At 52.5% G+C, this 121,896-nt stretch overlaps 5 protein-coding genes across 11 annotated transcripts; 3 read left to right on the top strand and 2 right to left on the bottom strand.

Moving 5' to 3' along the window:
- The first annotated feature begins 17,788 nt into the window (after window positions 1-17,788).
- Window positions 17,789-25,931, top strand: SLC35C1 (solute carrier family 35 member C1). Of its 4 annotated transcripts, none has more exons than XM_042233413.2 (3): window positions 17,789-17,841; window positions 19,655-20,181; window positions 24,006-25,931. In XM_042233413.2, exons 2-3 carry the CDS (start codon window positions 19,686-19,688, stop codon window positions 24,563-24,565), a joined length of 1,056 nt encoding a protein of 351 aa, XP_042089347.1. In that variant the 5' UTR covers window positions 17,789-17,841; window positions 19,655-19,685; the 3' UTR covers window positions 24,566-25,931. The 4 variants fall into 4 exon arrangements, with proteins under 4 accessions (XP_042089347.1, XP_027835456.2, XP_042089346.1 ...); XM_027979655.3 differs by lacking the exon at window positions 17,789-17,841 and adding an exon at window positions 17,896-18,024; XM_042233412.2 differs by lacking the exon at window positions 17,789-17,841 and adding an exon at window positions 18,245-18,315.
- Window positions 25,932-55,521: 29,590 nt separating this feature from the next.
- CRY2 (cryptochrome circadian regulator 2) lies at window positions 55,522-90,445 on the top strand. 2 transcript variants are annotated; one of them, XM_027978974.3, is made up of 12 exons: window positions 55,522-55,767; window positions 65,671-65,779; window positions 68,127-68,269; window positions 69,777-69,961; window positions 70,935-71,023; window positions 76,014-76,154; window positions 77,414-77,725; window positions 77,928-78,079; window positions 78,196-78,398; window positions 78,684-78,776; window positions 79,877-80,018; window positions 88,353-90,445. In XM_027978974.3, the coding sequence occupies exons 1-11, from the start codon at window positions 55,544-55,546 to the stop codon at window positions 80,014-80,016; spliced, it is 1,791 nt and encodes a 596-aa protein (XP_027834775.1). In that variant the 5' UTR covers window positions 55,522-55,543; the 3' UTR covers window positions 80,017-80,018; window positions 88,353-90,445.
- Window positions 90,446-92,814: 2,369 nt separating this feature from the next.
- MAPK8IP1 (mitogen-activated protein kinase 8 interacting protein 1) lies at window positions 92,815-112,227 on the top strand. 2 transcript variants are annotated; one of them, XM_027979656.2, is made up of 12 exons: window positions 92,815-93,036; window positions 104,048-104,153; window positions 106,057-106,371; window positions 107,879-107,960; window positions 108,130-108,942; window positions 109,084-109,159; window positions 109,915-110,087; window positions 110,312-110,421; window positions 110,521-110,637; window positions 110,731-110,801; window positions 110,934-111,032; window positions 111,380-112,227. In XM_027979656.2, the coding sequence occupies exons 1-12, from the start codon at window positions 92,936-92,938 to the stop codon at window positions 111,450-111,452; spliced, it is 2,136 nt and encodes a 711-aa protein (XP_027835457.1). In that variant the 5' UTR covers window positions 92,815-92,935; the 3' UTR covers window positions 111,453-112,227. The 2 variants fall into 2 exon arrangements, with proteins under 2 accessions (XP_027835457.1, XP_014956615.2); XM_015101129.4 differs by lacking the exon at window positions 92,815-93,036 and adding an exon at window positions 102,532-102,916.
- Window positions 111,952-113,058, bottom strand: FREY1 (Frey regulator of sperm-oocyte fusion 1). Its single transcript, XM_027979657.3, has 3 exons — window positions 112,821-113,058; window positions 112,624-112,697; window positions 111,952-112,451 (listed from the first exon to the last, which is right to left on the bottom strand). The coding sequence occupies exons 1-3, from the start codon at window positions 112,922-112,924 to the stop codon at window positions 112,330-112,332; spliced, it is 300 nt and encodes a 99-aa protein (XP_027835458.1). The 5' UTR covers window positions 112,925-113,058; the 3' UTR covers window positions 111,952-112,329.
- Window positions 113,059-115,373: 2,315 nt separating this feature from the next.
- Window positions 115,374-121,152, bottom strand: PEX16 (peroxisomal biogenesis factor 16). 2 transcript variants are annotated; one of them, XR_006056424.2, is made up of 12 exons: window positions 120,975-121,152; window positions 120,724-120,759; window positions 119,830-119,906; window positions 119,388-119,521; window positions 119,148-119,248; window positions 118,134-118,214; window positions 117,856-117,984; window positions 117,694-117,766; window positions 117,448-117,567; window positions 116,926-117,135; window positions 115,980-116,044; window positions 115,518-115,532 (listed from the first exon to the last, which is right to left on the bottom strand). XR_006056424.2 is itself a non-coding variant. In XM_012096310.4 (11 exons), exons 1-11 carry the CDS (start codon window positions 121,084-121,086, stop codon window positions 115,474-115,476), a joined length of 987 nt encoding a protein of 328 aa, XP_011951700.2. In that variant the 5' UTR covers window positions 121,087-121,152; the 3' UTR covers window positions 115,374-115,473. The 2 variants fall into 2 exon arrangements, 1 of the variants encoding a protein (XP_011951700.2); XM_012096310.4 differs by lacking the exon at window positions 116,926-117,135 and having other exon boundaries at window positions 115,374-115,532.
- Between the last annotated feature and the right edge of the window lie 744 nt (window positions 121,153-121,896).

Consider the following 121,896-nt stretch of genomic DNA (forward strand, 5'->3'; position numbering starts at 1 on the left):
ATGAAATGTCCAGCAATGACTAAAAAAGAGCACACGATGTAAGCGTGTGAGTGGTTTTATTTGGGACAAAATGAGGACTGTAACCAGGAAGCCAGCACCCAGACAGTCCTGAGAAACTGCTCCAAAGACGTACTGGGGGAAGGTCAGTATATGATTCTGGTGCAGGAGGAGTTCACTGCAATCAAGCACTCATCTTGCAAAAGGGTTTCTGCTAGTCGCAAGGAGCTGATGTCATCATGAAGGGATTTAGTGCTTTTCTAGACATGAGGAGATGCAAGGACTGGGATCTTGAAATCAGTTCCTGAAATTATCTATCTAAAGACCTGTTCCACCAGTTTCCCTGGAGCACAGTGCCTCATTCTCCTCTCTGAATTCCCTTCCGGGGATGTTGAAGGTCAGCAGCTGCAGCAGTGCAGGATTCAGTCTCCACACAGGCAGATGACAGGTGCCTTTGGAAAGCGGCCGTTTGTAGTTCACAGCAGCATAGGCAAATGTATACAGAGACAGAGGGTAGATCACTATCTGCCTAAGACCAGGGGGTTGGGGAAAATAGGAAGTGACTGGTCAGGGGTATGAAGGTTCTTGCTGGTGTGATGAAAATGTTCTAAAATGATAGTGATGATGGCTGCACAATTCTGTGAATATATTGAAAGCCGTTGAATTGTATACATTAAGTGGGTAAATGGTATGATGCGTGATTTATATCTCAATAAAGCTGTTTTTAAAAGCTATTAAAGCTTATAAGTGAATCAAGCAAGGTTGCAGAATATAAGATCAATATACAAAAATCAATGATATTCTATATACAGAAATAAACAAGTGGAAATTGAGATTTTTTAAAAAAAAAAGTACCATTTACAGTACCAACAGAAAACATGAAGTAATCAGGAATAAATTTAATAAAAGATGCGCAAGCTTTGTTTGCTACAGACTACAAAACATGGATGAGACAGTGACCCAAATAAATAGATGTGTGATGTTCATGAATCAAAAGACAAAATTAAAACATCATTTTTCCCCAAATTGATCTATATATTGAATACAATCTCAAAAGAGCCTGAGCAGGTTGGTTTTTTTGTTTTGTTTTGTTCTGTAGAAATTGGCAAGCCAGTTCTAAAATTTATATGGAAAAGCGAAGAACCTAGACAGAACCAAAGTACTGTCCATGAAAAAGACAAAGCTGGTGGACTCACAGTACTTGAATTCAGAGCTTAGTATAAAGCTAAAAAATGAGCTTATATTATTATTTATTATAATTATTTATATGTATGAAAAGGATGGATATACATATATATATATAAATGGAATAGAAGAGAGTTCAAAAATAAGCTCTTTCATATAGATGTGCATGTTAAGTCACTTCAGTCATGTCCAATTCTTGGCGACCCTGTGGATTGTAGCCTGTCAGGTTCCTCTGTCCAGGGGATTCTCCAAGGCAAGAATACTGGAGTGGGCTGCCATACCCTTCTCCAAGAGGGCTTTCCAAACCAGGGATCAAACCCACATCTCTTATATCTCTTGCATTGGCAGGCAGGCTGTTTAACACAGTTAATTTTCAACAAAGGTGTTAAGGTAATTCAAAGGAGAAAGAACTATTTCCAACAAATAATTCTGGCACATTTCAACACACCTCTATAAAAAAAGAAAAAAAAGTCTTGACTCACACCTCTTGCCACATACAAAATTAACTCAAATGGATCATAGATTTCAATAGAAATCTTTAAACCATAAAACTCCTAGAAACTATAGGAGAAAATATGTGTGACCTTGAGTTAGACAAAGATTTTTTGAATCATATACAAAAGCACAGATCATAAAAGAAAAAAATTAACAAATTGACCTATCAAATTTTAAAACATCTGCGCTTCCACAGATACTGTTAAAAGAATGTAAAGTCAAATCAAAGATTGGGAAAAAATATTTTATGCATATATTTGTTAGAGGGTTTTATCTCACAACTCAAGAATGAAGAGCAAACAAACCAATTCAGAAATGGGCAAAACATGAGAAAAGATGCTTCACTAAAAAAGAAATACGAATAGCACACGGGTACATAAAAGTGAAGTGAAGTCACTCAGTCGTGTCCGACTCTTTGCAACCCGTGGACTGTAGCCCACCAAGCTCCTCTGTCCATGGGATTCTCCAGGCAAGAATACTGGAGTGGGTTGCCATTTCCTTCTCCAAGGTACATAAAAAAGACAACATCATTAGCCAATAGAGGAAAGAAAAATTACAACCACAATAAATGATCACTACACATTTATTAGAAGGGATGAACATTTTAAGCTGACAATACCAAGTACTGGTAAGAATGCAAAACAATTGGAACTCTCCTACATTTCTGATGGGTACAGCCATCCTGGAAAAAAATTGTCAGTCTCTTAAAAAGTTTCTATACTTGCCATAATAACTATGTTACACCTAGGTTATCTTCCCAAGAGAATAAAGACAGACCTCCAACAAAGACCTGTACAAAAATTAAAAAAAGTTTATAGCAGCTTTATTCATAGTGCCCCCATCCCAAAAATCTTGATTCCAGCTTGTGCTTCATCCAGCCCAGCATTTCACAGGATGTGCTCTGCATCTAAGTTCGATAAGCAGGGTGACAATATACAGCCTTGATGTACTTCTTTCCCAATTTGGAACCAGTCCATTGTTCCATGTCCAGTTTTAACTGCTGCTTCTTGACTTGTTCATAAAGAAGGACCGTAAAGAAGGCTGAGCACTGAAGAACTGACACTTTCAAACTGTGGTGCTGGAGAAGACTCTTGAGAGTCCCTTGGACAGCAAGGAGATCAAACTAGGCAATCCTAAAGGAAATCAACCCTGAATATTCATTGGAAGGACTGATGCTGAATCTGAAGCTCAAATACTTTGGCCACCTGATGTGAAGAGACCACTCACTGGAAAAGACCCTGATGTTGGGAACGATTGAAGGAGGAGGAGAAGGGGGTGACAGAGGATGAGATGGTTGGTTGTCATCATTGACTCAATGGACATGAGTTTAGCAGACTCCGGGAAACAGAGAAGGACAGGGAAGCCTGGCGTGCTGCAGTCCATGGGGTCACAAAGAGTCGGACACGACTGAGCAACTGGACAACAACAATCAACTGGTGACTATATAAACAAATTAAGGTACATGCAATATGGATGAATTTTAAAAGCATGTGCTAAGTGAAAGATGTCAGACACAGAGGCTACATACTGTCTGATTCCACTCATATGACTTTCTGGGAAAACCAAAACTATAGAAACAGAAGTCAGTTCACTCACGAGCAGAAGGAACTTCTGGGGGTGAAAGACCTATTCTCTATCCTGATTATCGTGGTGGTTACCCAAGTGTAACCACAGAACTGTACGCTTAAAATATAAATTTTTGTACATAATGTACATATGAATAAGCCTAACCAAAAAAACCTAAACATTATGTACAGGAATTCTACTTTCTCTATAATCACCTCTTCCAATTATATGCTGGATATTTGCCACTCTAAGTATCCTCTTATTTTCAAATGAGGCTAGTGGAAGGATAAGATTTTTGCATTTATAAAAGTGCAAGATACCTCTTTACTTTTCTCTTTTCCTTCACACTTTTCATATTCTTCATCATGTCTGAGTAGAAGTTAATTTATCATGGATTTTGCCGTCCTTATATCAGAATTTTTCTTCCTTGTAAAATTTTGAGGTGGCAAAACGGACATTTGGCTTTTAATTGATCCCACAAGATAAGAATAATTCTCAAATAGACATTTTGTTCAAAGATCAATAGTTTAAATGGAATTAAGTAACTACAAATTAAATACAGTTCTTAAAAGTAATTTTGTTTAATGGTAAAAATGCTGTTCTGCCAAACAATTCTCTAAAGATTGGAATTACAAAAGATAATTGAATCTCTATTATTCTTCTTGGTACTCTTATTCATTTATTTATTTTTTTTTGGTACTCTTATTTAAATTTGTATAAACATTTATTAGTTCCAAAAGAATAAAATGTTCTTCCTAAAGTTATCTAGCTAATTCCCTTTCTCTTAATATTCATACGAACCATCAGTCTATTTTCCTATTTATTTAAATTTTTGAAACTTATTATTTCAAACAATTATTGCAAACAATTATTTTTCACATAAAAGTAACAGTTTTCAATTATCACTAATTATTGTGCCATTTTACCCTGCAAAAATAAATATATGTGTATTCAGCAACTGATTGAAATAATCTCAATATATAAAGCACAAAAGAATTTTCATCTTGGATTACTTCTAAAATGCTTACTTTTGCTTGAAAATGTTCAAATGTTAGTAATAATCCAAATAACCTGCCTTCTTTGCATTCCTGGTGTAGTTACATTGGTTAAATATGATGTCCCTCTCCTGATCACAGGGTTATCAATCTTGTACAATTTCAGGGATGCCAAGAATGACACAAAAATAGACGTTTCATTATTTGACCTTTCGAGGGGTGAAGCCCCGTTTAGATAGAGTTTGGCTGAGTTTGGAAGACTGAAACCAAACTTCAGTGCATAACAATGGTTCTCAACTACATGTTCAGTTCAGTTCAGTTGCTCAGTCGTGTCCGACTCTTTATGACCCCATGGACTGCAGCACGCCAGGCCTCCCTGTCCATCACCAACTCCCAGAGTTCACTCAAACTCAAGTCCATCAAGTCAGTGATGCCATCCAACCATCTTATCCTCTGTTGTCGCCTTCTCCTCCTGCCCCCAATCCCTCCCAGCATCAGGGTCTCAACTACATGAGAGTGTCTCTTATAGAAACTCGGCAGGGCAACTGGCTCCAGGCCAGAAATCCTGGAGTGGGTTGCATGCCCTTCTCCAGGGGATTTTCCCGACCCAAGGATCAAACATACTTGTCTTAGGTCTCCTATATTGGCAGGTGGGTTCTTTACCACTAACACCACCTGGGAAGCCCAACATGTTTCATAAATAATATGAATTGAACAGTGAATCCAACAGAGAGGAGAGGGCCAGGGGTAGGGGTGTCAAGCAGAAAGATCAATCAGAAGATACTTGCTAAACCAATTTTAAATTCCCAGGTATCCACACCGGCTCACCTCACCATCACTATATGCCACCTGCCAGTTTTACAGCCAAGAACCAAAGAAAGAAGCCAGTCTTGACATTTATCTGCCTACTGGCAGCCATTCTGCAAACAAACCATTATGAACACATCCTGGTCTACACTTCCTGCTGCCCTTCTCCCTTTCTCTTCTCCCACCCTGTTCTTGGAACCGCAGCACTTGGGGGAAGCAGGGCTATGGTAGCTAGATTCAGAGAAGGAATAAATCATCAGCGGGCTCATTAGCATGACCTGGGTCATACTCACCCCTTTTAAAATTCAGCAGGACCCAGTGGTCCTTGCCTCACCCCCACCTGCGTGTCTTTAGCCTGTCTTTTGTCTGTGGAAAACATTAAAACAAGACCAAATAATTAAGCAGAGTCAAGGACCTTAGTTTCTCTTCAAGAGCGATAGACAATATTTTGAGCCCTGTCCTTTGGGCTGTCTGATAGGGCTTCCCTAACGGCTCAGCAGTAAAAAAAACTGCCTGCAATGCAGGAGACGCAGGTTCGACCCCTGAGTTGGGAAGATCCCCTGGAGGAGGGCATGGCAAGCGACTCAAGCATTCTTGCCTGGGAAATCCCACTGACAGAGGAGCCTGGCAGCCTGCTGTCTGTGGGGTCGCGAAAGAGTCAGACATGACTGAAGCGACTGGGCACTCACAAGCACAGGGAGGCTGAAATCCCCACCAGGAGGAGTAAATTAACTGTTAATACATGATGACCTGACCATAGCCGTGACCTAAGCTGCCACAGTTCCGAGAACCCACCTTAAATTAAAGGGAACAAACTAACGCTGAAACTATAGACTAACTGTATTTAAAACAATCCAGATGACACAGACCAGACCACTCCATGGCCAATTTCAAGATGACAGTCAGAGCTGACTGTGCTGTTTCTGCATGCAGCCCCCTCCCTCTACCTATAACCCACTGATGGTTAGTGGTAGGCAATCAGTCTTTGAGTAAGAGTCCGCTCTCCCCTCCAGGTTGCTGGCCTCAGAAATAAAGCCAGCTTTTTATTCCACCAACCTTGTCTCTTTATTGGCTTTAGAGCAACGGGCAGCCAGACCCCCCACTTTCAGTAACACTTTGGCTGGAAGAAAGCAAACAGTGGACTGGTGGCACCAATGACAGCAAGAGCCAAGGAGGGCGCTGTCCCAAAAGGAGATCAAGACTTCCTTGCCCAAAAAAGGAGTATTAATAGATGCCTCCTGTGTGTACTTTCCTCATAACTCATTGACAAAGTGAAGCTGCAGGAGTGCACATCGGGGAGACCTTGTCTAATTGGAGAGTTTCCCTAGGGAAGTGATGTCTGCACTGAGTCCTGAGACAAGAATCTAGACAGATTTAGGGGCGAATGTGCAAGAACACTGAACAAGGTGTAACCACAGTAGCAAAGGAAGAGGGACGAGGTCCCTACAACCCTCCAGATACGCTTTCCTTCATCCAGTACAGGCCTTCACCACACACACGGGTAGTTTGCCAGTTCAGCATCACCCCCGTTTCTTCTTCCCCCTTCTAACTTTTATTTCTGGAGCCAAAGCTTCCCCACTCTCAGATCATCTTATCTGGGTCCGATGGTGGAGCTTGCTGTGCTTACAGACGCTAGATTTATCTACCTGGCCACAATGATTGATCAAGGGTGGTCACGTGACCAGAGCTGGACCAATCAGAGCTAACCTCAAGGCTTTTGAGAACCTGATTTTTTTTTTTTCCCCACCAGACTTAAACTTGAATGATATTTTTTAGGGCAGAGACATGATTGTATATGATACTATAATGGTAGATATGTCTTTATACATATACATATTCAATGTCAAAACCCATAAAATAAAAGCATCAAGAATGAACCCTAATGTAAACTGCAGACTCTGAGTGATAATGATGTATCAATGTAGATTCATGGATTCTAACAAAGGTACCACTCTGGTGGGGGGTGTTGATAATGGGGAGCTGTACATGTGTAGGGGAGGGAGGTTATGAAAAATCTCTGTACTTTTGCTCAAATTTGGTGGGAACCTAAAACTGCTCTAAAAAATAAAGTCTATTTTTTTAAAAAAAAACCTGAATGGTGTGAGGTCTGGAATGCTTAAAGCCATTTGCCATCATATGGAGTCTGAGAACAAAGCCAACGCTTGGAGAAGAGCCCGGACCAAGATCTGCTTGATGACATTGTTTGGGCTGCTGGGGCCTTCCCAGGCGGCACTAGCGGTAAAGAACCTGCCTGCTAATGCAGGAGATGCAGGAGATATGGGTTCAATCCCTGGATCAGGAAGATTCCCTGGAGAAGGGAATGGCAACCCACTTCAGTCTTCTTGCTTGGAGAATCCCATGGACAGAGGAAGGAACCTGGTGGGTTACAGTTCATTGGGTGGCAAAGAGAAGTACACGGCTGAAGCAACTCAGCACAGCATGCGCAAGCTTCTGGGTCAAGCTCACCTAAAGCCAGCCACTCCCCCTGGACTTCTCAGGAACATCAGCCAATATATTCCATTTTGCTTCAACAAGCTCTTCCCCGTCCCTCCACATATCATCTGCGACAAGGGTCAGACTTTCTTCTTTTAGAGACCAGCAAGCCTGGCTCCTCTCCCACTTTACTGATAGGAAAACAAAGGTCCAGAGAGGTGGAGAGAATTATCCAAAGTCAAAAGATTATAGATACCAGACCCAAAACTAGAAGTCTAAGGAGCTTTCCACTATGTCTTGAGGCCTGCTGGGGGGGTTTAGCATTCAATTAGCAGCTGGTGCCCTTTCTCCTGTCACCCCCAGCCAAGACTGAGAAAAGACTTGATAGTGGTTGCTATCAAGACATTTATCAGTCAGGCAAGAGTTTTTAATTTTGTTTTTCACAAACCTGCTGTATTAATTTCCTCCCCAGTGGTACTAGCGGTAAAGAACCTGCTCGCCAGTGCAGGAGATGTTAAGAGATGCAGTTTCAGTCCCTGGGTTGGGAAGATCTCCTGGAGGAAGGCATGGCAACCCACTCCCGTATTCTTGCCTGGAGAATCCCAGGGACAGAGGAGCCCAGCAGGCTACAGTCCATGGGGTCGCAAAGAGTTGGACACCACTGAGGCAACTTAGCATGCACGCAGGTTCTATATTAATTTCCTAATGCTATATAACAAATCACCACAAACTCAGCAGCTCAAAACAATGGAAATTTACTCTGTCACAGTTCAGCCAGCTGGACGTCCAGCATCAAGGTGTCAAGGGTGGGTTCCTTGGGAAGCTCTGGAGAATCTGTTCCATGCTTCTCTCCTGGCTTCCGGCACTCTCCAGCAACTCTTGGAGCATCTTGACTGGTAGCTGCCTCCCTCCACCCTCGCCAGCCTCCACCTCCGCCTTCACATGATCTTCCTCCCTGTGTGTCACCTCTGTCTCCAAACCTCGCTCTTTATAAGAACACCAGTCACAGGGTTTAGAGTCCAACTTAATCCAGTATGAGCCCATTCTAACTGAAATACATCTGTTAAAACCCAATTTCAAGTAAGTTTTTATTCTGAGGTCCTGGGGATGAGTTGGAGGATTGAACTCTAGTCAACCCAGGAAGCTTAACTCTGTGCCAAGCATCAAGCTTACATGCCTTGAGGCATAACTGGGGTGAAATGGTGTGTGTGATAATGTGCCCACACCAGACTCATGTCCATTTATTTTTAAATTTTTTATGTTATATTCCATTTTTTGAGGTTATACTCCATTTTCAGTTATTACAAAATACTGGCTATATCTTGTTGATATACATTGTATATCACTGTACCTCACTGTAGCCTATCTTATGCCCAATCCTTTGTACCTCCCACTCTTCCGCCTCTATATTAACCCCCAGCACACACACTGGTGGACACTAGTTTGCTCTCTGTATCTGTGAAGATGCTTCTTTTATGTTATATTCACTAGTTCACTATATTTTTTAAATTCCATGTAAAAAGTGATATCATATAGTCTTTGTCTTTCTCTGTCTGGTTTGTTTCACTTCATGCCCTCCGAGTCCATCCATGTTGCTGCAAATGGCAAAATTTTTATATTTTCTGTGTATTTCGTTGTATGTGTGTGTGTGTGTGTCTTCATCTTTAACCATTTATCTGATGGACATATGTAGGTTACTTCTACGACTTGGATACTGTAAACAGAGCTGTTGTGAACACTGAGGTGCATGGATCTTTTCAAGCTAGTATTTTTGGGTTTTTTCGGATACATACTCGGGAATGGAATTGTTGAGTCATATGGTAGTTCTATTTATAGCTTTTCGAGAGCCCTTCATACTGTTTTCCACAGTGGCTGCACCAATTTACATTCCCACCAAGGCGTGCGATGGTCCCCTTTTCTCCACATCCTCACCAACACTCATTATTTGTGTTCTTTTTGAAGATAGTCCTTTGGACATGCGTGAGGTGACATCTCATGGTTGTTTTGATTTGGGTTTCCCTGATAATATTGACAGAAATGGTATGGACCTAACAGAAGCAGAAGATATTAAGAAAAGGTGGCAAGAATACATGAAAGAGCTATACAAAAAGGATCTTAATGACCCGGATAACCACAGTGGTGAGATCGCTAACCCAGAGCCAGACATCCTGGTGTCCGAAGTCAAGTGGGCCTTAGAAGGCATCACTGTGAACAAAGCTAACGGAGGTGAAGAAATTCCAGTTGAGCTACTTCAAATCCTAAAAGATGATGCTGTTAAAGTATTGAACTCAATATGCCAGCAAATTTGGAAAACTCAGCAGTGGCCACATGATTGGAAAAGGTCGGTTTTTATTCCAATCCCAAAGAAAGGCAATGCCAAAGAATGTTCAAACTACCACACAATTGCACTCATCTCACATGCTAGCAAAGTAATGCTCAAAATTCTCCAAGCTAGGCTTCAACAGTTTGTGAACCGGGAACTTCCAGATGTTCAGGCTGATTTAGGAAAGGCAGAGGAATCAAAGATCAAATTGTCAACATTGTTGTATCATAGAAAGAGTAAGAGAATTCCAGAAAAAAACATATACTTCTGTTTTATTGACTATGCCAAAGCCTTTGACTGTGTAGATCACAACAAACTGGAAAATTCTTAAAGAGATGGGAATACCAGACCACCTTACTTGCCTCCTGAGAAATCTGTATGCAAGTCAAGAAGCAACAGTTAGAACCAGACATGGAACAATGGACTGGTTCACAATTGAGAAAGGAGTATGACAAAGCTGTACACTGTGACCCTGCTTATTTAACTTATATGCAGAGTACATGATGCAAAATACTGCTCTGGAAGAAGCACAAGCTGGAATCAATATGGCCGGGAGAAATATCAATAACCTCAGATACGCAGATGACACCCTTAGGAACATGACCTTTATGGCAGAAAGCAAAGAAGAACTAAAGAGTATCTTAATGAAAGTGAAAGAGGAAAGAGAGTCAAAAAGCTGGTTTAAAACTCAACATTCAAAAAACAAAGACCATGGCATCCGGTCCCATCACTTCATGGCAAATCGATGGGGAAACAATGGAAACAGTGACAGACTTTATCTTCTTGAACTTCAGAATCACTGCAGATGGTGACTGCAGCCATGAAATTAAATGACACCTGCTCCTTAGAAGAAAAGTTGTGACCCACCTAGACAGCATATTAAAAAGCAGAGACATTACTTTACAGACAAAGGTCTGTCTAGTCAAAGCTATGGTTTTCCCAGTAGTCATGTATGGATGTGAGAGTTGGACCATAAAGAAAGCTGAGCACTGAAGACCTGATGCTTTTGAACTGTGGTGTTAGAGAAGACTCTTGAAAGTCCCTTGAACAGCAAGATGATCAAACCAGTCAATCCTAAAGGAATTCAGTCCTGAATATTCACTGAAAGGACTGATGCTGAAGTTCCAATACTTTGGCCACCTGATGCAAAGAACTGACTCATTGGGAAAGACCCAGACGCTGGGAAAGATTGAGGGCAGGAAGAGAAAGGGATGACAGAGGGTGAGAGGGTTGGATGGCATCACCGTCTCGATGGACATGAGTTTTAGCAAGCTCTGACAGTTGGTGATGGACAGGGCAGCTTGGCGTGCTGCAGTCCATGGGGTGGCAGACTCAGACACTACTGAGCGACCGAACTGATAATTGTCGACCTTGCTCATCTTAGACTCATATTCATTTAACACACACTCCCTGAGCACCTACTATGTCTGAGACTCTGTTAGGTGCTGAAGAATTAAAGGTGCCCAGTGGCACAGCCCCTGTGCTCACGGAGCTCCAGTCCAGGGAAGGAGCTTGGCATCTGCAAGGCTGTCAGCGGTCAGGAGAGTAGTGGCTGTCTCAATTTTTCATAAACTGCCCCTCTCTGGACCTGTTTCCTTCTCTGTAATGTAAGGGGTTTAGAATAGACGATCTCTAACACACTTTAGAGTTCTAATATTCTGAAAACTCTTTTTTTTTAATATGTTTGAAAATGCTTTGTAAACCGCAAAGTGCTGTACACTCAAAGACAGGCAGTATAACATTTATAGTTAAGTAAGTCAGCTGGCCTGGATTCAAATCCCAGCTCTACTGTCTACAAGCTCCTATGACCTTAGGTGACTTACTTTGTCTCCTTGGATCTCGGTTCCCTCTTCCATAAAATAGGATAATACAGCATCTCAGAAAGTTATCATGAGGCTAGAAGAATTAGTCCATGCAGTATTGAGCCAGGGCATGGCCCAGAACAGGGCCTGATAATGATATACAACTATTAGCTACATGCTTTCTGCCACTGGGACTTTACAATTCATGTGGGAGATGAAACTAACAGGTGAAAAAGTTAGAGAAAAAGATCCAATAGTGGGTCAACCAGAGGGCTCTTGAGACAGCTCGGCAAGTTCCCTGAGGGTTGGGGCAGTGAGGCCTAAGGCACATATCTGCCCCTCAACAAACTGCAGGACAGAGGGCAGTAATGCCAAGGTCACCCCATAGGACCAATGACCCAGGAGACCAACCGGGAAACCAGGCTCCGAGAACTGAGCGCATGCAATGGAATAAACTTCAGCTCAGCGATCAGACTAGTCTGGGTTTAAATCTGACTCTTCCCTCCTCACCGGGTGACCTTGGGTTAGTGACCCCTCATGTCTGGGATCTCACTTTCCTCATCTGTAAAACAGAGATTAAAACAAGAGAGTGTCCCTCGCAGCCTTGTTGCAAGGACTGCCATGTTGTACATGGAAAATCCTGGCATGGGGCCGCCTCCAATAAGGGTTAAGTGTTACTAAAACACCCTCCACCGGGCAGGACTGGTCCTGCCACTCACTCCCACAGGTTCGCACCTAACCTGGGGAATCATCACTCTGGCTTGGGGATTACTCGGGTGTGTGTTACAGGAGCTTTGGGAAGTAATGCTTTTGGCTATCCTAGATCTCAAAAAAAACCCGAAAAGGCCTGAACGATCTCAAAGTAAGTGCTTCCCAGAAGCCAGACTCTAGCATAAAGGTGCTGTCTCTGATAGATGTTATCATTACAGAGAACCAGCTCTTGCTAATCCTCAACTCTCCTCTCTCGTCTACAGAACACCCTCTCCCACACTGGAACTTCTTTGCTAACAGCCCTTCGTCCCCTGGCCATGCATCTCACGCTTTGGGATTTAGGCGGCTCTGCCACTCCTAATCCCCGTCTAGCAAACGAGCCCTGCTTTGGAATTCTCTAGCTGGCCTCCAGCTCTGCAGCTTGTATTCACTCCCTGATAATTGTATCCCCTCCCTTGCAGCTTCAGACCCAGTACCACCCAACCCCAGGCTTTACTGGAATCTTAGACATGAGTTCCAACAATAAAGAGTTACCTGATACAGCTTGTAAGGCAGGAAGAGACGACCCCGACCTTGCTGCAAGGGTGCACTGACAGGGGCTTATTCATCTCCTGCAATAAAGAGTAGGCGGTGCAGAGCTGGATGGTGGCTCCTGCAAGCTCTAAGGGACTCGGGCAGGCTCTCCCCACACTTCTGCTCTGCCATCCTTTGCTTTCCTTGTATCTCTTGTCTCATGGTTACAAGGTGGCTGCTGCCCATCCAGACCACATGTCTGCATTATAGACAGAACATGTAAGAAAAAGAAGCAATAAAGACTACTTATATAAAAAAGCAAAGGCTTCTCCAGAAATGCTCAGCTTATAACTCTTTGGTCAAAAGTATGTCACATGACCACATCTAGCTGCAAGGAGGTGTAGTGAATGAGTATTTTTAGGTAGACACATTGACATACAAATAAAATGTTAGTAATGTTAGTAAGAAAGAAGGTTAAGTTAATAGAGGGTGAACCAGGGGTCAGCAAACTACACCAGTGAGCCAATCCAGTCCATGGCCTATTTTTATAAAGTTTTATTGAAACATAGCAGCACCTGTTTGTTACAACACTACAATAGCAGTGTTGAATAGTTGTGGCAAAGACCATATAATCCACTGAGTCTAAAATGTTTACTCTCTGGTCCTTTACAGAAAATATTTGCCAACTCCTGGGGTGGGCAATGAGTACCAGCAAAGGAAAGGCTCCCCCCCGCCCCGTGCCCGGAACACTCTAAAGAACATTCCAATCATGAAAAAAAATCAGAACTTTTTTCTTCTCTGTTTACATTATTTTACAGTTTAGGACTGCAGCCATGAAATTAAAAGACGCTTACTCCTTGGAAGAAAAGTTATGACCAACCTAGTAGCATATTCAAAAGCAGAGACATTACTTTGCCGACTAAGGTCCATCTAGTCAAGGCTATGGTTTTTCCTGTGGTCTTGTATGGATGTGAGAGTTGGACTGTGAAGAAGGCTGAGCGCCGAAGAATTGATGCCTTTGAACTGTGGTGCTGGAGAAGACTCTTGAGAGTCCCTTGGACTGCAAGGAGATCCAACCAGTCCATTCTGAAGGAGATCAACCCTGGGATTTCTTTGGAAGGAATGATGCTAAAGCTGAAGCTCCAGTAGTTCGGACACCTCATGGGAAGAGTTGACTCATTGGAAAAGACTCTGATGCTGGGAGGGATTGGGGGCAGGAGGAGAAGGGGACAACCCAGGATGAGATGGCCGGATGGCATCACGGAATCGATGGATGTGAGTCTGAGTGAACTCTGGGAGATGGTGATGGACAGGGAGGCCTGGTGTGCTGCGATTCACGGGGTCGCAAAGAGTCGGACACGACTGAGCGACTGAACTGAACTGAACAGTTTAGGACAGATTTTTGTTTTGAATCACACACAGGGTGAATGGGAAGCCTTTTAAGCTTTTCAGGGCATAGAGCCACAGGTCTTAAATCAGGTATCTCTAGTGGTGGTGTGACTTCCACTCATTCCACAAAGAGGTTGAAAGTCAAAAGTGAAGTCGCTCAGTCATGTCCAACTCTTTGCGACCCCATGGACTGTAGCCCAATAGGCTTCTCCATCCATGGAATTCTCCAGGCAAGAATACTGGAGTGGGTTGTCATTCCCTTCACCAGGGGATCTTCCCGACCCAGGGATCGAACCCAGGTCTCCTGCATTGCAGGCAGATTCCTTACTGTCTAAGCCCCCAGGGAAGCCCCAATTTTGTCTAGAGAATACATATATCTGAGGAGAAAGGAGTATAGACTTCGGTCAGTATGTGGGTAAAGGCCTAATTGCTGTAACAAAGAGATCCCTTCATAACGCCATCAGGGTTTCAGGGATGTAAGTTGATGCCCCTCTCCGAGAACAGTCTCAAAGCAGTCAGGGCAGGTTGGCAGGTGGCTCCACTCCACACAATCAGAAACCCTGGCTCTTTCCATCACCCTTCTCCAACAGCCTCTAAAAATTGACTTCATCTCCATGGTAACAGCTGGGTGATAGGCACATTTAGGTCTCGGGTTATAGGAAGAGAGGGAGAGAACACGGAGGAGCGCCCACCTCACCTTTTAAGGCCTAGACTTGGAACATACAACGCATCACCTCCATTCCCGATCCACAAAGTCACGTGGTGGTTTACCTCCCCACAAGGGAGCCTGGGAAATGTGCCATCTGGCTAGGCAACCATACAATTATCTTGGACAAATGGGAAATGAATTTTGGTGGAAAATCAGTAATGTCTACCACATACAACTGGCTCAGGAGTCCTTGCTGAACTCAAGCTTGAGACAGTCAATACCTGTGTGTTCCCAGGAGCACTCAGGCCCTCCTGGTACCAGTCCACTGCCCCCTCATCCCTGGGAGGTTAGTTCTGTTCACCCTGTCTGGTAGGTGTTGTCTCCTTCTGACATCATTAGTGGCTCCCAGTCAAGGTTAAGAAAATAGGACCACACCCATTAATGTCCAACTGCCACATCAATGACCTTATGATCTGCCTCATACCAAGTTCACACCCTGGATAATTATTCTTGACAAAACCTAAAACTTCACCCTTTATAAACAGATTAAACAATTAACATTCTTTAAAAACAACTTAGAGTGCCCCGACCGGTAAGGAACAAGAGACTTTATTGACCTCTCTCCCCTTCCCTCTCTTTTTCCTCTCCTTAACCCTTCCTATCCTTCCCTGTTTTCCTAGTCCCCCAGTCCTGGACACAGGAATCTGGTCAAAGGGCCCTCAGCCTTCAAGATTGGATCAGTCTTCAGGATTGGAGACTGATCACCTCCTCTTGGCAGAGAACTCGAATTCTGGTTCTGGTCTGATTTCTGGTAGGGCCAAGTTCCAGTCCTACCTTCTCTGGAGGCCCAGGGAAAAGTCCCATAACGCCTGGGTATCTGTAGGTGGCAGGAGATGTCTATAAGGCCACCCCTTTCACCCCCCTCGCCCGCCTCCTCCCCCTTCTTCTTTCAGCCTGGCTTCCTTTCCTCCCTTGAAATCTTTGATGTTAGTACTTGGATCTGAAGTTCTGTGTCTCTATAGAAGTTTTTCTGAGAGACTGTATTCTTGTATTTAAGGGCTTCCCTGGTGGTGCAGAGGTTAATGCGTCTGCCTGCAATATGGGAGACCTGGGTTCCATCCCTGGGTCAGGAAGATCCCCTGGAGAAGGAAATGGCAACCCACTCCAGTATTCTTGCCTGGAGAATCCCATGGACGGAGGAGCTTGGTGGGCTACAGTCCACTGGTCGCAAAGAGTCGGACACGACTGAGTGAGTTCACTTTCACTTTCAAAAACAACTCAAAAGCAGTTTGCACAAAGTGCACAGCTCCTAAGGCCTTAGATCGCTATGAAACATCCCCACTGCTCCTTTCCCTGTGAAAAGCTAAGAGGATTGGGCTCTGTGAGACTTACAGTACTGGCCTATCACAACCTTAATCAAGGGAGTGCAGACAACGGTGGAATTTCAGATACAGTGTCCGGGGAGGGATTGGTCACAGGGATACGCCTTGGTCTCCTGGCCTCCGGAGAGCCCAGACTGTGCCCCAAATATCCAGTGTAGACTGTCCCTGGGTCTCTCTCTGTGAAGTGCATTGGGCCTATATAGATCATATATTTCTGCTCTAGGGGATCCAGGTGACAGCACATTCATCAGATAAATAATTAATATTCCTGTTAACCTGCCATGTACAGATGTGAGAGTTGGACTATAATGACAGCTGAGTGCCGAAGAATTGATGCTTTTGAACTGTGGTGTTGGAGAAGACTCTTGAGAGTCTCTTGGACTGAAAGAGATCCAACCAGTCAATCCTAAAGGAAATCAGTCCTGAATATTCATTGGAAGAACTGACCCTGAAGCTGAAACTCCAATACTTTGGCCACCTGATGCGAAAAACTGACTAATTGGAAAAGACCCTGATGCTGGGAAAGATGGAAGGTGGGAGAAGGGGACCACAGAGGATGAGATGGTTGGATGGCATCACCAAGTCGACGGACATGAGTTTGAGTAGGCTCCGTGAGTTGGTGATGGACAGGGAAGCCTGGCATGGTACAGTCCATGGGGTTGCAGAGTCGGACGGGACTGAGCAACTGAACGGAACCTGCCAAGCGGAAGGGCCCTTCCAGGAAACCACGGCCTCTCAGAGACAAGTTTGCCCTGTGTGTCACTAAAGTATTTGTCATAGTGAAATATCAGGCATAAGAGAGAAGAGCAGGTTTAGGGGCTGTTCTTCACAAACTGAAACCCACACCCTTTAATGTTTGGCCCTGGAGTGAGACTCTCCAAGTCAGAGGACCAGCTCAGTCCCTTTAAGCCTTTCCTTCCCCCAAAGGGTAATTTGATCTGCAAGGTGACAAGGTGATCAAATGGTATATCCTCCACCTAGAGACCTGCCCATAACTAGGAAGTAGGAAGTCTCATTTCAGGAGGAAGAGAGCAGGCCTGGGGCAGAACTCACCCTGGGGGTCTGCACTGGCTGGGGCTGTTTGTGGGTGCTTATTCCATTGCAACCCCTCCAGTTCCCATAGCCCGCCATGGGCTCTTTGAAACACTGGTGAGGGCTTATGCAGTTAGCAAGTAAGACTCTGAATGTACTCCATAGGTTTTACCTTTTTATTATTGAAATTTTCAAATGTACATAGAAGTAAGGAGACTCTTGTAACCTCCATGTACCCAAGGCTAACTTCAACAATTGCCTGTCTCGTTTCTATCAACCTTTGGGGTTTTCTTGCGGGGAAGCAGGGTGGTCTTGAGAATTCTAAGTATTTTCAAGTAAATCTCAGACTTCTCATTCACAAATCAAAAGGGACTAATCAAATGGTGTTTGAAATATTACAAACAAATAGCACTCTTTACTTTCAACCATATCAGCTAGGAGGTTGAGACCCACTGGCAAAGTCCAGCCTCCTAGTTAAGGACGGTAACTCTGGAGAAGTGAGCTACCCAACGTCAGCGGCTAGAGCGGGAACCAGGAAAAAGTCGGTCCTCCCGGCTGCCTGGTGAGTGATGGCCCAGGCTGGCGACCATTTCCCAGGCCCCATCCCTGGGAGGGGGAGGGGGACCTTCCACTAACCGCCGGACTGACGGCGGGAAGAATCTCGGCTGTTCCCCCGAACACATTTCTGGAAGCACAGGCCGGCAGCCGGTCGAATGCAGCGGGGTACTGGGACCTGCAAACCGCGGTAACTGGAGTGGTGGGGGATCCCGGGCGGGATACCCGGGTCTGGGGTGGCCTTGGAAAGAGAAGGGGACCTGCTCCCACGACTGGCGGGATAACTCGCAGCCAAGATTAGGCTGCGGCCTGGGTCGCCCTGCGGCCGACCCAATTCCACGTGGGGAGCTGGCTGGCGAAGCTGGCACGGCGCCCACGCCAGGGGCTGGGAGCAGGAAGTTATCTCCCGCGGGCCCGGCCCTGGGCGCGGCGCGGCAGGTGCAGCGCCAGGCGGCGTGGGCAGGCGGCCAGTGCAGAGGAGGTGAGCGCCGGGGTCGCCTCCCGGCTAGGGACAGCCAGCCCTGGGCCAGGAGCTTGCGGCTGGGTCCGGCCTGGGCAGGGTGAGGGGGCTTTCGGGGAGGGGGAATGGGGTAATGCCTTGAGGGTTGGATCGGGCCACCCGGAGGGCCTCGAATCTGGGGTGGGGGCTTTGCTGGGGGGTGGGTTTCAGGCTCGGGAGAGGGCTGAGGGCTGTAAAAGTAGGGAGAAGGAGGCCATTGCGACAAGGTATCGGAAGTGTGAGCGCGGCTAGGTGGAGGGATGCGGCGGGGCCACGGTTCTCTGGACCCCGGGGGACTCGGGGTGGCGCCAGGGCTCCGGGGACGCGGTCCTGCCCGGATGAGGGGCAAGATGGCCCTGTAGATGAGCTGAGTCGGAGGGAGTTAAGCCTCTCGAGGAGATGGAGCAGGGAGGGAGGGCTTGCTGGAAGGGGGCCGAGGCTCTAACACCCACAGGACCCTTCCGCGGCTACCGAGATCCAACACCCAGCACCACCAGCTGCGGGCCGGCAGCGCCCACGGGCTGCCAGCGGCCCGCCGCGAGCCAGATTCGGAAGGCCAATTCTCCGAGGCTGTGGCTTTAAGGGCGATAACTGCGCGCGGACTCTTTAAGGAGGGTGTTGGGGGCGTGTCAGGAAATGAGTCCTGGTCCCGCCTCTCCCGGGGGAGGGGCCTCTGACGTCTGGAGGCTTCGGGGCCGAGTGGAAGGCTGGAGCCTGGGAAGACCGCGCGCCGTGGGCTTCTACCGGTCCAGTCCACTGCGGGTCCAGAGGACCCGAGCCCTGAGCGCCCCTGACCTCGCCTGCACCCTCTTTGCAAACTCCACCACACCTTCCTTTCAGCTCCTTGCATGACTCCCCCTTCTCGCCCTGCAAACCTTTTCTCTCCCATAGCAGCCCATGCCTGTTTCTCTCTGCACCTCTTCTTCACGCTGTCCCCCGCCCTTTTGAAGCCCCTTCGCCCTGCGTTTCCCTTGCTCCCCCTTTCTCCTTCCATTCCTGCCCTCCCCCACTTCCCGCTGGTTTCCTGCCTGCTCGGTTCCAGCCCCTTCTGCCCTAACTTGTCATTTCCGTCCAGCCTTAGCCTATCGGGCACCTTTCCCCTATCGTGTCTGATGAGCCCCCTGAGGGTGGGAGCAGGTGGTGGAGCTCACCCCAAATCAGAACCTCTCCATCTGAGAGAAGAGTGGGAGGCCTCCAGGCCACCCGCCATGTGACAGTTGAGGACTTCAGCTTGCAGAAAGCAGATGTGAGCTCGCTACCCTGTACTCCAGGAAATCAGTCTGGCTGTGAGCTGACCCAGCTCCTCTGCTACCATGAACAGGGCCTCTCTGAAGCGGTCAAAAATCCTGCACATGGCACTGATGGGGACTTCCGACCCCCCCGGAGAGGCAGAGGCCAGCCAGGAGAAGCCCTTTGTGCTGCGGGCACTGCAGATCGCCCTGGTCGTCTCTCTCTACTGGGTCACGTCCATCTCCATGGTGTTCCTTAACAAGTACCTGCTGGATAGCCCCTCCCTGCGGCTGGACACCCCCATCTTCGTCACCTTCTACCAGTGCCTGGTGACCGTGCTGCTGTGCAGGGGCCTCAGCTCCCTGGCCACCTGCTGCCCTGGTACCGTGGACTTCCCCGCCCTGCATCTGGACCTCAAGGTGGCCCGCAGTGTCCTGCCCCTGTCGGTGGTCTTCATTGGCATGATCACCTTCAATAACCTCTGCCTCAAGTATGTGGGTGTGGCCTTCTACAACGTGGGTCGCTCACTCACCACCGTCTTCAATGTGCTGCTCTCCTACCTGCTGCTCAAGCAAACCACCTCCTTCTATGCCCTGCTCACCTGCAGCGTCATCATCGGTGAGTGGCCAGCCAGCGACACAGGGAGTGGGGATTGGGGGAGGATGGGAGCTGAAACCCTAAAGAACAACCCTGTCAAACATCTTTGGGCTTTATCTGCCCCGGCTCCCTTGTTTTGACCATCATATGAAGAAGAGCCTGGGGTCCAGAGAGGGCAAGTAACTTTCTGGAGGTCACCCAGCAAGCTAGGGACCTAATCAGGGTCCTTCAGACAAGATGGGATTACAATCTATACTTCATACAGGGAAAACCAAGGCACAGAGAGGTTAAGTGATTTGTCAAAGATCACATAGCTAGTAAGTGGTAGAGATGGGATGTGATCTGAAGTAATCTGGCTTCTTACACTTGACCACTGTACTCTCTTGCTTCTCAAGAGTTTGAGGGTCCTGACTTCTCATCCAGTGCTCTTTCTAGAGGACATTGCATCTTTTAATAAATATATGTGTACCATCATCCTCTGACCTTGCAGACTTACAATAATGCCTGAGACGGTGGCAAGAGATATGCTTTGAGATTACTTAGCTGTCTTCCCAGACTTGACCCTCAGAAAATAAAAATTATTAATGGGGACATTGTGTTGATTATTTGCATACAGCATCTCCTATGTTCCCCAGAGGTTCCCTGAATGGTATTATCATCACCATGACCGACTACATACACACAAGGAAACTGACACCAGACAGGTTAAGTCACTTCCAAGGCCCCACAGCTAGGAAGTATCTAGCCTGGGATGGATTCTCAAACTGGCTGGCCCCCCAGGCCTGTATTTCTAATCACTCCGCTCTGTTCTTGTCCCCTAGAGCAGCAGCCCCCAGCCTTCACGGCGCCAGGGACCAGTTTCGTGGAAGACAGTTTTTCCACGGACTTGGGAGTGGGGGGGTGGTTTCAGGATAATTCATGCCCATTACATTTATTGCACATTTTATTTCTAATCTAACGCTACCGTTGATCTGACAGGACATACTGGTCCACGGCCTGGAGGTTGGGGACCCTGCCCTAGAGGTTAGAACTGTGCCATCTAGTCCAGTAGCCACTGACCACATGTGTCTATTTCCATTCAAATTCAGTGAAATTTTTAAAATTCAGCTACTCAGTTGTGAGCTGATTCTGTAGCCGCATTTCAAGTGCTCAGTCACCACGTGTGGCCAGTGGCTGTTGTACTGGACGACACAGAGGGTAGATCATTACCATCATCACAAAGTGTTTCATTGCAGCCCGTTAGGTAGGAGCACCCCCAGCTTCCCACCCCCTCAGAGTCCTCCTGAGGCTCAGTCTTCCAGGAACATAATCTTTCTTTGAACCTGTTCAGGTTCTTCCTGGTTCTGCAGACTTCATCTTGGTTGACCTACATTGTCTTGGTTAGCATCTGAGTCCCCAGGCTCAGTTGCACCAGTGGTGGGGAGGGGCCCATCCCATGCCACCTGTTCTAGAAAATGTTTTCCTCGTTGAGCCACTGTGGACCTAGGCCTGCCCAGTCTCAGTTCAAGGTGGGAGAGAGAAGGGCAGAGGTTGGAGTGAGGGCAGCTGCCAAGACCCCTGGCAGCTCCGTCTCAACAGCTCCCATTTCCTCCCCCAGGGACTGGGTATGGACTCCCAGGCCTCACTTAGACAAATGCCCCAGGGATCTCCACTTCAGCCCCGCTGACTTTATGGAGTTGGGGGTGTGAGGGGAAAGAGAGGGACTTCCTGATTGGCTAATTTACATGCAGGCCGGTGAAGTCTTTAGGGAAACTAGGCTCGAGTCAGAAAAGTAATCAGCATAGTGCATGGTGAGACAGCTTCTGGGAAAGTGCATTCACATCTGCTTTGGGACAGGCGCCCAGGAGGTAGTGCTCTCTGCTGGCCCAGCGCCTGGGCCTCCTCTCCGCAGTGTTGCCCCACCCCCCCACCCCCGGTCCTCCTTGTGAGGGAACCTGGGTCTCAGGTGACTCTCCAGGCCCCCTCCTCCTCCCATCCTTGTGCCCTCCCCCTCCCTTCCTTGGACGATATCATTCATTGCTCCCTCTTGGCTGAGATTCCCTCTGGGGTCTGGAATTTTAAAAGGGGCAGTCCCTCCCTCTTCTGGACTCAAAAGGTAACCAGCAGGAGGGCTGGGGGCCCTCTGGCTATGCCCCCAGAACCAGGCTGGGGGTACCTGTTTGCAAAGGTTCTGCCGAGAAAGAACACTGCCCACGTGCTTACAGCCCAGTCTTATCTCCTCTGATCCTCAAGACCACCTCCAGAACAACCTATGTGCATTCACTCAGCAGATATTACTCACTGGCCAAGCATGCGCCCAGAGCTCTGGGGATGCAGATTCTGAAAAGGTAGACGCAGCTCCTACGCTTGCCTAGCAGTCAGGGAGTTATGCCATGACTCGAACATAAAAGGTGCTGCAGAAAGCCTGGCAGGGGTGGAGACAGGGAGAGAGAAGAGCTAGGAGGGAGGGTTCTAAGCCGGCGTTCCAGAGGAAGTACTAGATGGAGTAAGGAAGAAGTGAGGAGAGAACGTTCCAGGCAGAAGAAAAAACACCCATTTCTTCATGGCTGGGCCAGAGCAGGCTGTGCCCGAGCAGGCTGTGCCCGTGAGGCTGCCCAGGTTAAGTGATCCCAGACTGTTTCCTGAGGGCTGTGGAGATGCCCAGAGAGGCTTTAAGCCAGGACAGGCCCCGAGCAGATCTGTCCTGTAGGAAGATCATGCTGGCTGCAAGGTAGAGAGTAGATTGATTGGAGTGGGAAGGTCAAGAACGTGAACCCAGATGTCCACAGCGGAAGGACATGGGAGCTCAGAGAATTTAAGTAGACTTTCCATGGGCCACCCAGCCTTTAAATGACAGAGCCCGATCAGAGTCCAGATCTCTGACACCAAAACCATGTGGCGGGAGATACAACGCGTATAAGATTTTGGCCCCTGCCTTCTGGGAAAGTGGAGTCTAAGCTAGAGAGACTGTACTGTCCCCATGGGCAGGTGCCTAGCAGCCCAGGGCAGGCAAGGGTCTTGAAGGAAAGCATAGGCAGGAGGAAGCCAGGAAGAGGTCTGGGTGCTGGGGGGTACCAGGAGAGTCTTCAGCCCTGGAGAGGCTGGCTTTGACCTTAAAGAATGAGTGGAATGTCCCAAGAAGGAGGAGAGCGTTTCTGGTTCAGAAAATGATCAAGGGTGCTGAACCCTGGTGTGAGAAGCAGGGAGATGAGGGTGGCCACTCAGGGTGATCGTGGCACGGAGATGGGGTTCGAGGGCCTGGGGAGCCCAGCATGCCAAGCTGAGGGTGGGCAGTGGGGTGCCGAGGAGGCTCCATGGGTAGGAGGTGTCACAAAATGATAGTCTCAGAAAGAGTAAGCAGCCCCAAAGACCTCGGGCCATAAGTGCTGCTCAGCAAGGTAGACTCCCAGCTCACAGACGGGGAGGCTAGTGAGGCTCTGAGACCTCAAGTCACTCGCCCAGGGTCACCTCCACCACTGAGTGCTGTAGCCACACTCAACCTTCAGAACCCATTTCACACGTTGCTTTTGAGGGGGCCCCAGGCCAGCCCAGTCGTCCAGTTACAGAGCTGTCACGGCACCCTGTCGTGTTTTATGGACCTCGTTACAATTGCAATTAAAGAAGTAATTGGGAAAGGAATCATTTTAATGGCTCTCTCCTCTGCCGGAATGCGAGCCCCATGAGGAAGGGTTCCTATCCTAGACTAACTCCCCCAGCACTTTGCACACCTTTCTTGCAGGAAGGACGGGGGGCGGGGGGGGCGGGGGATGGAATGGTGAGATCAGCGTGACACAGTCTGTGAACTTGGGTGGCAAACTTCTCTGTCCTTCCTCCTCCCCATGCTCGTTCCCCTCTCCCCGCTACAGGTGGCTTCTGGCTCGGAGTGGACCAGGAAGGCGCGGAGGGCACCCTGTCTTGGACGGGGACCCTCTTCGGTGTGCTCGCCAGCCTCTGCGTCTCGCTCAACGCCATCTACACCAAGAAGGTGCTCCCGGCGGTGGACGGCAGCATCTGGCGTCTGACCTTTTACAACAACGTCAACGCCTGCGTCCTCTTCCTGCCCCTGCTCCTGGTGCTGGGGGAGCTCCGGGCCCTCTTCACCTTCCCCCAGCTGGGCAGTGCCCACTTCTGGGGTATGATGACGCTGGGCGGCCTGTTTGGCTTCGCCATCGGCTACGTGACGGGACTGCAGATCAAGTTCACCAGTCCCCTGACCCACAACGTGTCCGGCACAGCCAAAGCCTGTGCCCAGACGGTGCTGGCCGTCCTCTACTACGAGGAGGCCAAGAGCTTTCTCTGGTGGACGAGCAACATGATGGTTCTGGGGGGCTCCTCTGCTTATACCTGGGTCAGGGGCCGGGAGATGAAGAAGACGCAGGAGGAGCCCCACCCCAGGGAAAACGAGAAGAGCAACATGGAGGTGTGAGCTTCTCCAGAGACCCAGGCACGGCCCACCCCCGGGGAGCATGCCCCTGAATGCAATGAAGGTATCTCTCTGGACCAGGAGACTGTGGCCTTACAGACGTGACGGGAATCTGGTGGTTGAAATGATTGGAATGAAACCGCCAGTGTTTCCCAGTGTCGTCAGAAAGTTGCCAAACCCGTCTCAACCACCTTTCCTAGTTCCAGGGTTTTGTCCTCCCATAGGGAGGAGGGATGCCCCCGTGAGAAGAGCCAGTTAGGTTCTCTGGAGGAGTACCAGCTTGCAGGGAGCAGGACAGGGGCACGTGCCAGAGACTATGCCCCCTTCCAGGGCCTTCTACCTCCACACGACCTTTGAGGTTGGGAACAGGCCACAACCTTGAAGGGACAGCATTGGCAGAGCCAGCCAGTCTTCACTTACACTCAGGGGAGATGGGGCTGTGACCCCCTCACCAGAGGCTTAGGGTTTGAGAAACCTCACCTCTCTGTGTCCCGGGCAGGTAGCATAGCTTTGACCCACACCCCCACCCCAAACCGACCTTCTTTTGGAGGAGAGCATGGGCTGGGCTGAGGGAGTAAATGGGCAAATGTTCCCTCTTCTCTGTGGTGAGACCAGCAGGTCCCATGAAAGGGGATGAAAGGTAGGCGGTACCCAAGCCTGGTCCTGGCACCCGCAAGGGCTGCTGGAACATAGCCTGGGAATGGGCTGCATCATGGGAGAGCTCCCTGTCCCCCCGTCTGCACCCCATGTTTCCACTGTTTGAACATGGTACGTCCTTCACAGGCTCAGCAGGCTCAGTGACACTCTCCCCCAGTCCCCAACACTAGTTTTCCCCACCTCATTCCCCTGCCCCTAAGGGGCAGCTGCCACCTGGCACAGCTACCTGGCTCAGGGAACAGCCTCCCAGAAGTGGAGCAGGGAGCCACTTTGGCTTCTGGGAACTGTGCCTCCCCAGGAGGTGCTGAGGGAGCAAGGGTCAGCTCAGAGCTTTCTACCTCAGCTGTGCCAGGCCCCCTCAAGATACAGTTCCTGTGGGGCTGGGGTGGTAACCTGATCTAGATGAAAGCATTCAGCTAACAATTGCAAACATCCCTGAGTTTAAGGCTGAAAGAATCTCTTCCGCTCATCCCCACCTTCCAGGCCTCAGGGTGGCTTTCGTGACTCCTGTCCCTTCTGTTGGTTCATTCCACGCAGCTTTTGGGGGGTAACTCCTGATGTTTTCCGTCCCTGTAGCAAAAGGCTGGGGAGAGTGGGTCTTCTCACCACCCCTCTCTTCCTGTCCCTCCACCCTCCCAGGTGGTTTCTAATGAAGTTGGTGGGACTTTGATGCCCTGAATTGTGTGCGATTTAATTAAAAATTTAACTAAAACATCTTGTGTGTGTGCAGTGAGAAGGGACAGGCAGGGTCTGGATGGGACCTGTGAACTAAGGCCCAACCCTGCCATCTGCAAGCCTGGGTTCTAGCACAACAGTCTTTCTCAGAACCTGTTCTCCCTCCAGGCCAGGGGTTGATCCAAAGACCAAAGCTGCTTCCAGACCTCAAGTTTCCTATTTGGTAATTGTTGCCACTTTCTGGGTACTTGCTGGAGGCAAGACACTGCTGAGTGATCTGTTCCACTGTTCATTTCCGCAACCCTCCCCAACAGGCCTTGAGGTGGGCGCCATCAGTCATTCGCCCATTTTACAGGTGAGGACACTGAGGCTTAGGAAGGCGCATAGGAAGAAAGAGGCAGCAGTAGGAGTCAGACAGAAGTCTCTGCCTTCTGAGCACAGCTGCTTAACCACAGTGCCCTTAAGTATACCAAGCATTTTTTGAGCACCTACTGCATGCCAGATACTGGTGGTAGGACCCCAGTCTGCTTCAAGGGACAAGAATATAAACACACATTAAGGCTCCCGTAACAAATGCAGTATTGCTCTGAGATCTCAGAAGATGGAGAGACCACGTCTTCACAAGGGCCAGGGTGTTTGAATATTCCTGGGCAAGCAGGGGCTCCAGGAGCAGGGGTAGGCTGACCAGGAAACAAGATTAAGCTGAGGAAAGAGTACATGGGGAGTGGTGAGAGGTTTTGTTTGGCGAGAGGGGTGTATAGGAAAGGAGAGTGGGTCATGGCGTGAACAGCCTTGAATGCAGCGGTCTGTCTGGTCTTGATTCTAATCAATTTTAAAGCCATCACCAGGTCCCTTAAACATAGAAGGGACATAATCGTTTCTGCACCCTCTGTATAGTCATAAGATTGAGACAACATTCTTCATGTGATGAGCCCTTTCTTGAACAAGATTCAAGAAAAATCTAAATAGTTTGAAAAAAACTCAGGCAGCCTCAATTCACAGGACACAACCGAACAGCCTACTGTCCAAGACCTCCACACAGAAAAGCACAAAGATGTACGGTGTCTGAGGATGGATTCGCACCCACATGCAGCAGAACACCCCAGTTCTGATGCACATGAAGCCCAGGGAACAACCAGAGCCAGCCTTCCAGCATCCCAGATTCCCACAGTCAGCACCACTGCCCCCAGCTCGTCTCTATGGTATTTAAAGGAGCCAGGGCCATCCCCAGGAATGTTTTGCCTGCAAGAAGCAAAGGAAGTGTGCCTTTCCTGGCAAGTTCACAGTTCCCCTTCTCTTTGGTTCCCCTCCACACCTCTTTTTTAAACAAAGTGTCTTGTTTATAACATAAAAATAAGATCACTTTTTCCCTTTGATTCCAGTGGTAACAGGTTGCTAAGGGGATAATGTACATATCAAGGAGTTTATCTCCAAAATTTCCTCCAAGAAAAGGCCAGGAAGGCTTAAAGAGAACCATATACATGTCATATATACACATCTGACATCAACAAAGATACCCTGAAATAGTGGGAATACAACTTGGAAAAAAAAAAACTCAAAATATTTTAATATGCCTCCAAAAACCAAGCATAAAATAGTTTGGTACAAAAAGGCAGAGATGTGGAAGTCAAGCTGCCCAGAGGAAAAAAAAAAAAGAAAAATGGTGGATGAAATGGAAAATTTAGGAACAGGAAGCTGATTCAACACTGACACACACATTTCCAGAATGTATCACTCTTTACTTCTGTTTTTGCAGGGCACTTACTTGATCGGAAGTCTGGAGACTTGGGTTCCACTTCTTAGAAGCTAGGAGGCCTCGGACAAGTCTCCTAACCTTTTCCAGGCCTCACTTTTCTTGAGATATGGGGATAATCCTTGTCCACCCTGCCACACGAAATGGTTGTGGATTGATGCTCAGCATCGTTCTGAAAATACAGTGAGTTATTGTTCTTATCCGGAGAAGGCAATAGCAATCCCCTCCAGTACTCATACCTGGAAAATCCCATGGATGGGGGAGCCTGGTAGGCTGCAGTCCATGGGGTCGCTAGGAGTCGGGCACGACTGAGCAACTTCCCTTTCACTTTTCACTTTCATGCATTGGAGAAGGAAATGGCAACCCACTCCAGTGTTCTTGCCTGGAGAATCCCAGGGACGGGGAAATCTGCTGGGCTGTCATCTATGGGGTCGCACAGAGTCGGACACGACTGAAGCGACTTAGCAGCAGCAGCAGGGCAGCTTGGTGTGCTGCAGTCCATGGGGTCGCAAAGAGTCGGACAGGACTCAGTGACTGAAAGGAGATAACACGACGATTTAAGGAGTTGACATACATGAAATTGCGTTACTAGATGAGAAAACTGAGGTCCCCATAGGGTCACACGATAAGCCTGAGACACCAAGGACAAACTAGAGTGTGGTACTCAGTCCTCCTGGCCCCTCATCTGAAGATCCCATAGCTGCCTCACTGGACATAGGCCCTGCCCCCACCACAAACCTTGGCTCCTGTGAGAGGGCTAAATTTAGGATGTGGAACCAGCTAAAACGGGGACACCCAAGCCAGCTGCACTGAAGCAGCTGGCCCAGGTGTGCTGGGAGCTCAGATGAAGGAAGGCTGGGGGAGGGGGGAAGGAGGGAGGGGGCGGTGACTAGCGGGGCGGGGGGGGGGGGGGGGGGTGGGCAGTGACTGCAGGGTATCACTGAGGCCTGGTGGGGAGTGTACAGCTGTAGAGCTGGGAGCAAGTCTGAATCAGCCCCAGATCTCACAGACAAGCCTGAGGCTCAGAACGTGTGACTGACTTGCCCAAAGCTGCAGTACGACGGGGCAGCACCCAGACCCCCTTCTCTCAAGCCAGTGCCCTTTCTGCTAAGCATCATCGATCGCCATTTTTTAAAAGTAATGACAGTCACTGTGACTATCATTATTGCTAGTATTTGTTAGATGCTCACCACGTGCCGGGTGCTATTCTAAGCATATTACCCGTTAACGTCTGACACCCGTTGACCCAGATTAACATCTGCAATAGGTAGTTTTGTTTTTCCTTTTTTAAGATGTGGAACTTTTTTTTTTTTTTTTTTGGTCAGGAGGCATATAGGATCTTAGCTCCCCAACCAGGGATCAGACCCACACCTTCTGTGTTGAAAGGCGAAGTCTTAACCAGGACACCAGGGAAGCCCCTGCAGCAGGTACTATTAACAGCCCCCTTTCACAGATGAGGGAACCAAGGCCCGGAGAAGTTAGTATCCTGCCCCAAATCCCAGAGCTGGGTGACCTCTCTGTACAATGAGACTGAAAACACAGAGGGACCTGAGCCAAACCATATATGACAATAGAACTCTGACCCACAGCTTTGGCAGCAGTCAGCCCTGGAAGCTAAACCGGTACCTCCAGTGACATGAGCCCAAAAGAGTCAGGATTTGGGCAATGACAGCCTGTTTCCCTATTTTTGATACCCACTCCCTGCTTCCAGCTAAGGACCAAGCAATCACACAGGACCCCCTCCCGCTTCTAATGAGCCCACCTCCACCTCTCTGATCAGTTTAATAGCCTCCTGAAGCATTCCCTTTTCTCTAGAAAGCCTTCCCACTCCTCTGCCTGCCTTTGAATCTTTGCCATGCTACAAGTGATAGTGGCTGACTCCCCTGCCATAGCAAGCTCAGAATAGATGGCCTGCTTGTTCTCATGTGGGTGGCCTTTGTCTACTTTTGTGACTCCCATTCACCATCAGCTTTCTGTCCAGGTACAGACTGGCTTGGGAAGGAGGAAATAGTCTCAGAGGAGCCCCAGGCAGGTGGAAGGATTTGGAAGGAGCCTGTGGGGTGAGGGTGGGGGCTGGGTAGGGGCAGCTGCACTTCTACCCGGTGTGCAGTCTGGCTCCCAGGCTGCTCTGTAGCCCCAGAGGGTTATATGATTTTCCATCCAGCTAGCGAGCCTCCCTCTGCTTCCTCCCCAGGTCACCATCCACAGGGTCCCTGCCTTACCTCACTTTTCATTCCCCTAGTCCTTATTGAGAGCACTATATGCAAGGCCTGAACTAGTCTCTTTACATCTTCATTCCAGGTACTCTGTGAGGCAAGATCATCTTTCCACTGCTTTTGAGATACCCTGGTCTTTAGTTCTGTGTCCAAAGTCATCTAATCCCCGACCCTCCATAACTTAGTTTCCTTGCCTATAAAACAGGGGGAAGGAGGCTAGATTAGATCAGTTCATCTAGGAAATTTGGGGAGCCCCCTTAAAGCAGAAGGGAGAACCAAGTGGACCCCCAGTCTCCACTCCAGGGCAGCCTCAGTTTCACACATTTACATACCGAGGGTGCAATTTAGATTTAGTTATGCTCAAACAGTCAAGAATCTGCCTGCAATGTGGGAGACCTGGGTTCAATCCCTGGGTCAGTAAGATCCCCTGGAGCAGGGCATGGCAACCCACTCTAGTATTTTTGCCTGGAGAATTCCATGGACAGAGGAGCCCGGCAGGCTACAGTCCATGGAGTCACAGAGTCAGACATCACTGAGCAACTAACACTATGGTCCACTATGCTAACAAGGGGGTAGGGGGCCTTCTGCTTGTTACCCTGCTAATGGGGCCCCTAAGACTTCAGCAGAAAACATGAGAACACTTTGTGGCACATACAGTATTTTTTTGGACCCAGTACCAATCCCTGCTTCTTGTCTTTGCTGCCATTGCCATAATTTTGATCCTTTTTCTTCCGAGACTTGCAGAGGGTAAAGAAGGCACTAAATCTTGATGAGTAAACATGAATCATGGTAATCCCTGTCTCTTTGTCTGTTATTAGTTAAAATGGAATTGACTAAGAAGACGTGAAAAGTCTACGAGTGGCTAGTCCACTACTCGGAAACTTTCCTAACTCTTCAAAAGAGACACAAAACAGGAATGTTCCTGCTCTGGCTCTTGAGGGATCCTCATCAAGATGGCTGGAGCTCTGGCAGCCATTTGGAATCATGAGAAGAGTCATTTTTAGGAAGTCTAGCCTACACACCGTCAGAGTGGAAAGATGGAGAGAACCTGGGTCCTTGGTGACATCACTGAGTGTTGGAATTAAGAAACTCAGGCACAATTTAAGCCTCTTTCAGTAGGCTTTCCCTTTGTAGCCAGAAGCATTTTAGCTGGCTTAAATCTCCTTCTCTGTTTTGTGGTTAACACGGTCCTGTCCTAAGCCCTAAGCACCCATGCCTAGAACAATGGGATGACGTAGCCCATCTGGGGCTTGAATTGAATTTCTCATCCAATAGCATCTGTCAGAGCATGCTCCTGGGCACCTGTCTGGTTCTAAACCTCCAAGCAACCCCCCTATCTTCTTTCCATTCTGCACTGTGATCCCTGGTCTGCTCCTAGCCTCTCCTCTCTCCATGGCTTTCCTCCTTCCCCTGTACCAAATTGGACTCTGCTCCTGAACCTCCACCCTCCCTTGTCTCCTGGACTTTCTGGTTGCTCTGTGTAACCACCAGCCCCATCCAGCCTGATCCCAAACTCTTGCCCTGATACCTGCTCATGTAGACCCAGGTTGTCCTGCCCCCAACCCCCAGAAAGGAAAATGAGACCCTGAGGACCCACACCTGACATACCCTTTAACAAACCCTGATTTAAAGCAGGGCCACTTTACATGGAATCTCAAATAGAAAGAAATGACTCAAAATGGTAGAGTCAATTTAACCACCACCCCCAGTGAACAAGTGGATCCTGGAGCCAACCCAATCAATCCAACAAAGCTTGAGCTTCCGAATAGCATTGCGGTCATGGAGCTGAACCTGCACCCAAACCATACCTCCTTGATCTCAGCTCTCAGCTCCCATGCAACTTGGTGGGATGGGGTCAACAGAGACAATCACAGACATCTAGCTCTGTCCTAGAACCAAGAGCTCATATTCACCTGAGTTGGACTCTGCGAGAAGGTGAGGGGGCATGAAAAGAACATGAAGGTTGTCGCCTTCTCCTGAAGCCAGGTGAGCAACAGGCAACCAGGAGAAGCCAGGGTGGGAGTCAACAGGGTTAGTGGGGCCTACAGCAGACTAGGGGCCAGCGAACCCAGCAAAGGGCCCCAAAATCCTAGTTTCCAAAACTAGTTTGCCCCTCTGACCATCAGTTTTCAACTTCTAGGCCATTGGACCTAAGTCGAAATCCCAGCTCTGCTCTCTGTGGGCTGGGCATCTTTACGTGGGCAGGATAACATCTCTGCAGACTCAGTTTCCTGTCCAGTTCCCAGCTGTGCGGCCATAGGCAATATGACTTGATGTCCCTGAGCTTCTAATATACAGAGCAAGGATGACAAAAATTCCTGCTCCAGAGGGCAACACAGGTACTTAGCATGTTAGTTGCAACTTGCGTACTTAGCATGTTGTTTGCTACCTGAACAGCAGCTGTGACTGTCAGGTGGAAGCTCTCAGCAGAGAGATTTACAGGATTTTGTCCCTTCTGCCACACAGGCCTGTGGATTCAGCTCTGAGACCTGCCTAGAGCCGCCTGCTGGGTGGGAAAGAGCTGCCCTGGCCGGAGCTGGAGCTGCCAGGACTCTGCTTCCCTACCACCTTCATCTGCTAAAGGGGTCTCTGCTCCTCCCCTCCCACTGCAATCACAGGGAAGGTGAACCCCTATTTATCCCCGAAGTGAACTCCCAATAAAAACAGCAATGAGGCCCGCCAGTCACACAAGGGAGGGAGGCGAGCTGGATGGGGATTGTGGTGGAATGGGGGGCTCCCCAGGTGATGCGAGTGGTAAAGAACTCACCTGTCAGTGCAGGAGACCCAAGAGACGTGGACTTGATCCCTGGGTCGGGAAGATCCCCGGGAGGAGGGCACGGCAACCCACCCCAGTATTCTTGCCTGGGGAACCCGGCAAGAGGAGCCTGGTGGGCTACAGTCCACGGGGTTGCAAAGAATTGGACAGGACTGAGCGACTTAGCATGCACCACAGACAGCTTCACACAGGGGAGCCAGGACTCTGGGTCTATATATTTGCTGTTTGGGAATGTGGGTCTATACTGCTAGAACCTCTATTTTGGCAAGAGGAGCTGGAAATCTGAATCTCTACACGCCATCTCCTGATTTGTTTAAACAGTGACTCAGGTTTATAAAATACTGTGTAGGCTGTGTGGCATGTACATCGACCAGATTCAGCCTCCGGCCACCATTTCATGCCCTTTTTCATGGAATATAACTTCTTCTTCTCCCTTTTTAAAAAATATTCACTTATTTATTTGGCTTCACTGGCTCCCAGTCCCGGCATGCAAGATCTTTAATTGTGACATGGGAACTCTTAGTTTTGGCCTGTGAGACCTTAGTTTCCCAACCAGGGATGGAACCCAGGCCCCCTGCATTGAGAGCATGAAGTCTTACCCACTGGCCCACCAGGGAAGACCCAGAATCTAACTTCTTTGGTGGCCTTGTCATAACTGTGGAAACTTAAGTAGGACACAGAAGTGAAAGGAAATTTGCTCAGTTGTATCTGACTCTTTGCAACTGCATGAACTATACAGTCCATGGAATTCTTCAGGCTGGAGTGGGTAGCCTTTCCCTTCTTCAGGGGATCTTCCCGACCCAGGGGTTGAACCCAGGTCTCCCGCTTTGCAGGTAGATTCTTTATCAGCTGAGCCACAAGGGGAGCCGTAGGGCACAGAACCAGCCGGCAAAGGTGGCAGGATCTCTCTGAACCAGAGCTGATGGGGACTGTTGCTCTGGAAGGTGCCAGCTGAAAGTGTCCTTCTTTTGCTACCTCCCCGGAAGAGAAACTTCCTGCAGGGAGTCAGTCCCTGTTTCCAGCATTTTCCAGCAGCCATAAGGAGAAACAACACTTACAGTCTTTTAAACATTTTATTGCCTCTCTTCACTCTGTCCTTGAAATGCGCAGAAATGCAGGAGCAGGCCTGTGGGGGTTTCTGTGATCACTGTTGCTACTGCAGATACTAAGAATAGTTCACGGAACAGTAATCATCACAAAGCCTTCTATTCCTGCAAGGAATGTTTGTATATGGTTGCAGTTTATTTTGAGAGAGTGAATTCTATCCCGTCTACCTCCTCCAGAAATTCCTCAAGGCTTATAATCATGTTAATAGAAGGTGCAAATGGCAGCCGCTGTTGGGTGTTCACCCATGACCCTCTCTTCTAGACCAAAGAGCCCCCATTTTGTTCAAGCGTCAGGTGGCCTGTTGCTTTCCCTAGGCCAGCCTCCTCCAGACCCCAGGGGTGAATCGTGATTGATCTAAATTATATCAGATTGGCCAGGGCAAAGCCATGCATACAGTCCTGGCCGATGAGACCTGAGGGAGGTTTTCTGGCGTTGCTTCCCTGAAGATTTTCCTCCATCTTACAAAGGAGTAGGAGGAAGCCTTCTGTAGGGTGCGTGGAGCTGCTGTAGCTATTTTGCTGCCTTGAGGGAATCAGCTAACACCTGAGGACAAGTGAGCAGAAACATAGAGGGAACCTGGGTTCTTGACCTGGGGCTTATTTATTTAGCATCTAATCTTTAATTTTTCAGATTACTTCCCTGGTGGCTCAGATGGTAAAGCGTCTGTCTACAATGCGGAAGACCTGGGTTCGAGCCCTGGGTTGGGAAGATCCCCTGGAGAAGGAAATGGCAATCGACTCTAGTACTATTGCCTGGAAAATCCCATAGACAGAGGAGCCTGGTAGGCTACAGTCTATGGAGTCACAAGTGGTCAATGCTCCCACCCACCTCCAGACCTTTGTATATGCTGTTTCCTTACCCACAACACTGTTTTTCCCTCCTCCACACATCACAGATCTCAGCACAAACATTGTCCAGTAAGAACAAATCAGGACGTAGCTACGGAGAGACTTCTTTAGAAAGAAAGTCTACTGCAGTAGACAGAACACTCCCGTCTCAGAAATCCGTGAACATCTCAAGATCAGGCCAAGAAAGGTTTTTCTTTTCTAGGATAAAGGAGGAGGCAAGCAGGATCTTTGGAGGGAAGCCAAACAAGCCGTGGAAAATGACAAGTGGGATCTGGTAGGAAAATCTTCTGGCTGTGGTCAGCTGATTCCCAGGAGACGCTGACAGGGGAGGCACATTCTACTCTTTCGGTGCTTGCTCAGGTCTGGGGCAAGCAGAGTCCAGCGGAAAGGGAGAAGCCTCACTAAAATTTGGTCAAGATGACACCGAGCAGGGCCCTGTGGGGCTCCTGGGCATAAAGCCTCTCTGTGTTCCGAATTTCTCTGATTACAGGAAACACCCTCCATTCAGCCTCTGAGACCTTCCCCTGAGTTCCAATCAGTTCAGTTCAGTCACTCAGTCATGTCCGACTCTCTGAGACCCCATGAGTCGCAGCACGCCAGGCCTCCCTGTCCATCACCAACTCCCAGAGTTCACTCAGACTCATGTCCATCAAGTCCATGATGCCATCCAGCCATCTCATCCTCTGTCTCCTCCTGCCCCCAATCCCTCCCAGCATCAGGGTCCTTTCTAATGAGTCAACTCTGCACATGAGGTGGCCCTAACTACAAATTAGATGATATGTGCTTATACATGAGTTTATACTGTATGTTACTCCCCTAGGTGCATTACAAAAATACATATAGTAAGATAAAGTCAAGGTAAGTAAGAAAATCAGAGAGGATTTGGATAAAGGATGAAAAATAATAAGATGAAGCCTGGAACCAATAGACCACATATATTTTATGTTGAGAAGTTCCAAACACTTGCTCTACATGGTCCTCAAAATTAGCTGAGCCATGGGGCAGCCAACTCAAAGGAAGCCATATGATCAACTACAAAATTCATGGCTTAACAGAGCCTCAATTCATCCTATTCTCTGTCCAAAGGAAAATTATCTCATGGGTCTTATAAAGAAAACATTGAATAATGTTGTGAACATTACTGTCCTTAACAAGTTCGTTTTAAAGTAATGACAGTTTTGTTTCTTATCAAATCATGTCTTATAAACTTCCTCAACATTGGTTGAAGAGTATAATTTCAAACTAAGCACTGTGGTGAGTCCCAAAGGATGGGTCCTGCTTTTGCTTATCTGATTTCAAGCACTAATTTCATACTCTGCAGAAAAGGGTATGTATGAGCTGCTCTCCTTTCAGTTCAGTTTCGTTCAGTCGCTCAGTCATGTTCGACTCTTTGAGACCCCATGAAACGCAGCACGCCAGGCCTCCCTGTCCATCACCAACTCCTGGAGTTCACTCAGACTCACGTCCATTGAGTTGGTGATGCCATCCAGCCATCTCATTCTCTGTCATCCCCTTCTCCTCCTGCCCCCAATCCCTCCCAGCATCAGAGTCTTTTCCAATGAGTCAACTCTTCCCATGAGGTGGCCAAAGTACTAGAGCCTCAGCTTTAGCATCATTCCTTCCAAAGAAATCCCAGGGTTGATCTCCTTCAGAATGGACTGGTTGGATCTCCTTGCAGTCCAAGGGACTCTCAAGAGTCTTCTCCAACACCACTGTTCAAAAGCATCAATTCGTTGGCGCTCAGCCTTCTTCACAGTCCAACTCTCACATCCATACATGACTACTGGAAAAACCATAGCCTTGACTAGACGGACCTTAGTCGGCTAAGTAATGTCTCTGCTTTTGAATATGCTATCTAGGTTGGTCATAACTTTTCTTCCAAGGAGTAAGCGTCTTTTAATTTCATGGCTGCAGTCACCATCTGCAGTGATTTTGGAGCCCCCCAAAATAAAGTCTGACACTGTTTCTACTGTTTCCCCATTTATTTCCCATGAAGTGATGGGACCAGATGCCATGATCTTTGTTTTCTGAATGTTGAGCTTTAAGCCAACTTTTTTGCTCTCTTTCACTTTCATCAAGAGGCTTTTAGCTCCTCTTCACTTTCTGCCATAAGGGTGGTGTCATCTGCATATCTGAGGTGATTGATATTTCTCCCAGCAATCTTGATTCCAGCTTGTGCTTCTTCCAGTCCAGCCTTTCTCATGATGTACTCTGCATATAAGTTAAATAAGCAGGGTGACAATATACAGCCTTGACATACTCCTTTTCCTATTTGGAACCAGTCTGTTGTTCCATGTCCAGTTCTAACTGTTGCTTCCTGACCTGCATACAGATTTCTCAAGAGGCAGGTTAGGTGGTCTGATATTCCCATCTCTTTGAGAATTTTCCACAGTTTATTGTGATCCACACAGTCAAAGGCTTTGGCATAGTCAATAAAGCAGAAAGAGATGTTTTTCTGGAACTCTCTTGCTTTTCCCATGATCCAGCAGATGTTGGCAATTTGGTCTCTGGTTCCTCTGCCTTTTCTAAAACCAGCTTGAACATCAGGGAGTTCACGGTTCACGTATTGCTGAAGCCTGGCTTGGAGAATTTTGAGCATTACTTTACTAGCGTGTGAGATGAATGCAATTGTGCGGTAGTTGGAGCATTCTTTGGCATTGCCTTTCTTTGGAATTGGAATGAAAACTGACCTTTTCCAGTCCTGTGGCCACTGCTGAGTTTTCCAAATTTGCTGGCATATTGAGTGCAGCACTTTCATAGCATCATCTTTCAGGATTTGAAATAGCTCAACTGGAATTCCATCACCTCCACTATCTTTGTTCGTAGTGATGCTTTCTAAGGCCCACTTGACTTCACATTCCAAGATGTCTGGCTCTAGATTAGTGATCACATCATCATGATTATCTGGGTCGTGAAGATCTTTTTTTGTACAGTTCTTCCATGTATTCTTGCCATCTCTTCTTAATATCTTCTGCTTCTGTTAGGTTCATACCATTTCTGTCCTTTATGGAGCCCATCTTTGCATGAAATGTTCCCTTGGTATCTCTAATTGATCTCTAGTCTTTCCCATTCTGTTCTTTCCCTCTATTTCTTTGCATTGATCGCTGAAGAAGGCTTTCTTATCTCTTCTTGCTATTTTTTGGAACTCTGCATTCAGATGCTTATATCTTTCCTTTTCTCCTTTGCTTTTCGCCTCTCTTCTTTTCACAGCTATTTGAAAGGCCTCCCCAGATAGCCATTTTGCTTTTTTGCATTTCTTTTCCATGGGGATGGTCTTGATCCCTGTCTTCTGTACAATGTCACGAACCTCCGTCCATAGTTCATCAGGCACTCTATCTATCAGATCTAGGCCCTTAAATCTATTTCTCACTCCACTGTATAATCATCAGGTTATGGGCAGATTCAGTTAGGGAAGGGAGGGGACGCAAGACCAGGGAGAAACAAACCGTCAAGAGCAGCCTTGGGCCAAGCTCCTCTTTCCCCAGCAACAGATACACACAACAAGTACATGTTAGTGGCTCGGTCTTGGGACTCTTTGCGACCCCGTGGACTGTAGCCCACCAGGTTCCTCTGTCCATGGAATTTTCCAGGCAAGAATACTGGAGTGGGTTGCCATTTCCTCCTCCAGGTGATCTTCCCTACCCAGGGATCGAACCCAGGTCTCCTGCATGGCAGCCAGCTTGTTTACCGTCTGACCATCAGGGCCCCCCCCCCCCCCAACACACAACAGCATCACTGAGCTCTTTTCCCTGAAACCCCCTCTAGTTGGGAGATGTTAACGATTAAGGATGGTTTGCTGCCCACAAGCATGTAGACCCCAGACCAGTTGGACCTGAATGTAGGACATGATGCTGACTCCTACTTACCTCACCACTGACCCCTTGGAAGAATATCCACAAGCTGATCATGCCCTCTTTGAACAACTACTATAAAACTTCTCCCTATCTTCCCCCTTCTCCTGCCTTCAATCTTTCCCAGCATCAGGGGCTTTTCCACTGAGTCAGTTCTTTGCATCAGGTGGCCAAAGTATTAGAGTTTCAGCTTCAGGATCAGTCCTTCCAATGAATATTCAGGGTTGATTTCCTTTAGGATGGACTGGATGGATCTCCTTGCAAGAGTCTTTTCTCAAGAGTCTCTCAAGAGTCTTTTCCAACACCACAGTTGAAAAGCATCAAGAAAAAGAGACGACAGAGGATGAGATGGTTGGATGGCATCACTGACTCGATGGGGATGAGTTTGAATAAGCTCCGGGAGTTGGTGATGGACAGGGAAGTCTGGCGTGCTGCAGTCCATGGGGTCGCAAAGAGTCAGACATGACTGAGCAACTGAACTGAACTATCTTCCCCAAGAGGGGACACACAGTTATGAGGGCATTAACTCTCTATAGCCCCCTTTTCCTGGCAAAGCAATAAAGCTACTCTTTTCTACTTGACCCAGAACTCTGTCTGCAAGATTCGATTCGGTATGGTGTACAGAGAAGCTGAGTTTTCAGCATCAAAGACAGATTGGATGGTAAGAAGCAGGCATCTGGGAACACCTGGTCCATGCTGATTCCTCAGAAAAGCCATCCTTTATTCACCCAACATGGACCCTGGAGTCAGACTGCCTGGATTTAAACCCCAGCTCTGCCACCAAGTAGCTCTGCAACCTTGCAGGGGTTCCTTAATCTTTCTGTGCCTTGGTTTCCTCACCTGCAAAATGGTGATTGAAAAAAAAAAAGGTCATGGGGATCAAATGAGTTGAGCAGGTCCCTGGCACAGGTAAGTGCTTCAGAAATGATAAGCAATAAGATCCTACCCTCGGCATTTCTGTCTTAGCGCTCTCTCCCCCAGTTGACTGTCAAGTCCTTGACAGCAGGCATGGGGGTCTCCCTTGCTCACAACTGAATCCTCAATACTGGTTAAGAGGCTATTACAGAGAAGGCTCCTAATACATATTTTTAAGTGCATTCCAGCATGGGAGAGGTGGGGAAAGGTGAGAGTGCATTCAACCTGCTGACAGGCAACGGCAGGCAGAACCTCTGCCCTGACAGAGCTTTCATTGTTCCCCACCGGGGAGGTGGCACAGTGTCTGTACACGCCTCTCCCCTTAGTTTCCAGTACATTGTTCGGGGCCCCAAGGGGCCAGTGTTCAGGTCACCTCTCCTGCTAAGCAGATCGGCCTTCTGCTCCCAGGCAATGAGGATTTTCCCTGCACTGTGTTTCTTTGCTTTTTTTGACCCTGGGTTCTTGTCATCAATTTCTCCTCATTTGGTTTTTTCTCTTTGGGTGCCTTTATCAGTTTAGATGCTAGAAAACCCAACTCAAAGAGCCTAAATCCAGAGTTGACAAACTTTTTCTGTAAAAGGCTGAATAGCAACTGTTTTCGGCTTTTCAGGCCATAGTTTCTGTAGCAATTCTGCCTTTGTAGCTCAAAGCAGCCATCGAGCATATATTTTTTAAAAAATGAATGGGACTGTGTTGTACCAAAATTGTATTTACAAAACAGGTAGCAATGGAGGAAGCTCAAAAATATAAAGCTAAATGAAAGAAGCCAGGTATGAGAGACCACATCATGTTGATAGCACTGATATGAAATATCCAGAACAGGCACTTCTCTAGAGACATAAAATGGATTAGTGACTGCCTAGAACTAAGGGTGGAAGTGAGAGGATGGAGAGGTAACTGCTAATGGGTATGGGGGGGTGGTCTTCTGGAGTTAGGAAATGGTTCAAAAATTAGACTATGGTGATAGTTGTACAATTCTGTACATATGCTTCAACATAAAGCATTGAACTGCACACTTAAATGGGTACTATTTTTGGTAGGTAAATTCTATCTCAATAAAGCTGCTTAAGAGGAAGAGTACTTTGATGTTCATGGCAGCATTATTCACAATATCCAAAAGGTAGAAATATCTCAAGAGTTCACAGACAGGCGCATGGGTAAACAAAAGTAGAATATATACACAGTGGAATAGTATGGCTAGATAGCATCACAGACTCAGTGGAAAAGAATCTGAGCAAATTCCAGGAGATAGTGGAGGACAGAGGAGTCTGGCATGCTGCAGTCTATGAGGTCACAAAGAATCAGACACGACTTAGCAACTGAACAACATCAATAGAAAGAAATGAGGTACTGATACACGCTACAACATGGATAAACTTTGAAAACGTTGTGCGAAGTGAAATTAAGACACAAATATTGTATGATTCCACATATGTGCTTCTGTTCCTGAACAAGGTTAAGCTTGCTGCCCGATGTGGCATGCCAAGCCAAATGCTGAGACACAGAGGTTTGCAGCAAAGAAAGGGTTTATTCCCTAGGCAGCCCAGATGGTAGAGAATCTGCCTGCAATGCAGGAGATCCAGGTTCGATCCCTGGGTCAGGAAGATCCCCTGGAGAAGGGAATGGCAACCCTCTCCAGTATTCTTGCCTGGAGAATTCCCTGGGCAGACCATGGGATTGCAAAGAATCGGACACGAATGAGTGACTAACACTTTCACTTTCACTTCAGCCAAGCAAGGAGACAGAAGGACAAATCTCACACCTGCCTCCCCAAAGGCAAGGGGCTTGGGATAGTCATGGGATTAAGAAGAAAGTTGGCCTTACTTGTGGGGAAAGGTGATTGAAGGAAGGGAAAAGATGAAGTAATCCATGTTCTGCTCAGGCATATCTGAGTTACATGTTGCCTCACAGGATTTCAAAAACGGAGGCGCTCAGCGTGATCTGAGGGTGGCATTTTGGGCCCTCCATAATGTCAAAGAGTGTTTATCAGACACCTGCAGAAGCCCAATCTTAGTGTCGTTGGTTCCAAACAACTGAGCTCAAAGAAGACACAGTTGACTTCAAGTTCCTGGAAAACAACATGGGCAAATCTCTAATCATTTAGGCTGAGTGAAGCTTGGAGAGTATGAAGCTTGCAACAAAATAATTAAAGTGGGCTTGCTCAAAAATAATTAAGGCAGGCTACCGGTTCCGGGGGATTTAGTAAGCTGTATGACTAGCTCAAGAATGTCTGTTAGTCACCAGCTTCTGTTAACCTTACAGGACATGGTTTCAACGTGGGGTTTTTTAACCCTATGGGTCACCGTATCTGGGCCCCCATTTGGGCCAGGTTTTTGGATCAACCTTTATGACTGCTCCCTCTGCCCCTCACTCAGGCCTTCGCCCCCTGGTTTGGCCATGCTCCACTGGGGGTGATTTTATCCCTCCAGGGACATCTGGGAACATCCCACTCTTTCCTGACACTCATGCGTGGCAAGCCTTTTGAAAACCACATTGACCCATCTAGCGATCCCTGGTGTGAGGAGCAGCCTTAGGACCGATATTCATTTCCCTGGGTTAGGTTCAAACCCTGGCTCTGCCACTGGGTGACCTTGGGCAAATGACTTAACCTCTGTGAGGCCCCCACCTCCACTTCTGTAGAGAAGAGGTAAAACCAACTTTTTTTTTTTATGAATATATGTACATATATATATGTAATATATATATATATATATGTACATACTATAAAGAAAGCTGGGCACCAAAGAACTGATGCTTTTGAACTGTGAGATTGGAGAAGACTCTTGAAAGTCCCTTGGACGGCAGGGAGATCCCACCAGTCCATCCTAAAGAAAATCAGTCCTGAATATTCATTGAAAGGACTGATGCTGAGGCTGAAACTCCAATACTTTGGCCACCTGATGGGAAGAACCGACTCATGGAAAAGCCCCTGAGGCTGGGAAAGATTGAAGGCAGGAGGAGAAGGGGATGACAGAGGATGAGATGGTTGGATGGCATCACCGACTCAATAAACATGAGTTTGAGCAAGCTCCGTGAGTTGGTGATGGACAGGGAAGCCTGGCGTGCTGTAGTCCACGGGGTTGCAAAGAGTCGGACACGACTGAGCTACCGAACTGAACTGAACTGTACTTACATATTTTGCTTAGTAGAGAAACTGGCACAGAACAAGCTCCATGCATTATGAAGAGCTCTAATTAGTGCTGATTTCCCCAACATATGCCCTAAGCCAGAATTCGAGGCTGCTCAGTGTTGGGTTCCTCTGTCTTCCCCTCCCCCAGCCAGTGTTACCAAGCCCCAGGACGCCTTCTCCTGAGCTGGGGTCATGGTGGGACGGGAAGAGGTACTGGGAAACGCGATGCTGGCAGGCCTAGCGCCAGCTCGGTGTGATTTGGTTGTTTTCGCCTGGCTTGACAAAGGGACCTCAGAACCTCGGGTACCCAGCATGCCCCAGCCATGCCTTAAAGCAGCTTCTTCCGGTCTGTGATTCAGGCAGGATCACCAGCATCTTAGCTGCCTGTGCACCATCCAAAATGCAGATTTCCAGGCATCACCCCAGACTCCCCTGAGTCATACTCTACATGGAATCTGCATTTTAAATACCTAGGAACGCTCTGATTTGAGAACCTCCACTAGAGAGGCTGGAATCACATCACATTTCTAGCCCCACCGGACTGTTGGCAGGTGTGGGAAGAGCTGTTAATACACTCTGTCTTATGAAAGGAGGCTGGGTGGGGTTGCAGGGCTTCTAAGTGTAACATGGGAGGGAAACAGGGGACACCTTAGTCTCCAGCTCTGGATACTAAGCCCCTCGCCACTTGGTAACAGGACGGGAGCATGTTCCTTTTGAATGAGAACTAAGCAAAGTCATTGTCTTTGTCATTTTTTAAGTTAGTTTGCTAACATAGTATCTTTTGAAAAAAATTATTAATTAACCATGAATTGAACAATACATATTTTTAAAATTCAAATGACACAGAAACATAGAGTCAATTTTTCCTCCATCCACCCCTTCCCAATCCCAGTAACCTATCCCTGAGAACACAGTTACATCACCTTCCTCAATGTTAACTCCCATTACCTTCTGATGTATGTTTCTGAATCATTTCTTTGTTTTCATAAATTTTCAGACACATGTAAATTTTTTCCAAAAAAAAAAGAGATGGGTTCATCCTGTACCTATTATTTCATAGCTGGCTTTTTTTTAAATTAATTTAAATTAATCTTATCCTCTTTATTAATTTTTATGGAGATAAAATTGACATAATATAAGCCCTTGGCATTTTCTAAAAACTTTGTTGATGCAGTGAGAAACTCTTAGGCTTTGAATTCAGACGGACTTGTGTTTAAACCCCTGCTTCACAGTTCCTACTCAGGTCACTTAACAAGGCACTGAGGTTCTCCAAGCGCACCCCTAACGACTCAGGAGGTAAAGAATCCACCTGCAATGCAGGAGACCCAGGACATGAGGATTTGATCCCTGGGTCGGGAAGATCCCCTGGAGAAGGAAATGGCAACCCACTCCAGAATTCTTGCCTGAAGAATCCCACGGACAGAGAAGCCTGGCGGGCTCCAGTCCATGGGGTCACAAAGAGTCGGACACGACCGAGCACACACACAACCCCCCAGTCCACTATTGACTGGACCAGTGTCCCAGGCCAATCACCCTTCCTAAGCCAGGATTCAAGAGACACTGGTCAGTCCTCTCTTAGACATAGCCAGAAGTTAGAGCAGGCAGAGAAAACTGGTCTGGAGAGAAAGAAAATGCAGAAAAATCCAAAGAGAGGCAACAAGAGATCACAAGATCTTACAGTGAGAGGGAAGTGGGAAGAGGATGTCTGTCTTTATATCCAGTGGCTTTTTTGAAAAAATAATTTAATTTATTTTTTACCATGCTGAGTCTCTGCTGCAGTGGGGGCTACTCTCTAGGTGCGGCGTGCAGGCTTCTCATTGCAGTGCCTTCTCTTGTTGCAGAGCACAGGCTTTAGGACAAGTGGGCTCCGGTGTCGTGGCTCCCTGGCTCTGGCAGGCTCGATAGCAGTGGCTCGAGGGTTTAGCTGCTCCTCAGCACGTGGGGTCTTCCCAGATCAGAGACGGAACCTGTGTCTCCTGCATTGGCAGGTGAGTTATTTACCACTGAACCACCAGGGAAGCCCCTTGGGGGCTTTCTGATGCTTGATTTAATTTCTGATGAAGCAGGATCTGGGTTATGCCCATGGGTCCCACAATAGCAGCCAAAAGCCTACTCTTTGTGTGGAGAGCGGTGGTGGGGACGCCACTCCTCCAACAAAGGCTTGTAACTGAGGGCAGCCCAAGCAAGTGGCCTCAGTAATCCATCTCCTCGAAGTCATCCTCCCTGCCAGGGCCCTGGAGCGGGATTAGCAGAGACAGGCTCATTAATGAGGTCCTTTTTCTGGCGGCCTAAAGGCATGTGTTTTGTGGCTACTCTTGCTAGCTGGGTTCCTGCCGCGCACAGACCTACAAACACACACCACGCTTCCCTTCTTTGAGCTTAAAAAGCAGTTGCTGTTTTCTTGAGCAAAAACCTATGAAATTTCAGTTTTCATAGAACTAATTTCATAGAACTAAATTTCAAGAACCTATGAAATTAAACAAGGTTATGGCTATGGTTTTTCCAGTGGTCATGTATGGATACGAGAGTTGGAAAGTGAAGAAAGCTGAGCATTGAAAAATTGATGCTTTTGAACTGTGGTGTTGGAGAAGACTGTTGATAGTCCCTTGGACTGCAAGGAGATCCAACCAGTCCATTCTGAAGGAGATCAGCCCTGGTATTTCTTTGGAAGGAATGATGCTAAAGCTGAAACTCCAATACTTTGGCCATCTCATGTGAAGAGTTGACTCATTGGAAAAGACTCTGATGCTGGGAGGGATGGGGGGCAGGAGGAGAAGGGGATGACAGAGGATGAGACGGCTGGATGGCATCACCAACTTGATGGACGTGAGTTTGAGTGAACTCCGGGACTTGGTGATGGACAGGGAGGCCTGGCGTGCTGCGATTCATGGGGCCGCAAAGAGTCGGACACGACTGAGCGACTGAACTGAACTGAACTGAACTGATACCCCTTACTCCCAGTTGCAGTCCTTCCACTGGTTTTGCTTTCTTACATTTACTCCTTTTGCTCCCTGGTGGCTCAAATGGGAAAGAATCTTCCTGCAATGCAGGAATATCCCCCGAAGAAGGGACTGGCAACCTGCTCCAGTATTCTTGCCTGGAGAATCCCATGGACGGAAGAGTCTGGCAGGCTATAGTCCAAGGGTTCATAGAGCTGGACACGACTGAGTGACTAATCTTAGGCTGGGGCCTCACCTCTGAGAGCAGCTTTCCTTTGATGAAAGTGACAGAGGTCTAAGTCCCGGGGGATCTGAGCACAGCTGCCAGCCCATCCCCCACCAGCCTCTGGGCCCAGAGTCTGATGGCCGCACCTCATCTGATCACAGCTCAAACATCCTGTCAGTTCCTGGTCGGCTACGACAAAGATTAGAAAAGTAACCATTCATTTCTTTGGCCCTTTGGTCAATGTTATCAAAGTCTCAAGTGGTGAGTCAGCAGGAGGTGAGGCCCAACCCACTCAATGTGGTCCCTTCCTTGGGTTTGACAATTGGTTCAAGCCCCCATGCGTGCATGCTGCATGCTAAGTCACTTCAGTGTCCAACTCTCTGCAACCCCATGGACTGTAGCCCACCAGGCTCCTCTGTCCATGGGATTCTCCAGGCAAGAATACTGGAGTGGGTTGCCATTTTCCTCCTCCAGGGGATCTTTCTGACCCAGGAAGCGAACCCTTGTCTCCTGAGGCTCCTACATTGCAGGTGGATTTTTACCACTGAGTCATCAGGGAAGTCCTCAAGCCCCCGTAGGATTTAACAACAAGGTGATGCCTCCTGTGTGTCTGTAGGACAGGCTTCCTCAAGATGATCCTCCTCAATTTCTTTGACCAGCAGAACAGTCTAGGAAGGCTCCTAGGGCAATCTTCAGAGAGCCACTGTTTTTTGTTTGTTTGTTTTTAATAAGTAAAGAATTTTTTAAAGCCAGTTCTCTTTGTATTTTTTGGTTGCACCACCTAGCAGGCAGGTGGCTTAGATGGTAAAGAATCCACCTGCCAACGCAGGAGACCCAGGTTCGATCCCTGCCTTGGGAAGATCCCCTAGAAGAGGAAATGGCAACCCATTCCAGGTATCTTGCCTGGAAAATCCCATGGACAGAGGAGCCTGGCGGGCTCTGGTCCACAGGGTTGCAAACAGTCAAACACGATTAAGCATGTAACATAGATAGCAGGCAGGACCTTAGTTCCCTGACCAGGGATGGAACCTGCACTCCCTATAGGGGAAGCAAGTCTTAACCACTGGACTGCCAGGGAAGTCCCAGAACCACCATTCTTTATAGGATCTGGGCAGCCATCGGCTGTTTCAACTCCACCAAACCCTGGCCATTGCTGGGGACATCCTTAGGAGCAAACACTCTGGGACAAACACAGCCAGAGAGGACAGGGACAAACGCGTGGAATTCTGGACTCACCACACTAGACCCAGTCGGAGCCAGCATCCTATCTTCCTAAGCTTCTAAGGGCATTTGGGTTTTCAGATTTGGTGTATAACACAGCTTTCTAAAGGAGTTGTATCAATTTACACTTCCAACAACAGAATATGCGTGTTTTGATGGCTCACATTTTCCCCAACACACAGTTTTGTCAACTCTTGTAACTTTACCTGTTCTAGAGAGTCGACAGTGGCATCTCACTGTGATTGTTCGTATTCTTCCACTGAACTTAGAAAGGTGAAGACCTTTTCCTGTGAACATTGGTCCTCTGTATATCCTTTGTCGGGGAGGAGGTGGAAGGTGCCTGTTCCAACAGCTGGATGACTTTCACCTTGGGTTGCCTATCTTTTTTCTCTTTTTTATTTGTAAGAATTTGTTAAATATTATGGATCTGAGCTCTCTAAAAATAAGTGTTACAACTATCTTCTCTCATTCTGTAATTTGCCTTTTCACTCTCTAAATAATGCTTTTTTTGATACACAAAACCTAATTTTAATATAGTTCAATTTATCAATCTTTCCTTTATGATTAGCACTTTCCATGTTGTATTAAAGAATTCTCTGTCTTCCCCCAAGGACATAAGGATATTCTCCTATGTAATCTTCTCAAAGCTTTACTGTTTTACTTTTCATATTAAGCATGTAATCTACTTGGAATTGATTTGTGTGTAGGCCCTGACACAGAGGTCAATTTTCTTTTCTTTTTAACACTAGGATACCCGGTTGACCTGGTGCTTCTCCAGTGGCTCAGACAGTATAAAGAATCTGCCTGCAACGCAAGAGACAGGAATTCAGTCCCAGGAAAGATCCCCTGAAGGAGGAAATGGCAACTGACTCCAGTATTCTTGTGTGCATGCTAAGTCACTTCAGTCATGTCCAACTCTTTGCAGCCTCATGGACTGTAGCCTGCCAGGGGTCGCAAAGAGTCGGACACAACTGAGCGACTAAAAATGGTTTTTCCTACAATGAAAATCGCTGAAAGTCGCTCAGTTGGCCTATTTTCATCGTGGGAAAAACCATTTTTACTCCACTTTTTTACACAGACATCTTTGTCATAAATAAATACCCACATATGTGAGGGTCTGTTTCTGGATTCTCAATTCTGAAATGTTTATCTTTTTTATCTTGTTCCAATTCCATGTTGCACCTGTTTTATTATTATTATTATTTATCATCATCATCATCATTGTTATCATTATCCCCATTTTACAAATGAGGAAACTGAGGCCCAGGGAGATTAAGTAACTTGCCCAAGTAGTTTATTAATACTAGTTAACCACAGAGGTGGACATGGAAGAGTCGTCTGGCTTTTCAGTCCATCCTCTCAATAAGTTTTACAGCTTCTTAAGCCAAATAGCTCAAATAGCATACATCAAAGTAGGCTTTGCGTGGAGTAGTGAAGCTAAAAATGCTGCGATTGTGCAATGCGTTTAACTTAAAAGAAAAGGGTGGGCCCCTAGGGCTCCCAGCTCAGCCTGAAACTGAACCGCTGCTTCTTTCTCAGTCTGACCACTAGAGGGCGAGGGTCACTTAAACTCACTCCCTCCCTCTCTCCTGCTCCTGGTTACCTTTCAGTTCAGTTCAGTTCAGTCGCTCAGTCGTGTCCGACTCTTTGCGACCCCGTGAATGCAGCACGCCAGGCCTCCCTGTCCATCACCAACTCCTGGAGTTCACTCAGACTCACGTCCATTGAGTCAGTGATGCCATCCAGCCATCTCATCCTGGGTCGTCCCCTTCTCTTCCTGCCCCCAATCCCTCCTGGCATCAGAGTCTTTTCCAATGAGTCAACACTTCGCATGGGGTGGCCAAAGTGCTGGAGTTTCAGCTTTAGCATCAGTCCTTCCAAAGAAATCCCAGGGCTGATCTCCTTCAGAATGGACTGGTTGGATCTCCTTGCAGTCCAAAGGACTCTCAAGAGTCTTCTCCAACACCACAGTTCAAAAGCATCAATTCTTCGGCACTCAGCTTTCTTCACAGTCCAACTCTCACATCCATACATGACCACAGGAAAAACCATAGCCTTGACTAGACGGACCTTAGTTGGCTAAGTAATGTCTCTGCTTTTGAATATGCTATCTAGGTTGGTCATAACTTTTCTTCCAAGGAGTAAGCGTCTTTTAATTTCATGGCTGCAGTCACCATCTGCAGTGATTTTGGAGCTCCAAAAAATAAAGTCTGACACTGTTTCCACTGTTTATCCATCTATTTGCCATGAAGTGATGGGACCAGATGCCATGATCTTCGTTTTCTGAATGTTGAGCTTTTTAAGCCAACTTTTTCACTCTCCACTTTCACTTTCATCAAGAGGCTTTTAGCTCCTCTTCACTCTCTGCCATAACGGTGGTGTCATCTGCATATCTGAGGTTGTTGATATTTCTCCTGGCAATCTTGATTCCACCTTGTGTTTCTTCCAGTCCAGCCTTTCTCATGATGTACTCTGCATATAAGTTATATAAGCACGGTGACAATATACAGCCTTGACATACTCCTTTTGCTATTTGAAACCAGTCTGTTGTTCCATGTCCAGTTCTAACTGTTGCTTCCTGACCTGCATACAGATTTCTCAAGAGGCAGGTTAGGTGGTCTGGTATTCCCATCTCTGAGAATTTTCCACAGTTTATTGTGATCCACACAGTCAAAGGCTTTGGCATAGTCAATAAAGCAGAGATAGATGTTTTTCTGGAACTCTCTTGCTTTTCCATGATCCAGCAGATGTTGGCAATTTGATCTCTGGTTCCTCTGCCTTTTCTAAAACCAGCTTGAACATCAGGGAGTTCACGGTTCATGTATTGCTGAAGCCTGGCTTGGAGAATTTTGAGCATTACTTTACTAGCATGTGAGATGAATGCAATTGTGCGGTAGTTGGAGCATTCTTTGGCATTGCCTTTCCTTGGGATTGGAATGAAAACTGACCTTTTCCAGTCCTGTGGCCACTGCTGAGTTTTCCACATTTGCTGGCATATTGAGTGCAGCACTTTCACAGCATCATCTTTCAGGATTTGAAATAGCTCAACTGGAATTCCATCACCTCCACTAGCTTTGTTCGTAGAGATGCTTTCTAAGGCCCACTTGACTTCACATTCCAAGATGTCTGGCTCTAGATGAGTGATAACACCATCGTGATTATCTGGGTTGTGAAGATCTTTTTTGTACAGTTCTTCCGTGTATTCTTGCCACCTCTTCTTAATATCTTCTGCTTCTGTTAGGTCCATACCATTTCTGTGGGTGCCTGCGACTGGCACACTAAGCGTGGGCGAGAGGAGCTACCCCACATCCAAGGTCAGGGGCAGAAGCCGGGAGGACCCCATGCCCGAAGGGCAGCGGCCAAGAGGAGTTATCCCACGTCCAAGGTCAGGGACAGCAGCCTAGAGTGCCAGGCTGCGATGGCGCAGGAACGGCCGAGAGGAACTACCCCGCGTCCGAGGCCAGGGGCTGCCGGGAGGAGCCACCTCGCATCCGTCCGAGGTCAGGGGCGGCAGCTGGGAGGAGCCACCCCACCCCCAAGGCCAGGGGGGGCTGCCGGGAGGAACAACCCCACGTCCAGGGAGCGGTGGCTGAGCAGGCTCAGGACGGCCTAGAGGAGGTATCCCATGTTAAAGGTCAGGAAGGGAGGCAGTGAGGAGATACCCTTGGTCCAAGGTAAGGAGCAGTGGTTGTGCTTTGCTGGAGCAGCCGTGAAGAGATAACCCACGCCCAAGGTAAGAGAAACCCAAGTAAGATGGTAGGTGTTGCAAGAGGGCATCAGAGGGCAGACACACTGAAACCATACTCACAGAAAACTAGTCAATCTAATCACACTAGGACCACAGCCTTGTCTAACTCAATGAAACCAAGCCATGCCCGCAGGGCAACCCAAGATGGGCGGGTCATGGTGGAGAGGTCTGACAGAATGTGGTCCACTGGAGAAGGGAATGGCAAACCACTTCAGTATTCTTGCCTTGAGAACCCCATGAACAGTATGAAAAGGCAAAATGATAGGATACTGAAAGAGGAACTCCCCAGGTCAGTAGGTGCCCAACACACTACTGGAGATCAGTGGAGAAATAACTCCAGAAAGAATGAAAGGATGGAGCCAAAGCAAAAACAATACCCAGTTGTGGATGTGACTGGTGATAGAAGCAAGGTCTGATGCTGTAAAGAGCAATATTGCATAGGAACCTGGAATGTCAGGTCCTTGAATCAAGACAAATTGAAAGTGGTCAAACAAGAGATGGCAAGAGTGAACGTCGACATTCTAGGAATCAGCGAACTAAAATGGACTGGAATGGGTGAATTTAACTCAGATGACCATTATATCTACTACTGCGGGCAGGAATCCCTCAGAAGAAATGGCGTAGCCATCATGGTCAACAAAAGAGTCCGAAATGCAGTACTTGGATGCAGTCTCAAAAACGACAGAATGATCTCTGTTCATTTCCAAGGTTACCTTTTAACCAACTGTCAAATAATGCAAAGTGTAGTTCTTAGGGAATGTAAAAAACTGCCTAAGCCAATCTCCATGCAGGACTGCTACAGAAAGAGAAAACAGGACTCTGACCTCTGTTTTCTTAAATATTTTTAGCAAAGAAAGAAATTTCCCAATACTTGGCTAATTTGTCTCATTCCTAAACCACTTAGTATAAAAAGTGAAAGTGAAAGTCGCTCAGTTGTGTCTGACTCTTTGAGACCCCATGGACTGTAGCCTGCCAGGCTCCTCTGTCCATGGAGTTTTCGAGACCAGAATACTGGAGTGGGTTGCCATTCCCTTCTTCAGGGGATCTTCCCAACCCAGGGATCTTCCCAACCCAGGGATGGAACCCAGGTCTCCCACATTGCAGGTGAATTCCTTACGACTGAGCCACCAGGGAAGCCCACTTAGTATAAAGTCCCTCCTTAAATCTCTTACTCTTTCTGACCTAAACTAGATTCTTTCGTTCTGCCCTTAGTGGAAACATGGGCTTCCCTGGTGGCTCAGACAATAAAGAATCCACCTGCAATACAGGAGACCTGGGTTCAATCCCTGGGTTGGGAAGACCCCCTTGGAGAAGGGAATGAATACCCACTCCAGTATTCCAGCCCTCCTCCATGGACAGAGGAGCCTGGCAGGCTACAGTCCACAAGGTTGCAAAGAATCGGACCCAACTGAGTGAGTTTCACTTTCTTTAGTGGAAACAAGGAGTAACCGTTTGGCATCCACATGGGAACTACTCTTCAGAGACGCTTGTAAATAGCAACGTGTTAATAAATAAACAACAAGATGTATAACTCAGTTCTCTTTTGTCTCAAAGATGTAATAACTCAAAAGTACATTTCACCTCCTTAGCAATTTACAGACTTCTTTGGTCTCTCTCCAATTTCTCTATGTCCCTTTTGAACTGCAAAGTCCAAAAGTGGGCTTTGCACTCCAGTATTCCATCCAGTGCCAGATTTACATCCTGATTCTTGGATATTATCCTGTTATTATACCCAAACAATATGCAATCATTCAATAAGATAATTCATCTTTATCAACTTAAAAATAACAAACACAAAGACAATGACATAGCAATATGTTGTTGTTCAGTCACTAAGTCATGTCTGACTCTTTGTGACCCCACGGACTGCAGCACACCAGGCTTCTCTGTCCTTCACCATCTCCCAGAGTCTACTCAAACTCATGTTCATTGAGTCAGTGATGCCATCCAGTCATCTCATCCTCTGCTGCCTCCTTCTCCTCTGCCTTCAATCTTTCCCAGCATCAGGATCTTTTCCAATGAGCCGTCTCTTCACATCAGGTGGCCAAAGTATTGGAGCTTCAACTTCAGCCTCAGTCCTGCCAATGAATATTCAGGGTTGATTTCCTTTAGGATTGGCTGGTTTGATCTCCTTGCTGTTCAAGGGACTCTCAAGAATCTTCTCCAGCACCACAGTTTGAAAACATCAGCTCTTTGGTGCTCAGCCTTATGAAACATGTTTAATATTTTGTTCAAAGATGCATGCAACATTGCACCTCTGCTTTGATTAAAGTTGCAGAACTCAGATGTTTATGGACCAAGTCTGGAAGGCTACATGAAGATAAAAACTAATTGATTTGTTTGGGGATTGATGGTGATGACTTCCCTTTTCATTATTGGTATAATTTTGAGGATTTTAAAAAACTGACTAAAATCTTTTATTCACTCAGCAACTTATGGAGCACTCATTATGTGTAAAGACCCAGGGCATGGGTGTTGCAAGGAAAATAAAAGCAGACAGAGATCCTGGTGGTTAGAATAATAGGAGCTAGCTATTATTAAATGCTTACTGTATCCTAATTATTGTATAGGTTAAGAAAGTGGGACACAGAGAGGTCAACTAGTTTACCTAAGATCACTCAGAGCAAAAGCAGAATCAGAATTTGAACACAGTCATTCCAAATGTGTAAGACCTTGGGGTTAACCACACTGCCTTTCATAATAACCTATAAGATAGAAAGAGCCATGGCATTGGAAAACAGTGCTCAATCTTAAAATCACAAAATGAGGAACAAGTTGATATCTTGTGCCTGCTTCCTAGGGAAAGTTCATTTATAAGCTATCCTTGTCTGGAAAAAAAAAAAATCCTGGATTCCAATTGACAGGAAGTACAGGATTAGAGACTGGTATGTTAAATGATTCTCAGAGATGCAGCCTATGAGAACAACCCAGAATGTGGGCTCTCTGCAGGGAAAATGACCCTATTTCCTCAACAAATAAACTGCCAAACTTGCAAGACATGTCAACTAAAAAAGAAAAAAAGAGAGAGATAAATGATGATCACCCAGGCACTCAGCAAACATTTATGCACCCACTGCATGTCAGGTACCAAACTAAGTGCAGGGAATACACTGGTGAGCAAGATAAATGCAGTCCCTGCCCTCACAGAGCTCATGCTCTATAGCGAAAGCATCATGGGAGTTCAGAGGAGAAGCAAATACCCATCTTTGAGGCTATAGGAAAGAACAATCTCCTTCCACTCTCTGTTCCACTCCTTGTGGAGGCAAAAGGGGCTAGAAGACAGGACAAAAAGTCTCAAAAGGAAAGTAATGCTCAACTATGTCTCAGTTTAAATATTATATAAATTTTTTTAAAAAATAACAAAAGGTGGCATCTCATTATTCAGCAAGACTTTGGAGAGAAGAGTTAAAAATAACAACAGGGTCAGGACTGGGATAGACCATTAATGTTCCTGGCAACCTAAGATTCTAGTCCCTGTCTAACTTTTACTCAAATAATCCTTGAGCATTAAGTGCCAAGCACTGAGCTAGATCCTGGAAATATAACTGTAAATGAGCCACAGTCCTTGCCCTCCAGGAGATTATAATCTAATGAGGCAGACAGATGAGAAATTCCAATATCATGTATAAAGCCAGTGATAAAAAGCACAGAGTGAGATGTGCTGTCTACACTGACAGCAAACGACCTCTACGCTGAACAGCGTTGTTTTGTTGTTGTTCAGTCGCTAAGGCGTGTCTGACCCTGCAACCCTTAGATTGTAGCCTACCAGGCTCCTCTGTGCAGGGATTTCCCCAGCAAGAATACTGGAGTGGGTTGCCATTTCCTTCTCCAGGGGATCTTCCCAGACCAGATATTGAACCCATGTCTTCTGCATTGCCAAGTGGATTCTCTTTTACTAAGTCACCTGGGAAGCCCTGGTGAAGTCACACTGAGCAGAGACACAGGACAAACTGAAATTAGAAAGGGGGTGGGGTGTGGTATGTGATCCAGGTTTGAGGGAACAGTTTGTACAAAGCCCTGACAATGAGAGAGCCTAGGATTGCAATAACACTGTGGTTTACAGAGTTGTTCCAAGTAATGCTGCTAAATTGCTGGCTATATTGCTAAACTCCTTCATTTCTCATTCCCAAGTTCAGGAAGTGTTCTGAGCACAGGCACACCTAGGGCCAAATTGAGACAGATTCATTTGATGACCCCCAGAAGCAGAGGACCCCACTTGTCAATCTCACACAGACTTCAGTCCAGTGCTTTGCATACAGAGGTACCACTGAGTCTACTAAACACAGAACAAACGGAAAAAATTCATCTGAAGGCATCATTACTACCTCAAATCACATCCTCCACGTTTCCAGTCCCTACTCCCAACCCATCTGCTGCTGCACAGCAGGGCACCTCTCCACGCGTCAGTGTAAGGGTATTATCATGCTGCTTGGCTTAAAAGATGCACTCAATAAACAGTGGCTGTAGTAAAATGTAACGATGTAGAGTGAGGTAGGTGACGATGCTATCGATGACGATGATGACGTAGGGCAGCCATTTGTTCGTCCTGTTAGTCACTTTTTGGAGTCACAGCAACCCCGCCAGCCCGCACAGCTTCAAGCAAGACGTCTGGGATCCACTGTCCTTCCAGACACCGTCCACGCCCAGACCTCCCTGGGAAGCTCCACTCTATCTCGCCCTAGGGCTCCTCTCCAGAGAGCCCACACATGGCGGGAACGTGAGGGGGCGGGGACAGACCAGGGCGCCTCAGAGCCAATCGTCCGGCGAGAGGCACTCAGCCAATAGCAGAGGCGCTCCAGGGTCGTGGGGCGGGGCCCCAGGGAGGAGCCGTGGCGTCATAGGTCACTGGGCGGGCCGGGGGCCAGGCCCGCGGCGCCTATGGGGGCGGGGCGGTGGCAGCTCCAGCAGTCAGGGCGGTGATGGCGGCGGCGGCAGCGGCGACTGCCTCAGCGGCGGCGGCGGCCCAGGCGCCCGCGCCCCGTGGGGACGGCGCCTCCTCAGTGCACTGGTTCCGCAAGGGATTGCGGCTCCATGACAACCCGGCTCTGCTGGCGGCTGTGCGCGGGGCGCACTGCGTGCGTTGCGTTTACATCCTCGACCCTTGGTTCGCGGCCTCCTCCTCAGTCGGGATCAACCGATGGAGGTGAGGGGGGCCCCGGGGCGGGGGCGCGGTTCTTGGGCCCGGAGCACGCAGCCTGGCCTCTGGGGCACCCACCCTCAGAAGCGGAGGCTCTGGTCCCAGTCGCCTCTGCCGAAAGACCCCGACCTTAAGGAGGTGCAGCAGGGCGACGGAGCCAAGTGCCCGGAGGGGAGAAGCCGGGACCGGGGAAGCAGTGAGTCCCGGTAGTAATGGCCTGGGGTCGAGGGGTTAGCCTCAGGAGGGCTAGCCTCTGACACCGCGGGTCCGCACTGGGTGCTGCCCTCTTTGGTTGGTCCTCACGACGTTCCTGTGGGACAGATCATGATCCCCGTTGTACGGGTGAGACTCGAATCCTAGAGAGACAAGCTGACCTGCCCGAGGACTTGCAGCCAGTGAGTGGCAGAATAGGGACTCCTGTCTAGGCATGAACCTGGGGCGGGGTGGGGGTGGGGTGAGGACAGGGAGGGTTCCTGAATTGACAGCACAGCAGATGCCTGCGTTCTTCAAGTAAAGAGCGCATTGCCCAGCTCCTGAAGGTCATCTTTAAGCCCCGGGGCTTTTTTAATCCATTTTTTTCATCCATCCTGCCTTCCCTCCACCAAGATCATCCTGTCTCTGGGAGATGTCTAGAGACTCTGGCTTAGCATCAGATAAAGCAAAGTGCCAGGCTCAAGGGCATGTTCAGTTAGAGACACTTTGTCCTGAGCTAGAGAGCAGAGAACAGTGCTTAACCCACTTTGGAGAATTCCCTCAGCAGCTATGGACTCACCAGGAAAAAAAAAAGAAAGGAACCAAAAATGTCCCCTCCTTCCTCTTCTTCTCTCAAGACTGATTTTAAAGCACGGATGAGCGATTGTGAATTAGACTTTTATCAGCTGACGTGCTGAGATAGGGAGCAGGAAAGCAGTGGTATCGAGGGCCCCTCTTTGATGACACCCAGGAGATGGAGTGGACAGGATCATGGGAAAAGATGAACAAAGAGGCAGTGGATGTGCTTTCTCTCTAAGCAGTGTTTGAAACCAAGGGGTTCTGAGACACTGTGTTCCCATCTGTGTGCAACACGCCCTGCAGTAGTCCTCTGGTTTGTTTGCATTATTCTGGAGGATATTTGCTTGTGGCCTTGTTGCACAAGGGGCAGAGTTATTCCCGGGATACGCCGGCTCTCCACCATTCTTTCCTTTCCAAGGTGTGTGCCCTGCGAGGAGAGTGAGTGCCCCCAGCAGTGGGTCTATTCAGTGCCCCTCCCGCCCCACTTAATATAGTATTGAGAGAACCACTAAAAACAGTCCTGTGGAGAGCCTGCCCACACAGTTTTCAGCTGCTGTATTGCTCTGCCTCTGCTCCAGTTTCTATAGATAGGAGGTTGGGGTTGACAAACACTCTCAAATGACCTGCCATCCCTAGCATGGACTGAGTCTCAGACTCTGCCCCTCTCCCAGTGGCAGCGTGCCAGGCAGAGTAAATAGAATCCAGACTGCTTGCTGGTTGTATTGTCACGAAGGAGGTTCTTCTTTTATTAGGTTTTGGAGGACATTGCATAGGACTGCCTATACTTTTGTGGTAGTGGAGGTCACAGATCAATGACGAAAACTCTGTTGCTGATTAAACTCAGATGCTCGGGTCAAATCCTGAAGTCAGAGGCCATGCAGGAATGCAGATGTTAATGGAGCAATTATTTAATGAATGCCTAATATCTGCCAGGCACTGCTGCTAGGGACACAGCAGTGGACACACAGATGTGGTATCCAGAGCACCCGGAGCCTATGTTTTCGTGGCACAAGACAAGTAACCAGCCTTCCTTTAGTAGAATTGATGCCATGAAATAAATAAAACTGGGGGACATACTAGGGCAGTGGTTCTTAACCTTGCAGCACACAGGAATCATTTAAGGACCTTTAAAAGATGCCTGGGTCCCCTTCTCTCCCAGTTCTATTCCATTGTTCTGGGTTATGGCCTGGGCACTAGGGTCTTTAAAGCTGTCATGTGCAGCAAAGCCAGAGAAGCACTGGCCCGAGAACCCCAGCCTGACAACTTGGGATACGTGTTGCAGCTCATTGGCAAGAAGTGCGATTTGTTTTGGCATCAGACGAGAGGTGAAGTCACCCAAAGTAGATGGAATACGATCATTGCTCTTGGGTTTGGACACAGATGCATTCATACCACCCCCACCATACTCTGCTCCCAGGTTCAGCGTGAAGGCAGAACTGCAGGCGGTTTTGTGCATTTTGTTGGGGGTTGAGGGAGAGATAGAGCCAGACGCACCTCTGCATAACTACAATAGGTGTAGTCTTCCAGTGGCTGTTTCTGGATCTGGAAGTGACCTGGGAGAACTGTGCCACAGCAGAACATTCTAGCTCTGCAAATACTTCAGTTGCTGCTTCTGAGAAGCCTCCGCGGAAGAGTGGGCTCCAGGCCTTCTGCCAGAGGCCAGGGGGCCACAATCTGTGTCTCTGTTATCCTCCTGCACTTCCTACACTGACTCCCACACTGCGTTCTTCAGCAGATAAATCAGATTAAAATAACCATGAAGGACACTTTCTAAGAGTCAAAATGGACAGAGAAAGGCAGCCGAGAATATGTAGATTTATTAACATAGGAGTAGGGCTAGCGCACCCCTTGCCTTGGTGGCGGTGGGAAGTTTATGGCTCATAGTAGCATTTGAACCTCAGGACTTTTTTTTGTCAAGTACTAATTAGCCCTGTTCCACTTTCCCCAGCCCTACTTACCCCAAATTTACTGCCTCTGGAAGGACATACTGCAGTGAGAATTAAAAAGAAAAAGCGGGGGGGTGGGGGGGTTGGGGTGTGAACTGCTTCTAGATTTTAAAATGGGTACTCCAAATAAGCCTCTGCATTTTTTGCTTTTTTAATTACCTTTCTCTCCCTACTACAACTGAGACAGGTGTTGGGCAACAGTTCATTCACCTCAGCCTTTATTTCTGTCGTTTTCTCTGGCTCTGTGCTGCACCTGTCGTCAGGAACTTTGGGGACAGGAGGAGTTGGTAGAAATAAAATATCAGCTGAAATTGCTCAGTTAATAAAAGGTGACCCGGGATGCCTGGTAAGAACAACTCCCTTCCCACTGCTGGGAGCTAAACACGTGTGCACTGCCCATGTTGGGTGATTCTTGCCTGGAGCTTGGCCAGCAAGAAGGAGATTGCAAACTGTGGTCTGCTGGTAGGGAATTTGAGTTTCTCTGTACCCAGCAGAGTCATTTTTATTGTTCTACTGCTGAGAAAATGTTTCCATCTGCCCCAAAGGCATGAAAACTTTGAACTTCATCTTTGTCTTTGAAGTTAGGGAAGAATAAATATATTTTTATCCAAGTGATACATAGAGATCCATCCCTGCTGTGGACTGTGGGTTTGGGTTGTCCTTTTCCATTTGGCCTAAGCACTCTTAATTTCTTTTTTTTTAAATTGGAGTATAATGGCTTTACAATGTTGTGTTAGCTTCTGCTTACAACAGCATGAGTCAGCTATCTGTTTACATATATCCCTTCCCTCTTGAGCCTCTCTCACACCCCGCTCCCATCCTGCCCCTCTCGGTCATCACAGAGCGCCAGGCTCGTCTCCCTGGGTTATACACAGCAGCTTCTCCCCAGCTATTTTATCGACAGCCCACGTCTGTATATCAGTGCTACTCTCTCAGTTCGTCCCATTTCCAGGAGAAATTGTGTGTGTGTGTGTGCACGTGCTCTCTCAGTCATATCCAACTCTTTGCAGCCCCATGAACCGTAAACTGCCAGGCTCCTCTGTCCATGGAATTTTCCGGGCAAGAACACTAGAGTGGGTTGCTATTTCCTGCTCCAGGGGACCTTCCAGACCCAGGGATTGAACCCTCGGCTCTTGTGTCTCCTGCACTGGCAGCAGCTTCTTCACCACCGCATCACCCGGGCAGCCCTTAGGAGAAGTTAATTTCTATTAATGCCATATGCAGCCAGTTTGGGCCAGCCAACAGTATCATCATTACAGTTAAATAACCTTGGATTGAAACAGGGAAGACTTGGTCAAGGGCGATCTGGACCCCAAAAAAGAGTTCACTATCATTTTCCTTCCTCCTATTAATAACAAATAAACAAAAATATTTCTCAATACAGAATCTGCTGTCTCTGGAGAAGTCTTTGCCTAAAGATTTGCCAGTCTTGTTTTGAAAGGCTAGCTCCATGGAGTCCCTGAATTACTGTCCTCTTAGTATTTTTGGAAATCCCAAGTTGGTTTCCTCCGCTGTGCTTCTGACTGCAGGGCACTTACATAATGCAGCTGAGCTGCACATGGCGTCTGATCCAAAGGGTGAGCATGAGCCGCTCACACAGGGCTGTGTGCTCTGAATGTCGGCCGTGTGAGCTCGGCTGGGAGCTGCCAAGGGTGAGCTGCTGCCCAAACACTGCCACCTCCAGTGCCCAGGCCAGTTTTCTCTGGAGTCGTCCCTCATTGGAGTAAAGAGAAACTGGCCACATGGAGAGGAGGGCTCTAGGGGAGCACAAAGGCCCAAGGTTCTCTCTGGTGAAAGAATGTGCCTGCCAACACCAGGGCGCTTTTGCCCAGCAGCAGCACTGCTCCACATTCCTTCTTGGCAGGCCTCTCGGGTGGTGCCCTAGCCGTGGCTGCAGTTTCTCTGCTTGGAATCTGGGGCTCCTGGAGGTCATCGTGAGACCTCCCTTTCTGGAGAAGCCCTCTGCAGGGCTTGACTGGGGGTTAGGGGAGTTGGAAGTAATAGCATTTCTAGAGGGCCAAAACCAGGATCTCAAAGAGAGGAACTTAAGTGAAAACAAACTAGAAGTCAAGGCAGGCAGCTTGTCAATAGAAGCTAGAAACGTTAATGTGCAAAGCAGTCACCAGGGGAGCTTGCTACAAATGCATATTCTGTTTCTGGAGGTCTCGGAGGGAGCCTGAGGTCCTGCATTTTGGCAAGCTTCTGGGTGACTCACAACTGTTTTGATCCCCCTCGAGTAACAAGGATTTGGTAGCAAAGTGTTGGCCTCAGTGTTCAGGGGGTGAGTACTGGTTGAGAGGCATTGGAGCCTGGTGGTTACGAATGCAGACACCAAGCCACACTGTCCAGGTTTGAATCCTGGTTATTCGTTAGGTGAATGATGTTACACAGATTACTTAGTCTCTCTGTGCCTCAGTTTTCCTCAACTGTAAAATGAGAATTAAATGAGGTGATGTATGTAAAGCAGGTAGAATAGAACCTGTGTGTGCGTGCTCAGTCCTGTCTGACTCTTTGCAACTGCATGGACTGTACCCCACCAGGCTCCTCTGTCCATGGAATTCTCCAGGCAAGAACACTGGAGTGGTAGCCATTTCCTCCTCCAGGGAGAATAGTACCTGGTTCACTGTAAATGCTCATGAAATGTTAGTTACTGCTGTTACTATTACCATCGTTTGGTTGCTGAGTTCGGAGTCCTGCCTTCTGCTGCCTGCCTTGGCTGTAGACTTCTCTTGTCAGAAAGGGTTCTCACTGGGTCATCTGTACTTCAGAGGTGCTGCAAGGAGTCTCTCCTTTTGATCAATGAGGTCTAGAGTCTTCCCCGGTGGTCCAGTGGTTAAGAATCCGCCTTGCAGAGCAAAGAACACACGGTGAGTCAATCCCTCGTTGGAGAACTAAGATCCCACGTGCCATGGAGCAACGAAGTCCAGGGGCTACAGCACTGAGCTTGCTCTCTCTGGAGCCCACACACCACAACTAGAGGGTCCATGCACTGAAACAAAAGACGGTGCAGTGAAGATGGTGTGGCACCTAATACCCCTTGCAGCCAAATAAATACATGAGGTCTAGAAATAGAGTCTACAGAAGGCAGCTGGAACCTTGCTTTCACGTGCATGCCAGTCCTGTTTGTAGCTTCAGCGTCCTGTTCAGCCTAGTGGACTGTGAAGGATGCGGGCCCCCAAGTGCAAGACAGGCACATTTCTGGGAGGCGCAGATGGAGGAGCCTCTGTCTAGAGGTTGTGAAGTCTGAAAGTCTCCAGTTACCCTAGGCATCCTGCAGGTGGCATGGAAGCAATCTCTCTTATTTCTCTCCTGAGAGGAGGGTGAGGCCTGAGAGGAGGCCAGCGCGAGTGCAGTGCAGTGCGTCACTGTCTCAGCTTTGCTTTTCTAAGGGTGTCAGTGCTCAAAAATAGAAATTCGCAGAGGCGGAGCTCTGGCTTTCAGCCTGTCAGTCTCCCATTGCAGCCTCTCAGAGAGTCCCTGCCTGCTCCTCAGCTAGCACAATGCTTCCGGCTGAGCCCAGGACTCATCTTGTGCCGGAATGTGGATCTCTGGCATTCACTGCCTGGGAGTGTCATATCAAAGACGTCAGAGGCGGCAGGGGGGCCTGAGAACAGTCGATGCTTCTGTAAGGCTCCCACAGTCAAGGGACTGTGCTGTGCGGCGGAGGATCCCCTGGGTTTCATTGTGCTCAAAGTAGACTCTAGTGACTCCCATTGTTGACGAGGCTGGGTGGGAGACCCCAGGGTAGGTAGCAGGAGGTGGCTGTGAACCAAGCTCACCTGCCAGGGCCTCTTTCCTGCAGAAGAGCAGGTCAGTGGATCACCTGGAGTCTGGTGTGTGTTCGTCATAACATAAGCTTACAAGAATCTCAGCCCCTGGAGCAGTGTCTGATGTGCTGCTAGAAGGCTTAAGGAAGAAAACATGGTTTGAGTCTGACCAACAGTGTCGGGTAGGAACCTGTCCCCAATAACTGTGATCTTCAGCAAATTTATTATCCTCTCTAGCTCATTTTCCTCATCTATAAAAAAGGGTAGTATTTTTCTTCAAAATGTGCTGAGAGAATTCAAAAGAAAACATGCTTAGCATCTCAGGCATATAATAGTACTGATAACATTAGTTGTCTCTAGAGAGGAGCATAAAATTCCCAGGGGTGCAGGAGAAGGAGACTTCTTTTACTGTGTACCCTTTTGTAACTTGAATTTTGAACCACATGAATAGTTAATCTGTTTATACTGTTAATTTAAAGATAAAATAGAGGTCATGAAATGTATTGATGGGGACTTACCTGGTGGCCCAGCAGTAAGACTCCATGCTTCCAATGCAGGAGGCACAGATTTGATCCCTGGTCGGAGAAGTAAGATCTCATATGCCCCATGGTGAGCACCCCTCCCCCACCACCAAAAAAAGTATTGATGAATTTCTCAGAAAGATGATCATGCCTAGCTGTTCAGTTCAGTTCAGTCACTCAGTCGTATCCGACTCTTTGTGACCCCATGGACTGCAGCACGCCAGGCCTGCCTGTCCATCACCAACTCCCAGAGTTTACTCAAACTCATGTCCATTGAGTCAGTAATGCCATCCAACCATCTCATCCTCTGTCATCCCCTTCTCCTCCCACTTTCAATCTTTCCAGCATCAGGGTCTTTTCCAATGAGTCAGCTCTTTGCATCAGGTGGCCAAACTATTGGAATTTCAACTTCAACATCAGTCCTTTCAATGAATATTCAGGACTGATTTCCTTTAGGATGGACTGGTTGGATCTCCTTGCAGTCCAAGAGACTCTCAAGAACCTTCTCCAACACCACCAAAAGCATCAATTCTTCGGCACTCAGCTTTCTTTATAGTCCAACTCTCACATCCATACATGACCACTGGAAAAACAATAGCCTTGACTAGACAGACCTTTGTTGGCAAAATAATGTCTCTGCTTTTTAATATGCTGTCTAGGTTGGTCATAACTTTTCTTCCAAGGAGTAAGCGTCTTTTAATTTCATGGCTGCAGTGATTTTGGAGCCCCCAAAAATAAAGTCTGTCACTGTTTCCACTGTTTCCCCATCTGTTTGCCATGAAGTGATGGGACCGGATGCCATGATCTTCGTTTTCTGAATGTTGAGCTTTAAGCCAACTTCTTCACTCTCCTCTTTCACTTTCATCAAGAGGCTCTTTAGTTCTTCTTTGCTTTCTGCCATGGGTGGTGTCATTTGCATATCTGAAGTTATTGATATTTCTCTTGAATCCAGCTTGTGCTTCATCTAGCCCAGCATTTCTCATGATGTACTCTGCATATGAGTTAAATAAGCAGGGTGACAATATACAGCCTTGACGTACTCCTTTTCCCATTGGGAACAAATCTGTTGTTCCATGTCCAGTTCTAACTGTTGCTTCCTGACCTGCATACAGATTTCTCAAGAGGCAAGTCAGGTGGTCTGGTATTCCCATCTCTTTCAGAATTTTCCACAGTTTATTGTGATCCACACAGTCAAAGGCTTTGGCATAGTCAATAAAGCAGAAATAGATGTTTTTCTGGAACTCTCTTGGCTTTTTCCATGATCCAGCGAATGTTGGCAGTTTGATCTCTGGTTCCTCTACCTTTTCTAAAACCAACTTGAACATCTGGACGTTCACAGTTCACGTACTGTTGAAGCCTGGCTTGGAGAATTTTGAGCATTATTTTGCTAGCATGTGAGATGAGTGCAATTGTGCGGTAGTTGGAGCATTCTTTGGCATTGCCTTTCTTTGGGATTGGAATGAAAACTGACCTTTTCCAGTCCTGTGGCCACTACTGAGTTTTCCAAATTTGCTGGCATATTGAGTGCAGCACTTTCATAGCATCATCTTTCAGGATTTGAAACAGCTCAACTGGAATTCCATCACCTTCAGTAGCTTTATTCATAGTGATGCTTCCCAAGGCCCACTTGACTTTACATTCCAGGATGTCTGGCTCTAGGTGAGTGATCATACCATCATGATTATCTTGGTTGTGAAGATCTTTTTTGTACAGTTCTTCTGTGTATTCTTGCCACCTCTTCTTAATATCTTCTGCTTCTGTTAGGTCCATACCTTTTTTGTCCTTTATTGAGCCCATCTTTGCATGAAATGTTCCTGTGGTATCTCTCATTTTCTTAAAGAGATCTCTAGTCTTTCCCATTCTATTGTTTTCCTCTGTTTCTTTGCATTGATCACTGAGGAAGGCTTTCTTATCTCTCCTTACTAGTATTTGGAACTCTGCATTCAGATGAGTATATCTTTCCTTGTCTCCTTTGCCTAGCTGTGCAGGTAATACATTTTTGTGGTCCTGTAAAGTAAACAGACCCTGAAAGCTCTCAGGCAATGGTCGTTTCCTGTCCCTGTCCCACGTTGATCCAGCCCTCAGGCCAGGTGGCTTGTGTTTCTGGAGTCCCATAGCCATGGATGCATGGGAGGGAATCCTCCAGACACATACCTTCTCCCTCTTGGGATGAGAACTTGATGGCCAGGGCCCTGGAGAGGCCTGAGGAAGGGGCTACCTGCCAAATGAAACGCTGGGGACCCAGCCCAGGCCATAGGGCTGTGTCAGGAGACACCCACACAGACCAGAGTGTGAGTGCGGAAAGACAGGGAGTCTGTCGGACCAGGGTGGATGAGACCTTCCAGGACAACTGCAGTCTTGTTCCTCTGCTGATGGGACCTCTGCCTACATACCACAGGACTGCCCTTGCTTCTCAGATGGCTCCCCCATCTCTTCTCCCTTGTGGTTCTCACAGTCCCCTAGTGATGGGCAGATAGTTACACCCAGGGCCTGAGGCCAAGAGGGAGTAAGCAACTTGCCTCTGATCGCGAGGAATGGCTCGAGTAGGAGCAGCTCACACTCCCCCAGGTTCCTCTCTTCTGGGGTCTGTACTGAATGCTCTTCTGCATTATTTGGCTTTCTTTTCTTAACAGTTCTATGCAATGGGTACTAACACCAACTGTGTATGACAGATTAGGGGGGAAGAAGCTAAAGGGGTTAAGTAATTACCTAAAGCCACGCAGCTAGTAATGGCAAAGGCAGGATTCAGCGGAGGTGGCCCTGACCCCCCACCACATCACGCCTGGACAAGAACCCAGGAGAACTGTGCTACTGGTTTGGCATAAACAAGGTTCTCGCCGCTTTGTTGGGAAGAAGTGGCTGTTTGTTATGTTACCACCAACAAGGACTCCGTGGCTTCTGCAGGTTCCTGCTTCAGTCTCTGGAAGATTTGGACAGAAGCTTAAGGAAACTGAACTCCCGCCTCTTTGTGGTCCGGGGCCAGCCGGCTGACGTGTTCCCGAGGCTGTTCAAGGTACGTGCGCAGAGTGCGGGACAAGACGGTGAGCGCCTGCCCCCCGCGGACTGAATGAAACGACGTTCTGACTGAGGAAGTGGAGACAGTCAGGGCTGGGCTGACCACTGCTGCTAGGGAAGCTGGGAGCGGATGGAGCTGGTCAGCTGCCCACAGAATGGAAACTGTGTTAAGGAAAACATCAGGGAATCTGGTGTCTTGCTGGAAAGTTCCCAGCTCAGTTCAGACATGGGATGTAGCGACTTATTTCACTCCAGACACCCCTGGCTCCCTTAACTATTTTCCTGGTTCAAGCCAGCAAGGTTTATTAGGGCTCTTCTTGCACCAGGAGTTTGAGGGTGAGGTTTCCTGTTTGTCTAGGGGCATTTCCCCTCTTGCTTTGCTCCTCTTATTGGGAAAAAAAAATCAGCCTCTTTAAGGGAGTGTCCCTACCTCCTCTGTAAATGATCGACAGAATCTTCATTTCAGTACCACATAGGCCTCTGGTTGCTGTATCAGGTAGCCAGCCCAGTTTCCCCCACAAACCCTTTATAATACACATTTTTTAAGACCCAAACGGGTCTTAAAAAGACAGACGTGCTCATGAACAGAGGGCTCTAGGACATCAGCACACAATTGTTTCTATGCCTCTCTGCACCCCGCTTCCTTTCCTGTTCTTCCTGGAGGGAAAAGACAAGAGGAAAGACTGAATGTCGAGGCAGGCAGCTGAGTAAATACTTCGGCATTCACTTCACCTCCCCACCTCCCCACACCCCCACACACAGACAAACATGCACAAATCACACAGTGCTGGTAAGAGCCAGCATTCACTGAGGGCTGACTGTGAGTCAAGCGCTGTTCTCAGTACGTGCTCTATGAACATTAATGCCTGTACTCCTTGCCGCTGCCCTCAGAGGTAGGTGCTGCTGTCCCTGTCCTGCAGACAGGGAAGCAATAGTTTGACCATGCCTGCGAAGCTCAGAGCAGCAGTCTGGGACCTGAGCCCAGGCTGTGAGCCCGGAGCTGTGTTCGTGACCACCATACCATTAAACACACAGGCCTCTCTTCTCCTGCTGCATTGCCCCACCTCCTAGCACCTCTGAGGCCAGCCCACTAATAGCCCAGAGATACAGACAGAGCGCCATTCTCTGTATATTATTAAGCTTCTGCTACGTGCGCAGCCCCATCCCGGGTCCTAGGATGATGAAGACTGAGGCGACACGATCACTGCTCCCAGTACTCACACTCCAGTGGAGGAAACTAGCGAGTAGTGGGTGGCTTCCCTGCCATATGGTAACTGCTGTGATGGAAAACGGGCAGGTGCCAGAGAATCTTTCTGAAGAGGGCCAAGGAGGCTTCTTGGAGAAGGTGTCATCTAATAGTAACCCTTGATTATTATTCATAGTTCATAATAGTATGAACTGCTAATCAGAATACTTAGCTCCTAGTAAGTACCCAATAAATGTTTAGTGCCAACCTTAACCTTGGACGAGAGATAAGCAGCTCTGCACAGGACCCAGAGGCAGCAGGGCCGAGTTGAGGCTGGACCGGCGTGTGCATGGCCAGGACACTCGCCCCAAGGGCTCAGGGTTTTCAGGGACCATGGCCAGAGACCTGGGCTGGAATGTGGTTCCCTCCTGCTAGCTGCATGCTCTAGGGCTTTCTGTGGGCTCCAGAAAGGGTGCAGCCTTTCACGGGGCTGCTTTCTCCCAGGTTTGCTAGGAAATACAGAGATTTCTACCAGACATAACTAAAGACCTGGAAAAGAATCCCCTTCTTTTAAAATATGTGGCCCCTCTGCTCTGATTTCTCTGACCTCTGGGCCAAGGGCGGCTGCTCCTTTCCCAGCTGTCTGAGAGCTGGAGCCTACTAGCTCTGTTTGCTACTGGCCGCAGGAGTGTTGCCATGGAAACCATGAGGACACTTCTCGTAGCACAAGTCTGCCAAGAAAACTAGGCCAGAAGTTTGCAGGGCCCCCAGGAGCTCTGGGAAAGGCTGCTGAGCAGGCGGGAGGTGGCGATCCTCTGCCTCTTTCTGGGACAGGGGGCTCCCCTGGGAGCGTGTATTTATAGCCTCCTGCTGTATTCTTCTCCCACAAGGACACTGGTGGCGCCCAGAGCTGCCCACCTCTCTCATGCCACAGGGACCGCCAGCCTCGGGCTCCACTGGTGAGGGCTGTTGGCCTCTCCTCAGGGGCCTGCCCTCCTCAAACCTCGAGGCCCTCAGATGGTTGGCTTTCTGGTTCAAGTCGTTGTCCGCAGTTTGTTCTGACGGGTCTCCCCACGTGCTTGGTTTCCTCTCGGCAGGGAGCTCGCCCGGCTTCCTTCTCCCCAGCAGTGGTGAGCATTACAGATTCTTTCCCCCACAGGAATGGGGGGTGACCCGCCTGACCTTTGAGTATGACTCTGAACCCTTTGGGAAAGAACGGGACGCAGCCATCATGAAGATGGCCAAGGAGGCTGGTGTGGAGGTGGTCACCGAGAACTCGCATACTCTCTATGACCTGGACAAGTAAGAGACGGGTCCCAGGGCTCAGCTCGCCCGTTGTGGGAGTTGGTGATTTGGGGCCCTGCTGAGCAGAACTCAGAGAGGTTTAGCAGTAGGGCCCCCTGCCATATGGGGCCTGGCGTTTTCTCGGAGCCGGGGGAGAACAGGTCAGAGTGGGGGCCCGTAGAGCTTACCCGATTTGGGTGCAGAGAGGCTCATTAGGCCCGAGAGACGCAAGCAGGGTGTCCATAGCTCCTCACACGCTCCAGGCCCACCCACCCCACATACTCCTGCTTCCATCCTGCTGCTCCGAAACTGCCCTCTGACCCCAGTGGGGCCCTGTCTGTGGCCCCTCCCAGTGGATCTCTGGTCTCGCAGGCGCAGCTTCTGTTCCCCAGCTGCGTTCCCTGGGCTCCCCTGGCTCTTGGGTTTCCAGGTCTCGCATTTAGATGTTGCCCCGGAGGCTTGAGAGATCGCTGCGGGGCCCTGTGCTTTCAAAGAGGCCAGGAGGAAACCCCCTCCTCCCCTTCCTTCCCCGCCAGGGCTGTCCCTCTTGGGCTGCTGTCGCCACCACGGCTCCCCGCCCGCCTCCCCCAGACCGGTGGTGGCTGCTGGGAGGCTGGGTCACACAGCTCTGCATGTGAGCTGGGCTCCCGGGGGGAGGCGCTGGGTGTGGAGCGCCTCCTTCCGCCACGTGCCGGAAGAGGCGGTGGCGGGAGGCCCTGCCGGGCAGCAGCCAACCTTCTGCCTCCGCTAACGGAGGGGAGGAGAGAGGACCTGAGAGAGGGACTCGCCGGCAAGTCCGGGCTTGCTGTCAGCTGCTGCTTGGCCAACAGGAGCCCCAGGAGTCTGGCTCCCGCCCGTCCGAAGTCATTGTTACATAAACAGCCTCAATTCGCCTCTTAAACACTCCTATAGTTTTTCTTCTTATCTGAGTGCAGCTGTGTTTTTGTAAACTGCAAAAAACCCTTTAAGATTGAGTTGTGACTATGAACCCCGAGCCTCCGATTTAGGGAGGGACAGGCTGTTCCCCTCCTCTCTGTTCTAGTAACTAGGGCCCAAGGAGAGAATGAATTTCCAACCAAGGAACCCGTTTGCAGCTCTTATCAAAGAACTTCCTGGAGGCTTATGCTGGGGTAGAGACAGTCCACAGGGCGCCCTGTGGCTTGGACAGGCAGGCCAAGGACCGTGAAGGCCAGTGGGGACTTTTCTGTGACAAGAGAGATATGGTCAGTCTCTGTCTTTAGGCGGCTCCACACCGGCACCAGGGAACCTGGAATTGAGGCCCAGCTTTGGCCCTGACTTGCTCCATTACCCGAGGCATCTGCTCCAGCAGTCTGGGCTTCATTTCCCTCTCAGTAACATGGAGACGTAGCCTCCCTTGCCCCCTCCTTTCTCCCTAGGGGTGGGACTCAGAGCGGATGAGGAAGGCCACCCTCCAAGACTGCACAGTCTGGGCTCTTTTCTGGGTGGGCAGGAACCTGAGATGAAGGGCCTCGTGAGTGACGGCAGGCGTCTTTGGGATTCCCAGGATCATTGAGCTGAATGGGCAGAAGCCACCCCTTACCTACAAGCGCTTTCAGGCCATCATCAGCCGCATGGAGCTGCCCAGGAAGCCCGTGGGCTCCGTGACCAGCCAGCAGATGGAGGGCTGCCAGGCCGAGATCCAGGAGAGCCACGATGAGACCTACGGCGTGCCCTCCCTGGAGGAGCTGGGTAAGTACTCCTGCCCCAGCCCCTCACACTGTCACGTCCTTTTTCGTTTTGTTGTTTTTTTTTTTTAAACCAGCTTTTTTTTTTTTGTTCTTTTTTTTTTTTGTCAAAGTGATGCATGTCATTGTGGACACTTTAGAAAATACAGAGAGATGAAAGTGGAAATAGCTGTCACAGTTACCTACCACTGATCATTTTACAGCAGTCCTTCTGGTCTTTTTTCCTGTTCATAGTCACATGTTCAGCTTCTGTTTCTAGTTCATGACTAATTTTATACTTTTACCTCTCAGACGATATAGACATAGCCTGGTGTTGGCATCAGTGGGCTTCTCAATACCGACATAACTGGTATTGCTTCTGATGAAAGGGGCTATGTCAGCCTTTCTCCCCTTCCCCACCTATCACACATTTTTTTTTGATCTGAATGAAGTTAGCCTTTCTCACCTAAAAACCACAGCTGTAGCCAGCCAACCTGCCAGGGCCAGCCATATAAGATTGTTCTCACCTGCCTATGATGAGACATGGCTGAGATGAGGGAGGCAAGGGAAAGGAGAGAAGAGGTCACAGTGGGAAGAAAACCTGCATGACTTAGAAAACATCACTGAGGAAACATTAAGGATTATCTCAGTGACTTCCCTGATAGCTCAGACCGTAGGTAAAGTGTCTGCCTACAATGCGGGAGACCCAGGTTCAATCCCTAGGTTGGGAAGATCCTCTGGAGAAGGAAATGGCAACACACTCCAGTACTCTTGCCTGGAAAATCCCATGGAAGGAGGTAGGCTACAGTCCATGGGGTCCCAAAGAGTTAGACACGACTGAGGGACTTCACTTCGCTTGGCGTTAGTTCTCTTAGCACCAAGAACACCATAGTTCAGCTCGCACGGAGCTCAGAGAACAGAGCCGCATGTGAGAACTTGCTGCACCATCACCAGACTGACCTGACCCCCAGTCCTGTGGCCCTGCTACCCCTCTGTAGGATTCCCCACTGAAGGGCTCGGCCCAGCGGTCTGGCGGGGAGGAGAGACGGAAGCACTGGCCCGCCTGGATAAGCACCTGGAACGGAAGGTATGGCCCCCGATGCCGAGACAGGGCTTCAGATGCTGACACCCCCGTGCAGCCAGGGGGATGGAGCCAGGTTCATGTCCCTGAGTGCCTCTTAACTCAGGCTGGTTGGTAACAGCAGTAAGAGCAGCTGCCATAAGTGAGTGCTTATCCCATGGGCTGGTCACGGGGCTGAGCGTTTCTAGGTCTAGCACCTGCTTGTGCTGTTCCCTTTCATTTTCCCATCTGCTCTGCAAGGTGGATACTAAGCTCTCCATTTTACCAGTGAGGAAGTCAAGCCTTGCCTGAGGTCACACAGTTTCTAAGTAGCAGAGTGAGACCTTGTTCTACTCGGTTCTAAAACTTGGGCTAGATTGCCTTTTTTTTCATTGGTGTGTCCCCTTCCTAAGAGGTCAGTGGGTAAGAGGTCAGATGTTCTCTTACTCAGAGGATATCTGGTAGTAAAGTGTAGAAGATTATTTTGTGTTTCCGTGTTCCCCACCCCTGCTCGCTTTGGCTGAGTCTCCTCCGAGGCACTGATTTCCATTTGCTCAGCGCAGAGCGAATGGCCCACCCCCCAGTGAAGCGGGAATTGCTCAGAGGTAAGAAAGAGGCTGAGAGGCCCCAGAGGAGGCCCTCACAACGTCCCTCCCACCTACACCTCCTGGGACTACAGGAGCAGAGACTGTTCTCAAGAACAGTCACTCCTGTTTCCTGCCCCCCTGCAGCTGGTTTATAGACTGGGTCCCTAGAATCACAGCGTGTTCTATTCCTGCTCAGGTAGTGGGCATTTGGCCCAGCAGCCAGGTGATAACAGTGCAGGAAGGAGGCTAAGACAGCCCACTTGGGAAGAGTGCTCCCCAGCCCAGGAAGTACCTCACCAGCAGTGAAGGCGGGTCATGGGCCTAGTCTCCCCAAGGCGCAGTGGCCTTGAGGTCCCCATTTGGATCTTACCATCAGACAGGGCCGAAAGCAAGCCCCAGCCATTTAAAAGGAGGAACATTGATGTCCAAGATCTGTGAGGGAACCAGCCGTCTTTGCCCACATTAGCTTTATGCAGACATCCTTGTAGTCAGTCTGGAGACAAAGGCTGGGCCGAGGGGGCAGAAAGGGGAGCCTATGTCAGAGCCCTTTAGACTCAAAGATGATCTTGGGGAATACTGTATTTTACATATCTGGGAGAACACAAGGTGCCTGATGGACAGGAGTTTAAACCGTTTCAGGAGGTTTATTTCAACTTCACTTCTCCAAAACTGAAGTGAGCATTTTCTTAGGTCAGGACAGTCTAGCTACTAGAAAGCCTTCCCAGCACGACAGACATAGAGTTTAAAACATAGTCTATAGCGATGACAGACGTGAAACAGGGAAGTAAAGTCCATTCAGGGTGAGGAAGGGAGTGGTTCAGAGGGTGGTGAAAGTGGGAGAGCAAGAGGACTGACTATATTGATCAGTTCTTGTTTGCAAGATGGCTTTTGAAAAAGGAATTTTTCTTAACTCATATACCCAAGAGTCCCAGGATGTAGCCTTCAGGCATAGCTGGACCCAGGTGTCCAGCTAATGCTACTTGGAATGCATTCTCTATCTCAGTACTGCCTTTCTGTGTATTGTTTCATTCTCAGGCAGGATTTCCTTGAGTGGTGGCAAGGCTCGTCACCAGAGGCTTATTTTCAGTGTGCTTAGTACTACCTGAGAAAGTTTCCAAAAGCTTCAGAAAAAGTCCCAAGAAGTGTTTTCCTTGGTCTGGCTTGGGTCATGTGACTGTCCCTGACTGTCACTAAGGCCAGGGAAGAGGGTGCCCCCTTACCTGTTCAGACTTGAATCTGGGAGTGAGCCCGCTCCCAGAGTCCAAGGTGGCCTTAGCTCTACTTTACCCAGTTGAACTGAGATTAGGGAAGGGGTGGGTCACCACAAGAACATTAAGTGCTGTTACCAGAAATAGGGGGCCAAACAATATGATCTTTACCAGTGGGTTACCCAGTAGTAGCTGAAGGCAAGCATCTCTCCACAAAAGTGTCCCAGTTATTAAATGAAAAAGGAACAGAGGAATCTTACAGCCCCTGGTGATTCACTAATGACTGCTAACACCAAGGATAGTGACTGTCAGGCATGTTTCCCCTGTAGTCTCGCCAAAGACAGGAAACCTGAGTCCACGCCAGTCTCTGGTACCAGCCACCAGTTTGCAAGCGGCACACAGGCCAGAGGAGTGTGCTGAACTGCACCCGTAAGAACACAGGGGAATCCAGATTGTGGGACTAGTGCAAGTCAAAGATCTTGAGTTCCTTTATAAGAAATCTAAAAGGAAAAGAAGGAAATGGCAAGAAATGCATAGAATAGAATAAATAACACGTTGAACTCTCTTACATGACCAAGACTAAGCAAAATGTGCCTACGGATGTACATTTGGATGAAAAAAAGAATAGAAAACACTTTAAAAATGCAAGGAATGACTGAAAAGGTAAAGCCCTCCCTCCCAAATGTGCTTTGGAAAAACAGAAGAATGTTAACATTTTAAAATGCTGGGACCTGATTATTGACAGAGTTGGGCCGGTGGTTATTGATGGAGCAGGGAAGGAACCTGACTGGCGGAGCACGTAGGTGGGCTTCTGGGGTGGCCGGCAAGGTGCTGATTCTTGAACTTTGGTGGTGGTTGCAGAGGCATTTTCCTTAGAATAATCCATTAAGCCACCCATCAGTGTGCTTTTGTATCTATGTTTCACTTAAAAAGATTTTCAAAGAATGGTGGGCAAGGATGTGAGCAGGCAAATATACCTTGGGTCTGTTAGAGGTACTTAACCAATACCTGAGGATCACCTGCCGGGAAGGTGGCTTTGAGGCTGAGGCTTGAAGGAAGAGTCAAAATTAACCAAGGAAAGGGAGCTGCATGTGCAAAGGCTAGCAAGAGCATGTGGCAAGGGAGGAAGCTAGAAACATGGGCCCTCAGCAGACTGCAGGGTGCTTGTGAGCCTTGTTTAGGATTTGGAACTCTAGCCTGAGAATACCAGGAAGCCTGGTGCAGATGTTGCCCTCAGGGACAGGCATTTTAAAGAACCACTCTGCTCCCGGTGTAGACAGTGGATTAGAGGGCACAAGAGCTGATGCAGAGAGGCAGGTGGGAGGCTGTCACAGTTGTCCAGTATAGATAGTCTTAGCCTAAACCAGGTCAATGGCAACAGGGGATGGACGGAAAAGGACGGGGTGAAGAAATACTTGGACAGTGGGACTGACATGACCTGCTGAGGGAGGGCAGGTAACGGTGACGGCCATGCTTTTGGCTCAGGCAACGAGGTGGATGACAGTGCGCTTTCTGAGATAAGGCATGCCAGTGGAAGGGCAGTTTAAAGAAAAGAGCCTGCTCCCCTTGAGGCCTGAAAGTCAGTCCAGTGGAGATCTCTGGCAGGGAGTTGGCTAGGGTGATTTGGGAGTCTAGGTCATAGTCGGGGTGCAAGCTAGAGCCGTGGTGATTGTCTGCAAGGAAGTAGCCTTAGAGGATCCACAGGACTGGCTGAACCAAGCTGGAGCACAGTGGAGCAGAGGGCCCAGGACAGAGCCCTGGGACGCCAAAACTTCAGGGTTGGGAGGCACGGTGGAGCTGGTAAAACATGAGTAGCCAGCCAGGTGAGAGCTGAGAGGCAACCAGGAGCCAACGGAATGGTGGGAATGGAGACAGGGGCGCGGGCAGTAGGGTGAGTGGCTGGGAGGCCCAGAAACGAAAGGACAGAAGATGCCCACAGGATTCAGTGGCATGGACGTCATGGAGGCTCTGGTGGGAGTGGTAAAGGGGGACGTGGAGCTGGGTTCGAGGAAATAGAGTGAGGCTGGCTGTGAAGGGAGGAAAGAGGATGCAGGGGGAAGTCTGCAGGGTGACTGGAAAGTATTTATTTTTGTTTTGTTTTGTTTGCAAAGAGCCGAGACCACTTCCCCAGTGTTCTTAGAGCGGACACAGAAGAGAGGGAGAGGTGTGATGTGTGTGAGAAGAGATGGAGGAGGGCTCCAGAGCCGGGTAGAGGCCTTAGCCTTGGGCAGGGTCGCAGAGGCGGTGGGTGCAGGTGAGCCTGTGGATGTCGTGGCTAAAAGTTGAGGTGTTTCCTGCCTGATGGCTTCCATTTCCTTATCATGAGGGAGGAAGGTCATCTGCTGAAGAGGGGTGGGTAAGTATGGAATTGGAGGTCTCAAGAGGGTATAAGTTTGTGAAATAGTCCTCACAAAGAACAAGAGGGCATTAGGAATTGAGAAAGAAAATAGTTGTTAGAGGGAGTGGAAAAGACTGGAGTCAGTCCCTCCAGCCCTATCTCTTACCATCTCTGTAACCCCAGCAGTCACGTAACCCTTCTTAGCCTTATTCTTCATTTTCAAAAGGAGGCGACAAATGGTGCCTCATGGGATTGTTAATCGCAAATGAGAGAGCAGGGGTCCCTGAGTTGTGGAGGTTAAGTACCCTGCTGGCAGCAACTGATGAGAAAAACAAGACAAGCGACCCCCGCAGTTCGTGACTCTGGGTCCGCAGCAGTGGGCTTCTCAGTGCTGTGGGGCGGTGGGCAGAAGTGGATCTGGGCGAATCTGTGCAGCAGCAGCCTCAGGGCCCCTGTGACCGGGAGCTGAACGAGAGCTGCCCTCCTCTGTAACGTGGAAGCCCCTGTCCTTTCTCCTGTAGAGTCATGGCCTATTCAGTGCTTTCAGAAACTTCCACATCTGTCACTGTATTTAATCTCCAGCAGGTAGGAAACTTTCTTCTCATTTAATAGAAAAGTTGCTGAGGGACTAAATAACTTACTACAGTCATAGCACAAATTAAACAGAGTCAGGGTGAGAACTTGGGCCCCATTGTTTGGCTGGTGGTGGTTCCATCAGAAATCGCGCCGGCCTGAAGGGGTGGGACGTGCGCAGAACTCTGGTCCTGGCTCCTTGGCTTTCCGGTCTGCGACCTTCAGCAGGTTCCTTAACCACCGGCTGCATCAGGCTCGCTCCTAAGCAGCGTCCCAGCCTGTCCTTCCTCCGTCCTCTCTCTCTGCTGCAGGCCTGGGTTGCCAGCTACGAGAGGCCCCGGATGAACGCCAGCTCCCTGCTGGCCAGCCCCACGGGCCTCAGCCCCTACCTGCGCTTTGGGTGCCTCTCCTGCCGTCTCTTCTACTACCGCCTGTGGGACCTGTACAGGAAGGTGAGGGCCGTCAGCCCGCCCGCGCGCAGCCGACGGACCAGGGTCTTCCGGGCCGGCCAGTCAGCATGCAGGGAGGCCTTCCCTCTGGCTAAAGTGTGGGCACTGTCCAGAGACAGTGAGGAGCAGGCCACATCCGAGAGGTGGCGGAGCCAAGCACAGCACCAACCTCCACTCGAAACCACATCCAGCTTCTCAAGTGGAGCTGGACAGGCCGGCCTCAGGGCGAGACGCCCGGGGTGGCAGAGCTGCCAGCAGCAGGGTGGTGAGGGCTGAGCCCTCAGGGCGGGAGGCAGGACGGGTGAGGCTGGAGCCAGTCCTGAGGTGAGGAGCGCAGTGGCCCGCTACGGGGTGGTGTCCAGACTGTCTCATGGCGCTTGCCCATCAGTGATGAGGAAGTAACCAGAGGGCCAAATGCAGGGCCGGATGGGGCAACGGGCAGAGCACCTTGTGGTAATGTACCTGCCCCCACAAAGAGAGAGGGCCACACCTCCAGCTCCTGAGATTCATCAGGTCGTCCTCACATCTGCGTTGTTTCATGTGTCCTTACGTTTACCAGTATCCCGATTTTGTGGCCTGGGGTAGCTCTGCCACTCGGTGGGTAATCTTGTGATTTTAGGAAAAGTATCATTCCCTTGAGGCTTCCCAGGTGGCACAGTGGTAAAGAATCTGCCTGCCAGGGCAGGAGACACAAGTTCGATGCCTGGATTGGGAAGATCCCCTGGAGGAGAGCATGGCCGCCCACTCCAGTGTGCTTGCCTGGAGAGTCCCAGGGACAGAGGAGGCTGGGGCTACGGTCCGTGGGCTGAAAAGAGCTCGGATGTGATGAGCACATGCATCATTCGCTTGGAGGGTCTTAGTTCCCGCATGGCCCCAGATCCAGGCTTCGGGTATCACGTATTTAACCAAAATCTAGACTGAGCGTTTTTGTGTGTGTGCTGTTGAGAAGACCCCCTTTGACATTTTAGAAAGAGTTACACAGGGGCCCCTGAGGACAGGGGTCGTGACCAGCCTGGGGAGCTCAGTTCCCAGCCCCGAGTCCCACAGCACCATCCCTGCCGCCTGCCGTCTTGGTGCTCAGAGCAGCAGTGGGCACAGCCAGGGCGCGGGGTTCTGGGGGCACCTTCTGCCGTTTCTCCTGGGCGTGGCCCCTCCCCGCGTCGAGGGTGGAGGTGGCAGCTCCGGTCCTCTGTGGGGAGGCCGAGGGGCAGGTGCCAGGGGCGAGGCCCGCGTGTATACCCGTGTGCTGTCCCCGCCCCCAGGTGAAGCGGAACAGCACGCCCCCACTCTCCCTGTTTGGGCAACTTCTGTGGCGAGAGTTCTTTTACACGGCGGCCACCAACAACCCCAGGTTCGACCGCATGGAGGGGAACCCCATCTGCATCCAGATCCCCTGGGATCGCAACCCCGAGGCCCTGGCCAAGTGGGCCGAGGGCAAGACAGGCTTCCCCTGGATCGACGCCATCATGGCCCAGCTGAGGCAGGAGGGCTGGATCCACCACCTGGCCCGGCACGCTGTGGCCTGCTTCCTCACGCGCGGGGACCTCTGGGTCAGCTGGGAGAGCGGGGTCCGGGTGAGTGCTCTCAGCGGGCCGCCCCCGTGGGGGCTGGGGGGTGGGCTGGGGCCCCTGGGTCCAGGAAATTCCCTCCAGATCCTTCTTGGCTTGCCCACAGCAGAAGGCTTTGACACCCTTCCCTGGGGGTCATGTGGTGACTGGGGGAGAACCATGGTCGAGGCCCCCCTGGAGGCTCCTGGTTTCTCCTGCCTGCGTCTAGGTGTTCGATGAGCTGCTCCTGGACGCGGACTTCAGCGTGAACGCCGGCAGCTGGATGTGGCTGTCCTGCAGTGCTTTCTTCCAGCAGTTCTTCCACTGCTACTGCCCGGTGGGCTTTGGCCGCCGCACGGACCCCAGTGGGGACTACATCAGGTGAGGATGCAGAGCAGGCACTCTGACCACTGCAGCCTCCTCCTTGGGTGAGAAACAGTTGGCCTTTGGAGGAGGCTCCCGGCGTGCTGACAGGTCGTCCGGTGGGTGCGTTTCAGGCGATACCTGCCCAAACTGAAAGGGTTCCCCTCCCGGTACATCTATGAGCCCTGGAACGCCCCAGAGTCCATTCAGAAGGCAGCCAAGTGCATCATTGGCGTGGACTACCCCAGGCCCATCGTCAACCACGCCGAGGCCAGCCGGCTCAACATCGAGCGGATGAAGCAAGTTTACCAGCAGCTCTCCCGCTACCGGGGACTCTGTAAGGAGCCACCCCCGCCCCCACATCCCCTCATCCCCAGACAGGGGCAGCACCTCCGGGCTCCTGGGGTGGGATTGGGGATTCCCAGATGTTTGCAGAGGAACACCACCGAGCGCTGCCTTCCAGGCTGTTGACTTGACTTCCTGGGCACAGGCCGCTCAGGCTGGGCTGAATTAGTTGCAGCCAGTGGGGAGAGACAGAACCTAGGACCCCCCTGTCTTGTCCTCACCTGCCCCTTCAGTCCTGTGAGTTTGCATTCCGATTACTCCCCTGCCTCATTCCCAGGTCTGCTGGCATCTGTTCCTTCCTGTGTGGAAGACCTCAGCACCCCAGTGGCAGAGCCCAGCTCAAGCCAGGCAGGGAGCTCAAGCAGTGCGGGTGAGTACAGCTGGCCTCCGGGGGCCTGTGCCCATCCCAGGGGCACTGCAGAGCTACCTCTGCTTCAGTCACAGGGGGCTGAGGACGGAGACCAGAACACTTACGCCCCAGTGGAGCTTGAACTCCCCCCGGGGACACAGATGGTAAAGGAACCGTGCAGGATCACGTCAGATACCAAGTGCTTTGCAGGAAAATCAAGCCGAATGACCTGCTAAGAGAGCGCTGGGGAGGGGGGTGACTTCAGGTGGAGCACCAGGGCCCCACGTAGTGAGCAGAGCCAGCCTTCCTAGAAGAGGGGGAAGAGCATCCCAGGCAAAGGGAGCAGCAAGAAAAGACTCAGAGAAGGAAGCGAGCTGCCCATCCCAGGAACGAGAGGAGGGAGGCCAGTGGGGCTGGCGTGTCCTGAGCGACGAGCTGGAGCAAGACAAGGATGGATAGCCAGAGCAGCACCGTGTAGACTCCGCGTCCACAGGAGGGTTAGCGTTCCCTCGTGTGCAGGGAGAAGGCGCTGACGGGGTCAGCAGGGCAGAGGCGTGACCTCTTTATGTTTTAAAGAGCTCACTCTGCCTGCTGTGTGTATGCGGAGAGCACAGCGTGGGCAGGAGCCCCCGAGGATTGCGGGTGCTTAGGGGCGACGAGTCATCCAGGCAGGAGGTGGCAGGAGTGAGGGGTAGGCAGACTTGCCCCCTTCTTAACCTCTGCCCTTCAGCTCTGGGACAAAGACTGGCAAGCTCATACTGTAGAGAACTACAGAGCTTTTTTAGTTTGCCTGGCCAGGTGGGCTCCACAGGGGAGAGTGTGCTCATCCCAGCATCGGGAGGCCAGTTGCCGAGGGAAGGCCTCAGTCCCCAAGCAAGAAGAGCCGCCAGGCCCATCCATCTCTGGCCTGGAACCCTTGGCACTTGGGCCCCCAGAGCTGGCACACGTGCCTGCAGGCCTGGTCACGCTCTCCTCGGATCTTTCCAGGCGGTCACTGCTGAAAGGAGAGGGGCTGGTCTGAGGAACAGTCTCCCTGCCCCCTAAAGAGCAACCTCTGTGCAGCTGAGGGTCATGTGGGCTGAACATATGTGTCCGTGTGACACTGACCTGCTCCCCTACAGGCCCGAGACCACTGCCCGGGGGCCCAGCATCTCCCAAGCGCAAGCTGGAAGCAGCGGAGGAGCCGCCTGGTGGAGAGCTCAGCAAACGGGCCAGGGTGGCGGAGTCGCTCCCCTCAGAACTGCCGAGCAGGGGCGTCTGAGAGTGAGTGAGGCTGGGCAGGGAGGCGGGGGTGAGGGGGGGAGAGTCTCGTGGGGTGAGGCGGGGAGGGCTGGGGGTGAGTTTGGGAAACTACTGCCCTGCCAGGTGAAGCTTAAAACCCGGCAAATGGGATTAAAGCCTGGTGAGGACTGCATGACTTTTTTAGGATTTCAGCTCAAATTCTACTATTCTGACTTTTACACTTTCTAATACTAAAAAGAGAATTTACAGGTAAAGCCTTGTTCCTTCTTTGCTAGCTATGGGAAAGGAAAAAAAAGACTCTTTGTACCTATCAAAGTGAGCCATATCCAAAAAAAGAAAGCGGAGACCTGGGTGTGAAGCTGAGGGGGAAGTCGTCCCAGGGCAGGGCTGGGGGTGCTCCAGGCCCCTCTGCCCGTTGCCCCGACAGGCTGTGCGCTTGAGGCTGGCCAGCAGAGGGCAGCACACACTTCCAGAATGTAGGCTTGGGGTGCTTGGAGGCTCACTCAGCCCAGCCCCACCACCAACGGGAAGACCCAGGCTCCCGTCAGTCATCTGGGCCTCTTAGAGCCACGCCTCCATTCACGTCTTTCTCCTGGCTTCAGCTCTGCACTTCCCTGTCAGTGCTCATCTTCCTTGGAAGCCCCTGAATGTCTTCAAAAACAAAAACCTGCCTCTTCCTTCCCCAGAGTAAGAAGGGCCTTTTATGCCTTTCTGGGGAAGACATAAATTACTATCCACTCTGGGTCATCATCTTGGGCTGTTCCTTATGTGCCATGTCCGCAAGATTAGATGGGAGGGGAATTTTCTCCGTGAAGCCAGTTCGTTTTTTTCTAAGCTCTTGCACTTCAAGCCCAGGCGGGGCCATCTGGTCTAGACTCACGTGTCAGTGACGCAGCAGATGTTTGATGCCCTTTACCCGACTAGGCACTTTGTCACAGACGTCACAGGTGGACAGACTTGTGTTATCTCGCCCTGAGAGTACTGGCAACCTTAGATATTACCCCTTAGTTCTCTCTTAAGTCTGTGATACTAAGCAAAGTTCATTCTATCGTACAAATCTGGAACTTGCCAAGCTGATACTCTGACTTTCAAGTGAGAAGATCAAAGAACAGAGAGGTTAATCGTCTGGGTTATGGTTGCTCAGGAAGGTAATGGCATCCACTTGAGCCTGAAACTGTTACCAGCAAATGTGTGAGGAAAGGGAGCTTAAGACATATAAAACATGATACGATGCCCATCCATAAGGATGTAATAGTCTGCTTAGAGAAATAAGACAAATGATCTAGAATTCCTGGACAGATGATTCAGACTCTACCAGCTTAGCATTAGACAGATGTGGTGGGCTAGAGCGATCCAGGAGTACAGCACAGAAGTCTACCTTAGCGGACCTGGACGGTGAATTGAATGTAGGCAGCAAGGGGGGGGCCTCATGATTACATGATCTTGGGCAAATTACTTAAGCTCTCTGAGACTTGGTTTCCTCGTCAAAAATTAGATTCTTGTTAAAAAGATTAAATGATTAAATATATGTGTTAGTAATAAATGGGGCTGCTAGGATAAAAAACATGGCTACTATGGTGAAAACAAAAGAGGGATTTAGTTTTCTTAAGGAACAAAATATCAATCACCTCAGATATGCAGATGACACCACCCTTATGGCAGAGAGTGAAGAGGAACTAAAAAGCCTCTTGATGAAAGTGAAAGTGGAGAGTGAAAAAGTTGGCTTAAAGCTCAACATTCAGAAAACGAAGATCATGGCATCTGGTCCCATCACTTCATGGGAAATAGATGGGGAAACAGTAGAAACAGTGTCAGACTTTATTTTTGGGGGCTCCAAAATCACTGCAGATGGTGACTGCAGCCATGAAATTAAAAGATGCTTACTCCTTGGAAGAAAAGTTATGACCAACCTAGATGGCATATTCAAAAGCAGAGACATTACTTTGCCGACTAAGGTCCATCTAGTCAAGGCTATGGTTTTCCTGTGGTCATGTATGGATGTGAGAGTTGGACTGTGAAGAAGGCTGAGCACCAACGAATTGATGCTTTTGAACTGTGGTGTTGGAGAAGACTCTTGCGAATCCCTTGGACTGCAAGGAGATCCAACCAGTCCATTCTGAAAGAGATCAGCCCTGGGATTTCTTTGGAAGGAATGATGCTAAAGCTGAAACTGCAGTACTTTGGCCACCTCATGCGAAGAGTTGACTCATTGGAAAAGACTCTGATACTGGGAGGGATTGGGGGCAGAAGGAGAAGGGGACGACCGAGGATGAAATGGCTGGATGGCATCACTGACTCGATGGACGCAAGTCTGAGTGAACTCTGGGAGATGGTGATGGACAAGGAGGCCTGGCATGCTGCAGTTCACGGGGTCGCAAAGAGTCGGACACGACTGAGTGAACTGAACTGAACTGAACTGAACTGAAGGAACAAAAGGCCCAGAGCACAGTGTTGCTGGTTTGAGTCTGATGGCTCAACAATGTCAGAGCCAATTTTTCTGAGATTCTCTGATTTCTTGGCCTTAAGGTGGCTGCCACAGCTTCAGCCATCAATTCCTTGCTCAAAGCAAAAAAGAGAAGGAATTGCAGAGACAGCTGTACTTATTCATTCAATAAACATATATCAAAACACTTTGCCAGACACTGTTGTAGGCACTGGATATGGTTGTGAACATGACTGACAGAGTCCTGCCCGCCCTTGGGTGCATCTCTGTGAGAGGAGACAGACAGTAAACAGATAGATACATCTTGTGTCAAGAAGCCCTAAGTGGTATGAAGGAAAAATAAAGTTGAGTAAAAGAAAGTAAAGTTTGGGTTTGGGGCACAGTGAAGTTTTTTGCAGTTTTATACTGTGCCAGGTCATCAGGGGGGTGCCTCTCTTCCTTTTCATCAAGAAAATAAAACCTTTACCAGGACACCTCTTCTTCCCCAGCTTTTCACATTGGCATCACGAGCCAGAACTGCGTCATAAAGCCACCCCCAAGCTGGAATATAGGATCTGGATTATTTAGACCGTTGATCTCCAACCTGAGTGAGCAACAGAAGCCCCTGGAGGATTTGTTAAGCCGCAGATGGCTGGGCCCCGCCCCCAACAAGCCTGCGCTGGGGCCTGAGAATTTGCATTTCTAACACGTTCCCAGCAGTTGATGATGCTGCTGTTCTGGGACCACACTCTGAGAATCACTGACTTAGACCATTCCTGATCTATTGTCTGAGCCACGTCCACGAGCCACCAGACAAACTCCAGGTTCTATTAGCTGCAGAGTGTGGGTGCTGTCAGTAACTAACACTGTCTGTGTGATACACAGGGTACTTAGCCTTGCGTGCTAAGTCGCTTCAGTCGTGTCTGACTCTTTGCAACCTTATGGACTGTAGCCCACCAGACTCCTGTGTCCTTGGAATTCTCCAGGCAAGAATACCGGAGTGGGTTGCCATTTCCTCCTCCGGGGGATCTTCCCCACTCATCAACCTCCGTGTCTTACATCGCCTGCACTGGAAGGCAGGGTCTTTACCACTAGTGCCACCTGGGAAGCCCCGCTTAGCCTTAGAAGTTCCTAAAGAAAATGATAGCTATTATTATTACAGATATTGTTATTACTATTTTTTATAAGAACATAAGGTTACACTTGGGTCCAGTCGTGGAGGGCCTTAAATGTCAGGCAGACAGAGTCCTTGGTGTGTACTCTGGGAACAAAGGCGCATTTTGAAACAGAGTGGATGATCAAACTGGCATTTTTTAAAGATTAACCAGGCGTTGGGCTGGGACGCGAGAGGAAGCGGTGTGGGGAGAGAGCCAGTCGAGAGGCCATGGCAGTGATCCCAAGAGGCCACTGCAAGGGTGCAGAGGCCAGCGCCTCTCCTCGCGTGTAGTCCAGGGGTGTCCATCAGCCTGTCGGGATCGGGAGGACTGATTCTCAAGGGTCAGCCCTTCATCGTGGCCAGTCGACTGGAAGTGGGGCCCGGAGGTCGGAGGACAGGACAGATACGCGTGTTCTCTGGAGACCCTGGAAGAAAAGAATTTCTCAGTGGCGCTTGTGCTTCACCGTGTGCTGAGCGTCATCACCAGTGAACCAGTGATAATAGCATCTCGTCACCTGCCCTACCCACCGAGCACACGCATTGGGGAAAGAGAAGGAGAAACCACGTGTGAAAAGCCTCTGAGTAAAATGCACCACAGACGAAATCACGCCGCCGCCTTGCACGTGCTTCTCAGGGAGTCTTTGCCTCTGTGATTCCCGCGGTCAGAGCCAGCAGCCTGGGCTGGACGGGCCACACAGCAGTGGCCCCGGGGCCTGAGCCGATAGTCTTCACTGCCTTCGCCCCTTCTCCTCTCTGTCAGTGGAGCTTAGTGACTCAGGACCGGATTCATAACCTTTCCGAGATGCTATAGCTGTCAGGCGTGAATAAGCACAATCTACCAGCCAGAAGGCTCCATCACGGACCCTTCAGGCCGTGTTTAGCTCCAGCCTCTCTAGTTTGTTATTCTGTTGTTTCTGATGCCTCAGGCCTGGGCCAGACAATGATTTAAACTGATCTTGTGGGAAAACATATCCTGATATCAGTTGGTTCCACGCTTACCTCAGACCCACATCAGTATCTGTTCTGCACTTGGTTACTGTACGATGTTCACAAAACTGAAAAGCCAGCCTCAAATAGCTTTCATTTCAGCCGCTACTGCGTAATCCCCAAAGCTGCTGACCACTCGGGATTCCATCAGCCTCCGATTGTGTGCGGGTTTTGTACTGGTCCAGCTGCTTCAGCAGTGCGCAGGATCCATTCGCCCTGCTGCTGGTGCATACCGATCTGTTGAGAGAAGCCCATTGAACACGGAAGGTTCACGGCAAGGACCACCTCTCCCCCTCCTCCGCCCGAAGTTCACGCAGGCTCGGTTAGTCGTGGGGCTCCCCTGAGGAGGGCACAGCTCCCCACTCCAGTGTTCCTGCCTGGAGAGTCCCACGGGTAGAGGAGCCTGGCAGGCTACGGTCCGCCAGGTCGCAAAGACTCAGACACGACTGAGCGGCTAACAGTCTCACTTCCCACCGAGGGGAGCCTGACTTCTGGAATCGCTCCATTGTCCTGACGTCTGTCGCGTGTATTTCCATCCTTACGTGAGACCGTGTGTGAGCGGCACTGGGCAGTCTGTGAAACGCTGCCCGGGCAAGTGGAGGCTGTGTGGTGGTCAGAAACCCGTCCTGGGAGCCTTCACACAGGTTTCTCTTGCCTCTCTGACTCAGTTCCTGAAACAAGAATTTGCTGGGACTTGACATCCCTTCATGCTTTCCCTGGCACTTACTCAGTAGCTGTTGACTGACAGACACTCCTCCCCTTTGCTGTGGTCCAGCAGGAACGGCAGGCGAGTAGCTAAAGTGGAGCAAGAGGCTGAGCCGAGAGACCAGCTGTAAACCCGTCCAGGCCTAGCCGCACCTCTGCCCTTCCCCGCTCCTGATGTGGGGGCTGGGAGCCAGCCTTCTGCCCCTCTCAGGCTCGGGCCCTGCACCTCAGCCCCTGTGGTGGGGAGGGTGGCCCCTGAGGCCTGGTCCAGCTCCAAGCCACGTTTCTTCCAGACCCTGAGCTGCAGCGGCCTCCTCTGCTGACGAGGCTCAGGTGTGCACAGAGGCCACACACGCCCCTCCCGGGCTGGGAGCCGGGGTGCGGCGGTCTTGCAGATGAGTGTCCAGTGGGGGAGAAGCGGTGTGAGGGCCCAGGGACACAGGGGCCGTCCTGACTGACAGTGGCACCCTGAGGGAAGGTCATTAACTTAGTCTGTGTTCCGCCACTTCTGACGGGTTGAGAGAGTGGAACCGTTGTGAGACTGACTTTGTCTTTAGTACGTGTTTGGGTTGATTTCTCCCCTGGCGCCTCTCCCCTAGCTGCACTTCTCTTTGTTTTAGTGATGCTGTCGTTTTCCTGTACGGCCTCGTTTGATTCCCCCGAGCGCCTTTTTCTGCAGACTTATGCCCTAGCTTGAGAGTAAGAGCACAGAGACCATCTAATTATCTGCTGACCGAGCAGCTTGAGTAAGCAATTGACCCGCCCTTTGACTAGCTTTGTAGGCAAGGATGAGCTGGTTCTTCCAAACCTTGGTTTTCTGTGTGGGCTTTTGAAGCCATCCCAGAGGGTCGTGGGTCACTGGGGCTTATCTGAGGCCAGGTCATTGCCACCTCCCTTCACGGGTCTGCCCCATGGCTAAACCATGTCCAGGTGAGCATAGGTCTCAATGAATTTTTAGTATTATATCTGCCCAACTACACCTCATCTCCTCATCTTCTAAGCTGAGGCATCAGTTCTTAACTCCTCTTTGGGTTACTCATGCTTTGAAGAGTCTGATGAAGGATGAAGCCTCTCCCCGGAAAATTACACCTATTTCCACACACAGCGAAACGTACACAGAACGTCATGGTCTCTGTGGACTGCCCCTTAAGGCCTATCCTTGGACCCCTTAAGGATCAGGAACCCCAGAGTAAGAGCTCGTGTTCTAAGGAATCCTCAAGCACCCTTAATCGTCCCTCGTCCCTGAAGGTGGAGAAAACACCAGAAATGGAGGTAGTGGGTAGGAGCACCTGTTTACTTTCCAGTCCTGAAGTTATCAGTTTCAGAAGAGTCAATTAGCATGTTTCAATAAACATATATACACTTTAGTAACAAATAATTTACTTGTAGTGAAAAAAATATGGCTAGGTCATTGTAGTACAAGTTTAAAGAGAAAATTGTTGAAAATATTTTAAAGAGTTACTCAGTATTGGCCCATACAGGTATCCACTCGTACATTTGTTTTTCATTTTTCCCAGCTTCCAGAGAAATTATCATCGTCCAGTTAAAATCTTCTTTGGATTTAACATTTGTCTGAAAAGGGCTGCATGTGTCAGAAGACTGATTTTGAACCCCTGACTCCAATGTCTTCAACTCTTGAGAGCATTTTTTCCTTTTCTGTTAATATCTAAACTTCCATTGATGTTGTTTGAATGTTAATCTTCATGCCACCATGTTGAATTTCTTGTTATATCCTCTGAAAGTCTTAAATGGGAGATCCTATAATGTAGAGATTACTTAGTGGCAAAAACGTAGATTGTGGAAGCAGACAGACCTAGGTTTCCTGGCTTGGCTCTGTCCCTCCTGAATGCTGTCGTCTTGGGCAGCTTACGTAGCCCTCTGGCTTCAGTTTTCTCATCTGTGAAAATGGAGGCTGTGTCTTCAGAGTTAATGGGGTCGCAAGCTGCATTAGTTCGCTTGGATTCACGCAAGGTGCCACAGACCGGGTGACTCTAATGACAGAAATGCATCCGCTCACAGCTCTGGGGCTGGAAGTCTGAGGTCAAGCTGGTGGCAGCTGGCCTCTCCTGAGGCCTCTCCGCTTGGCCTGAGGACCGCTGTCGTCCGCCTTGTCTTCACAGGCTCTGGCCTCTGTGTGTGTCTGCGCCCTGATCTTTTCATAGAAGGACACCAGTCATCTGGGATCAGGGCCCACGATAGGCGCCTAATTTCAACTTAATCACTTCTTTAAAGACCCTCTTTCCAAAGACAGTCCCATTCTGAGGGGATCAGGGTTTCAGTATACAAATCTGTATATGAATCTAACACATGTGTATAGTGCCTGACCTGTTGTAGGCTCAGTAGGCCGTCTTGTCATCCACCTGATCATCGTCTAAGAGGTACAGTCTTTGAACGGAGGCCTGCGTATCTCTGCACTCTCAGGCACCCTGGGCCTCTTGAAACAGGCAACCCAGCATTGTGATGGGCTTGCCCTGTCCTGTTATCCAGCATGAGGCCATCTCTTCCCTCTGCCCTAGATCCAGGATGTTATGAATCTTTAAGATGACCCATCCTTGTGTCTCCTCTCCCCCGCCCCCACCCCCCCAGGCTTCTAGCACAGCGCCAGCTTTCTTTTATCTCTATGTGGGAGTTCGCTCAGCCTCTGATTCCAAACTCAGTCATTGCCTTCATCTTCAGAATTACTGGTCCTGGCTGGCTTCTCTTCAGCTTTTTTTTTTTTTTTTTTCCTTGATTCTCCCATCTCTGGCAGCAGCCCTTGTGCCTTGATACAGAAACTGCCCTTGTCGTATCTGAATAAGTGTCAAGGCCTCAGGTAGTGACCCCCTCCTCTGCCATCCTCAGGCCTCGGGGGGAGGAGGCCCAGAGAGTCCACCGGCGAGAGCTGGTCCATGTCAGCACCTCAGAGGGAGAGGGCCAGCGTCCAGGCACCCGCTGGCATCCCAGCAGCCACCTTGTCCCCAGGTGCCGCGGCCCTTGCACTTCGCTCTGGGCTCTCCCTGGTTCCCCAGAGAAACAGCCAGAGGAGCTGTGTCCCGGGCAACGGGGAGTCTACTGAACGCTCCTTTTCGCCCCGTCTCTCTTGCAGCTGCAGTGCCGTGGCTCCGTGAGCAAAGCCTGGGTGCCCGAGCCGCCGCTGTGGCAGCGAAGTGCAACCTGCAGAGCCGCTGATCACCTGCAGAGACGGAGCGAGCGTGTGTGCGTGTGTGCGCGTGCGGAGGAAGGAGGGCTGCCTGTTTGCGTGTGTATGCGTCTGTGTACACTCATGTGTCTCTGAAAGCTGTCTGGGCCAGAGAAGGATGGGTAGCAGCTTCACCTCAGCCTCCAGACCCTGGACTAGAGGTCACAGCGGTGGCGGTCACCCCATACCTATCCCTGGGGGCCCGCTGCCTCATATGCCTAGAAGGGTGGTCAGACCTTAGGTGGGATTCTGACACCTGCTCCCCTTCCCCCTCCTCCCTCCACGTCAGACTGAGGAGCAGAGGGAAGCATTTCTGGCTCTTGTGCAGAGTGTGGGATTCTCCTGAGTTCCTGCTTTATGACCCCGGGGGCCGGGCAGGCTGGAGGGGACAGTTGCTGTCCAGACAGTCACCTGGTCTGGCTGCTGCTTTGAAAATTCCCTGCCAGTGGACTCCCCAAAGTCTTCCTAGGGGAGCTGGGGCTGAGCTGTGGAGAGATCTGCAGCCTTTCTGCTCCATGCAGAAGTGCACCAGGGGCCTGACCTGAGTGCTGGGTGTGCAGTCTGACAGTAGGAGAGAGGAGCCTCTCACTCTCCGGGGCTGGAAACCTGAGGCTAGGAGTTAACCCTTGCTCTCACCACTCCTCCACCATCAGAGCAGACTGGAGACCCAGAGCCTCCAGCAGGAGGAGGCCAGGTCCCTGGAGGTGGAGGGCCCCCTGGCCACACTCCACGGCACCTCAGTCCTGCCCCCGAGGTCAGCTGACGGCAGCCAGGGAAGCCATTGCCATCTGCCCGGGGCTGGTCAGCACCGAGCTGCCACATCAGCCCTCCCGGTAGCTGGACATCAAGGGCCCAGGCAGGTGCACGGCCAGGGACGGTTGGGAAGGGCCCCAGCTGAGGTCCCACCCGGCGCACCAACCCTTCTGGAAGCAGCAGGTGGGGCGTTTGACCCAGAGAAGCCAAGGGCTTGCCATCCAGGGGCGGCTGGTGCTCCCACCTCAACCCTCCCGCTGCTGGAGGTCTGTGCTGAGGAGGACCCTGCGGAAAGGAAGACTGTGTGGCCAGCTGGAGTGTGTCCTCCTCCCGCCCACGGCCCAGACTCGAGCCGCAGCGTGTGCGCGCACGGGAGTGTGTGCAGGTGTGTGTGTGTGGCTGAGAGACCAACCCCTCGTGGGACTTTTGTCCTCACGTGTCACATTAAGCTGGCCCTGGGCCTTCTCCTCTCTACCTCCCCTGTGACCTTGTCCCAGCCATGCCCTCCACTCTTCTCTGTCCTAGGACCCGAACCCTGGGTCAGGCCCCTGTCTCCCGCGTCTGTCCAGCACACTGACAGGCTTCTCCCTGAGATGTCCTCCGGCTTCCTCAGCTGGAGAGCTGCCTTTGGAGTCCAACCATTGTATCTGTGTCAACTCACAAGAAATGTCCCGTATTGCATGGGGGAAACAGCTTTTTCTGCAGTGTTGGGTTGGGGGCTTCACTGCTGTCTTAGCCTCAGCCAGGAGGAAAGAGCATCGGGGGCCACCGCCAGAAGGAGGGGAGAGCAAGCCTGGAAGGACTGACCGATGAAACTGGGATGGCCAGAGGGCTTAGGGCCAGAGTCGGTGTTTGACAGCACCTCAGATGGCAGGATGATTCCCTTTGTCTACCTTTTTGATGATGGGTCTCTTCCCTAAGATACATGTTGTCAGGACCAGCGCCCCCTACTTCCTACCATCCCTGGCATGCTGGCCCTTTCCCAGTGGACTGGAAATGAGGAGAGGGGCTATCCAGTGGCCTGGAGCTCTGTGATGGCTTCGTGTCTCCCCTCTCCTGGCCCAGGTGTCCTTGGGGGCTCCTGCAGAGCACTACCCCAAATCCTGACCCAAGGGCCAGTGTTGGGAGGGATGGTCGCAGGCCAAATGCACTTTATACAGAGATTTTGTATTGCTAGGAAGATGTGTTTCTCCCACAGTTTGTGAATATCCATGTGTCCCATAAATGTCTGATCCTATCTGAGCAAAGTTGTAATGTCAATTTTGTGGGAGGTCTGGGTACTGGGCGGCAGTAGGGCTTAATCTGAATGAACCAGGAGCCTCTCACCCACCTTGGAGGTAGCAGGGAAGAGTGGGTGGGAGATGGAGGACCAGGGAGGTCCCTAGTTGAGCAGCTAGAGCAATTAGTGGTCTCGACACCAGAGCTTGGTCAGAGTTGGAGGTCAGTCAGCCAGAATGGTGTGGAGCATGCCAGGCCTGGGATGAGGTTCCTGCAGTGGCCTAGCCTCTCAGCCCACTTCAACACCCCCAATCTGGGGATCAGTCGATGGCAGGGCCCTCTCCTGGCCCTTAATCCATTCTTAGCTGGGGCATGTAAGCTGCAGCTGCTTGGTGCAGAGGAGAGCCAAGCCCAGAGTCTGGATGCTGACTTTGGTACCATCTGGCCAGAGTGGCCCTTTCTCTACTGTGTGAGGGTTTCCAGTTTTGGACCGCTGAACATGAGAGCTTTATTAACCCACATCCCAAGTTCCTATGAGAAGGGGTTCAGGCCAGGCCAATGATATCACAAGCTGCCTTGCACAGAGTGAGAAAGGGGAAAAGGAAGAACCTGACCCTGGGACTTGTCTGGTTCTCAGCTCTGCTTTGAAGCTCCTGATGGCCGAGACTTGGGCCTGGCCTCCCCTCTTCCGCCTTCTCCTGCCTTCCCTCTAATATGGCTCTGCTTTGCCCTTGGGAGCTAATATACCTTTGCTCTTGAGCCAAAGATTCTGGAAGGTGGAGTTGTCCTACACGCGCACACATTCCTGACCTAAGGGTGCTCCCTAGTAGAGAAGCACAGACACTAAGGAAAAATTATTAGCCACTGTGGCAAAACTGCTTTCCTGGGAGGAAAAGTCAGCACCATAGCAGCAAGCGGTTACCTTTTGGTCCTAGTGAAAGGAGCCTGAACCAAGACAGGAAAGATTATGTGTCCCCTCTGGGCCCAGGAACACGGAGAAGAGAAGTAGCAAAGGCCTTCAGCTCTAGGTATTAACCTCAGAAGTGGAGCTCAGGGCTTGTTGGCTGCAGGGCAGGTGCCCACTGCTCCTTTCTGGGCACTACGCTGTAGGCGCAACCAGTGGGCAGTCTAGATTTGCACATAGGCTTCCACAGCTGTGAAACAGTGCCTTTTCAGAAGGACAGGACCTCTGCGGCTCTCTCAACTAGCCATACAAGCCAGTGAGATTTGGCAGAGGCTCTATGACCCACCAGAGCTGGGGACCTTGCTGTGCCCAGCAGCCTGAGTGCCCAGAAGTCCATGTGCTGTGAGAGAACACACAGGCTTAATCCTCTTAGGGGAGAGAAGTCCAGGAGGAACCATGACCCGGAGTTGCAGGGCAGAGGCACTGGAGGGAGCCGAAAAACCATCAAAAGAATCCCTAGAAGTCAACTGTAGGGGCAGGAGGAAAGGCCCCAAGTCTTAGAATGTGAGAAGCCTGCTATGGGGTGTCTGAGTGCAAAAGGGGGTGCTCTGCAGGAAATACAATTGAGGTGCTAAGTGAGGAGAAGGTGACGTCAAAGTCCTGACATGAGGGAGGAGAAGCTGAGAGAAGCCAAAAGGAAAGGCTCAATTCACCATTAGAAGTGTTTGGGGCTGAAAGGGGCTTAAATCACTCTTTAGAGAGGAGACCCTCGGCAGAGTCCTTGGGTGGAGTGGGGGGGGGGAGTCCCCTCAAGGGGTGAGCCCTGGTTCCCAGCTGGAGGTGGGGTGTTCCCAGCCTCCAGTGCCAACATTTGTATTATATTTCATCCTCACGACCATGAGATGGACCATTATCATCCCCATTTCACAGATGAGAAAAAAATCAAGCCTTAGGACTGTTGTAACTAATGTGAAGTCACACCACCTATTCTACTAGGAGAGCCGGGCTGTGACTTCACCCTACCTCACTCCAAAAATCTGTCGGTCCTAGGAGCCAGCATCCAACACCCGCTAGTGTTTCTCTGCCTTCCTCCACGACTCTCCTTTCCTGACTGCCTTCTTTGTCTGCAGCGAGGGGGTCAACTCGGGTCCCAGGGACCAAGATCCCGCCATTAGTTACTGCATACCCGGACGCTAGGCCCACCCCAGGAAGAGAGCCCGCAGGGACACAGAGGGCTTTGCGGAAGGGGAGGCTGTTATTACTGCGTGGGATTGAGGGCGGGGCGGAGCCAAACTCGGGGACCGCGGGGCTGCGACTTCAGCACCTTGGAGAGCGCAGCAGGGGCGGGGCTCCCGGGTAAGGGGCGGGGCGGGGCGGGGCATACCCAAGCCTGGCCGAGGACCCGGGAGCGCGCTCGGAGGCGCTCGCGCCAGTCCCGAGAGCGGCGCGCGGTCTGGAGCCGCGCCCTGCCCTGCGCAGGTGCGCCCGCCGCGCAGTCCCCAGCCGATCCCCGCGGCGGCGGCCTCTCGCCGCGCCCGCGCCTCCTTCCCCGCCGCCGCCGCCGCCGCCGCCTCCGCGCCGCGCTCCGCCCGGATGGCCAGGGCTGTGCGGGAGAATGGCGGAGCGAGAGAGCGGCGGCCTGGGCGGGGGGGCTGCGTCCCCGCCTGCCGCCTCCCCGTTCCTGGGGCTGCACATCGCGTCGCCGCCCAATTTCAGGTGAGGCTCTCCGGCCGCCGCGCCCCACCCTTCAACCTAAATCGATCTGCCCGGGCTCCCCCCACCCCGCACCCGCCTCGCAACACGCACTCATGGGAAACCGCAGAACGAGAGGGCGGCGTGGGGATGGGGTCTCTTCCCGAATCCTCGTCAGCCTCAAGTCTAGACTCATGGCCGATGCATATCCGCGGTGCGGCTCTCTCCGCCATTCCGTGTCCGAGGCGAGGAGATCCTGAGCTGGAACTGGAGGAGGGGGCGCGGAGGCCGCCTTCTCTCCGACTTTGGAGCTGCGGCGGGGTCTGGGGTCCGCGTTGAGGTCCCGCAGGAGGCAGGAAGCCTGGGGCTTTGCCTGCGCACAGTCGGAAGGCTCCTGAATAGAGGATGACACTAGGTTGGGGTGCCCCTCGGGTCCCAGTTTCTTGGGGCGACCGACAGCCTTGGTGCTAGAGAGAGTCGCAGGCCCCTCCCCCAGCCCTGCCTGGCCAGAGGGGCCCAACTCCCAGGCCTGGCGTGGCCAGGACCTTCTGTGCATTGGGACAAGCACTGACCTGGTCAGATGCGTGTAGGTGCCGAACGAAGGCTCAGCCTCAACCCGCGAGATCGAGGCCCGGCTGTGGGAGGGGGAGTCTGGGTTGGAGCCCGCGGGAGTAGCCACGGTTATTGGTGGGGTGGTTCCTGCTGGGGTGAGTACCCTGGATCCTGATCTGAGCTCCTGCTTCAGCTCTCTCCATGCCCCTAGTCTGGCCTTAGGCAACTGGGAGGTGGATTTCAGAGAGGTGGCAGTGGGTGTTGTGGGGGTTGGGATGGACGTCCCTCCGTCCTCATCCTGGCGGGTTGGAGAGGAAGAGGAGGAGGGGTTACCGCTCCCGAGCCCCCAGAAAGAGGCCTCCATTCCCCATTGTTCCTCCATGTAATGAGCTGGTGTCTGCCCCTCTCCTGGGGCCTGCACCCGCGCCGGGCCCCAGCTGGGCTCTGGCGCCAGCCCCTCTTCTTGACCAAGGGGTTTCTGGCTCCCCGGCCCTCAGGTGGGCAGGGGCCTCCAGGGATCGCTAACGGCATCATCTTTAGGACTGGAAATCTCCCAGAAGGCCCGGAGCTGAGCTGCCAAAGACCAGATGGAGAAGGCCGGGCTCCAGGGCTGGGGGCTTTGTGGTTCGAGCCTCAGAGTAAGGAGGCCGAGGTCTGAGACTCACTCCACCGGAGGTGAACTGCGCTGCCTTCCCACCAGCGCTGCCCTCCTTCCAGGAGGCCCCTCTGTGGTGGCTGAGCACAGCCCTGAGACAGACGTGGATGCGAATCCTGGCTCCACCAACTTTCTAGCTGCCTGACCTGGGCAGCTCTTTGGGCTTTCCTCAGTCTCATCTGTTGATGAGCTAATTCATATTGATTCCTTCAGGTGCATCACGCTGGCACTCAACAAGCATCACCCTCCACACCGGCGGGCGCTGAGGCGGCTCATTCCTGCTCGGGGCATGTTCCCGGGGCTGGCTGAGGTCTCCCTCCCCACCACTCTGGGCGTCAGGATGGGCCTGCCCATTTTGTAGATGAGAAGACTGAGGTTCAGGAAGGCGGGTGGCTTCCCCGAGGGGAGTCAGGGCCTGAGGCTGCGTGTTCAGTCCACTCTACCTTCAGGCCCAGCCTGACCCGGAGGACAGCTTGGCCTCCCCACCTGCTTTCCCCTCCGCAGGTGAGAGGGCTTTCCGTCCCTGCTGCCCCCGGCGGGCAGGTTATCCTGGACTCCTGAGGGACAGCGACTGATAAGGAGGGCCCGCCAGTGAGTGTGCCCAGCCCTGGGCCCGGTGGGCCAGGGTGGCACTGTGCCAAGGCTGAGTGTGGGTTGGCCCTCCGGGACACCATGGCCTGGCTGTGGAGATGTGAACAGTAAGGCCAGTGTCTCTGGCCCCGAGGCCTGCCCTGCCGGCTCCAGCAGCCCCCGCTGCCCTTTCCCTGGCCGCCTCTCACAGTTCTGAGCTCGGCTGATGGAGCCCGGGTGGGACTGCGCCCCTGTGGCTCTGGCCTGGCTTTGAATCCTGGCTCCGTCCCTTTAGCCGCATGCTCAGAGTGGGTGCCGAATGCCTTGGGCTGGTTTTTTCTCCATGATGCCTACTTTGGCCCTTGCTCAGGGCGGCCCTAATACTTGGATGAAACAATACATGTTGAGTGTTTCAAGGGCTGTGAAGAGCTGTATTCATGTCGGGCTATTCCTGTGGGTATTATTGTGTGTGTGTGTGTGCACGTGTATGTGCATGCGTGCGTGTGTGCGTGTGACCCAGCACCACTGTCCACTTCCAGAAGGCACAAGACGTCAATACCTAAACTTTGGTTTGCCTGAAGCCCGGCACAGAGTAGGTGTGCAGTGCTTTACTATTTAACCGGGGATGCAACTGGAGAGTTCAGAGAAGAACGCTGGAAACCCTGCCACTTGGGAGGCCTTTGCTCTGCCCAGGCGCCGTTCTAAGCACTTTCTGTGCAAGGGCGCCTCGTCCTGCCCAGAACCACACAGACAGAATCTTGTCGTTATCCCCACTTTGCAGATGAAGAAACTGAGACGGGAAGAGGTTGGATAAGTGGCAGAGGTCAAGTTCACAGCCACCCCAGAAAGAGAGGGCCCAGAGGGATAACGATGGAGAGTTTGGGGAGGGGGACACAGGTGTGGCTCTGAGGAGGGCGAGCATTTATTTGGTGAGAGTTGGTGTAAATAAACCTTTTTTTTTCTGATTCTAGAAATGCTCCAACCAGTTACTAGTAATTACCTTTGACTCCAGTGTGGGAGAGGGATTTTCACTTATTTCACAAACTTCTGTGTTCTTTGAGTTCTTTTTTACCATAAGCATAAGTTACTTCTGTCACCTACAAAAGAATAAAAGAAAGTTGGAGGGTAAAGTGATACATGTTCATTTTAAGGAAATTCTGTGAGAGAATTTAAAGACTTAGCAGCAGATTCCTTGAGCTACGTGGCAGGAGGAAGAGAGGGACAGTCCTCGTGAGAGGCTGGTGGGGGGTCAAGTGAGTGGCTTTCCCAGGGTGTGCCAAAGGCAGCGTGGATGAGAGGACCTTAGAGACCAGCCCACTCCCAGCCCACCCCCTTCCTTAGGGGGAGACAAGAGAGGCTGAGGAGGTTCTGGAGCACACACAGCAAGCTGCAGCGGAGCTGGGGCGGCACCGGGTCTCAGGACTCCTTGGACACGATGGTCATGTTCTGGCCCCCACGCGGCCTGGGGGGCGCAGGAGCCAAGGGCCCCCTACCCACCTCCTCACAGGGTTCTGCGCACTCAGCTGTTTTTCATTCACCCAGCAAGAACTTGTGGGAATTCCCAGTGGTTAGGATTCCACCCTGGCACTGCTAAGGGCCTGGGTTCGAACCCTGGTTGGGGAACTAAAATCCCATAAGCTGTGCCACCCGGCTCTCCACCTCACCCCCAAAAAACCCAAGTTACCTGCACTTTGCTGGGCTCACTGAGATACTCCAGAGGCACAGATGAGGGCCTGGCCTGTCATGCGGGCAGCGACGTGGTCTATGTGGTCGGACAGACAGACAAGGCCTTACAAGGCAGGTTGTAGGTGAGCTGGTGACTCAAGTCAGGGGCCTGGAGGGGCCTTGGGCCCAGGGTGAACTCAGCACAGGCCTGGGGGGCGAGTGAGGGTCACCCAAGAGGAGGGGTGAAGAGGGAAGGGGCATGTGACACCCAGGCTGGCCCAAGTGCAGAGACTGGGCGTGCAGGGATGCAAAGGCCCTGTGGGGACCCTGGCCTGTCCCCCCACAAGCAGGAGAGCCCACAGCGGTCTCGGGAAGGACAGCATCAGATGGTGCCTCGGGCTTCTGATCAGGAGTGGACAGGGAGGCAGGGAGGCCACTGGGAGACCGGCTGTTGTGTGGGTGTGGACGGGCCTCAGGAGAGGGACATTTGGAGGGTAGATTAGCCCACCTGGGAGGGAGCCGGGGGAGGGGAGAGAGGCGCCTGGGATGAGGCCGGTCCAAGGAAGGGGGTGCCCTGTGGGAGAAGAGAGGCTTGGGTGATGACATCACTTGAAGCTGAGCCTGAGGTTGCTGATCAAGGGGGGACCCAGTTAGAGGGTTCAAGCAGGCAGTTGGTGTGGGGTCTGGAGCTCAAAGGGGAGGATGGGGCTGGGGCCACAGACCCTGGGAGTCTCTGCTCAGAGAGCGAGTGATGGCCTGAAGCCTCAGGAGGAGCATCATAATGGTGGGGGGTGGGGGGACAGAGTGAAGGGAGAGGCTGGGGACCTGCCACATCTGGGGGGCAGTGAAAAGCTGCTGCTGTTGGGGCCACCCCAACCCCGCCCTGGGCAGCGCCCCCAGATGGCTGCGATGAGGCAGAACGTGGACTCTGCTCACACAGCCTGCTGTGGCCAAGGCAGCATTTCAACCCAGTGATTGGGTGTCAGAACCATAAATTGGCCTCTGGATTCCTGGGGCCCCAGGGGGACCCACAGGTTGGGCCCCAGGTCCCGTTTCCCATCCAGGGGCTCTTGCGCGTCCAGGGCACTGTCTCTGCAGCTGGCCCTGCTCCTGGATTCATTCAAGAAATCTCTAGGCACGTCCACCGTGGGCCTGGCCTTACCCAGCACCAGAGACACAGGCAGGGCCCAGGGCCTGGGTCTACCAGCGCTGCTTCTAACAAGCATTTATTTAGTGCCTGCAGTATATGGGTCCCGGGCTTCATGTGCAGAGCAGAGCAGGGGCGAGAGTCAGAGTTACCCCAGGAAACCCAGCTCTGCGAGGGGCGGGGGCTCGGGGGTGCGATCCAGAGCGGACTTGCGGAGAAGACCCCCCCCAGATCCCACTGCGTCCCACGGCTGTTTGTGTCAGGGTCTCTTCCTGTGTGCGAGTCATCACGTGGAGCCATAAGGTGACACACTCTGTCTTCTGCTGATTCTATTAGTTCCCATTTTCAACATTAACGCACAGACTTTATAACGTTCATCCCGAACAGTGAGCAATGCTCCATCTGCTGGAAGACCCCGCGTGCCAGACTCCGCGGTGGTCTCCATCATGAGGATACACACCCTTGTGAAGGAAGGTTTTGCCAAGGTTGGGATGGTTCCACAGGATAGTGTCCTGAAAGTCGAGTCACCAGATCCCAGAGTTCTTGCTCCATATCAGCACCAAAGTATCTAAACAGATTAGATGCTTGCTAACCCCAAGCAGGGCCTTCCCAGGTGCCCTAGTGGTAAAGAGCCCGCCTGCCAGCGCAACCGGGCTTCCCTGGCGGCTCAGCTGGTAAAGAATCCGCCTGCGGTGCAGGAGACCTGGGTTCGGTCCCTGGGTTGGGAAGATCCCCTGGAGGAGGAAATGGCTACCCATGCCAGTATTCCTGCCTGGAGAATCCCATGAACAGAGGAGCCTGGTGGGCTACAGCTCATGGGGCTGCAAAAGAGTCGGGCTGAGCAAAACCCCAAGTATGGGTGTTCTTGTGGGACTGGTTTCTTGGGTTGGATTCAGTTTTCAGTGAAGATGACCCCAGTGTGGACACAGTTGAGAAAGGAATTCCAGACCGGAGGAGAAAACCCAGCCTGACCCCAGGGTCCCCCAGAGCTGGGGGTGGGACGGAGAGGGGACTCTGAGGGTGAGGCTGGGCCTGGCGCCCCCCACTCTGCCGTCTCAACCAGTACCATCTTCCCAGAGGCCCCCACTCCTACCCCAGACGCGCAGGCAGGGTTCTGGGCACACAGGAAGTCAGGCTGAGTAGGGAGCTGGCTTCAAGATTTCCAAAGGGGAAGTCTAGAAAGACCTGGGGACATCAGCGTTTCATTCATTCAACAGCAGTCGCTAAGTACCTGTCATGTCAGGCCCCCTCGTGACGCCGCCCTCATGGGCCAGTTGCCTCTCAGGGGAGCCCGCCTCTGGTCACAGAGCCCACAGGGAAAATTCCAGTGACTCCCCGCCCCAGGACGCCTGCAAAGGGGACCTAGGCCACAGCGGGGCTCTTCAGCCCGATCAGGGAGCCAGTGGGGCAGGAGCCTAAGAGTTGGGAGGGTGGGAGGCGGGGGCAGGATCCGCAGGTGAGAATTTGGGCCCCTTCCCCTAAGGATGGGGGAAGCTGTTAGGGTTCTGAGCTGGGAACGGGTGATAGAGCCAGACTTGCATTTCACATGTTGGTTTTGGTGGCCCCTCGGAGAATGGCCTGTAGGAGAGACCAAGGGAGGTGAGGAAGCTGCTCGGAGTAGGGCAGCCCAGGCTCGGGTTCGAGAAACCCCTGGACAGCCGTGCTCAGCACTCAGAGGGCGGCAGAGAGACAGGCGGGACCCTTGGACCGCAGCTGACCCCATCACAGCGGGGCCCCGTGAGACATCGTGGCCGGGACCCACGGTCAGTCAGCTGGCACCCTGACCTCCCTCCCCAGGAACCAGGAACAGGAAGACTGGAAGAGCCTCTGGGCAGCCAGATGCCTGGCTGGGTTTGGCATTGCTCAGCTTGAAGCCTCAGCACTTTACCATTTAACCCTTGCTTGGCAGGCACTGCTGACTCCACCTCCTCCTGGGTGGAAACAGCAGCTTAGAAAGAGCTGCCGTTGGTGGAACGCAGATGTGACTGACGGCACATGGCAAGGGAAAGGCCGTGATGTAAACATCGAAACACAAGAGGCTTGTCTGTCCGTTTAGGGGAGCTCGGCTCAGGCAGCAGGAGCCTGAGGGTGGCATGTTCAGAGGACAGTGAGGAGCCAGAGGGGAGGACTGGGGCGCCAGAGTGGGAGGCGATGAGGTTAACTCGGAAGAGGGAGCCTGGGTGATAAAGACTGATGCCAAAGGTTGGGCCGGGGGGAGTCTCGAGAAACCAAACCCTTGCCATAGAGTGACCAGATGTTAGTGTGGGTGAGACCTCGTGACCCATCTCACCCCAACGGGCAAGCAAGTCTGGCTGATGAGGGCAGCTGCCTCCGCAGGGCTGGGGTTCCCAGACCTAGAGGCAAAGCCGGGGACCCGACCTGCGGCTGGTCGTGTGGTTCAGCCTGAGCTGTCTTCTGGCACTCTGGGGGCCGGTTTCCATGGGGAAGGTGGATCAGTGGGTTCAGGAGGGGACCTTCCTCCTTCCTTCCTGCTCCCGCTGCCCGCCTCCCCTCCATCTTTTCCTTCCTCCTCAAGGAGCTGCTCTCCTTGAACTTGGAGGGACTAAGGGTCTGTATGGCTTTCCCTCCACAAAGGGCCTCCTGGGGCTTCAGGTGAGAGACCCAGAACTCGTGGTGCCTGGAGAAGCAGGAGGGAAGGGCAGGGAACAGGGCGGCGGAGGCATGGGCAGAGGTGGGCCTTGCGGGAGGTGGGTGTGATTTGCCAAGATGACTCCAGGACTAGTCCAGCCCCCGATCCTTGATCGGGACCTCCTCACAGCACCCTGTAATTTACACACACTCCACTCAGTTAAGTTTACCAGCACCCAGAAGGGGGGGGGCCTCATCTTACATATGCGGAAGCTGCAGACCTATGACATCTTCTGTCTGAGCCTTAGTGTTCCTCATCTGTAAAATGGGCAGAATAAAACCATCTTCCAAGGCTGGAGTGAAGATGAAGGGAGACGCAGAGCATAAAGAAGGTTGGTGGCCAGGGCATGGCAGCCACTCAGGCGACAGGGCGGCTGAGCCTTGGATGGAGTCAGGATATGATCTCAGGCCTCCTGCTTCTGGGCCTGGTATGGCGGCCATTCCACCATCTTGCCTGGCTTAGGAGTAAAAAGTAAGATTGAGGAGCTCCGTGAACCTGCCCCACCAGAGCCAGGGATCAAGTACAAGCTGTTGAGCCCCAGCCCAGGGCTCTGTCCACCACTGCCCTCGGTGACCCTCATTGCTCATGTGTAGAGGCTGAGACAGCTGTCCCTGCCAGCCCCCCAGACCTGCCTCCCAGGAAGCAAGAATATCAGGTGATGCTGAGATTGCGTGTGTAGAAATGAGCTGAGAAGCCCCGGCCCAGGTCCAAGCCAGACCCTGCAGGTCTGCTGTGAACACTCTGGTCTGAGAGGAGCCGTGGAGGCCGAGGCTGTCCTGGACAGCCATCAGCAGACACATACTGAGTGCCTAGTGTATGCAAGATGACCTCACCAGCTCTGCCCTCCAGACTTTGCTGGTGGGGGAGGGCACATGCTGGGTGCAGGGTGGGGGTCGGGTGTGAGCTCCATCTACTTTGGAGCCCCCTGAGAGGACGGGAAGGAAGCTTGATGCAGGCCTCTTCCCTCTACTCCTTCACACTGCCTTCCCTCCACGCACAGGGTGACACCAGCCACAAGCAGGAGGAATGACAGGGACCAGCGAGCGCTGCCTGGAGGGCTGTGAGGCGCTGACACCGGGGACCAGGAGGGCTTCCTGGAGGAGGGGGCTTAACCGAACCTTCTCCCAGCAGGCACAGGTGAAAGCCTGCCACGTGCTTCATCCAAGCGCTGGGTTAGATGCTTGGGAGGCAGATGCAAGAGATAGACCTTCACACACAGAGTCGGCAAGAGGAGTTGCGTGCAAAGGGTGGTGCTTCATCTGCCTCATCGTGGTGGGTGCGAGGGGGAGCGATGTGCAGGCATGGGGAAACTGAGGCAGACAGCCCAGGGTGGAGGCCTGGGACTGCAGAGGCAGGAGCTAGGCCAGGCTGGGCAGTGAGGGCAAGAACATGCAAACGTGTGAGGGGGTCCCAGGCCCCCAGGGGTCGTCTGAAGGTGCGTCTGGGTTAGTCACCCAATGGTCCTGCCGCTGCCTGGTGCCAGCTGAGTCCCAGGGGGTGCTTTCTCTGTGATGGGCCGGGCTGCCAGCGTGTGTTCCCCACTGCAGATGGGTTCTCAGCCCAGGATCAGAGATGCCACCCTGCGCCAGACTGGGCAGGGCTGCCCTGACTTCCTCTCCAGCCTGCCCCTACCTCCACGCCCTGCCCCAGCCCGGGGAATCTACCACCCTTGGGCTCCAGGTCAGAAGAGGCCTTCGAGAGAGCACATTGTCATCGGCTACCTCGGCCGCCAAATGCCTCCGTGCCACTCCTCCAGGGGTCTTCCAGCTTCTACTGCTGCCACCCCACGGTGCCAGGAGTCTCTTGGGCCCCCAAGCTGCCCTTCTGCCCTGCCCAGGGAGATCCACACATGACCTGCCCTTAGCCCTGGCCTTGGAGCCTCCTTTGCCTCCAGGCACTTCCTGGATGGAAGGACAGAGCCCTGGGGAAGGGGGCCGGGTTCTGTGTGCACCCAGGTGGGCAACAGAAGCAGCCCAGACCCACCCCAGGCAGCGCTGTCTGTGAGCCCGCAGAAACCTGCCTGATGAGCTGCGGGGGCTGAGCATCCCTTTGCGGAGAATTTTGGAAGCGCAGCCCCCCACCCCCACCCCACCCCCATCTCACCACCAGGAGCCCTAATTGTGTTGCTGGCCCTTTAAAAGCAGATCCGGGGCTGGCTGTTGGGGGGAAACTGCCCAGATTTCTGCCATCTGCATTCAAGCCTGGGCCAGGGAGGGGGGGCCACCCCAGCCCCTGACAGGATCGGGGCATTGGAAGGGCAGGAGGAGCCCGGCATTGATTGCAGTAACCTGATCCCGCGGGGGAGGCGGCCGCGACAGCAGCGGCTGGGAAGAGCCGGGGAGGAAGCTGCCTGCAGCTGAGGGCTGGCGGGGCAGAGCTGGGGTCGGCAGCCAGCCGCTGCCTCCTCTCCCGGCCCATCTATTTTTAATGAGCTCCCCAGGCTTCTGCAGCGGGCTGGACGCAGAAAGGCAGGCCCAGGCGGCGGAGGCCGGAGGCCCCAGCCCTGCCCCGAGCCCTGGCCCCCACCCCAACCCTTCTGGGCATGAGAGGGCGGCCCTGGGGCCCCGCAGCCCCCCGGCCGGGCAGGGCTCTCCATGCAGCTGGTGCTGAAGATGGATTCGAGCCCAGACAATGACAGCTGGTTGGAGGATCAGTGGGAGCACTGGTAGGGGTTTGGGGCCCGGCGTGGGGGAGGGGGAAGCTCTGGGGCGACTCCGCTGGGCTCCAGGTCTCTGTTTGGTTTGAGGGGAGGCCAGAGGCTGGGGTGTGGCCCTCTAGGACCCCCTGGGGCTGAGCCCACCACCTCTCCTGGGTGACCTTGGACTAGTGGGTCTACATTCTCTAGCCCTCAATCTCCTGGTCTTCTTGAAGAAAAGACTCAGAATTCTCCCCAACTTCCTTAACAGAGTTCTCCCACTGTCCCACCCACACCAAACCAGGCAGATACCCAGGGCTGGGGCTGAGTAGGAGCTGGCACAGCCCACCACTCTGGGGTGGGGGCCGGCCTTGCAGGGACGGGGTCCTCATACAGCCAGTTAGAGTTCCCACGCTTTGAGTGGGATCTCCTGAGTCCAGGACACCTCCCGCCTATCCCAGCCCCGCCGTGGGCGACCTCCCGGTCAGGGCCCACATGCCAGGCAGGAGGATTTTGCATTGGAATTGATGAGACCAAGAGCACAGACTAGGGGCACTGTCTTTCCTAGAACTGGATGAAACTAGATTGACACCAGGTTCCCTTTCATCTGCTCCCAGGGCTTCTGGGGGGGGACCTCCTGGGCCAGGGACATGGAGCACCCCTCTGAGCTGGGGTGGGGCCTCTGCAGCACCCTGGTTTCTGTCCCCAAGGTGCACAGGGAGGCCCCACTCCTGGCCTCCCTTGGAGTCTCTTCTCAACGCTCCGCCTCCTCCATGGGTGAACTGGAGTCAAGTCAATGCCTTGACTCTGGAAGCCATTTCTTTGGCAGAGCCGAGGCTCTGACCAGCTGGGCCTTCTAGGCACAGCCTCCTGGTTGACAGCAGGGTGGAAACTCCCAGCCGGGTAGGGTAGAGCTACGGTGACCCAGAGCCCTCCCTTCCAGTCCTCACCAGGAGACCTGCCTTTTGATCTGAGCCCCAAGCTTGCCCTGCCTGCTCAGTACCCCTTGCACTGATGCAGGCAGACCTCAGGTCCTATCCTCTAGGGGCTGTGATATGTCAAGGGGCTACTCCTCGGAAGAGGTACAAGGGAGGCACCAGGGTCCTCGGCCCACCGCCAGCAGTCCCCTGAGTGGTAACTTTGGCTTCTTGTCCCCACCAGGCTCACCCATGACATCAGCCTAGAGGAGTTTGAGGATGAAGACCTCTCCGAGATCACCGATGAGTGTGGCATCAGCCTGCAGTGCAAAGACACCTTGTCCTTACGGGTAAGGGTTGGGTGGATGGGATGGGTAGGGACAGGAGGGAGGGTATCCCCGTATCTAGAGGGGCTCTCGGGGTCTTTTTGGCACTCCCATCTAAGGAAATAACCTGTAGGAAACATCCAGGACCATGCCTGGCACATCTTGAGTGCTCAGATTTTTTATTTATTATGTATTTATTTATTTTGCCAGGGGCAAAGGCAGGAGACAGATCCTTCAATTGCCCACAAGAAGGGAGAGAGCAGGAAGTCTTGAGGCCTAGGACAGTAGCAGTTAGGACCATAATTAAGGGAAGACTCAGGACTACCCTAAATCCTTTCCAAAGCTTCCTTGGCAGAGGGCCTGAGGCAGTGTAGGGCGGAGTCCAGGGGAATCTGCAGTGCTTTGGGGCAGAAGAGAGCCAGGGCACTCCCAGGCACCGAACACACCACACAGCCTAATGGACCCCCTCTGGCCTCTGTCCTAAGGGTCTCTCTGGAAGGTTAATCCAGCATTGCTGCTCTGGGCCCCCGTGGCTTTGCCATAGGACAGATGGCTCTCTCAGCTGCCAAAGGTCTGAATCCTGCCTGGAGGGAGGTCCCCAGCGTCTGGGGAGGCCCAATCAGACAGAGATCCCTCATGTCTTTTCAGAACAGGAAAAAGGGGCCACAGGCCAAGAGATGGAAAGCAAGCGTGCAGCTAGGTTGCAGAGCCCAGAGTTTCTCTCAGCTCCCAGGAGGGTGGGTGGCCGGAGTAGACATGCGGTTGGGAGAATGTTAGCAAAGGAGAGCCGCAGTGTGAGTTGGGGTGGGGTGCCTCTGTGTTGACCTCCTTTCACCCCCAGAGATTCTGTAAGTCCTTCTAGGCAAGAGGAAGCCGAGGGGTGGGGCAAACCCTACCTACGTTGTACCCCCACCCCCTGGCCAGGCCAGAGGGGATGGAGGCCGAGGCCACTGATTCTGGATGAATACAGCTTCTTTGAGGTCATTCATTGGTTTGGGACTCCGGCACCATCCTCTTGGCCGACTTGTACAAGCAGAACCTTGGAGAGGGTGGTCTTTGCAACCAGCGGACCCTGAGACGGTACTAGCTCAGGGTGTACCCTGTGGGGCCTTAGCCAAGCTCCAGGGGGCTATCACGTTTTCTTGCCAGTAAATCCTGGCCTCTCTGGGACGCTGGGAGGCAGTTAACTGGCGAGGGAATTGGGAGAGTCAAGGGATCTGTCCAAGGTGCCAGGGAATTAATGGCAGGCCTGGAGCTAGAACGGAGCTCTGGACTGTCAAAGTTAGGCCGAGAGAAGACCTCAGGTTGGAGGGTCCTTAGCCTGAGGACGGAAGAGGGTGTGGATGCCACTGCCTCATGCGAGTGCTTGCCACCTGCTCCTCCCTGCCCGGCGTCCCTCTTCCGTCCGCGCTCGGGTCCTCCTGTCCGCACTGCGGCCCTCCGGGCTGAGACTATTTCCTGGGTTTCCCTTACTGCCCACTTCAAAAACTAACCCTGGTCTCCATCCCTTGTGGGGCCCTGAACTCCTCGGCGACCGCTCGGTCCCCAGTCCCCATGGCAACAGCGGTGACCTCACTCTGGGCTCGGTTTACTACTCGGGTGAGGTCACCGGCCGTTGCCAAGGGAACGAGGGGGGTTGCAAAGAGTCGGAAAGCGGGCGACCGTGGGGGCGGGGATCGGTGTGGACTGCCAAAGGTGCGGACTGACATGCGGAGGAGGCGGCGGCCTCGCGCGTCCTCGAGGGGGCAGGGGGGCACGGCCCCCTCTCGCGGGGCTCCTTGCCGCTCTCCCTGCCTCCCCCTCTTTGAGGCCGCGGAATGGGCTCGCCCGCGCCGGGTGTGGGGCGGGGGGAGGTGGGGGCGGTGCTCGGCCGCCTGGGCTCCGCCCCCGCCCGGCCCCCTGACGCCCCTCCGTCCGCGCCGCGCAGCCCCCACGCCCCGGGCTGCTCTCCGCGGGCGGCGGCGGCGGCGGGGGGAGCAGGCTGCAGGCCGAGATGCTGCAGATGGACCTGATCGATGCGGCGGGGGACACTCCCGGCGCCGAGGACGACGACGAGGAGGAGCGCGCCGCGCGGCGGCCAGGAGCGGGGCCACCCGAGGCCGAGCCCCGCCAGGAGACGGTGCCCCGCGGCCAGAGCCAGGGCCAGGGCCAGGGCCAGGGCCAGGGCCCGGGCGGCGGAGACACGTACCGGCCCAAGCGACCCACCACGCTGAACCTCTTCCCGCAGGTGCCGCGGTCTCAGGTGAGGCGGGGCCGGGGCTCAGGGGGCGGCGCCGCGGGGCGGGGCTCCGGCAGGTGTCCTCAGGGTCCCGGCAAGGGCCGCGGAGCCGGCGGGGCTGCGCGACTCGGAGAAGTCTCCAGCCTGGTGATGCTTGGCCTAGCTTTCCCAGGGGGAGGTCCCTGGAGAGGTGATCGCTGAAGGCAAGCAGAATCCGCCCTAAGTGAGACGGGCCGAGTAGCTCTGGCTGGGTTTTGAGCCTCGAGATGAGACGTGGAAGGAATGTCGGGACTGAGAGGGCCAGGGGGAAGATGCTGCTGGAGAGGGAAGCAGGGGATTAAGAGAACAGGGGTTACCAGGGTGTCGGGGTTCCTGCTGAACGTGCGGCAGAAGCAGGGCCTGGAGAAAAGGGCACGTGAGGTGACCTCGTGGGAAAAGTCACGGGAAGTTGTGAGGCGTTGTGGCTGTTGCCGCTTTGAAATTCGGGCAGCTGGGAATTCCTGGGAGGCAGGGAAGAGAAATGGGAGGCGGAGCTGCTGGGCTGAGTTGGGGGCCTAGGGCCCCTGGGCTGGGTGGCTGGATGCCAAGAAGGGTTGAATGAGGTCTGGGGAGAGCCGGCAGTGGGCCATTGTCTCCCAGGCCCAGTCTGGGGAGGTTCAGAGGAGCAGCTCTGGGAGCGGGGCTGTGGGTGGAGGGTGCAGGGGCTGCAGAGAGAGGATCAGTCCCTTTCTCAGGATGGTCTCTGGTGGGTTTTGGCAGCCAAACTCAGGAATGTGGGAGCTTGCAAGGGTGTTCTCAGGGGAAGGGGCTCAAGGTGTCTGTAGGGAGCCTTGTATATAAGCATTGTGGAGAGGGGTCCCCGGGGCCGGAGAATGTGGGGTGTGTGGCCCGGAGACCCAGGCAGCAGGGCCTCTGGCAATTACATCTGTCATTCCTACCTCATGCGCTCCTGGGGGGAGGGGTGGGGGAATCTCATCCTGGAGCCATCCTTTGTATGATTCAACCCAGTCCCCCAGGCCAGCTGCTGCGGAGACCCTTCTTCCCGCCTCTTTCAGGCTCTACGAGCACGTCCCTGCCTCTTCCCTAGGCCATGGCTTCCCAGCCTTCAGGGGAGTAGGGCCAGGAGTGAGCATCTTGCCTGTAAACCCTCCACGTCTGAGACCCCCGGGGTCTGGCTCTGTCCCTGGATGGCTCTGGCTCCCCTCCCCACTCACCACCAATGTTGGTGTTGCCACTTTCGTTGAGGCCAATGAGAACCTCTCCCTGAGGCCCAGCCAGCTTCCCCGGGCCCAGGGGGTGGGCTGTCCCACGTCAGCAGGCCTGGGAGGAGGACTGTGACTTGCCGCCCTTCCTGCCTGTGCCAGAGGGCTGAGGCCCTTGGCCAAGTGGTAGGGGGGCAGGGGCAGCAGCAAATGGCCTGGGGGGGGGGGCGGGGGGCGGGGGGGGGGGGGGGCGCCGGGCAGGGCCGGGCCTCCCTGTGCCGGGCACTGTTGAGCGCCTCTGTCACAAGGGCCTTTTGTCCCCTGCACAGGACACACTGAATAATAACTCTCTGGGCAAGAAGCACAGTTGGCAGGATAGGGTGTCGAGGTCATCCTCACCGCTGAAGACAGGTAAGTGGGGACCCTTTCCCTTGCCTGAACTCCAGCCGTGGTCAGCGGTGGCCCTGGAGCCTGCCGCACGCCCCGTGGGGAGGCCCCACCGTGTCTTGGTGTCTGTGTCCGGGCGGCCCAAGGGCCGGGTGAGGGCGCCAACTTGAGCCCCGCCCCGCCTGCTCTTCAGGGGAGCAGACGCCTCCGCATGAGCACATCTGCTTGAGCGATGAGCTGCCGCCCCCCAGCAGCCCCGCGCCCACCAAGGATCGAGGCACCTCCACGGACAGCCCCTGCCGCCGAAGCGCCGCCACCCAGATGGCGCCTCCCGGTGGGCCCCCTGCCGCCCCCGCGGGTGGCCGGAGCCACTCGCACCGAGACCGCATCCACTACCAGGCGGACGTGCGGCTGGAGGCCACCGAGGAGATCTACCTGACGCCCGTGCAGAGGCCCCCGGACCCTGCGGAGCCTACCTCCGCCTTCCTGCCGCCCGCCGAGAGCCGGATGTCGGTCAGCTCCGACCCCGACCCCGCCGCCTACCCCGCCAGTGCCGGGCGGCCACACCCGTCTATCAGCGAGGAGGACGAGGGCTTCGACTGCTTGTCGTCCCCGGAGCGGGCCGAGCCGCCAGTGGGAGGATGGCGCGGGAGCCTGGGGGAGCCGCCGCCGCCTCCGCGGGCCTCGCTGAGCTCCGATACCAGCGCCCTTTCCTACGACTCGGTCAAGTATACGCTGGTGGTGGACGAGCACGCACAGCTGGAGCTGGTGAGCCTGCGGCCGTGCTTCGGCGACTACAGCGACGAGAGCGACTCGGCCACCGTCTACGACAACTGCGCCTCTGCCTCCTCCCCCTACGAGTCGGCCATCGGGGAGGAGTACGAGGAGGCCCCCCGGCCGCGGCCCCCTGCCTGCCTCTCGGAGGACTCCACGCCCGACGAACCCGACGTCCACTTCTCCAAGAAGTTCCTGAACGTCTTCATGAGCGGCCGCTCGCGCTCCTCCAGTGAGTGGGCAGCAGGGAACTTGGTTGGGGGGACCTGGGGGAGGTGTCCCCAGCGGCAGCCCCAGGTCCACCTGGTTACGGCATTAGGGCTGAGCCGGGGGCTGGGACCATCCTCTCCCAGCTTGTCCCCGTCGCTTACAGGTGCGGAGTCCTTCGGGCTCTTCTCCTGCGTCATCAACGGGGAAGAGCAGGAGCAGACCCACCGGGCCATATTCAGGTGAGAGCTGAGGGCCCCGCTGGGCAGGCAGGAGCTGGCCACACCCTCCTGGCCTCCACCATCACCACATGGCCTAAAGGCAGCCCCTGCACTCAGCCCCAGGAGGACAGTGTCCACCCTCTAGGAACCTGGAGCTTGGACACAGAGTGGACGGTCTCAGAGTGTGTGTTTGCTGCCAGGGCCCAAGAGGGTGCCGAGCAGACACCCCTGACCACACATTAAAACCCGCCGCCGGGCCCCGCCCCTCCCCCCTCCGCCCCGGGTGGAAATAGTTACTACCCATGACCCCTCACTTAGAACTTCCCTGTAGCTCAGACGGTAATGAATTTGCCTGCAATGCCAAAGACCCAGGTCCGATCCCTGGGTCAGGAAGATCCTCTGGAGAAGGGCATGGCAATCCACTCCAGTATTCTTGCCTGGAGAATCCCATGGACAGAGAAGCCTGGCGCCTACAGTCTATGGAGTTGCAGAGTCGGACATGACTGAGCGACTAACACTGCTACCGCCATGACCTCTCACAGTTGACCTGTGGCCCTGCTCTCTTGGCTGTGATCTCCTCGGTGGCAGATGCATGTCTGATTGACCTCGGTCCTCTCCTCCCGGCCCTAGGAGTCACGGGCGCACGGGATGCTGTACAAATTTTTATTGAACCAGTGATGTCGATGTAGCTCGCCGACCCCAGAGCCAGGTGGGGAAACATGTCAGGTTGAAGGGGCCTAGGCAGTGAATTCCTCACGGGCCCTCATTGGGGACAGGTTTGTGCCTCGACATGAAGACGAGCTCGAGCTGGAGGTGGACGACCCTCTGCTGGTGGAGCTGCAGGCCGAGGACTACTGGTACGAGGCCTACAACATGCGCACGGGAGCCAGGGGCGTCTTCCCTGCCTACTACGCCATCGAGGTCACCAAGGAGCCTGAGCACCTGGCAGGTAGTGTTTCCTCCCCCGCCCTGGCGCCCCCACATCAGTCCCGCCCCATCGCTCCTGGGCAGACTGGTGCTCCAGATCTTAGCCTCCCAGGGAGGGGGCCCCGCAGCGGTGACTTCATCTCACAATAGAGAAAAGTGAGGCCCAGCCCAGCAGGGCCAACCCCAGGGGCAGGGGTGGTGACCCTCTGTGGGTTGCCTGCTGCTCATTCCACGCTTGCTTTCCAGCCCTGACCAAAAACAGCGACTGGGTGGACCAGTTCCGGGTGAAGTTCCTGGGCTCAGTCCAGGTCCCCTATCACAAGGGCAATGATGTCCTCTGTGCTGCTATGCAAAAGGTAGCTGCTCTGCTGGGGAGGGCACCCACCCCTGGCCTGGTCCCCCATCCTCTCCTGGGGAGAGGGGCGCCAGCCTGATGTCCCGTCCTGCACCCACAGATCGCCACCACTCGCCGGCTCACCGTGCACTTTAACCCGCCCTCTAGCTGCGTCCTAGAGATCAGCGTGCGGGGCGTGAAGATCGGCGTCAAGGCTGATGACTCCCAGGAGGCCAAGGTGACAGCCCAGGGCCCCCCCGCTCTCCTGCCAGACTCCCAACCTGTGCCCTCGCAGGCTGACGACCACCCTCTTCTCTTCTCCCTCCTGTAGGGGAATAAATGTAGCCACTTTTTCCAGTTAAAAAACATCTCTTTCTGTGGATACCATCCAAAGAACAACAAGTAAGACCAGAGGGGAAAGGGGTGGAGGCGGGCGTGCTGGCTCAGGGTGCTTGCAGTCCAGCCCCGGACCTGGCGTGCGCCCCAGGGGCCTGAGCCCCTGTCCCGCCCAGACGGACTGCTCCCCCTCTGCAGGTACTTTGGGTTCATCACCAAGCACCCTGCTGACCACCGGTTTGCTTGCCACGTCTTTGTGTCTGAAGAATCCACCAAAGCGCTGGCAGAATCTGTGGGGTGAGTGTGTGCGTCCTGCCGAGCTCCCAGTCCTGGTCTGAGGGCCCCAGCACACTCCTCAGGCTCGGCAACACTCCCAGTTCTCCTAGCGCCTCTGCACAGCTCCTCGGCTCACGGAAGGAGGGCTGGGCGGTCCTGCAGTCCCAACTTTATAGTCACTGGGCCCTTTCTTTAGTTGCAATCTTACTCAGGAAACACCACGTGTAGAGAATAGAGCTGAGCAGCTCTCACCAGGGCAGGCGTGGGAAACAGAGCCCAGAATAGGGACCCCGACACTCCAGGGTGGAAACCCCAGGTGGAGATCCTGCCCCTCCCCAGTGACGCCTGGGTGTCTGCCTGCCTCCTAGGAGAGCATTTCAGCAGTTCTACAAGCAGTTTGTGGAGTACACCTGCCCCACAGAAGACATCTACCTGGAGTAGCGGCGGCGCCACTCCGCCCTTGCATCCCCAGGCCAGGGCCAGGACAGCGGGCTGCCGACAGGACGTGGCACTGCTTGAGGGGGCACCTGCCACCGCCAGAGGAGGGGGCGTGGCGGGCTGCTGGCCGGGGTGGGGGAGGGCAGGGGTTATCGGGAGAGGCGAATGCAGTCTATTGTAATATATGGGGTTAAGACTCATCTGTGGAGGATGGTGTGGGCTGCCCGGGGGTTGGGAGGGCACAGGGCTGGGGGGAAGATGAAGCCTCCAGCCAGGATGGGCTGCCCTCCTAGGAGCAGAGGGCTCTGTCTCACCTTGGGCCTCCCTCACTTCCCCCCTACCAGGGCCTCTGGCCGGTGGCCCCTGCCTTGACAAAGCCCATGCCACCTGCAAGTGCCCACCCTAGCCCTGCCCCCAACTCCCCAACCCCCAGCCGCGGGGCCCTGAGCTCAAGCCCAGCCCCTCCCGAGGACTCTGTGGTCAGGAAACGGCCGCAGGTGGGGGATGCCCCCCCCCCTTCCAAGCTGTCACCGGTGTGGCCTCTGGACCGACAGCTCCCACCGCAACCCCGCCGGTGCGCTGGCCCCCTGGCAGGCGTGGGGGTCCCCACGGGGAGGGGAGAGCACGGCAGCAACGGGGGCCCCACCTGGGCAGGAAAAGGAGGCTCCGCCCCGGCCCCGGGCCAGCCGGGCCTCTTGGCTGCTTCAGCTGTAGCCCCATTCTGGGTCCTGTGACCCTGGCCTCAACTATTAAAGTGCCATTTCCTGTCGGGACCGCACTGGGTGTCATCTGCTTGGACCCCCCAACCTCGCCCGGCTCGTTCCCACGCCAGGAAGGCCCAAGGCTTTGCTGCACAGAATAGTTTTATAAGGGGTTCCCATCACAGGCGTGAGTCATAGTAGTACTCGGCCATGTCGGGCCCGTCTCGCTTGCGCTGCTGGGCCCGGGAGAGCAGGGGTCGGGGCCCCCGAGGCCACGGGTGTTTCGGTCGGACCCCGTAGTCTAGAGAGAGAGAAGAGGGGGTGAGTGGCAGGGAGCATCCGCGTTCCCCTGAAGTCTTCCCCACGCACAGGCTGTGTGGGGTGAGAAGGCCCCGAGGCTGGCGGGGTGCCCGCTCCCAGGGCACGGCTCCCCCATCAGGGAGCAGGGTGGGGAGAGGAAGGGGAGAGGCTACCATCCACCAGGCCGGAGAGCGGCGCCGAGAGTTCCAGGGGGGCCGAAAATTCCTCAGGAACGGCTCGCTGAGGCCTGCGGGAGAAGTTGGGGTGCTCAGCACAGGCAGGGGGGCAGCTACCACCTCCCAGAACGGGAGCAACGTCTGAGGGTGGGGGGTCCCGACACCGGGGAGGGGCGGCCCACCTCAGGAGTTACCTCAGCGGCTGGGGGCGGAGGAGCGCGGCTGCCAGGACGAGGTACAGGACGAAGAGGCTCAGGCCGGCCCTGGGGTGCAGAGCCCCCAGCATGGCGAGAACCATCCTCCACGCGGTCCCGGATCCCGGCTTCTGCCTGCCCCTCCCCCGGCAGGCCGGAGGACGGAACCTGCTGCCCACGCCCGGCCGCCTCACAAAGGCCCCCAGCTCCGTGGCTCCGTGTCAGCAGCGGCAGCGGCTCCAGCGGGCTGGGAAGCTCCCTGCTGAGGCCTGTGGGCGGGTTGTGCTGAGGCTGTGGGCAGCCAGGTGCTGAGCCCATCTTACTCTAGACTCACCGCTAAGGGCACAGATAGCTCAGATCCCCACCTCGCCTCTTGCCAGGCGGAAACGTTACCTCCCTCTGTGGGCCTGGGCTTCCTCACCACTGAGGTAAGGTACCTACACCACCTGCCCAGGGACGGACACCCAGGAGGCCCTGTGCAGAGGTCACAGCCACCGCCCAGAGCCCCGGCATTTCCACTGCTCCTCGCCCAGCCTCCCTCTCCCACCCCCTCCCTCCCACACTGAATTGCCCCAGGTAGGTCCTGCAGCTGGAGAGCCCTGAGCAGGTCCCTGGGCCCTGGCCCACTCAGGCCCCACCAGACTAGCCCATGCTGAGGGCACTCCCCCCAGGCTGCCCCCCCGCAGCTTAGCATGGTTTCAGGAACCCGCCTCCGAGGGTGACACGGACTTCAGCATAGGTGGCAAAGCCTGGGACCTGGGCCTCTCGAGTGCAAGCTTCCCAAGGGCAGGGACTACCGGATGTCCAGTACTGGATGCCTGCTGGGTGCTCAGTGAATCCTTGATGAGGCCAGAGACTGAGTCTCTTCACAGGCCTGTGGCAAGGCCATACGGCCCTCTGCTTCCTGCCCGGCCCCGTGCTAACTCAGTGTGGACCCGGCTCCCTCCCTGGACACAACTGGCTCCCACGAACCCGCCTTAGCATCCTCTGCCCGCCCTGCCCTCCGCCAGGAACCACAAGTTCAGACACTCTGGCTCCTCTTAACTCCAAACCCCTCATTTCCTTGCCTCCAAGACTAGACGCCACCCTCTTCCTTTGTATCCACAACCAGTCCCCAAGGCCTGGCTGGGTCGCCCCCCACCCCTCCTGCCACCGTCTTAACTTGGCCCCACCCATGGTTGCAGGCCTCCACCTTCCCCCTCCCGTGCCCACAGGCCCCCTGAGATGCGCTTTCAAACAGGCCCCTCCCCACCACCTCCTCCGCGACATTGCTGGCCTGGGGCGCGATGGCCTGGTGGATTCGGCCCTGCCCGCCGCTCGGGCGCCCTCCCACCCCAGCAGGGCCGTCAGGCCACTGCAACAACTACTTGTGCTGTGTTTTTGCACACACAGCCTCCACCTCCCGTCTGCCTGCTGAAAACAGATGAAGTCTCAGCAGTTTAGAAGCCGGCTTGACTCCCTGACCAGGGTGCCCTCCGGCTGGGGCGGGCAGGCAGTCTGACCATGGGCCGCGCATACTTCCACCAACCGCAACAACTCGGCACATGGAGGCATCCACACACCTGTCCCGCGCGCTGTCGAGAGTGAGGGCGGCGAGCTGGGCCTGCCTCGCTTCCACGCACAGCACGAGCCCCAGAGCACACTACCATGCCCAGCCAAGGCTGCGGGTCTCAAGTGGTAACCACCCAGTGCCTTCGCCCCCCGCCCGGGACCCAGACGGGGCTTCTCAGAGGCACTTGGGGAAAGCAGTCAGGGACAGCCAGCCCGTCCCAGGGTGTCTGGGGGCAGCGGAGGCACAGCTGACACAAGGCAGATGGAGCCCTCTCAGAACCCAAGCGGCTGCCTGACCGGCTGGAAGCTCCAGCAGGAGCACGCGGTCTGCTCATAGCACAAAGACAGCAGAGACTGAGGGAAGGGAGAGAGCAGGCAGAAAGACAGCAGCCGCCATGCCCAAATCCCTGCATGGAGCCTCCAGGAAGACCACAGGGGAGACGCCGGCTCATGCCCCGTGAACCCGCACGTGGCAGCTCCTAGCCCTGCCAACCTTACCGCTGCCCAGGGCCGGCCGCAGCGCTGGCTGGGGCCTGATGTCCCCTTCCCACAGGACAAAGGCCTGCTGCTCTCGAGCAGGGGTCAGGGCTTGAGGTGCCCCTCTGCACTGAGGCAGGCCCACCAGCACCACGCTCCACCACGGAGCAGCTGCCAGGCATCAGGCCCCAGCAGGGCGTGGGCCAGAAGACACAGGGGCAGCTGTCACCCAGTCTGGGTTCAGCCTGGCTGGCCGTCAGCAGGGATCAAGAGAGAAGCAGCATCTGCTATCGCAGCTTCCCGTGAGGTGGGTTCCAGCTTTCTAGGCTGCAGAAGCCCGTGGCCCGGTCCTAGTAGGGCACCCCGGCCAGTGATGAGGTGCGGCGTGTGCTTCCTTCCCCTCAGGATGCGGAGTCGAGAGGGAATTAAGGGCGCTCTAGTGGAGACCAGGGCTGTGTGCGGAGCCCAGCCAGAGTGCAGGAGCCGGGCGCCCCGGGTCGGGGGCATGGAGCAGTCACAGGCGTGGACGCTGCCAGAGTCAGTTTTATTAGGGCAAAGGGGCCCAGGGACTTGAAGAGCTGAGGCATCCCCTGCCTCTCCCCACACCCCACTTGCGGAATGTCCATCAGCCCCAACTGTAGAAATAAATTTTCTGCCAGTTGGGCAAGTAATCCATGAGTGGCCCTGCAATGACAGAGAGGGGAGCAAGTTCAGGACTGAGGGCCAGACTCCAATCCAGCTCTACCCAGGGCCCTCCTGAGGCCCCCGTCCGCCTGGTCAGAGCCCCCACCCTCCCACCTTCCCCGCGAGCATCAGAGCCATCTCTGGCTATGTTTACAGACAAAGAGTTTCAAGCTCACAGAAATCACACAGCTGTCCCGCTGTCCCTGTGGGTAGCCCTGGCCCAGGGCCTCTCTGCTGAGGGTGCCTCTCCAAATGGCCAGCAGGTGTCATTCCTCCGTACAGTCCCCAGCCAGTGAAGCTGGTCTCATGTCATTGAAGGAGCTGTCACCCTCCCAACCTGACCTCTGCGCTCCCTCTCCCAACTGTGCCAAGAGTCAGATTACAAGGAGGTACAGGGAGCCGGGCCACACAAAAGCTCCGTGATGGTAATTATCACCCCACGCTTACTTGTGATCAGACCAATGCCTGGGACGTGGTCTGCCAGGAGCTGGAGTAGAAAGAGGATCTTGGCCCTGCAACAACGGAGTAGCCTAAGTAGGGGGCCTGGGTTCCTGCAAACCCAGGCGTGTAAAACCTCTGCTAACCACCTGACTAAAGGCAGTGCATCCCAGAAGCCAGAAGGTCACCACATGCATCAAGGACATCCTAGGAGACAGAAGGCTCTGGTCCAGCCGTCCCCAGCCACACACCTGGGAGGGTCACACCTCAGCCCACAGCTGGGAGGCAGCCCAGAGCCAGAGACTATATTGTCTGACAATAAGAAGGGGGAAGGAAACTTCTCTCTCCCCAGACTATATCCCAGAGGTCCTCGGCACCCTGCCCCTGTCCTCTGGGGGACAGGCTCTGGGCCCTCCTCAGTCTGGGCCACTGCTCTAAGGGTGCTGGGCTGGTCAGGTTGGCAGGAAGACAGGCCAGACTGGAGGCCTGTAGCCTGGGAAGCCACCTTTGCAATTAGGTAATCCTCAATTCAGACCAATATTGGGGCTACAATGCTTCCTCTGTAGAGTGCAAGCCATCTGTGGGCAGAGGTCACGATCCACCAAAGTCTCCAGAGCATTTTCTCTGGAGTGTAGAAAAGGATTTGGCTTTAGAACCTTGTGAGCTTTCAAACTGATCTGAAAATAGAAACTTATTTTCATGAGGTGGTTATTAAATCTGACCTAAGCTTACTTTCTACCAACTCAGAAAATGAACAGAAGTAATATGTACAGAATGTTAAGTACGATTCCAACGATCACTCCAGCCTTTAACAATCACTCCAGCCTTTAACGATCACTCCAGCCTTTAAGCAGTGTTCTTGTTACGACCTGGACAGAGTGGGTTCCGGGAGCCTCCAGCCTGTCTCACAGCCCCAGTCACAGTATAGGGACCCCTCCTCAAATCTCGGTCTGACCTCAGGTGACCTCTTTGGGAGACTTGGCGCCGAGTCACCCCTGACTCACGCCCAGCAGGCCTCTCTGTGGCTAGGAGCTCTGGACCCTCTCAGGGTATGGAGGAAGGGCTGGGTGAGGCAGGAACGGGCCAGGAGAGAGCATGGGTGTCGGAACTGGCTGGCTGGGTGGCTTCATTTCAGCTGCCCAACCTCTTTGAACTTCAGTGTCTCCTGTGAGCAGTGGGAAATAACCCAACTGTTTAGGAAAGTGGGCGAGCAAGCTTAGGATGGGGAAAGTTCATGCCCACGGTCCCTGGGGCCTTGCCCCCGCCTGCCAACAGCAGCTTAAGCAGCACACTGGGCAGATGGCCCCAAGAAATCAGGAGTGAGCACACCCAGGGTAGCACACGGCACGTGTTCCGTGAACCCAGATCGGGGAAGGAGGGAGGGAAGGCAGGCGTGAGCAAGCCTGGGGAGCCAGCCCACTTCCCCTGCCCTGCCCCGCGGAGAGGGTGCTCTGCCAAGCCAGAGGCCAGTCCTTACTCGGAGAAGCGGTCGTAGAAGGGGGAGCGCAGCAGGTAGTAGAGCAGCAGGACGGTCCGGCGCCGCAGCTCCAGCCGCTCCCGCCGGGTCAGGCCCTTCCTGTCGCTCAGGAGGCTCAGGCTGGGGGAGGGGACAAGGTTCAGGCCAGCGACAGCAGAGGCAGGGACCCTGCCTGCCCACGTGAGGCCAGGCCTGCAGCACAAAGCCGGACGGAGGGAATGGGGCCCCCAGGCAGGCCCAGCTCACCTGGTCACATCCACGACACCGGACAGGAGCCAGGGTGTCCACGACCGCTGACCCCAGAGGCCCAGGCTGAGCACTGCCGGCCACGGCGTTAAGGATGTCTCCGGCACACGGCCCGCCCTGCCTGCCCCCGTCTATCGCAACCCCGGCCTGGGCTAAGGATACAGTGCAGCAGAGGCCGGGCGATATGCAAGGACTCGGCGATGGTCTCCTGCAGCCCCAGTGGGGTGGGGGCGACGCCCAGCTCCTCCTGCTGCTGCGGGGCCCCCCAGTGCCTGGAGTGCAGGGACGGAGCTAGAACACAAGGTAAGAGGTAAGAGGTAGGTAAGAGGCTGGGCCCGAGGGCTGGGGCGGGGGCAGGCAGGCACTGACGAAAGCCAGGCCCTCAGGCCCACGCTGACCTAAGCACCGAGCTGTCTCATCCAGCAACCTCCCACACTTACTGTTCTGGAGGGTTCGCACCACCCGGTTTGACCGCTTCCCCACATATGACTGCTCCTGGCTACCAGCGCTGTGGTCACCATCTAGCAGCAACAGATAAAAGGTCATACTGTCAGAGGGACACGTGCAGAGCCTACAAGCGAATGCAGGTGCAGTGAACGCTCATGGGCTATGGGGAGAATGGATAAACCTGTACGAAGACAGCAGCTGAGTCAAAGACACCACAGCAGAGGCTGTGCCTGGGACCTATCCATAGCAGGGAGCATTCTGCAGCCCTCCCCAACCTGGGGAAAGGCCAGTATCACCTGTGCAGATATACCAGCCAAGAACTAAGGCCTCCCAGGCACTGGAACAAGGCAGGGGGGCCGGTGGTCCATGGGAACCACAGCCAGAGGGGCTATATCTGGACTTCCCTGGTGGCCCAGCGGTTAAGACTCCATGCTTCCACTGCAGGGGGCGAGGGTTCCACCCGCAGTCAGTGAACTAAGATCCCAAAGGCCGTGTGGCGTGGCCAATAAACAAAAAATTTTAAGAAGGAGGGGAAGGGTGTATCTTCTGAGAGCTTTGCTTTCAACATGACCATGAAAACAGAAGTGAAGACCTGCCCCCAACTCAAAGTCAAGGGGGTAAGACCAGAGGCCAGCAGCTGATGGGCCCAAAGCCCTGAAGGGGCGCATCTGCTGGGTACCCTGCCTCATGAGGCTGTGCTCTTGATACAGAGCCAGCCCAAAGACAAGGCTGGCAAGACCCCTGCTTCCTCCTGATGCTCTGTCCCCTCTTCCCGCAGCCCATAACAATGGAGACTGAGGACTCCAACGTCAGAAGCTCTGAGTTTAAGCTCTGATCTGGCCTCTGACTTCATCATTCTTTCTCTTCTGTAAAATACCAGTATAAGACGATGAGGACAAAATGAGTTGATGGGGAGAGGTGTGCTCCACGGTGACAGTACGTAGGTCAGCTCTCATTTACCAATCAGCCCCGTGCCCCATTCCACTCCAGAGTGGGTAGGCACTTACCCTGGGACCGTGCCTGGGTCTCCCTGTCCAGCGGAACGATGGGGGGTGAGGTCTGGAGGCCAGTCTTGAACCAGATCAGCAGGAACATCCGAAGTACAGCCCTGGGTTGGGAGTACGGCAGGGCTGGGGAAGGGGGAGGTGGCTAGCTGGCAGGGGTCCAGGCTGCTCTACTGAACACCATCGGTACAGCTGGTCTCAGTGACCCCCACCCCAGGCCGGCCCTCCACAGTCCCGACATACTTGGCCAGCTGGATGAGGGCGATGACGAGCCAACGTCCTACTTCACCCCACACCTTGGTGGCCCCCATCTCCATGAACACCTCCACACACTCCAGCACGCTCAGCCATGTCAGCAGCTTCTGCTGGGACAGGGACTGCAAGAACCCCAGGCCAAGAGGTCAGGAGGTCCCCCTGGTTTCAGCTCCTCCCCCAGGGGACACCTCCCCTTCCCAAGATTAAGTGCTTAAGCCTGAGATCTCCTGCTGGGACAGGCGACTCTACCCTGTGAAACCCAGTCTTTTCACCTGATAAGGGGACACTGATGCCTGGACTTGTCGCCCAACAGCTACAGGCACAGGTGGATGCAGCCATGTCTCGTACTCCAGGAGACCATAATGCGTGCCCCAAACACGGGCTGGTGGTTACTATTTTGTTCCTGAGCCCTCTGCTTCACAATTCTTACCACGGGTAATTTTTTCCGAAGTTCCTTCCGTAGGATTCCGTCATTGAGCAGCACAAGCAGGTTAGAGGCAGAGTACACTGAGGGGCAGAGAGTGGCCTTGAGAGGCTGGCTCTGCAGCCTCCACCCCCTCCCCCTCTCCCTAGAGCAGCAGGGATCACCTATCCCCTGCTGTGCTCAGCCATCCCCACAATATGTGGAAACAACAGGTCCTGCCACCCACTTCCTCAGAGCTCTCCACTCCCCTCAACGACCTTTGTGTGAGCAGCTAGAACAAGAAAGGATGGTTTGATCTCTATGACATACCAGCTACTGTCCTGCTGAATAGCACTGGTTATCCAGCAGCCCAGAACCGCCCATCATGCTCCGAAGAGACATGGGAGGTGCAGTCACCTCCTGGTCTTTGCTCTCTCTGCAGCCTGTCCTTGAAATTCTCTTCCATCCCTACCTTTTAGAACCCAGCTCATCCTTTCAGGATCTGTCTCTCCTGTACTGACTGGGTAAACACCACTGAAGCAGTTATAACCTGGGCATTCTGGAATTTGGGAGATTGGGACATGAATTCTGGTTGAGGCCTTCGGTGGCTGTTCCTTAACCTCACTTAAACTTCTGTTCCCTTAACTGGACAAGGAGGACAATAACAGTACCCACTTCACATGACTGTAGGGAAGATTAACGGAGCAAAGGCAGAAGGGACGCTTGGCTCAGCCTCCTGACCAGTCAAGGTCCCCAGACATATCTCTCAACTATGGCGGGGGAGGGGGCATACGCGACGGCCTAGGACAGTGGACGCTGGACCCCTGTCTGATTCAATCACAGAACTGGATGATCTAACGGGAAATCTAGGAAGCCCTCCCCCACCCTCTCGCCCCCCACCCACCCCAGAGCCCGGCTCACCCAGCTCTGACAGCTCGTGCGAATCGGCGAAACGACCTGGGGAGAAGGCACAGAAGGAGGCGCCGGTGAGAGTCTGCCTCTCCCTGCTGCTTCGGGCCCCTGGACATTCCCTCCCTATGCCCTAACGGGAACCTGGAAGGAACTCCTCAAGCACAGCGATCACTACCCAGGCTCCGCAGGGAAGGGAGGGGGAGGCAGGTGGGGTCAGAGGTCAGAGATCCGAAGGGATGGGTCAAAGGTCAGGGTGGCACCTGCCAGCAGGTAACTGAGGCCGCGCACTGCCGTCTCCAGCTGGGCCGTGGCGGCCGGGTGACGAGTCACGTACTCCTGGTAGCGGAGGCCCACCAGCCGCAGCTTCTCCATCCTGCCCTCGGGACCGACAGACCCACGGACCGACAGCGATACTGGCTACGGGGCCCTGCTTCCTGCGCCCTCCTTCCTGCTTCCGGCGCTGGGCCCGCCTCTCTGCTGCTTAACTTCCGCGGGCCAGAAGGACGGCGACGCGAAGGGCAGTTGAGGCACCCTTCACCCCATTTCTTAAATCACCTCCCACCAGGGTAGCGTTAAGTAACCGCGGGCCTAATCCCGCCCTTCCTAACTCCTTCAGGTCATTGGTTCACACGCTCTCCGCCCCCGACCCCGGCGGCCCCACCGGCTCTTCCGCCTTCCGGGTTTGCTGCCTTGCACCTGCGCAGTTAGAGCTCCGGGAAAAAGCTCCCGCGGCAGCCTGAGCAGTTAATTCTGGAGTAGGGATCAAGAGCCTTCCCAATAGAATGCCGAGAGGCTCGAACGGGAGGACTGGCTTTTAAAGGGCTTGGGAGGCAGCGCCCACAGAGGAGCCTTCTCCATCAGACTTGGGCGGGTGGGGAGCGCGGGGACAGCCTAAGGACAATCGGACTGTGTGCAGGCGCGCGTTTGGCCCCTTGCCTCGTCGCCTGACTTCTCCCAGAGGTAGTGCTGGGGAAACTGAGGCAGCGAGAAGTCCAGCCTCCCACGCAGTCAAGATCCCCCTGGCCAGCATCGTTAGTGCCCCGGCTCCCACAAGGAGCATGTCCTCCCTCCCGCCGCCCTCCCGCCAAATCGCGCACCTGAACTCCCATCTTCACGGAGAAAAGCCTGGCCTGGGCTTCTGCTCTCCGCTCGGGGTGACCTTAACGAGGATTTTCCCTTCTC

Source organism: Ovis aries, chromosome 15, assembly GCF_016772045.2.
Source record: "Ovis aries strain OAR_USU_Benz2616 breed Rambouillet chromosome 15, ARS-UI_Ramb_v3.0, whole genome shotgun sequence".
In the NCBI taxonomy this organism is placed as follows: domain Eukaryota; kingdom Metazoa; phylum Chordata; class Mammalia; order Artiodactyla; family Bovidae; genus Ovis; species Ovis aries.

Bases quoted from the DNA above. Each gene is read 5' to 3' on its own strand.
- SLC35C1 (XM_027979655.3), top strand. From the start codon at position 17,993: ATGCAGCGGGGTACTGGGACCTGCAAACCGCG. The intron at 18,025-19,654 runs GTAACTGGAGTG...TACCATGAACAG, and splicing joins ACTGGGACCTGCAAACCGCG to GGCCTCTCTGAAGCGGTCAA. The intron at 20,182-24,005 runs GTGAGTGGCCAG...TCCCCGCTACAG, and splicing joins CACCTGCAGCGTCATCATCG to GTGGCTTCTGGCTCGGAGTG.
- FREY1 (XM_027979657.3), bottom strand. From the start codon at position 112,924: ATGGTTCTCGCCATGCTGGGGGCTCTGCACCCCAGGGCCGGCCTGAGC. The intron at 112,698-112,820 runs GTAACTCCTGAG...CTTCTCCCGCAG, and splicing joins CTCCGCCCCCAGCCGCTGAG to GCCTCAGCGAGCCGTTCCTG. The intron at 112,452-112,623 runs GTAGCCTCTCCC...CTCTCTCTCTAG, and splicing joins GCTCTCCGGCCTGGTGGATG to ACTACGGGGTCCGACCGAAA.
- MAPK8IP1 (XM_027979656.2), top strand. From the start codon at position 92,936: ATGGCGGAGCGAGAGAGCGGCGGCCTGGGCGGGGGGGCTGCGTCCCCG. The intron at 110,088-110,311 runs GTAGTGTTTCCT...CTTGCTTTCCAG, and splicing joins GGAGCCTGAGCACCTGGCAG to CCCTGACCAAAAACAGCGAC. The intron at 111,033-111,379 runs GTGAGTGTGTGC...CCTGCCTCCTAG, and splicing joins GCGCTGGCAGAATCTGTGGG to GAGAGCATTTCAGCAGTTCT.
- PEX16 (XM_012096310.4), bottom strand. From the start codon at position 121,086: ATGGAGAAGCTGCGGCTGGTGGGCCTCCGCTACCAGGAGTACGTGACT. The intron at 120,760-120,974 runs GTGCCACCCTGA...CCTTCTCCCCAG, and splicing joins CCTCAGTTACCTGCTGGCAG to GTCGTTTCGCCGATTCGCAC. The intron at 119,907-120,723 runs GTGAGCCGGGCT...TCTGCCCCTCAG, and splicing joins GCACGAGCTGTCAGAGCTGG to TGTACTCTGCCTCTAACCTG.
- CRY2 (XM_027978974.3), top strand. From the start codon at position 55,544: ATGGCGGCGGCGGCAGCGGCGACTGCCTCAGCGGCGGCGGCGGCCCAG. The intron at 65,780-68,126 runs GTACGTGCGCAG...TTTCCCCCACAG, and splicing joins TGTTCCCGAGGCTGTTCAAG to GAATGGGGGGTGACCCGCCT. The intron at 69,962-70,934 runs GTAAGTACTCCT...ACCCCTCTGTAG, and splicing joins GCCCTCCCTGGAGGAGCTGG to GATTCCCCACTGAAGGGCTC.